Raw genomic sequence first — 144,179 nt, forward strand, 5'->3', positions numbered from 1 at the left:
GGAGCTGCACTGCTCTTCCTCGCTGGAAGTTGTGAAGAGTGCCGATAATGGCGAGATACAGAGATGGCCAAGATGTTTCTTGGGGCTGTAAATTTACGCCACTGCATACCACAAACGGAATATATATTTAAATTTCTATGAACTTAAATGTGTTATAATAGTACCATTTATTCTTTTTATTCCGCGGTGAAGAATGCGTCTGGTAGCCCATCAATGATCAGGGTATTCGATCCAGTTTACAGCATCTTTTTTTTCCTCGAAGTACAAGTGTACTTCCGTGCCTTATCATCTTATCAGCTGCAAAAAGGGACGGACATCGAATCCTAAAGGGTTTTCTTATTAAGTTTTACGATCATTCTGACTATCGTACGTCCTAACGAGGGTTTAGAAGTGCAAGACGAGAAGAGTCTTAAATTAAACCCAAATAGTGTGTAAAATCAGTCAACATTGCCCCCGTGCGCTCATATACTGGTACCGCACTGTGTGGCTCAAGGAAAGAACCCGCAGTTTTTGTGCAAAGAAGGGAATTATCTTCGTATTCACAGGCTTTAAACAGTAAACGCTCATTTTAAATACAATTTTATGTTTATAAAGTGCACCGTAAAAATAAACTAAAAACGTGTTTATACTATAAATAATTTATTTTCATCATAATGCACCCTTTACGTCTGAAATACTTCTAGCAGAATATCCTACCGTTTTCAATAGGTGCGAAACATTTGTAAACTGAAGATGTTGTGATTCAAAATAACTCACGGTTTTAAAGTGCTCAAGTTAGTTAACTTTAGTGCAAAGCAGCATAAAGACAGTTAGAAACGAGAGGTCATTAGACCCATGTAGCTCGTATGGTTTCTAGTAACTAATTGATCTGAAGATCTCATCCAGACACTCTTTGAAAGCAGACAGGGAATGAGCTTCAATAACACGGATGATTTCCATACTCCAAAAAATCCGCCTCTTCTTCTCAGATTAAATGCACTTTCCTGTAATTTCCTCCTGTAAACTACTTTCTCTGGTACGTTTCACCGCATATTCCGAAAAAGTTCATTAGTTTGACTTTATCAATGCCTTTGAGGGTTTTAAATACTTAAAACGGTTTTGCTCATAGTATTCTCGTTTCAAGTCTAAAACGACTCTGTTCTTTTAACGTCAGCGTAGAACATTCCTTTAAAACCAGGGATGGATGTGGCTGCTCCTCCATGGACCGATTTCAGAGCAGAGTGTACATGTAACATGTACTGGTCACATGTTCACCAATATTTCTCACAGGATTATAATTGACAAACAAGTGTAAAATTTCACGACAAAATTGACTGATTTTTAATTCTATGCTTTTAACTATATCCTAAATTGCTTTCTTATTGCTTTCCCACATTGTCCAGCCATGAAAATTATACATAAAATTCACCCTTTTTTTAATAGCTACAGTTGAAGGTATTTCTACCTGCATGTGCTAAAAACGTGGCACTTGTCTACATTAAACAATCTTCCAAGTGTCTTCCCAGTCTTGAATGTTTTCAAAATATTGTTTTATTTTGCAGCTTTTGCCATATTTGTTAATCTTCCTAATGTGGTACCATCTGCAAACTTAATTAGTTTACTAGTTGGACCTGAGTCTAGATTATTAATATGAAATCGGAATTGGGTCTGATCCTAATACTGACCCAGTGACAAATAACAACATTGGTTTTTTGTAACAAAATTTGCAAAAACAAAACTGCACGTATTGCATCACCCCAATCTGAGAGTCTACTCTCTGTTTTCTATCCATCAGCTATTTCTCAGTTCAAGCACAGACACTTTCCCTTGAATGCCTACCGTCTGCAATTTTAAAAATTGATCTTTTTTGAGAAGGCTAATGAAAAAAAAATACTTTTTACATATTCCTACATCAAGTCTTTCCTAAATGTCCCCAGAACACACAAAATTCTCTATTTTAGTTCTATAACTAAACACATAAGAGACATACAGCAATATTTGGTTCAGTTTCTATGCTCTTTCTTATGGATGGACACTCCATTAGCAATTTTCCAGTTGGAGGGTTCTGTTCGGAGAGTTTTGTTAATGACCTATGAATAACGTCTCATTTCTTTAAGTACACTGTTAGAAAACCGTAATCATGCCCTGGAGATTTGTTTAACTTAAGTGCTTTAAGTATCTGCACCACTTTTGCATCTTCTACAAAAATATGATTTAATACAGAACTCTTTCCTTCCTCAGACAGATGCATGTAGTTGATTATATCTAACTAAAATAATTATTTAACCCATCAGCTATTCCTGTTTCATCATTTAAAAGGTTCCCAATGCTATGCTGGCAATAATTTACTTCACTACTTTGTTTTTGCTGTTTTAATAATTTAAAAAATAATACTTTTTCTTGATCTCTTCTCGTTTCTAATATCATTTTTACCTGCACTTACAATGCATTATTTTTATTTAACAGAATCCTGTTAGTTTTCTTTTTTAAAAAATGTATAGAGGGTTCTCTTCCTTACTTGAGCTAAATCTGTTCTGTGCTGTAAACTGCCATCATCCATCCCCACTGAATCCAAACCCAAAGTGTCCCATTCCACTGCCTCAGTCCTCCAAACTCTGTACTCTGCCTGTACAGTGTCACAGTGTGATTGAATGTACGTCGTATTTAGAGTCACATTTTCTAATGGTTCATTCCCCTGTTTGGCTCTGGCCAGATCAGCACAGGCTTTCTGACAAACACAGTCAGGTGGGAGGCGGTTGTTAGCCATGTCTACCATTTGAGTCTCACAAAGTTCACACCCCTGGTGATGCAGCGGAGCTCGTCCGGACACGGTGACGTCAGCGCTCTCCCTGCGGGTAGCAGGGGCCTCAGCCGCCCGGGCTGGGGGAGGTCTCCTTCAGCTCACTCGGCTGGTTTCCCGCCGTGTTACGCCAGAGACCCGGGTTCGTGCCCCAGGCGTTGTGGCACGAGCCCGCCTCACAGTGAGTTTTCTAATTCATTTGAAGAAAGTTGAAATCTCCTGTGAGAACACCTTCCTGCACGGCGTTGAATGCCAAAGTCTACATCTGGTGGTGCCACACTCTGCCTTTCCAATGTTTCTCTAGGCCTGAGCCATACAGATTGCGAGACCCATAACTGGCAGAAGAGGCTTACCCTGCATGCAGCACACACAAAAAGGAGCAGTCGTCTGCTTTCTAGCGCTTTTATACAAAACCTCAATGTTAAAATTCCAAACTTCATATCTCTAATAACACTAATAACACACACAACAAAACAAGTAGTTACTTCCATAAACACCTTAGATAATAGTTACACTTGTGCCATGAATGCTGCTGTGGCAGGGTCTGTGAGACAACTGGAAGACAACGCTTGCATGTCGTCTGCAAAGCATCTGCTGCCCTGGTCTGCAGAAGCGCAGTGCGTTCTCGAGCTGGAATTAATCATGACCAGGAAATGGATCTCACGGGATGTTCCTGCTGGAGTTAGACTCGTGCTCAAAGTCGATCATGTCTAGATACCGCCTGAGACACAGCAAAACTTTGCTGACCTGAATACAGGGCCATCCCAGCAACGCATAGGCAGTGCCAGATGGGCCACTATCTTTCACAGGCAGGCGGTAAAGGCAGGAAACTGTGAGCAAAACCAAGATACAAAACCCAATTCCATACACTGTAGGAAACAGGAGATTTCTTATAGTGATATAGATATAACTAGATAAGGTCACAAAACCTCCAGAATCTTCCGGCCTTGAAGTATCAAACAGAAGTCTGACTAAATCACGCTTTGCACTGGGGAATGTGAAGGTATCCTAACTTTAACATGGGCAGGCCCTTCAGCAGAAACCCACTATCCTGAACAGGTGCAGGCTCTCCTTCATCAATGCCGGAGAAAATGTCCCAGTAAACCTGCTTCTCAGGAGTCTCCCACAAGGACTTCATGCCAGGCATGGCCTGAGACCCTCAGCCCTGGTCTGCTTATCTCACCTCCACTTTCCTGAAGAAGGATGAAGGTGGGACCGTATGGCTGTATATCCATGCACACATTGCCAGTGCTCTGGACATCTTCACCCAGTCTCTGTAATATCACAGATAACCACGTGCAATTCTACACTCAACTTTATAAAAGTAATCTAAAGCAGAGGCAAAATGCTTTTATTACTGCATGCCCATGCTTTTTTCAAACCAATTATTTGACTGCAAGGTAAGACCAGATTCTGGTTGTGTGCGTTTGTGATTGCTCTGTTACAATTAGAAAAGGGTCAAGTAAGATCTGTTTTTTTCTAGCTGAAAGGAAGATGTTGTGACAAGTACAAGAAATGTTATCTTTTAGGTTCATTTAAAATGAGCGTGAGCAAAATTCCAGCTTATTTAATTAAATACTTAATGCATCACGAATTCAGAATGGCAGTCAGAGAACGCAAATCAAGGACTGAGAAGTCAGATTGGATTTTGACAATAAATCAATCTCCACTGAGACCCTCGTCCCAAAATAACCCTACGGACTGTCAAAAGTATTTTACAGTACAACCCTTTCACAATACAGGTTGCCTTTATCTTTTACTTTAGAGATGTGTCTTACTCATATGCACTTACACAACAAGATGGCTCCTTAATTGCTAGGCTAACCGCTATGCTGACAGGCAGAAAACAAAGACATCTTCACATCTTTAAATAGAGCAAGTTCAGCTCTGCTGTAAACATGCCAAGCTTCTGACATTCCCTGTCTACGCTGGGGAAGCAGATAATCAAGGCCCTTTTGTTAGACAGCCACTGCTCCATGCTAAACAGGAAGAGTGCTTGTGCACATGTTCTCAAGACAGAGGTTCATAAGCCAAAAACACTTTGGCTTAAAATATGTCGCACATCAAAAAAGTGAACATTACAGACAGAATTAAATCAGACCCATCAAGCAAGATGTGGATATAATGTTTTTAGTTGTGAAATACTTTCATATTGTGTTTCATATTATTTTAATAAATCAGATTACTTTCTGAACCCATTCCATTACTTACAGACTAATGTATACATTTAAGATCATCAGTATGTATGATGATACATGTGAATAGATGTTTTATTTTATTGTTTAGAACAAAATTTACATTTAGAACACAGGGCACTGCTTCACCCATCTGACACATTTGGTTTTTAGTAACTATTTGATCCGGGGGTCTCGGCAGACTCTGTTTCCTGAAAGTAGTCAGGCTATCAGTTTGAATACATTAGTATAAAGAAGTAGACATGTTATCAATACACACATAAATAGAGCTCTGTCTGAACAATTTCTGCAGGCAGTTTTGTAGTCAATAAGCATCCCCAGTTTTGCAGTAAAACGTCAGTAAAATCTGTAATCCAACTTCCAAAATTAATTTTGGTTTCTAAAATCTTCCTTCTTTGCAACCAATAAGTATTATACCAAATACTTATTGTATTATACAGTAAGTATTATACAAAAGTAACAACCGAAGGTGCAATAACAGGCAGCACCCCGAGCTGTCTGTAGAATGAGAACCTGAATTATAATCGGGGAAAAACGGCGGCCAGAAAGCAAGTGAGGCGTGGTGGGGACCTGTGACAGTCCCCGGGCTCTTTGTGAAGACTGGCCTTTGCCCATTCACCATTCACCATCTACCCAGAGGGACGCACAGCGCCTCTTTGGCCATGTCAATCATGAGACCCTCAAGAGCCAGAGAACAGTCTGAGTCGAGACAGGGCAAGACTCACGTCTGTTTTGACTTGAGAAGGCCAGGAAATAAACTTTAGTAGCATACTTTAGTAGCCAGTGCTCATATGGAGACTGGGGACACCAGTGGAAACAGCACAAGTGCCATACAAAAGAAATTGGAGGACTGTGGCAATAAATCTAATGTTCTCAACAGACAAGTGTATGGAAATGCAAAACTAACTTCACAACCAGGTTCCCAGATAAGGTCCTAGGGAAGCCCTGTGTCTTCTGGATTTTGCAATCCACTGGCTAATTTAAATCGGGGGTAAACTGATTGAAATTTTCAGTCGGAGGCATTTCTTCGTATCTGCTTTCGGCTCTTAAAAGTTTTGAATTTTGATTTGGCCATTGGCATCACTCCTGTCTCACTTTTCAGAAGTGCCACATTCAGGTGTGCTGGCTAAAGGGTGACCCACTGCACCCCTGCAGAAGGAAAAAAAACACTGACTGTGGGCAAGTCTGACAGAGAGTGTCTCCCACCTGTGTCCGTTCATCAGAAACTGATCTGTTAAGAGCTGTTGAGTCAGAATAAGTGTACGCAGGTGGAGCAGAGGCTGAGTGGAGATCTGTATGCTCAAGCCGCAGGACAGTAACCTTAAACTTTTAGTTAAACTGGGGATTTGTGAGCCTAGAGACTGAGAATGTAAACAAGCAAACTAGGAAGTCAAAGCGTGTTTATGTACTGTACCTTCCTTATGTGCCTTACAGTTCACAGTGTCTCACGCTCACTCTTCCTGAGTCATAAACTTGCCAGCAACCATATCACCCTGCAACTCACACTGGCACCCCACTAAAGCTCAGCAGGTGTGAAGAGGTGTTAGTTGGGTCAGTAGGGGGTGCTCACCCTGCAGCCTAATGCAGGACTAATGTCCCAGTACAGTGATGGGGACACTATATGTCTCAACTGACTATAATACCTTCTGGCACGTTTGTGGTGTATCTCTCACAAAATCTGCAAGGAGTCTTTTTCAGCGAAGGCATCTTTATTGCCTCTCAAACAGTACATAAAGGCCAGATTTGTTTAAGGTACAAGATGTATGAACACTGCGTCCCATCGCAGACACAGACCTGCGCAAAACTCCTCCCAGTGGACATCCCAGTGCAAGCACCAGTGGACATCCCCGTGCAGACTCCTGCTTGGTGCTGCCCAGGGTGCAAGGATGCCTGATCAAAGTCCTGTCTGGGGGGTACGATGTACTTTTCACTTCTTAATGACCAAGCCCTCTGTACTCAAAGGGATAAGTAACCTTCTCAAGATTTGTGCCATTTCTACCACTTTACTCCTAATTTATTTCCAAAGCTCCTTGGTTTTCATGATCGATTTGTCACATCGCTATGCAAGCTTAAAGTTCTCACTGAACTCATGAAGAACTCACGGAGAAGCCGCACGTTTCATTTATTGCACTCGGACACAGATCATTACCCTGACGTTTTGACCTTTGAAACTATTCTTCTGAACCTTACGTTATGAGGGCTGTCATAACAAAGGGGATGAATAATTAATTATGCAATGGACAATCTTCTTCTGGTCTTTAAAATGTAATTTATTGACATTCTACCCTCATCAGTTTGGAGTAAATTGTGTAGACTGTAAAGGAAAACGTCTCCTGGGGTGAATAGATGTGCAAGGCTCTGTGATTTTTACTCGCTTCCGTTCAAGATCGATCGACTTGAACGGAACCACAGAAGGGCCACACAGACACCACGTTTCGAATTCACATGCCTGCACTGACATACAGTACATAGTGAAAATACTTGCAAATAAATATCCATTTGACCGAAGACAATCGGCTCGAATGTATAGCGGTTAACTCGATTAAAAACACCAGGCTGATCAACCACAACACCGCGCAGGAGCAGTGCGCCATATAAAGAAAAACATGAAATTTGATCTAGGGAAACCTTTACTTTGCCCTTGTATTTTTTCACATTTATAGAATCCAACCAGGAATTATGTAATCGGCCAAACTTGTTTAACACCCTAACCCTGATGTCCGAGTCGATCAGATGAGGCCAGTGGTGATTATATCATCAGACGACTGTTCACAGAATGACGCTTGTGATCTGTGCTGTAATATCACGATACATCAGTAATACACCATCTGCCGAAAATGCTTTCAATCCAGAAACTGCTTACTTGTTTTCAGTAGATGGGTTACGGCTACCTTGAAAACACTTTTACCTGTCTGTTTTGTTCTGTCATCCCCCACGTGGAACTAATCGCACTCACCGGCAGGGGCCGGACTCACACCTGTTGGCGCACACCTGTGTGAACCAGTGCCCCTGAGTTCACGTACAGCGCAGCGTCATGTGACCCGAGTTGTAACTGGGGTAGCGCCGTGGTTAGCACCAAAATCCGTGATAAATCTTCCAGGTGTTTGCAACTGACTCAGTGCCGCTACGATTTAAGATCCGACATTGTTGTTGTTCTTTAACTTAAAAACCAATAATTATTGTCAAGGAAGTTTAAAATATTTCGTGTCCGTTCTGTAATTTGTGACGGGCAGGAGGAGGTTAGCTACTGGCAAAGGAAAACACGATGATTACATGCATGTGCGGATTAAAGGGAACTGGGGAAGTTTATGCCGTGGCTACAAAATGACTTCAGTCCTCCAGGCCAGGAATTCCCCTTTTCTATTTTCTGTCCAGTTGCCAAACATGTTTAAGTGCGTGACTGCTTTGAAACTGCTTGGCTGTAACTGATCCAGAGGACATCTGAAGATCACACTTTCCCCTTTCAAGGAGCTGTTGTTAAAACATCCATTATACCCGATAAAGGTACTCAGGCGTGTTGAGGTAGCCTACCTTTCGGTTTTTACTGTTACGCTTCTGTACCTGTAATACCGGAATTATTTTCTTGGAGCCCTCAACATGTTTCTTCTAAAGCCGCACTGATACAGTTCCTCCACTAGAGGGCAAGCGGAGACCACGAGTTTTGGCAGCGAGCGGCCTCTGAGCACCTTGGTCCCAGTTCTTGATTCGCAAAAAGTACAGCTTACACGATATTGTGGAGAAAAAAAAAGACATAGGGCTGCTATTAGCTTGAAAATCCTCTAAACCCCCCACTGCTAAAAAACGGTGTGGACTTGTATTTCCATCCATCCACCCAAGCAAAGGGCACTAGGCGGGGTTCACCCTGCAGGATGTCAGTCTAGCGCAGGACACCCACAGACACAGACACACCCACGCCAGGACCAGGTTTCCCAAAGCCAGCTGACCTGCCAGCACGTGTTTGCACTGTGGGAAGAGGCCGGCGCAATCGGAGGAAACCCACTGCGAACACGGGGGGGGAGAACATGCAAACTCCACACAGACAGCACCCAGGGTCTATGATAGCGCCCAGGGCCCCCAATCACCATGTGCCACTGTGTCACCCTACGCTTTCCCAGCACGTCAGATATTTGGTCCTGATTGGTTTGATACTGTATGATACCGGCTGCCTAGACATCAGAGAAAAGCGCCTGTCGTTATAATCCTTTTAAATTATTCATCTTCTGTAATATCTTTTAATATATTTTTATTATTAATGCAACTGGTCAACATTAGCATCACATTTGAGATTAAAGTGCATTGTGGGAAACACATGCTACAGTAGATCGCCTACATAGCGTTATTTCACTAAGCGACCGAAACCTGGCAAATGACCCATTTCCCAATTTTCTTTTTTGTAATACACAGAAATTAATGCTGGCACGTAAAAAAAAAGAACATTCTGACTTTCACAGTCACGCTAACATGGACTTTGAGGTGTGAACTCATGTTTTAGTGCTTTGGTCTCCTGAGAAGGTAACAGGTTTTACAGATTGAGTTCTCACTGAACCGCTGGTTTAAAACAGCAGTGATGAAACAAACAGCAGAAAGTCTTGCACAGCACAGCTCCAGCTGCACCTTCAGTGCGCTATTCCACATTGTCATCTATAATTCATTAGGGCAGTGCCTCAAAGGTTTCTGGCTCATCCTTTGTGCTCTGCTTCCTTCTTGTCCTGAACACCTTGCCTATCAAGAGAAGATTCCTACATGTATGCAGTATTAAAAAAATCCTTGTTTATGTAGTTTTAAGAGAAGGCCGAACTGCATCGCATAAAAATGGACAAAAATATATATATATGGTACATATACACAAGGCTTAAATAATTGAAAAAGCACTTCTTTGAGGAACATCGTTTTCTGACAGAAATCTTTCTTCACCTGTTTAGATAGAAACATATACAACACAAAAACCTCCTTTTCAGATATGTACAGTATGTATACATTATTTTAAGATATAGTACAGCGAGTGCCATTTCCTCATGTCACAGACAAAACATACAAACTATTGACAGAACATATAAAACACAGCAAATCAGCCCCCACCACAAAAAGAAATTATACTGATCATATAACTGTAACATGTAATAGAATATAAAAATAAATTCTATGCATAATATATAACCATCTACATATCAGATACTATCAATTAGCAATATATTAGAGGACATTTTGGTGATCTTTAGTGATTGCTGAACACAAAAATGTAACAAGTATAAAGATAGGAATTTTAAAAAAATTTGAATAAGATTTAAAAAAATCTGTAACAGCTGTGTTATAAAAGCTAAGAAATAAGCTTTTAGAAAATATACAGTAAGTAGTAAAAGTTTAATTATTCATTTCATTAGCAAGTAAAAGCCAGTCCTGTAGAACGATATATTCAGTATCAGCTCCCACAGGGTCAGCAGTGAAGTCATCTGTGAACGTTATTGCATATTACATACTGTCCATTTCCCTCCAGCAGAGGTACAACACTGGTGCCTCAGGAGCTACATTTGTTTTGAGTGTCTGACAGACCTGAATCACTGCTGCACAGATCCTGCCCTGGGGTCTGCAGTCCAGCAGTGTTCCTCTGATTATCGGCATTTTAAGAGAAAAGTTTCTTTGCTGCATTTGGCTGGATTACTTACACCAGGTGTACTGTAGGTGTCTTAAAGCCTGTTGCTGTCTCAGGAAAAGGACACTTACGCAGCTTCAGCTAACTGAACAGGTACTGTATTTGAATATGGAAATCGTCATATGGATTAGACGAGCGGCCCACCGTAGCTAGGCCATCAGTGACTGCTTTGAAAATACAGAGCAGTTATAATTTGAGCCAAAAGATGATGTGGGAAGAAGTTAAATGCAAGTGTACGTAACAAACATAAGTGCACACACTGGGGCTTCTAGCTCAAGGGGTTCTGAGCACGTCTTGCCCTCAGAATAAGGAGACATGTGAGCTCCATTAATATACAGTCATTCTAATTTGCCCGGGTTCACAGTGAACATGTCCTAAACGAATAAGAAACCTGAGTGGAGATTACACCTGCTATTAACAGGTGTTCTTCTGTTGCTGCCTTCGCAGATTCAGGGTTTTCAGGACCCATTAATAGAAGACATCCTCGTGCACCCAGTCCTTGACTTCCACAGTGAATTCACACTGCCCATTAGACAGAAACCTGGGCGTTGACCAGGGCGGAATAGGCTCCCTGTCTGGCCATCAGCTCGCTGTGCGTGCCCTGCTCCACCACCTGCCCGTCCCTGATGACCGCGATGATGTCGGCGTTCTGAATGGTGGACAGCCTGTGGGCGATCACGATGCAGGTGCGTCCCTGCCTGGCCTCGTCCAGCGCCTGCTGCACGATCTGACGAGGAAGGGCACAGCACTCGGTTAGGACACACCCAGCCACTGTCGGGCAGCGCAGTGTGGAGCTCAGCCCCTAACATGTCGTTGCACTGAGGCGGCGCGGCCTGTCGCGGAGGGGCAGGGGGGGGCACTGACCTTCTCGCTCTCCGTGTCCAGGGCGGAGGTGGCCTCGTCCAGCAGCAGCACTTTCGGCTTGCGGACCAGAGCACGGGCGATAGCGATCCTCTGCTTCTGCCCTCCGGAGAGCTGCGCCCCCTTGTCCCCCACTTTCGTGTTGTATTGCTGCAGAAACACACAGAGACACTCTTGGAAACAGGGGTGGAGACCAAGGAGAAGGTGTGTCTCTAATGCAAATTACACATTATAGACAAATAGTTTTTTTTGTGAAAACTTAATGTTGCCTAATACAGAATTACATTTATAAGCTACAGTGTCACTGGATATCAGACAGAATTGACAGTAATGCCACTGTAGAGGTTTACACATGCAGTAAATGTCACTTCTGGGGAGTAAATCTCACATGACAAGAGCTCAGAAATCAAAGTCTTAGCTAAAGGAGGTGGCTCCTATACTCCTGCCGAATTTCAATTGTTTGCATAACAATTTACAGTACCATACTGTGTAAGCAGTAAAAGTACACTTGAAAATAAATGTTGCAATGCGTTGGGAAGTTTGGACATGTTGATGTTATCAGACAGTGAATTTCACTTGACCTTTGAATATTCTCTCCAACTCTCTTGACTCAAGGGCTACAGTCAAGTACCTGAGGCAAACTGAGGATGAAATTGTGGATGTTGGCCCTTTTGGCAGCCTCCTCAATCTCCTGCTGGGAGACCTCTCTGCTGCAGTCCCCGTACTGAATGTTCTCGGCGATGCTGCAGTCAAACAGGATGGGTTCCTGGGAGACCAGACCCAGCTGGGCCCGGAGCCAGGCCAGGTTCAAGGACTTGGTGTCTTTGCCATCGACAAGCTAAGAGGGAGAAAGAAAGAAAAGTTTATTTTTATTTGTGAGTTAAATGTTTTATTTCAACAAAGAATATGCAACAAACATCACAGTTTCCTTTCATGTTTCTGGATGCTTTATATTTTTGCAAGATATAGAGCAATATATATGTGTTTCATTTTAAGCAGCATCTTTTTGCATTATTCCTCACATCATCGGTCCTGATATTCACTCATCTCGGGTGGACACAATCAAGATGGTATAACATGCAAAAGGAGCCACCACTGAGCTCCGGGTTGCTAACTATCCCAGCAAGCAGCAGTATTGTTAATTTGTTCACACGAAGCCATTTCAGTTAAAGAGCCTGCCTGAGCTTCCGGCCCGAGTGCGATCCGTATGGAACAGCTGGACGAGCTCTGGGCCGAATGCGATCTGTATGGAACAGCTGGACGAGCTCCGGCCCGAGTGCGATCTGTATGGAACAGCCGGACGAGCTCTGGCCCAGGTGTGATCCGTATGGAACAGCTGGACGAGCTCTGGGCCGAATGCGATCCGTATGGAACAGCCGGACGAGCTCCGGCCCGGGTGCGATCCGTATGGAACAGCTGGCCCTCCGAAGGTGCTGACCTACGGCTGTGTCTTACCACTTGTCCAGCCCCGGGGTTGTAGAACCTCTCCAACAGCTGCACCGACGTGCTTTTCCCACAGCCGCTGCCGCCCACCAGCGCCAGCGTCTGCCCCTTGGCCACCTTCACGCTGAGCCCCTGCAGAACCTGCACGCCCTGCCTGGTGGGATAGGCAAAGTGCACACTACTGAACTCAACGTTGCCTTCGAAAGAACTCTGGAACACAAGAAATTGGCATGTTAGTGCATTATTGCTCTGTCCTCTCATCAAGCACTGGAACGTCTCTTAACAATACAGTAGGTAGGTTTTACAGTTTGTAATGTGTTTAAACCAGGGGTTCTGACAACCAGTGGCACAGAAGCTTGTCACTTTAATACTGTATTAGGTTTTCATTTTGACATCAAGCATTGTTAATCTGTAATGCAAAATTTTACATCATATACTGCTTTATTCTGTTTCTATAAGTATTTCCACTACTGCATATACTGCGTAGATATACTGTATATGCCTTCTCCAGATTTCTTTGAATGTTTCCCACAGTCTTTGTGTACTTCTGGTGTTAACTGCAGATTTGCTCCTTTTCCTGAGCTACTTACTGGTTTTTCCCCTCCTTCGTTGTAGATATCGATGTCTGGTTTTCTCTCAAGCAGCTGAGTTATTCTTTGGGCAGAGGCTTTTGCTTTGGCGAAGTCTGGGGCAAACGAAGAGGACTGTCCGATACTCATCGCAGCGAACACTATCACAGAGAACACCCTGGCAAAGCAACGTCACATCGTGAGCAGGGGAGGGCAGAGAGTGAGCCGCGATAATATTTATCCATTAATTTGGGTTTTAGCTCAAAGATGCCTGCAAAAATATTTTCCACACTGTGAATGGAGCTCTCCTTCTCCTACCACTTCGACATACTAAGTGCCGTAGGTGATCCTGGATCCTTGAGGGGTTTTCGAGGGGCGGCTATGTTTTCAAGAGTGATGATCTGATAAAAGGGATATTGCAGATCTTGAAAACCTCAGATTGTAACATGGCTCTGAGTAAACATACTGCCATTTCATGATGTTTTTACTGAACTACTACTAACCACATTGCAAGAAACGTTGTGATGAATTCCTTTTTTAGATGTATACAACTATTTCGACAGAAACAGATTCCAAAGAGTACTTTCATCAAATATGGTACTTACAAGAACACGTTTTCAAACTCTGTATAACAGTGCGCAATAAGCCAAGACCCAAAACGAAAAATTGAAGCATTGACGAAGTAAGGCACTGCCTGACCGAGGGCGTAGGTCAGGCCGTAGATGGGCGCTTTGCACAGAGCTGCCCTGGAGAACAGAAACAGAATTCAGTTTGAAAGGTTAAATAAGGTTCTTACTTTGCATTTTGAATATTCATTTTATACATTGCAGCCTGAGAGGTTTACCAGTTGTAAGGAATTATTCACTGTGTAAATGTAGGGTAGTTATTCAGTGGGTCAAAAGTAAAGAAGATATTTCACTTGTTTTCATAGTAAGAGGAAAGCAACACAAAATGCCCTCTTCTTCAGAGTGGTTGCCTGAAAGTTTGACTCCAGTGTAATAATAAAGGCTCCTTCAGAATTTGAGAAGCTCGTATGTTGTATTATAATTATTATTACAAAACTCTTGTCCCAGGACATCTACACAATAGCAAGTCCCTACCTGTATGGTGGTTGTAAACTCTCTTGAAACCTTTTAAAGAAAACGTCTTCTCTTGTTAAAGCTGCAACTGTTCTGATGTTTTCTACTGTTTCCGTGGATATCTACAAAAGAATAAATGTAAAACTTGCTGCTGAGCACGAATAGATTTATTTCTTGCTATTATCATGAAGACAGCAATACAAAAGAGCAATGGATACAACAAATATGGAATCTGTATTGACTGACGTGCATGTTTTTTTGTTCTCCGTGATTCCTATTTTCACATCTCCACACTGTGCAATAGAATGAAAAGCAAAATATAGCAACCTGTAAAATGCTTCCCTATTTTGACAAGAAACGTGTACAGTTGCATGTTTTTTTTTGTGAAGAGATAATATTTGATTCCAAGATTACCTTTGTCTTAATGACACTCAAAATGGCCATATTTCATTTCTAACAATGACACAGCGAATATAAACAGATAGTGTACTTAAATACTTTGGCATTAACTTGGCTTGCTGAAGAAATAGCTGGGGTGGCTGAAGATCAGCACCGTCACAAACCACACAAAGGATTGCTAAAACAAAAACACAATAACCTGATAAACTGAGCGAGAAGCACGTAGGATACAGACTTGAATTTGTTTGATCGAGAAGATTTGGATATGCGGCGCTTCAGAGGTGCACTGATGGGGAATGACGGAATTGAGAAGCACGTGTGATGCAGCTGATGGAGCAGAAAGTCAGCAAACAGGTGGCGGCACTAACTGTGGCTAGCTGGAGATTGCATCTCTGTATGAGCAGTGAAAGATGCTTCGGAGTAGCCTTACACAGAAATAGGAAGAGGGTTACCACTAGCTTAAATTTGCTAGTGGATGAGGATTCCAAGTTGAACTCCCCAAAGAAGAAATATCAGCTGTGTTTGATGATGGAACCTTTGGGAGGGGGAAGCGTCGAGGGCTGACGTTCCACCAGTTGGACGCCAACTTGGTGGGGGGGGGTCAGGGAGTGGGCCAAGGAGGAGGCCCTGACCCAATACAGACTGACACAGTGCACTTGAACTCTCTGGAAGGAATGAGCATGAGCAACAAGGGGTGGCTCCAGCGGGGACAGGGAAAAGAAGGATTGGGAAAAGGGGGAGAGATGAGAAAATCAATATGGGCTGGGACCATACGCTTGTTGGCTTGGACACTCTGCCAGGAGAAGAGGAAGGGAAAAAGGGAGATGAAGCCTCTGTGATTGTTTGGAGTCCTAAGGAGGGTTGGTAACATCAGGAAAACTGAAAGAAAAGCGTGACAGTTTGTAGAGCAGAGCCACTTGTTTTGTTTGGAGAGTTTGAGAGAATGTAACTTCCATCCTAGCCTGTAGGAGACAAACATGACAAAGATAAGATCTTGGTAATGCAAGTGTGAAACATGTTTGTCTTTGATGAAACCGCATGTCAAGTGCAAGATAAGATGGGTGTAAAGTTGTGCGCAATCAGGGATTATTTATATGTAGCGGAGTAGAAGTGCAACATAAGAATTTAACATCCTCCCAAATGTCTGTTAATGACCAGTAAGCATTCTTCATATAAAACACCCAGTATAATTTCTGAAACTGCTTTTTTATAAAGGTATTCTGTTTTGTCAGACAGCATGTGGAAAACCATGTAAATTGTACAGATCTGAATCGTAGTACCTTTCCAGATAATTCCAAAGATTTCTGATCTTTGGAGGCATGTCCTGCTGTTGACTTCATTTGAATGATATTTGCTCCGACCAGAAATGGAACACAAGCCAGGATTAGCAGAGTCAACTGCCAGCTGAAAACAAAAGCAACTATTATGGCAATTGTCAGGCTGCACAGCAATCTTGTAACCAAGCCAAGTCGTGCTCCAGCAGCCTATAACAAAGACAAAAAGCAACATGTTAATACAATTATCTGATTTTAACAAATGCAAAAACATCCATTAAATACCAACAAAATTAAATTTACAGGTGATGGTAATGAAATGACTGGTGTTCTTAATTCCAGGATGTGTGAAAAACATCCTGTTCAACTATAGCATTCATATCATTTAGTTTTATGAACTTTAACATTCCCAGCTGTATTCAGTTTTGTTTCCCTGCTCCTGGAATCAAGGGAAAGTCATAAATCTGATTAAACTCTAAATAGATATAGTGCCTTCTGTGAGTGGCATTAAAGGTGTGGAACTGCAAGACCCCATAGTCACTGGTTTGAGTCTGGATCACAATTGTCCAAGTGCAGCTGATGTAGAACTGTGATTAGCCAGCCTAGGCTCTCTTGGCTTTCTGGTAAAAGAGTGACTCCTGTGATTTGACAGGTTCTTGTGGTGACATAATTGAGAGAGACCCCACTCCTCCAATCCATGCTAACTCTCCTGTCAGGCACTGTGGAGCTTTGCAAAAGGACAAATAGCTTTGTGACCAGCAAGTCTGCATTGCTAGTTCTCTCTTGACCGAATTAGGACTCATAAAGCAATTGTGGATACATAACAAAACATATTCATAATCATCAATCACATTTTTAAAAGTACAACTGATTAGATGAAAAATATGCATCAGAATAAAACATTTACCCCTTTCACAAGTGATGCATCGGTTGCAAGTTTGGTAGTTAAAATGCCCACAGCATTCTTGTTGTCATCAAACCATGCAATGTCCTGTTGAACAAAAAAAGTGTTTGACATTCTGACCATTCAAACAGTACAATCAATGCTGCCTTAAAACAAACAAACAAAAAAAATGCAACAGACAGAAAAAAGAGGTAAAAGATGAAACAAGAAGTTAAATATTGCCGCTGGTCCTTGCAATCCTGTTGGCACTGAAGAGATAAGGGTCGTTTTCTTTTACATGTGTGACATTTGTGGGGGCTGCAAAGCTTCTGCGGGAAATGAAAAGTAACAATTTAACCCTCTCTACATGTCAACGAATAAAACAGCAGCTGCTTATCTGAGCTCCTAAATACCTATTACTAGCCCTCGCTCAAACCATGACTCTGTGAGCCTAATTCTCTGTCAAGCAGCCACTAAAACAGCCGTTCATTTCCACCAAGAAACTGCGGTGGTGAAGTCTGCAGGGTGCTAATGCTTTCACTGCTGGCAGACATGGTCCTTTGAAATGACCATGACTTTAATGTGTCAAAGCACATATTGTTGTGTAGAGCTGGTAAATCATATCTTTTTTTCTTTCATCTATATGCTTTCCACGTCACTGCATTTTGAATGGCAGATACAAGCCTGGCCGCCTTACCTGTCTTATCATGGCTTTGAAGGACTGAGATCGCAACCTCATCGTGAGGATCTCTCCCGATTTCCCAAACATGAAACCCTGCAGGAGAATGAAAAACAAGTCCTGTCAATGAAACAGACTCCTTGTACACCATCACTTTCTTTTCCCCAAGAGCTTTGCTCTGCGCTGTTTCTTTGTTTCGGCTCAGAACGGGGTCTGTACTTGGACTGGCCTGAATGTGGCATGAGAGTTTGACTGCTCCAGCGAGGTGGAGGCAAAAGAGAGGCAGGCAGGAGAAAAGAGAGCTCAGTTGCACCAGGGCAGATTTACAGTATCAAATTTTCAATGGCTCTATGACATGCTGAGTACACTAGGGCCTAGTTGTGAAATATTCACTATAATAACACTATTGCAGTTCTCATAATGACCATTCAACGATTCATGCATTTAACGATAACACTCTCAGTCTTTCATTCGAAAAAGAAGACTGATTTTCAAAAACAAAAAAAAAGACACCTGAAATGATTATTTTGCAGATCTCATAGAGGCATATTGTATTATTATAAATGAGCCAAATAAATATTAATTGGATAAAAGCTAGTTTCAGTTTAAGGGAGAATTTAAAAACCCAGCTGGCAGAATTAATTTTAGCTTGTGTGATGCTGCATTATCTCCTGTCCTTCCTGAACATACATGTCTTCTATTTTCTGTATGTCCTTTGTTTTACCTTGTACATACCTCTAAAAAGTAAGTGACAAAAGCAACTGCTCCAATGAGAAGAAACATCAGTGACAATAAGGTTGTTTTTCCTCTTCTGACGTCAGGATCCAATTCGCCAAAAACCTATGAAAAGGGAACAAAATATACTGCTGATTTAGAAAGTCTATGTACAATACTTTTAAAATCATTTTATTTACCTATTTAAGAACCATTTCAATGATTAAAATATATTTATTCGCAGATAGAAATAACGATACCCTTCACCCATGCTGAAATGAAAGTTACTCGTTAAAGGTTACTAGTTTTATTAATATTATGAATGTGTTTCATATCGAATTTGGTTACAATTGTGTTTTAGATCCTCCCAAATTTGCACAATCACATTCAGTTGTAATGTAATCAGTGTATTGATAGATTATGCAACCAATCATGAAGTTAAAAAAATAACTACAACTGAAAGAGCAAAAACATTTAAGAATGAACTAGAAATATTGTTTTTTAACAATAACCTCAGTACGTTCATTAAATCAATAATATGAAGCAGCAGTTTTCAGCTTTGCCTCCAGGTTTGCATTAACTCTGTTCTTAGTTGCCTCATTTTTGCCTTTTTCATTTTACAGATGTAAATAAGCAAGACTGTAAGACTGTAAAACGTGGCCTTAACTGATATAATTAAGGAGCACTAGAGTGAAATCCGGAAAAGACAGACTCCTTCAGGCCTTGGTGTAAAGGTGGGACAGCATGCCTCACTTACCCCGATGATCTTGGAGAAGACAATGGCCACGCAGGGGTAAACCGCTCCTCCAATCAAACTCGCGACACACCCTATCACCAGGAAGGGCCACTCCGGCTTGTTCATTTCCAGGATTTTACCAAATGGGATATCTGGGAGACTTTCCTCTTCCTGGAAGTAGAATAATGTTTTAACTGGAAACACAATTCCTTCGAGTAGCATTAAACAGAAAGTCTCAGTGTGTCTCGTTCACCTCCAATCGCCGTCCCAGAACATATGAGAACAATTCAGGTTTTGGAAAATGTGTCTTTTGTAGCACTGTGCACATGTAGCTTTACCTCCTTTTTCTTTTTCCCTCTTTTCCTCCTTCTCAGTTTGGTTTTGGCTGATCTCCTCACGCTTTGTCTGCTGCGTCTTATGCTGCTTCTCTGGAAGATGCTGGCCTGGGACGCTCCATTATTCACCAGCTCTGGCTCATCTTCAGATGCTTCATCGTCAAACGAGAACGTGCTTCCCTCACTGTCTTCCTCAATGTGACCTGAACTCTTAAGCAGTCAACAAGGGAGGAAAGCATTTAATGCTGGGGGCAGAAATAAGGCTGTATTTTATTTTCCTTTGTGTCTAAAAACCTCCCACCTGCTGTGCTCACTTTTGTTTGAATTTTAGATTTAGATTTAGATCTAGATTTAGATTAATTTTCGATATTGTCATTAGCGCCTGCACGACTTCTGTTTTATTTGCATCATCATACAATTAAAAAAATTAAGACATATCAAATTTAAGCTTCTATGCAAAAATACTTGAGTTTGGATTTTATTTAGACTCTTTTGTTACATTAGAAATTTAACCTCCAAAAAAATGTCAAAACATTTCTCCAAAAACCATGACAAGAACATAAAGTTACAAGATCGATGCATTGCGACCAGCTCAGCAATCCAAGGATCTCGTCCAAGCCCTCCCTGAAAGAAGCCAGGGAGTCCGTTTCAGCAGCATGGCGGGGTAGGTTGTGTCACACCCCCACAACTCTTTGTGTAAACAGAAACAGGGCCTCTTGCTTTCAGCTGCGAATGCACTTTCCTGTAGTTTCCTGTGTACAAGCCACTCCGCTGAATAGGTTAAAATCATTACCTGCTGCATAACAAGGGAGTAGTAGACCCCCTTCTTGGCCATCATCTCTCTGTGGGTTCCCTGTTCAACCACCACGCCGCTGGAGAACCCAGCTATGACATCTGCCGTCCTGATAGTGGACAGGCGGTGAGCAATCATGATGGTGGTGCGACCGGCTCTTGCCTAGGTTTGAGAAAGAGACAGCTCCTTTTCTCTGCAACGTGTGGACTTTCACTGTCCACTTTGAGCTTCTGTTTACCGAGCTTAAAACGCTGTTTTGGCATGCTTTGGAAAAGTGCAAAAAATTTCAGTAATTTTTAAAATGGAATGCAGGCTATAGCACATTTAACCACATAATGATTCAAAGTCTCCGTGTGTTAAAAAAAACAACTGACTTTAGTTACAACTCTTACTCAAGATAAAAAGGGGAACAAACGGAATGGTGGCTTAACAATTCACTTAGAAAAGTGCGATCATTGATAGTCCTTTTTATTTAATTTTGGCATAATGATCATTTTTGGCATCGGATGCATGGTCACCAGATCCACCATTTGCTCTGTACTGTATTCAACTGAATTGACTTAATTAAGTCCTGCAAAAATGTAATAAACAGTTGTATGTTCCCCTTAAATCACAGATGTTTTGAGTACACTTTTCACAGCCCCAGTATTTTTTTAGGACTAAGGCAATTCCTTTGGGTGCACTTTTGTTCAGATATTTGCCGTTTATAAAAGACAGCACAAAGCCTGCATCATGTGACGTTCACTGTAATGTACAAAACACAGACTCAATAAAGAAAAAGTCGACGCGCGGGTGAGGTCAGCCTGACCTTGTCCAGCGCTGTCTGCACAACGCTTTCGCTCTGCGTGTCGAGAGCGGACGTGGCCTCGTCCAGGAGCAGGATTTTGGGGTTCTTGACAAGAGCGCGGGCGATGGCGATCCTCTGCTTCTGGCCCCCGCTCAGCTGAGCTCCCCTTTCGCCAACCATCGTATTGAGCTTCTGTCGGTGTTCACGTTGTAAAAGGGGGAGGAGAAAGAGGGCGGAAAAAACCGTCAGCAAAGCAGGGCCAGGGCGGCGGGCGCGGTGCCTCCGCAGCCGGACCGGCGAGGACGCACACTCACGTCGGGGAGCTTCGAGATGAAGTCATACGCGTTGGCCTCCCTCACAGCCCGCTCGATGTCCTCGTCCGTCGCGTCCTCCCTGCCGTAGCGGATGTTTTCCGCGATGGTGGTGGCGAACAGCACGGGCTCCTGGCTCACGATGCCCATGTTCTCCCGCAGCCACTTCACGTTGAGCGAGCGGATGTCGCGCCCGTCCAGGGTGACCTGGGGGTTTCGGGGGGGGGGGTTGTTGGTTAACCCTGCTCACACCCCCCACGCCACGCGTGAACGTGGATCGGGTTGTAAGACGAGCGGCAGTGGCTGTTACCTCTCCCGCGTCAGGGTCGTAAAACCTCTGCAGGAGCTGAATGGTTGTGCTTTTCCCACAGCCACTAGCCCCGACCAGGGCTATCGTCTTCCCTCGCTCAATTTTCAGGTCCAGTCCTTGAAGAATCTAGGAGGAGATGAAGCGGCTGACAGCACAGTACTCTCACCTCGCCGGGTTCCTTGTAATGGAGTATTGTAAATATGCACAGTGAAAACTGCCAGTATGAACACTGTGCAAAGGAAATGGACTGCTTTTCTTTAAAAAAATATATATTTTTCAGATTTATACAGCAGTCGCATGTTAACAGATCCTTCAGCTAAGATCATTGTAAATTCTAAAACGTACAGAACGGGATAACTCTGGAGAAGGTGAAACACAAAATGAATGTGTCTGTACTGTACCTTCGTGTAGACTCTATTTCTCTCCTGTGTGTCCTCTCTCACCTGGTAGGGTCTTTCTTTCTCCCGGTTTTACATTTCCTCAACATTACCCTCTCACCCAAAGAAGGCTCAGCACCCAAATGTTTTTTCTCATTTTTACTTCTCAGCAAAAGCTCAATTTTAACTTGTTTTTTTGCTGCCAACGCATGCTGACGCTCAAACCTCACAAATAAACATGAGAGGGACGATGTGCATCTTCCAGGATTCTTTGTGTTGATAATTGTGATGCTGTTAACGAAAGGGATGGAGTCTAACCTGGGATGTCTAGCAGGTTCTGTCTGAGATTCACAACTTACTTTTACATCCTTCCTGGAGGGGTAGGAGAAGTGGATGTTCTTGAACTCGATGTCGCCTTGTACGCTGTCGGGTTTGTAGCCTTCCTTTGAGCTGCTGTCGATTGGATGTGGCTGCAAGACAGCAGTGGTATTAAAGCATCAGTGGTAACTGAGGCCGAACACAAAAAATCTTGTTCCTCGCCAGTAGAATGTATCACATGCATACCGAATCAATCGTGCTGTAGATTTCATAGGCAGCTCCTCGGGCATTAGCGATGCTTTCCAAGTTTGGCGCTGCTTGGCCCAGCGAGAAGGCGCCGATCATCACAGAGAAGAAGACCTGAAAGAAGCCGACACTGTCTGTCTGTGCACAAGTGAATACCACTGGCAGGGAGGCCCACACCAGTGTGTTCAGCACTCAAAGACTAAGGGAACATGTAGGAGAGCCCTGCAGGAACAATACCTTGAGGAAAAGCAAAGTAATAATCTTAGGAGCCAATGGGAGATACAACTAAGTGCAGACAACAATTTATTTAAACTGATTGCACAAGAAACTGAATTCACATTTTAGATGTTTCGCTTCAGATGTGGAAGATCAGTGAATTTTGAAAATACACACGGCAGGCGGCCATTCAGCCCAGGTAGTTTCTAGTGGCAAACTGAACAAAGGCCCCGTCCAGCCTTGTGTGTAAGAAAGCGTCTCCAGTTCTCAGTTTTCAACATGCTTCCCTGTAGTTTACACGGGCCGCCTAGCTCAAGTTTCAGTCTGCGTACTATTCCCCTCTGTGCAGGATATTCTCTTTCCTCTGCTGAGCAGTCACACTTCCGAAACAACAGCCCTTAAAATCATAACTCTTCCCATAAGGCTTTGCAACAGGTCAGAAGAGTGTCAAAACACACCTGGGAGACTCAAGGCTATGCCAGCACAACTGATACTCTTTCTTCTCCCAACTTACCGTTAAGACTTTCCCGATGGAGTAGTTTTCAGGCTCATCTACAGACAGTTTTGTTCCATACCAGAAGGCCAGAGCGTAGGATCCGAATATGATAAACTGAGTGAGCCCCATGGAGGCGTTGGTTGTAATTGCCTTCTTGACTCCTAAATCCTTGGCTTTCTGTAAATTTCTTTCATACCTGAAATAAAACCCGATTTTTCTAAATCATCTTCGGTTTTCTAAAGCACCATTACGTCACACTGATATTCCGCTGAGTTCCAGCGGTAAATTACTGGGTTTTCTTTTCCTAAAAAATCAGTGATTCATTTGCAACAAATATTTCCTTGAAATATTTGCTTGGATTTTTACCTAGATACCGCCTAGGTTATTAATAATTCTCTTAATTAATTATCAATAATCCGATTTATTGCATTTTCATGGAAAAATAAAGCCGAACTTTACACAGATAATAATTAAAATACTGATGTGTTAAAAAGTGTCAGCAAATCTGATCACGTTGACATTTGTTTTAAGGAAAAGAATACTTTGACTTCTCAAGTATCAGTGTAGTATGTACAGATATGACCATCTGTCTTTCACCCGATAGCACCTTAATCCTGGCAATTGTTACAACACCCCAGAGCCGATCCAGAAACCACAGGGTAGTGTCCATCACGGGGTGCGCACACTTAAGAACAATACAGAGACCCCAGGTCACCTGGCCAGCATCACTATCACATGCAAACGCAAAGAGAACAGGCAAACTCCAGACAGAAAATGCTCCACTGCAGGATTGAGCCCTGTAGCTAAAATGCAGCAGCACTAACCTTCTTGCTACTGTCCTACACCAGCTCTGACTGTCAACTATAACTTTGCACTTCACAAAACAATAATTATCCGTCTTATTAAGAGCCTGAGATGTGAACAGTTCACACAGCTAATACAGGAACGTAAGAAGGTTTACAAATTAAAGGACGTCCTTTGTCCTACAAGTTTGGATCTTATTTAAAATCCCCTGTATTATTCAGTGCTGTGGAGAACGGATCAAACTTACTTTTCTACAGCTTTCTTCTGTCCATTAAAGGCAACGACAGTCCTAATCGACACCAGGATCTCTTCAGCCACTGCCCCAGCGCTTGCATAAGCTGTTAGCTCTTTGCTTGTCAATGTTCCCAAAATCTGCAATATTTATTAAGCAAGATTTATGAGGTTTGTGAGGTCCATGTATTTCTGGGTCAATAACTTCAGGCAAGCATCAGTAAATGTCAGCTACTTGTGCTTCTGCGTATAAAATCACAAAAAGCTGGACATTAATGGTTGAAAGGTTTATAGAAAGTGATGCTTTCCTTTGCGGTAATTAAGTGTAACTGACATGTTGATCATAAAACGAGAGAGGTGTCATGCACTACAAATTGCCTGTGTATTCGGTTCCTTTGTTGTAAGGCACTGAATTGTGAATTTAGAAGTAAAGGATTCAGATCTTGTCCTCTAGTTGAGATGAATAGGAAAGTGTCTTACTTTAGATAAAGCAGCTGCAGATCCTGCCAAAAGTGGACTGACTGCTAGGATGACCAAAGTCAGCTTCCATCCATACACAAACCCAATGATAATGCCTGTTATAAATGTGCAGAACATTTGCAAAAATATAGAGATTTTGTCTCCAAGGCCATCATTGATTGTGTTGATATCACTAGGAGACACAAAAGGGTACAAACATAATACTTTAGTTAGGTACAGTACGACCAGTTTGCTGGAATACTATACATCAACATCACGTGCTCCCAAATATACACAGACCCTCTACTGTCCCAACTTACACTGCATGCAAACCATGTGGACTTCTGGTGAGGTCCCCTAAAGACAACATGTGCTTAAAGTGAGAGTGGATGTTCCTCCAATCAGCATTTCAGTCTTTTTTTGTGAATTAATTACATTAATAAGCATAGACAATTTCCCCTTAAATCATATCATAATACCTGCAAAAACTGCCACATTCTTTTTAGATGTCAGGAAGTGAACTCACTTACATATAACGATCCTCACCTACTGTGTACTGAGACTTTGGTACACCATTGGATTATTATATTCAATGGCATTCTTATAGTACTTCACTGCAGTCCTTGGTTCCTTACCCACTGTATATGTCGTGCGCCTGCCTTAATGCTTTGTTTTTTGTGTCATTGTGCGCTGAATGTTTTTGTATATTTTTTATGTTATTTCTGGATAAGCATGTTTGCTAAACAAATAAATAAAAATAATAATTATGGTCTGGATTTCTCATACTATTTTCATACCATAAAGATTTGTACTATGAACCTTTATTTGGACCCTATATTTAGATTTTGTTCTTGTGAAGTTAAAAAGAGCATACGTTCTTTGGAATTTAGTATAATAATAAAGCATATATCTATGCTCCATTTCTAGAACAATTGTCCAAAAGGTTTGGAACAAACTGTAGCTTAAGTCCTATTTCTTTTACAGGCAAAAATTTAGAAATGGGAGAGATAAATTTGAAGTAAGCTTAGAAAATAATGACTTCTTAAGAGACAGTCAAGTTTAGCTAATTTGCGGGAATTCTTTGAACCAGCACCTGAACAGTGTACAACACTAGAGCATAACATACTGTATACAAAAGCTTTCAGAATACTTTTGATAAGGTCCCTTCATTTTCCAATTAAAAGTAGTAGGAAGACAAGGAAATGTCTGCGCATGAATTGAGAAGTGCTAAACGAACAGGGAATGGCACACTGTCTTAACGGGCACAGCCTCTAATTGGACTCATAAGAAGTGGTTTTACGAAGGGGTATATTTTAGTTGTTTCTGATCATCAGTTTTAACTATGCGGATAGATCTAATTGCACAGAGGCTTAAACACAGTCATGAACCGGGCTGACACAGGGCGAATGAAATTTAAGATCGATGAGTGCAAAGTGATCCACACGGGTACATTGTACATATCACAAGGGTGCTCCTGAGCTGCAGGAGTCCGCACACGAGAAGGATCTGTGTGGACTCTTCAATGCCCTTCCCATCAGGACAAGGTGGGGAAGCAACAACAAAGCATTGCAACTCTTGGGTACAGAGCAAAATGTGTGGAATTGAAATCCAGGGATCTTATGCTCAAGCTTCACAACTGACTTCGGTGGCCTCATTTAGAGTATCGAGTACAGTCTTCTCACCCGACCACAAAGAGGAGTTTTAAACAGAAGTCTGGAAGGAGGTCAAGCCCTAGTCTTGCCCACGTGTTTACAGTAAATACCACACTTTCTGCTGACTCATTTCTGCTCCATCTTCACCCTTGCAGCAGCTCCCTGGCTCACCCCTCGTCTGCAGGGAGGTTCTGACAGTCTTGGTTCTGCTCAGCCAGGTGAATCACTCCAGTGTAAGGCTCACTACGCAAATCGGCATTAATGATGGACTGAGCTGCAGCCTTAGAAATTTAGCGAAGAATAGCCGAAGGCATGGCTCCTGGTAGTTCAGTTCACACTTGGGAGGTAAGAGCCAGGGAGAATTGCTGCGATGGAGGGAGGGGAGCTGGAAATGATGTGCGCAGCGCCGGGGTGTGGTGGCAGGCGGGGAGGCGGACGCACGAGGGAGCAATTTGACCTTCACCGAATCTTCTGTTCAAGAACAGCATGGGGGGGGAGAAGGAGGGGCTGTTGTGTTTTGGCTTCTGATTACAGTTTTTTGATGGCTTACAAGTTTATAAATGTTTTCAACATTTCAAGTAATAAAAATGTTGATAAAAAGGAAAGATTCCTGGTCTCTTGAGATTGTCACGTAGCGACTAGTCAAGGGACCTAAACTTCTTCAGTCTAAAATCAAAAGGCAATTGGATCCAAGTACTGCATATAAGGCCTTGAGAGGTCTATAGGTGGAGTATTTCACAGTCTGTAGCGAAATAAAGACTCAGGGTTGTTACTGATTTAGGAGAGAGGTTAGGAAAAGCTTCTTGGCCAGTTTGTGGGAGCCTGGAACTGGCTGTCCAGCCAGAAGGCCGAGGCTTTTAAGAATAGCTGTATTTAATCATAGCTTTGCTTAGTTACTAAGCGACAAAATGAGAAAGACCAGTTGAATGGCTTCCTCTTATTTGCTAAGATGTTCTTATGTTCTTAAGTAGCACTTTTGCTAAAAAGAAGACACCAATAGATATCCTCTTCTTCTCTTTCCAAAAAGCCGATATCCTTACTCTGTAAGTCTTGTATTTAGCACTCCAATCTGATGCGTGTCAAACCATCCCATCTCCTGATGAAGAACGGCGTGGAAATATTTGTCACGAATCCTTCTGGTCTGTCTTGCAGCAGCCAGTAAGAACATCATCACGTGAATTGTTGAAAGAAGCAGTACAGCTGCACCAAGTCCAACAAAGTAATATGCATTCCTTTAACAGAAAACAATACTGTCAGAATGTGTAAAGAGACTTATTGGATGCTTATTGGACTCAATCTGCCAAATAACAAGTCTTTTCTCAGCTTCGTTACTTTATTGATAGTTTATTTTCTAGCAATAAAATAACTCCTGGAAAACAGTAAAAAATACTGTATATGTAGAAAGTGAATATTTAGCATTGATGACAATAAGGTTAAAAGATTATACTCCAGTTTTCTGTATTACCCATAAAGAAAAGGGTTTGGACAAGGCAAAAAGATATTTTGTGGTATTTATCACAGGGGAGAGGTAGGTGCTCTATAACTCACCATTAGTGTACAGTACAACAAATTCAGCTTATTTACCTTGTCATTTCAGCTTCAATATCAATGCCTGGTAGTTTGTCACATTGCAAGCTATATGAGATGTTCATAGAGAAATTCCCTAGAAAAGAGGAATAAAGCATTGTTTTCTCACCAGTTTTCAATGTTCTTAAAAAGTAAATTGACATCAAACAAAGGTATCTCATCAATACAGTTTTGGTAATAAAAAATATTTTGGTATGGGCAGACTTTTACGTTTGTCTTTTTATATTTACACGGATTTGAGAGGTATTGTAATATTTTTAGAAAGATTCTTGAACCAAGGCAATTGTACACTCATCATCTCCAGATACAAAGATCTAAAATCAATCTCTCAGTTTAAGGTGTCATCTGCTAATCTCAGCAGAACCAAATTTCAGTACAAATTTGAGAGAAGTAAACCTTAGAAGGCTTATTAACAAAAGCAGGCCCTCCTGTCCTGTATGGTACTTAGTAGCTAATTGTCCAGATTTTTCTAGTAAGAATCTCAGGTATCTACTTCAGCAACAGGTCTGGGAAGTTACGACCAGACTCCCACAGCTCCGCATGCCTGCAAGTTCCCCAGAAGCAGCAGGTGGCGCTGTGGGGTAAGGTATCGCCATGGGATTGATCCCAGACTATAATAATAATAATAATAATTGCTTACACTTATATAGCGCTTTTCTGGACACTCCACTCAAAGCGCTTTACAGGTAATGGGGACTCCCCTCCACCACCACCAATGTGCAGCCCCACCTGGATGATGCGACGGCAGCCATAGTGCGCCAGAACGCTCACCAGACATCAGCTATCAGTGGGGAGGAGAGCAGAGTAATGTAGCCAATTCATAGAGGGGGATTATTTGGAGGCCGTGATTAGTAAGGGCCAATTGGAAATTTGGCCAGGACACCGGGGTTACACCCCTACTCTTTTCGAGAAGCGCCCTGGGATTTTTAATGACCACAGAGAGTCAGGACCTCGGTTTTACGTCTCATCCGAAGGACGGCGCCTGTTTACAGTATAGTGTCCCCGTCACTATACTGGGGCATTAGGACCCACATGGACCGCAGGGTGAGCGCCCCCCGCTGGCCCCACTAACACCTCTTCCAGCAGCAACCTTAGTTTTTCCCAGGAGGTCTCTCATCCAGGTACTGACCAGGCTCACACCTGCTTAGCTTCAGTGGGTTGCCAGTTGTGAGTTGCAGGGTACCTGTGGTGGTGCTCAGCCAAAGGAGGGATTCCCAGTCACAGTCAGCTAGACACATGACTCAGACCCAGGCTCGAACGTGTGACCACAGAGCTCAGCCTGCATGTATGTATGCCTTTGCCAGCCCTCTGAGCACATGATATAATATTATATATTATATAATAATAGTGTAAAAATAAGAAGAAGTGCTAGCTGTTAAGCTTGCTAGGTGGTCTATCATACTCTCCTTCACCTTCAGTGTCATGAAAACATTAAATATTCCAAGAGGGAAATGGACAGCTCAATGTCCTGGAAGTGAATCTTGTCTAAAGGACATTTTTTAAATATTCATGTCTATTTACACACATAACAAAAAGTCATCCACAGTACATCCGCATTGTAAGAGCGCAGACTTAGAGCAACATGATGTTTCACCACAATGCATTTTGCAAAACAGGGCACCAGTTTGCCTGATGTGTAACAACAAACCTATAGGATGAAATGTAACCCAGATCTACAACACAGTAACACAGTGGCTGAATAAAGGGGTCTTACCTGTAATGTTCACAGGTAAGCCGCTCTTGACAAAGCTGTCAGTCATTTGCCCAAACACAACAGTCAGCAGAGGCAAGGCAACACCATGGGCTGCAGCACAGATCAAGCCCAGTATCATCATGACAATGTCCCAGCCGTCCGCATAGCGAAACTGCAAGCCCACAGGAAACAGGCACTGTCTGAGCAGCTCACACACAGCTCAGCTGTAAATACATCTGGTTGTGCAACTCTGATCTGAGACAAGTGTGCTAGGACACAAAGCCACAGCCTGAAAACGGCTTGATTCCTTAAAGTACTTTCAGGACTGTGCGAAACAGTGTCAAAGGTTGTCTGGAATTTGCAGTGCTTATCAGGAAAAAGTTGTCTCAAATTTCAGGAAAGCATCTCTGCTCTTACGTCCAGCAAGTTCCATACTACGCCTACAGTCAGTTCTACAGCTCATACTTAAGTATGTGAGGGATTTTGTAGGTATTTCAGGTGATTTGCAGTGAAAATATGGGAGACACTGTGAAACAAAGTAACTGAATTAAAGGTGAATGAGTTCAAACAGTAAATTCACAAGGATAGTTTCAAACAAGAGGAAGCCCATTCTAGCCTGTTTGCTAGGTCCTTGCATCTCATTCAGGTGTCTCTTGAGGGGGTTTTGACTTCAACAACATTCTGGGCAGCTTTATCCAGACAAGAGTTTTCAACAGCACAGTGGCAGCCCTCCTGACTGGGGTTTCCCTGTCCCCGTTTCTATATATGACAGAGTGGGAGAAGAGATGGAAGACAGAGAGACAGAGGGGGAGTATGACACTGACCAGACTGAAAAATCCAACCAGCTTGGGGGGCTCTTTCTTTGCACCTTCTTTCTTCTTCTTTCTAAAAAATACAAGTCAACCCTGTATTTACACAATGCAGTATACAGGACGCAGTGTGAAGTAGTGGCTAGGACTGGCGATTTCCAAACATAGTGGACTGTTCTATTCTTAGGCAAAACGGTACTCAATCCTTAAATCCCCAGGGAAAATTGCCCTGCTGTATAAATGAACATTTGTTGTCAGTTAACATAACCTTTTTTAATGAAAAGGATTATATGTGTCAAGCAGGAAAAATCTCCTAAGATTCTAATTTCGCATACTCTGTTTGCATAAACAAATCAATCAGACAGCAGTCGTCGAAAACAGGATTCATATCTGGTATAAATCATCAAAATGCAGCAACTGGTAACATTCTAAAGCATATGACTTGACTAATTCCGGTTCTGGGCCTGAATAAATGTCTAATCTGGAAACAGCGATATGGTTTTCTCCATTTGATCTTCTCTCATAAACTCGTAATTCTCCTGATCCATGCTCGATCCATGCTGAGCAGTAATCATAGCAGACTGAGGTTGCGGGGTGAAAGCCACTCTCTCTCTGAGTCTTCCTATGCACTGTGCTGTAGACATAACTCCTGATTGGACAACACTTGGGCAATTTTACTACATGATACAACACCTGAACGGCGCCAGAGCCTTGTTTACACCAATGATATCAACCTGCAGTTTCTTGGAAGAAGCCAGGGTTTTGACTTCAGCATCATTCTGGGTAGCACTTTCCACAAAAAAGTTTTGGTCCTACCTGGACCGGGGCAGAGCCTTGTTCTCAGACTGAGGCCCGTCTTTGGGCTCCTCTTCGCTCACGAAGGCCAGGTTGTTATACCCATCAGGAATGACATCTGCAATTGAAATGTGAGCCGTCACGCTAGCACAGTGTTCCCTCACAGTGCTGGGGCCGTGGGCTCGATTCCTGGGGAGCTGTCCGCATGAACTTGTATGTTCTCCCCGTGTTCGCGTGGGTTTTCACCCGGCTTTTCGGTTTCCTCCCACAGCCCAGAGACATGCTGGTAAGTGACTTCAGTGAAATGTAGTTCTGGTGTGAGTGTGTGCCTGTGTGTGTCCTGTGATGGACTGGTGTCCCATCCAGGGTGTACCCTGCCTTGAGCCTGTTGCTTGCCCATATAGACCCTGGCTTTCCAGAGACTCTGTATTGGAAGAGGGGGTTAGAAAATGGATGGATGGATTCCTTGTACTTTGGTGGTGCTTTGGTGGTTTTTTATCTAACAACTAATTTAAGGAGCAACTTAAGAGCTGTTCACTGTCCCCGGTCAATAAATGAAACTAAAATAGTTTAAAAGAACAATAAAACCCACCATATTGAGGCTCTTCATGTTGGGTATCCATATCGTCTTTCATTCTGGCTTGTGCACGTTTTCACACAATATCTGAAGTACAAGTTACAATAATATTTTACTTTCAAAGGTTAGTTTGCAGTTTACACTGTTGTCAAAAGTACTATGTAAATGTTAATTTTTAATTTAAAAGATTATCTAAAATATCTTTAGATTTTATTTTTACATTTTATTCAAACACTGAATGTCATGTCAGAAAACTAACTTTGTGGTATCGCATAGTATAGAATACTAGTATACTACATTATGTTCAGCTCAGCATCTGATAGAAAAGGCTCCGCTTGAGGTGACCCTGTTTCTTTGTTATTATTTAATCACACAAACGACATTTAAAAAACACTTTAACTACTGTACCAACAATGATAAGCAATAAAAAGCTATATCGCTCTTCAGTTAAATATTCTCTTTAAAGATTTATAAAAATTGACAGTATTTTTCCTTTAACTGTTGACTAGGTAGGTATATTTTTCTACAACTGTATGTTTGTCAATTTACACCTCCTGCACTACAGCAGCTGTTAGTCCACTTGATATATTTGACAACTCTTTAGGATTCCATACAACTCTCAACGCTACTCAAATACAAATCAACACAAAAAAAACCCCACTCACATCAAGATCCAGTTTTGCCAGATCTGGAGAATCCTGTGAAAATAAAATTGATGTTTGTGTAATAGCAAGTCCAAGCCCTTCCTGTATCACCGTCCGTTTTAGACCAACTGACAGCTACACACCACCTGTGTGCTCCTGTGACATGATTCTTTTATAACCACCTCCACTTCGCAGGATGAGCTGTGACATAAGACCCACTGAGGTGTCAGGTGTCAGGATTCAGGTGTCAGGTGTCAGGAGGTCTGACAGAGTGCTTGCTTGACACCTCACCTGCTGCCTCAAGGAGCTCGTGTCTTTGCAAGTACTAATTGCTTCTTTAGTTAATAGCTCCTCTTCATTTCTATCCAGATTCTCAATTTAAACACACCTAACAAATTTCCAGACTTTATTCGTCACTAACCCTGGACTATCCAGTTTATTTAGGTAAGAAAGTCTTGTCTCTAGCTATTCTGCCCATAGGGAACTATTTCATAAAGCTTAACAGTTAAGATAAAAACTAACAGCCCAGAATAGTCGAAAGCATTAATTATATCCAGTCTAATTCTTGTAAAGATTTAATTAAGGAATTGAGAACCCAGCTTCTTGAAGACCAAGATGGCGACTCCCTTGCACTAGTGAGAGTTAGCTTTTCAGACCAGCCATTGGGGAAGTTTCACTTGTGTGTACACCAGAACATACACTGTGCCTCCTAACTGACCAGAGAAGTCATGCAAGCCCACAAACTCCATATAAATGATGTGTAGAACTGCTGATTACACCAACAGGATGGTAGTAAAATATTATGTGGTAATCAAAACAGAAGTGGCCACCTGTGGGTTAAATTGGGTAAAGGATGAGAAAGCTGAGCATCAGATTTTATTTGCCACTTCCACATGTGCAAGGCGTGAATAACAATGCTATATCAATGTGTGAAACTGCCAATCTTTCTTTGCCACCAACAGGAAATAAACTGGTTTCCAAAACAGAAATAAGAAACAGGATCTGTTTTCCAGAAAATCTCTTAGGGAATGTCCTGAAAATCAGGTTCAAGGTGTGTATATATAACTATATATTACTGTATATGTTATATATAATCCTACATCCTCATGAGGCCTGAGCACATGAAAACACAAAGGACAGCAAAGACATTATTTATTAAAAATCCTTAGTACACACCAAACAACTTGCTCTACACCAATCCAACCCCAAACTCTTGCCATGAGACACTTTATACACCTAATAATCTAAATTAATCCCCATGTGAAAATATATATTTTAGCACTCCACCAATTAACCAATTAAACAAACAATGCACCTCAGATGAACCTGAGTAGGGGCTGTGAGGGTCAGCCCCTACTACTGTATGTAAAATATGATACTTTTTTTATATTCTTACACGAAATACTGCTATTTACACTTTTCAGTTTAAAAAAACTGCTATCACTGTACTTGACAGTTTTTATCTGAGCTTTCACAGTAGGGGCTGTGAAGGGGCTGTGAAGGCCAGCTGAAATCACTGTCCTCCCTACAGCTGCTGTGCTACACACCCTCAATAATTTTACAGTATATGCTGTACAAACAGTAGAAAGGAAAACCTCTGATTGGTACCTCTGAAGGGAAGAGTCTACTGTCAGGGGATCTGAGATGCATTTTTGTGCCTGAGATTAGTCAAGGACTGACTTTCAAAGACCAGGAGGTCTGTGTAGTCTTTGGTCAGGATTCTGTCTGCTCAGACCACAATATTCTATAGTGTTTGAATGATTTTTTTGGTATTCACTCTATGTATTACTGCACATTTCGTATGTCGCTCCATATAAAAGTGTGTCTGATAAGCAAATAAAGAAGATATTACCTCTTCTGTCATCTTTCAATTCCAGAGTATCAAGACTCTCAACAAAGACTTATCTGCTTGAGCAGAACACTCAGTATCACAATATCATCTCTCAAACCCCTGGAAAATTCTGAAAGGCCTGGAAAAATTTTAATCTTCTATCATTTGCAATCAAGGAGAAGTGGCTTTTTACTGTCATTTCAATGTGTAGCATGAAGACGCCATCAAACTGCAGTTTTGTCAAGGTCTGTGGAATCTAACTTCAACTCACCTTTCACTTGCATTCATATTACTGAACAGGTTTTCTTTTTTTACTCCACTATGATGTAACAGGTTACACCAGATGCCAGTGTGGAATGAGAGCTTTGTAGAAGGACAATGCACTTGTCTTTGATGAAGCTCAGTGGGACACATAGAAGCTTGGTGCTGTATCTTGACAAGCAGCACCTTCTTTCCACTCTTGGTATTATACACAGTACAGCTGCTGGAGCTAAAGTGGGCAATTGGAGCACAAGACTGGGTGTCACTACTCCAGCCTCCTCCACTTTTGGCAATAGGGATTTCTGATTCTATCGTGGGACAGGTGGGGGGTGAGGTCATTTATTAGAGTCATTAGATGCTCATTTTTTGTCTATTTAAAGGGAACTCGAGCTACAGCGCAGACCAATGTGGAAACGACCATTTCTGAAGTTTCTAACTGAGAGCAAGGAATTCTACATTTTTTCCTGTAAGGTATGCAAGTCCTTTGATCATCCTAGGAATGTGTTCTAACTTTAACAGTCTTCAGCAGTCAAAACGACATTATTCCAGATGTTTTGCACTTGAAAATTACAAGGTGGCCCCTAAAACAATTCACTTCACTGTAGTTCTCCAGGACTAATATTATTATTATTATTATTATTATTATTATTATTATTATTATTATTATTATTAAGTTGTTCTTAATGTAATTTCATGGCCTTCTTAAGTTTACAGGAGAATGCAATGATGAATATGAACACTTATAAAGTATTTTGAAATCATTGTTTTTACTAATTTATGTTTTCTTTGCTCAACTGAATTATTTTCTGTCATGAAATCCTTTCTTTTTATTTTTCCTGTCTTAGAATTATTAACTAAATTCTACCCATAGTGTGTTGGAGAATTTAGCAATATATTTCATTGTAGTAAGATGGAAAATTCCAGCTCAGACAAATGTCAGTTAAACCCCTATTAATTCCTGAAAATTAAATATAGCATCCAGAGGTCCTGTCATCAACTCATGACATAGTGGGCGTTACCTTACTGCTAACCTGATCTGCAATCTAACAAAATAACAATAGCTTTCAAGTAATCTATAGCATTTGAAATTTGTATCAAGTAGGACACAGCAGACGCAAGTGTTCCCACAGGTACAAGTCCCAGCGATTCAGAGCAGGCAACACAGGTGGCCAAACCTGTCCTCCACCGTGGTGATTAGGAAGCTTGTCCCAATTGTGTCAAAGTGCAGAAAACTGACAAAGACATTTAAAAGTCTAAAGTCACTACAGAAGTTTAATTCTACAGGATTAAGAGATAACAGATCCCACATTTTATTAATTTATTTCACACTGATGCCGTACGGAATAACAGTTTTGGAAAAGATCAACCTTTTTATAAGGAGCATTAGGAATAAAACATATCGCTACAATAAAGTTCATAAAATAAAAAATACCCTTTTTTATAAATAAACTACAGTGTACCCTTGATTGTCCTTTAGCTAATGTTTGTCTTTATAATGTCCACTGACTAGGCTTCATCTTTTGAATGATAGAAAGCACCAGGGTTTAGAAGTGAAAGACATGTTTTTTCTGTTTTCAATTTTCTCTGCATTCTTGCTGAAAAGGAACAGGGTGTGATGCAGGCGATGAGTGATAGAGAAAGCATCAAGAAACGCCAGAGGGTAAGAGAAAACAGGAATGTGTAGGTAGGTAGGTAGGTAGGTAGGTAGGTAGGTAGGTAAGGGTTCACATGTTATCATGGTTCCTGTCTTGCTTTGCTTACACATATGCAAAAAAACTTATCGACTCCTTATCTACTAGCTGCTGGTTTGCACCAGTTATAAGGTTTAAATCTAATGTTTGCATGTGACACTGGCAGAAACAGGCTGCAGAACTGCTAGAAAACCACTGTATTCACACAGGCTTTATAGTAGACCAGTACTCACCAGGCCAGACCACATGACTGTATGTGAAGAGACGGCTGGGGTGCTGCAGAAATCAGGAATAGTGAGGGACAGACCTGGGGAGTCTAGAGACCAGGGATAGTGAGGGACAGACCAGGGGAGTCTAGAGACCAGGGATAGTGAGGGACAGACCAGGGGAGTCTAGAGACCAGGGATAGTGGGTACAGACCAGGGAAATCTAGAGACCAGGGATAGTGAGGGACAGACCAGGGGAATCTAGAGACCAGGGATAGTGAGGTACAGACCAGGGGAGTCTAGAGACCAGGGATAGTGAGGTACAGACCAGGGGAGTCTTGTGACCGGGGATAGTGAGGTACGGATCAGGGAGACCACTCCAGTCCTGAAGGGCTGCATTGAAAGATAGGATAAGCTGCTAAACATCATTGAATATCCCAATAATTGGCCAACTTAAATTGCCTGTTAAGAGCTGAATTGAATTGAAACCCCACAGACACGTTGGGTCTCGTACTTTAGTTGGGGACCCTTGATGCTGCTATGAGCTGTTACTTTCAGATGGGAGAGTTTGGGCCTGGTCACAGCTTTGAACCACTGTCTGACTGTTCAGTCCTGTGGTGCCCTTGTACGTCGTAACATGGTCAACTTACCATACCTTCTCTGTACGTTTGCCATGTTTTTCTCAGGGTGTGACTTTACATTGAATAGAGTTACACTCTGCTTCTGTTCCCTGGAGCATGTATATTTCCATCAGCAGTATAAAGAAGCATAAGTGACAGCACGCACAGTGGGGTGTGCTGACAGCATTGTTGCAATTATACAGCACTGGGTCATGCACCTACCAGCTTGCTAATTTATCAAGTCAGAAAGCTTCTGCAGTTACACAATGGTCTTCATGGAAACAGAGCGGGAAACATCCTCTGGTCTGCTCTGAGTCCTGACTTCAATGCCAACAGAATTCCTCCGGGTGAAGTGAAAGGATAAATCATGAAGAGACCAACAATCACAAACCATCTTCTCTCTAACCAAATTTGAAAAAAGGTCCAAAATTAGCAGAGGAGGTTAACTCGTTGGGAATTTAATTGGTTCAATTAAATAAATACTAATTAAAAGGGGGAGTTGTATGTTGAAGCAGCACTGTGGATTTTCTGTAACCTCTACTGTCAGCTACATTTTTGTGTTATTGCACTGAGGCATTTGAAGGCTTCACTGTCTGTGAGCAAACATACAGACATGCCATTAAAGACCACAAGAGGACAAAGCTAAATGGTATTGTAACTGGTTGTGCTTTGCACAAATATTTAATGACTCTACATGGGTCTGACAGACAACAGGGTGAAGGTGCACAGGTAAACTAAGTTCATGTTTCAAGGTTATGCAACAAATATGGTGTAACAGGAAAAGCTTCCCAGTAAACCTAGCATTTCTGTAAGAGGAATGCAATCTTGAAACACTTCAGTGGAACCACAGTAGATTTCCTTATGTGCTAGAATGAGCACCACGAAATGGTGGTACAGTAGATCTTCAGAATCTCAGCCTGGTTAACACCTTAATATGGGTGCACCGTATCAAAGGTACATGCTGTACATGAAATCAAAATGCGAGCATGAGAAAGGCGTTGTGATTGGTGGTGCTTTCCACCATTCTTTGTCTAGATGTCACAATTAAGGACCTGTGGGTCAGCTCTGTACATACTGTACGCTTGGGAAACTCCCAATGACAAACAAGAATCTGCTTGTCCTTGGTCATCAAGCTTTCTTTTCCTGTCATCCTTGCCTCAGTCCTTCCCTCCCTTGCTGCTGTGCCTTGAAAGTGTTTCGAGATTGCAGTTCTGCTACTGAAAAATCGGCCATACCTGTATTCGTCATTCCTGTTGCGCCACATCCGTTTCGTAACTACCCTTGAAATGAGAACTCGATTCACCTGAGCTCCTTCACCTGGTTTCATCAAAGTTACGCCCACTTGCATGCAAAACAGGTCTTGCCTTTGCTCTACTCCCGTCATGACCCAGACCTTTCTGTCTAAACACATAACATCAATTCCACTACTGATTGAAAAGAAGAAACAGTAGATAAACAGTATATATTTGAGTGCACTGATAGGGTGGTATGTTCATTATTTGTGATTCCTGTCAGATCACAGCATGTTAAATGGCAGGCTGGAAGAGATGTGGGCCTGCAGGCGCGAGGCGTTGAGGTGACGGACAAGCGAGAGTCACAGTGAATCGCAGTTCACCGTCTCCTTGCAGCTTCTCATCCTCGCACCTGGTTTTTATGGGATTTCGCCTCTACAATATTTTACTAGACGTATTTCTAGTGAAGTCTGGGTTGAGTAAGGATTTGCTCCTCGTCGCCATGAATATAACTTATCGTTTCACGCAAACGGAGATGTGCCAGGTGGCAGGGGTACCAGTGCCGGAAGGGTCAGTTCACAGAGAAAGAAAGGAAACAAAACACATCAGTGCTCTACTAATCCTTTAATGAGTCTGCGGACAGTTACAGAACATAGGTCTCCTCACAGCAGTCAGAAAAGGACACAACACAGTGCATTGAATGTGACATTATGTTTATTGTAAATACACTAATGCCCTGTAATGAGTTCATTTACACTTTGCTTTGCAATGTAAAGGAGTTATCAGCTGCATTTTCCTGTTATTTCACTTTTATACTGACTAAATTAGCATTCGTTACACTACGTCTGTTTTACAAAATAGAATGGATGATTACAAGGGAGAAGCTTCAGATGAGAACGCCCTCTCCCCATGCATTTGCACAGCTATAAATATTCCAGCTGAAGGAAACCAGAATATTTTGCTATGGTAAACATTGAACAGAAAATATTCAGTACATTACTCGTATTAAATGATCTAGAGTTTTTTGCAGATGATAACTTCCTCCTCTCAAACTAGACATAACTTGCTACATCTGTATTGTTAACCTGATATTAAAAAAAACTACAATAATCAGAACATCACAACAAGGAGTTATTAGTCAGATAAATAACAAAATGGTTTTAATATCTACCTAATCAATCTCACAAACTTAAATAATATAAATTAAGTTAACCTTAGAAAAATAAACTACGTTGTACCTTCTAAATAAATAGTGTTAAAAAACTAAAATCCAATAGCAGCTACTGTGACCACGCTCCACAAGAAAGGAAACAAATCAGGAATTAGCTACTCCCGCCTTCTGCTTTCCAGTTTTCTGACAGTAGTAATGCACAATGAAACAACCTCTACGCAGTCTGTGAAGGCTATCCTGTATACTCCATTCCACATCGCATCATGCAAAATATGAGAGACTGTTATGAAAAGGACAGTATTTAAAGGAATTTAACAGCAAATTATCTGCTACAAAAATATATATTCTGAAGACATGAAATTAATGGTAAGCACTGCTTAAAAGGTATACTCAAATTTAAAGCAGTAAAACAGCCGAATATCCAAACACCAAAATCAGGACAATTCCCAGTTAGTACTACTCTACATCCATAATTTCTTTCCTCTGATGAGTTAAACCTCTTGTGGAAAGTAAAGAATGAAATACGGATGCTTACACCCAAGTGCACAACTAATGAACTCATTGGGACAAACACAATGAGTTGAATTGAATTTGTGAGCTGTTTTTCTAACAAAGAATTTGGTTGATGTAATGTGCACACTGAGCATGTACAAAGGAATTGGGCAGAAAAAAATCACTGTTCATTCTTAACTGTTTAGGGATGCAGAGATAGTGATTCTTTAACAGGAAAAAAGAAAAATATTGCTTTCATAAAATTTTAAGCAGTTTTTACTGTATGTATTCATATAAAACTGGTACTATAGAAAGGCACTACATTATTTATGATCAACTTCAGACACAAAGCCTCAATCTGAGTGTTAACTCTTTTATGTTCTATTGCTTCATAGTGGCTTTTTCATTCAAGTTCATCAAAGGTTCATCACAAGCAATACGGGGAGACACTAGAGGGCAGCATTGCACTCGGTTAAATGTGCACATTTTCCGTGATTTAAACGAGCAAGTCATTAGAATAAAACCCATTACCAAAGAACAGGTATTTTCACGTAGTACTTTGAGGTGTGCTTTGTCTACTGTGTGTCATAGAGAGACAGCCATGAAAACCAGGACTTTAGAATTTTAAGCATATGTAACGTCTTTGTAAACAGCGCTTAAAGATACAGTATCCAAGCGCCAGAGACACACACCTACTCAAAAGAGCAGGAAAAGGTGTAAAACTTCCAGTTAGAAGCCTTGCAGTGCTTTGGGATCATCTCCTTTTTGCTGTAAACACATGAAAAGCTATAATATGGAATAAATCACTGTTGTAGCAGTGGATGAATAAAAAATTGTGGAAAATAATAAGTATACTGACTGATTTTGATAACGCTCTGCATGATTTGGGAGGTGCTGGACTGGTGCTACTTTGTCACAAGTGCAACAAATACAAAGTAACACCGTATTCCACTGAGAACGGAGTCATAAAAAGACACAGCAAATATCTTCAGTACTGAACTTTGGTGCCAAATTCTGCCATGTTGGTGCCCTGATGTTTTAGCAATGGCCCAACCCCAACTCTGAGCTGTAACTGTATACCTCCTTTTGAGTTTTCACACTGGGCATCTTATTTATTTCACTGAGCCCAACTGTAAGCAAGCTTGAAAACAGTCTTTGGCTCCTGGTAATTGATCACATAATTGATCGGCAAGTTAGGGTTCCGGGCGTCTGAATCTATTGAGGTGCTCTGGAGAAACATTGTTTTGGCTCTTTATCTTCGCGTTTGTAACAGCTTGCATGCTCACTGCTGGCGGGGAAATGAGAAGGAGTGTGCAGTGGAGCTACAGGAGGTAGGGAGCATGTTGTTGCGTTTTACACCTGCTGTAAGTGCACCTTTGTGTTTTAAACGATTTTAATGATGGTTGAGGCAGGCGTCCGGCTTTAACTGTGACCAAACATCCCTTTTCAGGGTTCTGCTCTGTTTAACCCTTGGGAGGAGGCAGCTGGGAAAGGTGCCCTTGCACTAGTCTTCCTCAGCACTCCTGCCTGGATAGCCTAGACCCGAGGGTTACCTTTCCACGGTCGAAAAGCACAGAAGAGCATACTTACCTGTGGGACCTGGAAAAGCAGGATCCTCACAGACTGCCCAGACAATGTTCAGTCAGTATAACGTACCACGTTTGTAGTTAGAGAACTCTGGACTAATGGCTTTTGTCATTAAGAATGAAACCACAATCACTGTCATGCTTTTCACCTTATGACTCTGTTTCAAATTAGCTGGGAACATTGTTCATCTAATCAAGACTCAAACAATGAAACTAAGGAAGACGTCTATGCCAAACTTGACCAAATTCTCTGTGGAATCTCAAATAGGCTTATTCTACTTGGAGACTTGTAGGCTAGAGACAAACAACATGCCACTCCAATGGTATTTATCTTCTTACCTATATGCACAGATCATGGGCCTCTCACCATGGTCACAACCAAAGGACACAAAACATTCTGCCAACATCTACAGTCCAAATACTTGCCAGGACCCATGAAGTCATCCACATCACCTGAGTTCATGACTCCTGGACCAATTACTGTCTTATCAGTTCAGTTACTGATCTGTCTATCAAGCTGCCTCCCAAACATCGTCTGCAGGAGATGCAATGTTCTTCCACAACAACATCACTGAAGCACTGAGTGACCCAACCAAAGGAGAAATATTTGTCAAGAAGGGGAAACTCTTCAAGCCTCAACTAAGAACACAAGGAAAGCATTCTTTTCACTTGGGAAGACCTCAAATAATGAAATAATATCTGGCTGAAATTTTTAAGTATGTTGGACAAGTAAAACAACATGTCTAACATACTAAAAAACCCATAAACATAAACAACATAAAACTCAAGACCTTCTCCCAGAATTCCTGTTCGGATTGTGACCCTCATGGGAATTGACAGGCATGGGTTTTATAGCCTGCCAATTTCCAGGAAAAATGTCAGAAACACCAACACACCTACTTCTCTGTCTCGACAGAGGCATTTGACTCCTGGCTTTTCAAGATCCTGCTGAAGCAGGAATGTCCAGTGGATTTCCTCTGAAATTCATCAACATTCTTCACCTGCTTTGTCATGAGAGGCATTCAGAAATCTTCAGTAATCGATCCATTACAGATCCCAGCCCTTTACAATCCAGAAAAGAGTTGCACAAGAATGTGTCATCGCCTCCACTCCTTTTTTCATATTTTTAAGTTCCAAGCTCCATTGGATAATGGACGAGCTGCCCGCTGGAGTGCAGCTAACGTGCCAAATAGATGGCAAATCATTTAATCTCTAATATCATTGATCCAAAACCTAAACCATCCTTGGACTTAACATTCAGAAGATCAAAGTTCCCGCATTAGGAAGCTTCAAATGCACAAGCCCGAGTGCCATAGATTCAGATTCTCATTGAGTGTCTGGAGAATGTAGAGTACTTCCCATTCCTTGTGTATCATCTTTCACAGAAGTTATTGATATTAATGAATAAATGCAGCATCACCTGAAATCTGCATGTGCCACCTTTGGTGCATACAGAAGTGAGTTGAAAATTCTGACATTAAAACTGAAACCAGACTGGGTGGTCTACTATGCAGTTATCATTCCTACGTTACTGCATGGGGCTAAAACACAGACAACACTGTTGTCTCCCAAGCCTTAGAACTATGATCATCCTCCATCAGCTCTGTTGTGTTGGTCATGTTGTCTGGATGTCAGCCTCCCAAGAAGATTCTCTCCTCTTACAGCACTTGATCAAACCTGATGGAGGAAGAACTTAGCATGTCGAGACCCCAAGATGTTAGAACAAGGAAGCAATGCAAGAGCTTGGAAGAGAGCTCATCATGACTGGAGTGCGCAGTACATGATCAGGTATCTCTTGAGCAGACAGCTGCTCTACCAGCCACCCAGAGTGCAGGGCCTGTTCTGGCCACCTCAGTCACCTTCAGATTCAATCCTCACTGACTGCAAGGGACAGCCCATGAATTATAAAAGTGTCTGGCAAATAACAATGCAGGTCTTGAGCGTTACCTTGAGTGTATCAAAAGTATCTCGGTCTGCAACAGTGCACAGCAACAGAGGTTATTCATAATAACCTCCCTTCTTCTCCCTTTCCAGCACTTTAAGTCACTCGTTTTTTTAAAACACACATCAAATCAGTCAATGCTCAGTCTACACTTTCAGCCTAACACCACCTCTTTACCTTGTGGGCACTGACTTGGTAGAAGCTGGTGCTTTTTGAGAAAGTTTTCATGGGGAACGCATTTTTATAATCAAAGGAACAAAACCTTCACAGCCGCCCTGGTGAAATGCACGTCTAAACGTCCATGGTTCATCAGTGGTGAATAAAGGCTCGATCATACAAGTCATCCTTTTCACACTGCCAGATCTCATTCAGAGGCATTTTGTGAACGTGGATCCGCATCTCCACTGGCCTGTCCCGTCTGTAAGTTATTGTCTTCTCATTCATGGTGGGTAAGTAGGACATGTCCTGCGTTAAGAGAGGATTCGTTCTTAACTGAAAAGTACTTGTAAATGGTAGATGCACAGTACCCATGCAAAGAAGAAAAACGTTTACCTTAGGTGATACATCATTCACTGCGTCTGAAGACACGTCTCTCCTCCGATTTTTTCGGGCCAAAATGTACTTCAGAATCAGAATGAGCATGAGCCCAAGTGCAATTGTAATGAGGAAAACAGCTGTGAATGTGGGGAAGTATTGTTGCTCAGATAAGCATTCTGGAAAAGAAACAGAAAAGTAAAAGTATTCAGTGTTAGGAGTCATATTTGATACATGGAACAATGTTAAATGTTTTTTGAGGAGATCTTCATTCACTCATAGATAAGTGTAAAAGTAAGTCTCTTTTTTCCAGGTGTATGTATTGTATCTTTTAGATGTATATTTTTTCCAGACGTATTGTATCTTTTAGATGTTTCTTTTTTTGAGGTGTGAGGGCAGGAGTGGATCGCAGAAGGCATAATCAGAAAAAGGAACAGCTGTTACGCCCAGGTTTTAGCTCTCTCTCTGCTGAATGAATAAAAGCATTTTTATTAAAAACGCGTTTGCGTTTGTCTGGGTATTTACTTTGTGATCTGTGGTTTACATCTACTGTATTGCTTTGAGATGCCACTTTTAAAGGTGATATGTAAAAAAAGGTTTTTATTATTGTTATAGAGAAACATGATCAGATTTTCCCTGGTTCAGAAAAAAGACAATTAAAATCTGTAATCTTTCCACTTGTATGTCATCGGAAAATACAAGAAGTTTCTGCTTTGTGTAAGGATGGTATCAAAAAGTAATCTAAGTGGTGAGAAAGCTGTGCTCCTCAAAGCGCTTTACAGGATAAAAACAACAGCAATAGTATTAAGCTGGGCAAACGATTTTTTTATAGAAATACAAAATGAGATATAATGATGTGTTCCGGCTAAGACATTAACGAGTACAACCCCCCTCTCTGAGGGAGTGCTGGCTGTGACGAATTAAACCGGTTTCACAGGTATTTTCAAAGTAGAAGGGGGCGAGATTTCCAGCGAAAGACACCCCCCCCTCAAAAACCCAGGAAGTACAGTACTTACTAGTTAAGAAAGCTAGGCTCCTCAATGAAATCGCTTTAACATGCTAATGCGTTGGTGTAACAGTCCGGGCGTGGCAAGCTTCTAATGTCAACTCGACTCGATTGGAAGACAATGAACATATTCTAGCCCTAAATTAATTAATAGCAAACATGGTTTACATAAAAGACATTTTTCCAAGAAAGTTTATAATAATATGATCTATAGTTGAAATCTGAGCCTAAATAGAAAGAAAAAGCATTTTCAAAGAGCAATCACGCTGTGTTTATGTAGAAAAAGCGATTAGGTTTATGAGCAATCTAATTACTTATTCGCTTAAAACGCTATATAAAATAAAGTTTATTATTAATTTGCTGGACAGAGCGGTGAACATTATTATGGATAAGACAAAGATAACGATCCTGATCAATTTAGAAATCTGTGTATGCTGTAAGGTTTTTACTTCTTAAACTTTTAAAATACACGTTTCGAATAGAAAGAAATCATCTTCCTGGTACAGTATGTACAGTATAGCAAACCAGCACGTCTTTTTTCTCCAATCAGAGGGGTTAGACGCTGGGGTTAGATCCCCGGCGGAACACATTCCATAAGATTCAGCGCTTTTATATATCACCTTTAAAGGTGGCTTCTCAAAACGCTTTACAGGATAAAAACAACAATAACAGCAACAACAACAATATTGTATTTCATTGCACTTTGAAAACCAAGTAATAACGTAACTATATGTGCAAACGTTTTATGATATGTTGCTGTTGTGAATGTCTGTGGAGTGTATCTTATTTGCCTGTCTGTCCTGGCTCTCTCGCTCGCCCTCCCCCCCTCTCCCTCAATTCAATTCAATTCAAGGTGCTTTATTAGCATGACAGATGGGTACAATCGGTGTTGGGTATTTACTTTGCTTTGAGATTCCACTTTTAAAGGTGATATATAAAATCAAGGCTTTAACTTGCTTTAACTTTGCAGTGTATTTAAAAAATAAAAATGATTTCCACGTTTGATCCCAAGATCCCAAGAAAAATAAATCTAAACGGGGAGAAAACATTTTCAAAGAAATGTTTGTTAAAAAAAAAGTCATGGTTCCACAGTGGGATTCAATCACAGACCGTGTGACATGGGAGTCAGGAACCTAACCCACAGCACCACCGGCAAGGTCACATGCAGAGTGCTGAAAAAGCACTACAGAAACATTATCAACAGACAATGTACAGCGTGTACTATTCTTGTGTTGCGGTACATGAATGTAATTATATCGTTATTAATTTCTTTAGATACGTGATTCCATATTATATTCCCTTTTAATCAAATTCTAAAAGTACGCTTGTTGACTCCGGTATCACGTTAGTTAAAGACTTCGATGCTTAAAATGTTTAGGGAGAAATGGAATACTGGTGTGTATGTTTTCTTTAAAGTACCGAGACCAGCCATATACTGTATGTTTAAGTTTCAAAATTAATATCGTTTATGGCCTTCACACGCGTTACAGTATGCTCCTATTCTTTTTATGCTCAGGTACTAAGATTTCCCTTCAGTGGTAAAATTCCATATAAATATTCAATACTACAACGGGCACAGTAAAGACGTTTACTGTAAATTTTTCTACGACAGACCAACGGACCACGAGTGCCCCTGTCGGTCAACCAATCACGTACCGCGGTACCGCGCGTCATCGTGCGTCATGATGCGCGACACCGTAGCCAATTACCTCCGGTACGTGTGTGTACCGCGCACTTTGAATGGCTGCATCTGTAGATGCATTTTCTAATCCTCATTGTGGTCAAATTTTCAAAAATGTCAACCTAAACATATTTTGAGAACCATTTTAAATAAACCTTTCACTTATTGTAAAACATCCAATTATTCTAGTCGAGCTCAATGTGTTCAAGAAGTAGCCACTCTCTTTATACTGTCCAGGGATCGAGGAACACTCAATCAGCAACTGTAGACAGACACAGGCTGAACATGGAAGGACCTTGCAGTGTTTGGTGTTTAATCAGCAGGCGATTTCTACACGATAGCCAACAGTAACTGAAGGGTCATTTGAATTAAAGCTCATTGGCTAATAAGAAGAAAGGAAATGGATCAAAAACTAATTTTCTAAAGCAATGCCTCTGAGTGCTAGCAGAACTGTGAGATGCAGAGGCGCGGAAGTGCTGAGCCACGGAAACAAAAGTTCATTTTCTTGTCCGTTGTTATGGAAACCTGGCAGGGAAGAGGTGGTCGAGGGGGCTGCTGGGGGGCCAGGCCAGCTCTGTTGTTCTTTAGAGAAGGCAGCAGCATAGCTGCATGTCCAGCAGAGGGGAAGAGCGGATAGGAGAGTGATGATCTTGGAGTGAAGCCCACCTTGCAGAAAAATAAAACCGAAACGCCAGAATCTAAACAAGGGGATCACTGCCTTGCAAATGCAATGAGATGAGCAACACATCTGTGGTTACTGTAGAGGAATCTAATATAAAAGATTTTTAGGGATAATCATTTATTGTACAGAATGTTGGCCATGAAACAGACTGAATGGTCTTACTGTGTAATTCGAGGACACAGGATACTGTGAATAGTCTTACTGTACAGTTTAAGCACATACAATTGTGTGAAGTCTTACTGTACAGTTCAAGCACTATTTAAGAGCAACTGTTTTAGAAACAGAAGGTTGAAGCACTACTCTTTCCTGTAAGTCTTTTTAATAAATATTTAATAAATATACTCAGAACAATAACGAATGCAATCAGAATCTTATATTATTACATCACAGCACAAAAGAAGCTCACGGAAGCCATCCTCTAGTTTTTCTCAAGACAAAATCCCTGTGGATTTGATCTTGACGTTTCCAATGAGATGCAAATCGTGACATTTCAGAATAACTTCATCTGATAATACCAAGCAGTGAAATGAGGAAAACGTATGGAAAATGAAAATATTTAAAATTAGAAAATGAAGCACATGGTCTTAGAACTGACGTGGCTATGCTGTGGTTTGCAGTGGGGAAGGGTTTCGTCTGCAACTGCTGCTTCAATCTTGAGCCCAGCGTCCTGAGCAGCAGCCAGACAGATGGTGTTGGGCGGCCTAGGGAGCCCCAGTAAAATGTGGGTTACACTCCCATTCAAATGTGATCATGCAAAACAGGGGCAAATCCAAAACATCTTCCCCCTGAGGCAGGCAGTACCGTGAGGCAAGGTGTACTAAATCCTTGCTTAAAGCAAAGTCCCAGAAAAGGAACTGTTCACTAATTCCAGATCCCAAGAGTCCAACTCATGTGCCTACAGAGTACACCAGGGACAGTGACAGGTACTTAGACATGCAATTACATTTAGCTCCCTTTAGGGGTCACTAGCAGACCTAGTTATTTAATTAGGCAGTGACCTCTGAACCTGTTATGCAGACGAGTGCAGGTTCCAAAATGCACCCCAGCTATATACAGTGTTCAGTCAACACTTCACATTAGGTTTCTTCACATTATAACTGAGAAACAGAAAGAGGAATTAACATAACAAGGCATTAAATTGAACAGTGTCTGCAAAATGTTCTGTAGCAGTTAAAAGGAAGGAGGTCCTCAGTTCAGAACATAACCTCCGACTTCTTACAAACGCTGTACAAATACCTGCACTCTGCTGCACGAGGCTGACAGATCCTAAACGGTGTTCACTCACAGATGGGAGTAATGGAAGGAAGCAAAGGGACGCTGTCTGGCTTCTTACCTGGGTATCTGATGATGTGAATCTGTTTACCACCAAACATAGAATCCATTTGAAACCTGTAATGGCAGTTTTCGCTGGTTGGGTAAAGGCAGTATTTAGAGGTTTCACTTCTTGATTCTAAAGAAGAAAACAAAAATAATTTTATTTTTCCCTATGAAATACTTTATGTCTCAATTTGTATCTTAATTTGTTCATGTGTACTGTAGCTGCTGCAGTGATTAGTATATATAGTGCTGTTACCTGAAATTAATATATACTACTCAAATTGAATTGCTGTCACATCTTCTTCATCCTTTATGTACAGACTGGGCAGTTGTTTTTCTAATGATTTTTGTCTAAAATGCAATGAATACTTCAGGTAAGCCCTATTATGCTCAGGACAGTGTTTGATTTTGAACTGAATTGGAAAGAAAAGTTATGACCGCAGACTTCACTGCTGTGCAACTGTGAACAGCTGACTGATCTATTTTATTCCTTTATGTCATTGTGTTTTTTAGGGTTTTTATTTCATTACTGTGCATTAAACACAGACATACATGATTGCTGACAGTGTTGAACTTCTGGGAAACAGCTGGGATTGCAGTGGACATACCAGAAATGTCATCGATGTAGTGCACCATCGGGAAACATGTCGCATTGCACTGTGTGGCTTTGACTTCTGAAAAGTCACTTGACAAGTGGCATTGCACACACTTCCTGGAAACAGGAGACAGCACGGATAAAAGCTCACACAATAAAAACAAAGAGCGTATCACATTGTGGTTTGGGATTCAGTGCGGCTGCCTATGATTAGTCTCGTTGTGGGTATGTGATCATCCAAGCACAGACACACAGGAGACCTACGTAATGCAGAAGGACTGAAAATGGTTGGACATGTGTCTTTGAGGTTGAAAGGATCTATACGCCCTTCACAAGAGTAATAAGCGTCATAAACACACAGAGAGACAGCAAAGATTACCAGTTCGTTTCGCAGGGATTATTGCACATGGGACAGACTTCGCAGAAGCGGCCCGAGCGTCTGGGGTCCTCACACTGGCACCGGCCGCAGACACACCGGCCTTTCCCACTGCACACCCCCGAGGCCGTGGGCATGCACGGCTCTGTGGACGTGGGGCAGCTGCAGCTCTCTCCCTCCCAGCCGCTGGCACACCTGCACTCCCCCAAGACGCACTGGCCATGGCCTGGGACCGCGTGCGGGAGAGAGAAAAGCACATGAAGCGGGCGGAAGCGTGGTCCGATCCTTCGCCTGATTCATTCATTGATTGTTTACACTTCTACAGCGCTTTCCTGGACACTCCACTCAAAGCGCTTTACAGGTCATGGGGATCCCCTCCACCCCCACCAGTGTGCAGCCCCACCTGGATGATGCGCCAGTCTGCTCCCCACACACCAGCTCTCAGTGGGGAGGAGAGCAGAGTGATGAAGCGGGGGGTTATTAGGAGGCCATGGTTGGGAAAGGCCAGGGGGAAATTTGGCCATGACGCTGGGGTAACACCCCTACTCTTTCAAGAAACACACTGGGATTTTTAATGACCACAGAGAGTCAGGACCTCGGTTTTACGTCTCAACCGTAAAACATCCAAACAGAGTAATGATGTAACAGGGTCTCCACTAGACTTCATCTCTCACAAGCCTACAATGTAATGAATTCTCTCTTATTCCTTTTCTCTACAAGATAAGTTGATTGAGAGAAAAATTCTCATCACATTAAGCATCTACACGCTGCATTGACAACTCCTGGAGCAAACTGAGCCACAGGTCATGCTCAAGAGTACAGCAGTCCTGCTCCACCCAGGATTTGAACCTGAGACTCTCCAGCTGAGGGGCTGAGGACCTGAGGAGATTCTCATACAGAATACACTTAAATAAATATGAATGAAAAAAAAAATTCCTGATAGCTCTGCACTCTTCATATATAGATCTTTTTCTAAATGAAAATAAAAACTCCATCTTCTTTATAACGCACAAATGACTCTCACCGCCACACAGAAGTCCCCGGTGATACGAACAAGAGAAGTTGTCCATTTCGCAGTACTTTCCGAACACAAGCCCCAGGCTGCTTCGGGCACACACACATCTCCCACACAAGCAGCTGCCTCGGCCACTGCACGCTGGCTGCGTGTCGTCAAGCCGACAGCTCTCACCGAGGCCCCCCTCCTCGCCGCCCTGCTCACACGTGCAGGACCCCGTCTCCGAGGACCTGCAGTCCTGAGGGGAGCGCTCATTCCAGCACCTCCCAGAAGAGGGCGCCCCAGGCCCTGTGCACTGGCAGGCACAAGCAGTCTGTACTTTCACTCTGGTGGACTCATTAAATCCCACGGGCTTGATCAAGAAATCCACCGCCTCTCCCTGATTCCCGCATTCCCTCATTCCAATGGTTATGTTGAAAAAAACCTATAAAACAGAAAAAAGATAAAAACGTTTTTAAACAAATGAGTTCGGTATTTTCAAATTCTGAAGAGCCCTAAACTATGCAAATATTCTATGCGTATAGCCATGTCACACAATCCTTAGGCCTGATGGATTCAATCAAATATTTTAAATACAGATCACAGTCAAAACAAAAATATGACAGCATGACAATATGAAAATGTGAACAAAAATTCAAAACAAAGAATCGTCCATTTTCAGTGTGAAAAGTGACTGACTGACACTGAAAGGATTACAAATGTAGAATGGGGTGTGAGCTCCTTGAGCGTCAACACAGTCCGGGCAGTGTTGAAGGACAGACTTGATCAGCCTCTGCTCAGACAGCTGTGGGATGTTTTGCCACTCTTCCAAGCGAAGGCTGACTGGCTGCACTTCTCTCCTGCTGAGGACACTGGCATGCTGGTCCCACAGACAGCCTGCCACATTCCGGCCAGGAGAAACACATCTGAGGCAGGACCTCATGTCCCTGTGATCCCAGTACCGTGTAAGCCTGCATTGTCTTGGCAGAGAATTGAGGTATCTGGATTGCCTTGCCAGAACAGAAAAATGTCTTGAGGGCTTCAGCAATGTATCATTGAGCAGCAACGGTGCTCTTGGGTTAAAGGAGGATCCCTTCAACCTCATCACCGGTCAGCTCGAACAATAAAGCAGCCTGAATGACCCTCACCAAGATGGCTCTGCACACACGGTCTTCTGTCAAATCTGTCAGGTGCAAATCAGCCTCACCAGTGATTAAAACACCTCACCACCCTTACTACTGCCATTTCAGATGCTCTACGGCCCACAGAGGACATTGGTTTTGTCTTACAGACATCAGAATCTCCCTGTATGGTATCTTAACATGCAGATCATTTTCACAAAGACTGCAAGCTTAAGTCTGATTCACAGGTTTTTTCTTCCTGTTATTTCTTGTGCTTTGGCTTGATAATTACACAACGGGATCAGAAGGATGCAACACCCCTGTGTCAGTTTGGCTACCATCCTGAGAAAAGGTTTCCTCATCTCCCTGGAGAAGAGATGATTGTTGAAGCAGAACCACTCATTCTCTGAGCACATTTTCTTACAGTCAGGTTCAGATACAGATTGGTGATCTTCACTGCTGAAGCAAAATCTGGTTTTATCTTTTGCTGTTTTTGCGCTAGTATACAGAAATAACTCGCTTAGGACATAGAATGCATCCCAGAGAAAGGAGCATTATGGGAATCAACACACAGGTTTTATGAGGCATTCACAGGAGCGCTATTTTGAACAAATGAGGGCATTGAGGTGTCAGTACTGGTATTTGTACTGCAGAATGTAATGTAAGAGCTATTTCATACAGAAAGGAGTATTTTTAAATGACTGTGTAAAATAAAGATTTGTCTACAAATGAATAAATTCAGTCAGAGCTTGAGTAGATTAACCACTGACGGCCTTCACTCTTTCAGCTTGACAGGGTTTCTGCCAGGACGGGCCAGGCTGTGCCTCTCAGGAATATGAATAAGGAAACAGGCGGGATCACAGCGGAGCGCAGCACACTCAGAGGAAGGAGCGAGAGTGATTACGACTGGCCCTGGTCATACAGGAAACACACTGATCATAGCACACTCTTGTTGGCGGAGAACCTGCACACCATTTTTAATTGTTTCCTCCTTTAGAGCCAAGAGTAGCAGCAGGCACAACTACAGCCCGCACCGAGCTTCCATTTGGCCTATAGGCACCACGCAGAAAGACAGACATTCTGCTTTGACAGAATGGATTTACAAGTGTATTCAGAGTAATTAAAATACAGTAGGATCTCAACAAATGCAAGGGTTTTGGTGCAGAGAACCACTGCAAATAGCCAAATTCACATACAACCAAGTCCACCCCTAGACCATTGAATAATGTACTACAGGATATAGTCTAAAGCCATAGGTACATTGGCCTTAAGTTAATTAAAATACCATGAGTCGACTTAAACAAACAACAGTAACGACAGTAACAGTTCCCCATGCCGCCGACAGAACCTGGAGCGTTCATTACGATACAGAAACGCGACCACGCTGAGATACCGATGCTGGGCAGTAGGTACTTGGGCAGGCGGCAGGGACAGGCTTGCTAGCTAGATATGTCTCACCACCCTAGTCTGTCGTGCGGCTCATTTCAAAGTTGTGCTCAGTTTCACCCAGCGCTCCTCTTCTTCCACACAAGACCACGAGGGCCAGGAAAAATCGCAAATACACAAATTAGTGAATGTTAAATCCGCAGGTATAGGGACCCTACTGTAATGGACAGAACAAGGAATGCTGTGGCTAACGGAAGCAGCGCTAAGCAATGTCCTGCCAAAACATCTGCTTGAGTATCAACTTTGTTTCACCCATGTCAAGCTGAGCTCCTGGCACTTTCATGAAATCACATGACTTTAGCTCACTTTCTTCAGAATCTGTAAAAGTACCTCTGTTCTTTCCTTTTTGCTCTGTCTGCTTGTACACTCCACTCAAACTCTAATCGTCTGTACTTTCCACTCCTTTCAAGAAATCGAAGGTCAAGATATGGTCTTGGTGAAACACAGACCACAGCTGTTTTTGACTCAGTGAATGTTGCTTTGCCATTTTAAAAAGCAACAATCGCACCGCTCAGACTTACTATTCCCAGATGCACATTGTGCTGCCAAGAGAATTCTAAATAAGGCAAGACACAACTAAGGTAGTTTTACTCCTGTTTCAGAAATTTTACATTTTTGTTTTTTATATGCAAATGGGGAATTGATAACTTGTTAGTTTAACATAAACATTTCAAACACTTGATATTTCTAACAGGGTTTTCATTTGTATGTGTTTTTTAAAATCCTGATTAACTTACTGTTTCATTTGGTTTCACATTGCTGCATTTATTGTGGCCTGGTACTGGGTTCCCTCCAGGACACAGCGCCGTGATGTTAACGGCCAGTTTCTGCACCTGGTTCTGCACCAGTATCTGTACTTCCACATCAGAAAGAAGTCTCTGTGAAAGCAAAATTAAATTCACCTTTCAGTAAAACAAAGATTATGTTGTTAAACACAAAAACCCTTTGAGCCACAATTTATGAGAAAAACAGAGCCTGAAAATCACAGCTTTGTTTTCCATGCTGATGAGAATTCTGTATTACAAACTCTGATACAGGCAGATTGTGTTACTAGTGTTCTGGGGATTTCACAGACTCCAAGAGCAACACAATAACGTTTTGTTCCAGAAGACCGATTATGTCTGCTAGCCAGGTCGAGTTATTGCTCAGTATTCTGCCAGTTAGCAACACTTCTTCAGGGAAAAATATATGAATGAGACACTGACTTAAACATCTCAAATTTTAATTTTGTTTATGGCATGAAATATTCGAATAAGTACGTGATCCCCTCAAATAAGATATTACTGTACGTCTCAAAATCTTTGTAAATGTTTTGTCAATTATTACTGATTTGACACAATACAGCTTTTTAGATTTGATTTGAAAATGAATATCATTCAGTTTGTTTTGAGAAGATTTTTATTACCTTGTAGGCCTGGACAACTAAGTCTTTCAGATTTGATGCTTTTGGCTGAAGCTTTCCAACAAATGTACCTGGCATTAAGGGAATGAGATCCTATTTAGAAAGAAACAATAGTACATATTTCAGCATATTATTCATACAGTAAATGTTATTGCTATTTAGTACATCCAGTGTTCTATGAAATTACCTCATACCACTTATATTGTAGTTCCTCCACAGCAAATATAGAATGAACACTATTCTCCAGTAATTTGTCAGCCAGTTGACCAATGGTTGGATGCTCCTGCAACACAAAAATGCAGAAATTATTAAAAAATAGATACTTGTACATGTGTTTTCTCCTAAATGAACTTCACAGCAGGCTTTTAATAAGACAGAGCCAAGGTAAATATGCGTCAAATTCACCAGCTGGCTTTTTGACTGTTGTATTTTGTGGTCGCAGGTAAGAACTGGACTGCAGCTGTGTCTAAGAGGGGTATCTCTAGGCTGGTCAGACAGATGGGCATTAGTAATTGTGCATTAGTAACAGCATCACCTTCTCTTCCACTGCCTTGTGGGCAGCATTTCAATAGTCCTTCGTCATTCCTCTGATACCAACCCTGCCACCAGTGACCACCTTCCAAACTGAACAAACTAAAGACGCTCAGAAGAAAAACGTTCAGTGAAGTTCACTCCCTTGCTGCTCCTTCAAAACCCTGGCGTGCCCACTTATGCCATTCAGCTGATGCACACCAGCAACTGACAGATCAAATACACCCACAATAATATTTCTAGGAAACGTGCACATTGTCAGAGGAGCATGCTGAATGCAGATAATTATTTCAGTGCGTGCATTGGTTCACGTTGCTTAGAAGTCTTGCATTCTAACAAGCAATTCATAGCAAATTACACAAAACTCACCATGTAGGCAGACTGGGTATAAGTGTTATCCTCCAGGTGACAGTTCCCATCGTGAGGCACCACGATCCCAGCCAGCTTGCTGTCGAGCGCCAGATGAGAGGGCTGATCTGTCATCATGAGGAGTAAGTGCTTAGCCTCACTACGCCAGCCTATGTGGTTCTGTAATTGGTAAAGGGGAATGTTTCACTCTCACGCTGTGAAGGAACTGGGCTGTGCCTTCTGAGTTTCACCCCAGCAATCCTCCTGGACAAATCCGATCTTTCCTTCTCTCTATAGTATCTCACAAAATGTGGAAATGCACACCATGTCCGGCAGGAGGCTGCATTTTAATGTAGAATGGCATCCTCTACACCCCCCTGGTATGTAATTTGGGTTGTTTGGGATATAAAGAGCAATAGAAATGTAATTATTTTTCATTAGTTCTGCCTTGGAGCCCAGGCTAATGGGACAGCCTCCAGGTGGTGCACCCTCCTCCAGGAAAAGGGAGGTTTCCGATAAGGGACGGATTTTTTGCTTTTCGTTTTCTTTCTCTGGAAGCACTGACTCCACACTGTGCACGTCTGGTTTCATTTCTTGGTTTTCAGAGATGATCTCCTCTATCTGAGGAGTACTGTCTCTATCTGAAAGGCCTTGATTGCTCACGAAGTGGCCTTAGCTGGAATGTACGCCTTCACATGTTACCTACAAGAGAGCTGTACTGTGAAGATACTGAGGCAATTAAGGAGGAACACGAATGGCATTCGGTCCCTGAATTGTGTTAAATCCCTGTTCCCAACCCAGCACAAGGCCTGCCTGTCCCCTGCCTCGCTCTGTGCAGTGAAGGCGGAACCTTTTCCTTTACTTCTCAGGATGTGTCACCAGGGATTTCCAGCTCAATTCTCACTCAGGTTGCAACTAGAAAGTTTTCTTTTACACTTTATTAACATCTATTATCAGAACACTTGGATTCCCCTGGCGAAATGGGAAAAAAAGTCTACTAGAGATCTCAATATAACAATCAACTTGTTAGTTCATATATATGATTACTGCAAATAGATTCCGAAAATATTCTATTTTAATCGTTTTTACACACGTGTGGTATTCCACATTAATACAGTACATAGGTGTTCATTTGTTACCCCGTCCTGAGGCACCTAAACATTTTTCCCATCAGTGTGCAAGTACAGCACCAAACAATCCCAACCCAAACGGAAATCGCATTATCATCACTTTTATTGTTCATTAAAGCCTTTTGTGTAGAAACAAGCAGCCAGTGACCACTTCTTACAGCCTGGAATGTATGGGTAACGTGTGCTCCTGACTCAAACCCACATCCCAGCCTCTTTCCGTTATTTGTCATCCCTGCAGAATCCACCATTTCAAGAACATGAAAGGCTCTGCTGTTCACTCAACAACGACAAACCTTATCAGACCTCAAAATGAGATGGGTAATAAACCTTGAAGTACATCTTGGCTTTCTTCTAAGTCCACGTTAAAAAAAAAACAGATTTTGAAATATTTTTTATGGAACTGCAGAAATGCACAGCCCAGGAATTTTTCCCCTCCATGTGGGGTCCAGATAAAGACATTTACATTCCTAGTATGAACCCTAATGCACAATGTTCTTTCAATTAAGATTTATGGAGAGCAAATGGGTGACATTTTTTTCCGTTTAGAAACCATATGTATATATACAGTATATCTTGGAAGTGCCTGACGATTTTAACACACCAGTGGGACTTTCACACATCTGCACTAAATTCAACATGTCCACAGGGGATTTAAAACATGCTACAGATATCAATAGTCGTTTTGACAACACTGCAATTCCTGCATTCTGTTTTGGTTTATACAGAAAAAAATGTTAACATACTGTTTCACGATGTCTGTAACCTCCGTATAATGTCTGGTATATCTGGTTTAATCATAAGGCCATTCCTTCTGCATATAGACACATTGTACATTACCATCAGACACAAGGCTAAACAGGTGGCGACAGCCTGTCTGCTTGCTCGGCCCTGTGTCCCTTCGCGATCTGAGGGCCGTGCAGCCGCCTGTGGTGAACTGACCTGACACACAGCTGCCTGCAGCATCGCGTCGAAGCCTCCTTCAGGCGTGTCCATGTTGCCTGAGATGTGCTGCTCATGGACCACCCTGGTGAACTCGGTGATGTTGTCGGTGAGAGAGAGCACGTGGATAAAGCCGTGGGCAGGCCTGCACTGGATGTCATAATCGCTGCGCAGAGAGATTCAGATATCAAGATGTCGGGGTGTACAGAATCGCAAAACGTTTCAGCAATAAAAGCGTGCAGTAAACTATGAGAACAATTTTTTTAAAAGAACACATTAAGAACACCTTTCAGCTGATTTGGGAGAAAGAAGGATCTATGACGTGTATATTAATTAGGCTGTTTTACACAACAAAACTCAAAATTACCTGCTCGTTCTTTACAAACACCGTAAGCCAAAGGTGTTCCCTGTATGATACACATGTTTCACTGGTCACAATTAGCAGTGGTCACACTGGCGTCCCCAAGCATGAGTGATCTAACTGTGCGAGGCTGCTAGCATTCACACTCTTCCACACCCGATGAGGAACTGGAAACCTCTGCAGACAGCCCTGATTTCTATCATTATGAAACCACCCAGAGGTAATTAATATTCACATTCCCACTTAGATATGAAATCCTGCCTGTGAAACACCACACAAGCACAGCAGGTGGGTGGAGACTCACCTGCATGGGTTGTCGATTTTAGAAGGATGCACATTGATATACGGTGAAACAGGCTTGTCGACAAACGATCCAAAGCCAACCTTAAAGTCAGTGGAGTGCTCCTTCATCTTCTCCGACAGAGCAATCCCCACAGTCTTCAGCTTGTCCAAATTGTCTTGCATTGATGCAGACACATCCACTAAATAGTACATGTCCACAGGGTACCTCTCGAGCTGACGCACTTGCAAAACAAAGCTAGCTTCCCTGCCTAGATGGAAATAAAAACATGCGTACTGCTGACAGACTGGTGAGCCATGTGTGCATCTGCACAGATTTATTTAAACATACAGTACATTAGAAAAAGACAAAGGCTGATCCACACATGCTAACATCAATGAATACTGTAGCTATACTGTTTTCAAAAGCATCAGGGCCTTTGAAAAGGTCCATTCTTAGTTTCAGTGAAAAATTAAGAACACCAACCTGGCCACAGCTGTACCGTGACATCTCTCGGGGTCACCTGTGTGCTTGACGTACTGGCATCTACCACCACCTTCACTGAAGGACGTTCGATAAAATCTAACGCACAACCTTTCTTCTCCAGGTTGGAAATCAGGTCACATCTTTCGCTCACTGGAGCTCCGTCAAGGAAGCCCTGTTAAAGTGGATAAAAGCAGCGTCATGGCATGTTTATGGCACTGCTCCATATAACTTGTCCAGATAAGACTAGCTGACTTTGTATTTAACTGTGTCCTCAAAGCTTGCTCATGGGGACAAAGTCCCTTTTTTAAAGAATCTTAACAGGGAGCGAAGTGTCAGTGTCTTGACACTGCACCTTGTGTTTCTGAATCACTTCTCAGTACAGTCAGTTGTGCCACAATGTGATACTGCAACTGCGTTCCTGAAGATCCCTGCATTGCATTGGATTCAGTGGAAATTAAGGCATTAGAGGGAAGATGACTAGAAAACGCCATTAGGACTGAAAGTTTCCTATTTGAGATTGTCTATCACTGCTAGTTCTTATGTGATATTTTATGAAAACAGTGTCCCGTTACTGTAATATCATAATAAAATTGCATATTGAGTAGAAGCATGAACACACAGAAAAGGCTCTTGAGGCAGGTACAGTGTCTGTCCGCCTTTATCATTGAGAGGTAGGAAATGAAGCCATGGAGAAGCGGGGAAGGGGAGAAAGATGAAGATGGAGGGGGGTTTCACATTTTAAATAACCTTTCAAGGGAAAACCTGTTTCAATCAAAACAATTCTAACCTAAAGAAATATTTCTAGCTGTAATTTTACAGTCACTTCCCAGGAGCTGGAACACCTGTTCGACCCCACTCGCACCTTCTAGCTGAAAGGACTGCACAAGCCAACACAGAGAGGTCTGCCAGGAACGTGCCATTGCTCAGTAAGGACAAGCTGACTAGTAGTGCCATCTCAAGAGATGTGATAAGCAGGTGCTTTGTGCTAGTGACACTCTGTAAGGTGCTCTCTTGAGGTTCCTAGAATAGAGTCATCACGAAATAATTTCAGGCCAACAAGAACACATGGTCACAAACACAAAGAGGCCATTGGGCCCATCTAGCTCAATTGCTAGTTAATTGACCTGAGGATCTCACCCACACGTTTCTTAAGAAAACTCTCTAGATCTAATCTCTCTAAAATCCGGGCTCCAGTGACGTGGCTGAGTAATCTGTTGCGTATTCCCACAATCTCTGGTGTAAAGAAGTGTCTCTTGGGTAAAAGCCCTTCCACGAAGTTTCCACTGTGATTCTGAAGAAATCCGCCGGGTGGACTTTGTCACTCTGCGCATTTGACGTTTCTGAAAACGTGATTCAAATCCCCTTACAGTCTTCTCTCATCAAGATTAATGGAGTTTCTAACACAGTTTTGGGAGGATTAGATTCTAATCTCACATACTTCCTCTCGCCTACGTATAGACGTCTCGCACCGGGACTTCCCATAGAGCATCTCTCTCTCGTACCCCTCCTGCCACCCCATCTGCACCCCTGCAGCAGCACCCTGGCTCATTCCTCGCAATACAGACAGCGGGGTCTGCACACCTGCCAGATTCCCGGAGCCAGGAGAGCTACACCAAATACACTCCGCATATCTCATCTCTCTTCGCATTTATTTAGATCAGATCGAGCTACTGAAAAAAATATGTACTGTTTGTCTTTTTGTTCGTCAGTGTAGGACATTTCTTTAACTCCGTGACTGGAGCTGGTTGCTCTGATTCCATAGCAGAAATCTTTCTTGTATATATTTTACCAACACAGTGACCAAAGTTGCAAAAGCATCACACATGTAAAGTGATGTTCATTTCTGCATCTGTAGATCTGCACAGAGTTGCGGGCAGCCAGCAAGTATGCCCACTTACTTGCTGAGAGTGAAAGTGCGAGATTAGAATCTGACAACTGTTAAATTAATACTGTATGATAAAAGGTCACAGTAAAGCAACTGCATAGCATACTGTACATAATACAATGGTTTAAACGTTAGCATTGCTTTCTTTCTGGAATCCATTGGATAAATACAGTGTTGTTCTTTGTAAAATGTATTTTTCTTCCAAGTTTCACGTCTGAAGCAGGTGTACTTCAGGAGCATCATTCAAGCTGTGTGGTTAGGTTTTCCATAATTAGCTTTTTCAAGTTCTGCAACATTAGAATGTGTGCAAAATAACATTTCTGGACCAGGAAGCAAGGGTCCTCATGAGCTCCGTGATGCATGTTAAACATTTATTTAAATAAAGGAATACAGATGATTGAAGCAATAGAAAAAATGAAACGGAACTGAAAAAGAAACATAGCAAACCCAGAAGCAAGCAACACAGAACAGAAGTACTTCCCCGCTTCTTTCAGACCAAGTCCTAATTACTGGCGTGTTCGAGTACACTGCAGCTGACGCGGTGCCAGATGGATGAGAAAGCCAAACACAAGGACTGTGCTCCCTCTCTGTCCAGTCACAATACAGATCTGAATCAGCTCAACACTGCATTGTGCTTGCCCTCTGATTATTCACTTCATTTCTTTCACAGCTACCCCCACATTTCTGGTAGCTGATCAGGCATGGCCCTCAAAGCTGGAAAATCCCTCATTACGGAACACAGGGCTAAACCCACACAGGCACTTTTCTCAGACCTCAAGGCCTACCTTTGTTTAAACAGAGGTACAGTTTCACTTAATGTGAACAGGCAGCGGTTTGGTCAAGATAGCTGACTAATCACCAAAGAGAAAATAAATGAAAAACAAGAGTTCCTGCTCTGTGCCCTTCCACAGGTTAGTGCCAGGTTATGCTTTACTTCCCCGAAAGGCTTACGGTGGGAACAGAAACACGTCCTGCATCTCACCTCCTGGAAACACCATCCGCATTCTGCTCCCTGTTTCAGGCACTCTTTACAGCTGGATATGTGAGGCGCTGTACAGCTATTAGCAGCTGGAACACAGGAAAATAAGCAAATCTGGTTAAATTCCATATCGCAGACAAAAAGAAACATGTCAATCCTGGCAATACACACGGCTACAGACGGATCTCCGTCTGACAAAGTTATTCAGGAATGCATTAACTGGAGTAAAAAATTCTTATTGGTCAGCGAAGCCTCTTTATTTATTTATGTATTTACTGGACCCACATTCATCAGAAAAATTAGATTTTGAGAAATGGGACCTCCCAGGAGCCACAGCAGGTGAAGGCTTTCACTGACAGACTGGGACCCAGAGTCAGGACTGCACACCTAATACAGCACTACCGGATAGGCGGGGGCAGCCAAGCAGGGTCTGGGTGTTCTGTAAAACAGGGGCTCCTGCAGTCGTGCAATGCCCTCAGCTCCACCCCTCCACCTGCTGCACACTCTCCTACCAAGCTCGCAGAAGTCAGGCAGAGAGGGATCTTTGCGGGCATGTTGAAGGAGCAGTTCTGCAGGGCCCTCATTCTCCCTCTGCAGCTAACGGTCCCTATGGCTTTGCCTTACACTGCTTGCAAGTCCAAACTGGGTTTGTGTTGAATAAAAAACAATCAGCAATGTGAGATTTTCGGAGGTTCCAATGTTGTGTGTCTGCATTTCCCATGTCCAGCTGTCCTGTTTGAAAACAGGTGAAACATTCGGATATACATGGAAAAGAATATTCAGGAAACAGAAGAAAAGAATCAAAACATTAATCATATGCTTATAGGCCACAAAGCCCTTGCTTGCAAATATGCTTTGAAAATATAAGCATGCCAACTTAATCAGAAGGGAAAATATATCCCATTAGTAGACTCTACTCATCCATAGTGCAATGTGTCCTGTTCAAGGACATTGATTAGTTGTTTATTCTTAGGTCCATGAACTAAGATACTTTGTTGTAAATCCATTCTCATTGTAGGTTCTGGACTTCACTGAAACTCTCCTTGTATGGGAATCTTAATTTGAACTTCGCTTCGCTGACCAATAAGTATCACATTGCATTTTAATAATATGTCCTTGAAACTTGCCCTATGATACTCCTTATCTCTTATCGTATATTACTCACATTATTTTCATTTATCATGTTAATGGAAGACTAAACTTCCTTTCTTTTTCCAGGATCTTTTAAACTGGGCCTCTCCCACACTGATTTTTCTACCTGATCTAAAATACCAGGTCTCACAAATTCATTCAGACTCCACACATTAACAAGATAAGAAAATCCCAAGGTAAAAAACAACATGAATCTGATGATAAACAGTTGAAGTCTAAACTTGCTCTTACTGGAAATTCCTATCGGGCAAGAAGGGTGACTGCCGGCCTGTTCTTATGGTTTGGAGAAATTCATACTTATCCCTGGCACAATTTCTCTTTTTCAGACAAACAGCTACTAAATACATTCACTGTTTTGAGCATGATTATTTTTAGTCATTTTACAAACAAATGAAAAAGAGCAAGGGGGCCACAGTGAAACTTGAGGATCCCTGTATTGTTATTTCAGGGCAGATGTCCCATCTTGAGGTTCTTCAAGTTTAACTTTTCAGATTTCTGTTGCTCTGTGCAGTGCTGCCTCATCAGATATCACATGATAAGCTCTAAAGTGCACTGTGCCCAATACAAATACTAACTACGCATGTCTTATACACAAAACGTAGCTTACTTCACAGATCACAATTTATGGGACATGCCACATCTTAGAATTAATTAAACACATTCACTATTAGATTAGTGGAAGAGGTTACTATACATGAACTTCAACACTAAAGTCTTGAAATGTGCTGCAGAAATAAAAGCGTAAACCAAGAAAAGGGTACAGGCTAGATGTGAAGCCTATAAAAGGAGGAGGCCACTGAAGCACCCTGGTGGCTAGTGGTTAACTGATCCAAGGATTTCATTCACTAGAAAGGGAGCAGGATATCAACAACATGGCTGGGGCGCTTGTTCCCCACTCCCACAATCCTTTGTGTAAAGAAGGGTTCACTGCTTTAATTTAGCAAACAGGTTTCTATGGCAGGCATGGCAGCTCCAGTCACCACGGTTTGCAGGATCCTCTGCTTTTATTTTCACATCCGATACGAGGTTGCTAATACATACAGCTGATTAATTCTTTTACAAGTCAGATCTCCTGGTTTAGACACGTCTTGGGCATTTTCAGACTCTTTAAGATTTGGCACGTCTTCCCAAATTGCATTTATTGCAAGCAGATAAAAGTAAAACCCCAGTGTTATTTTTAACCAGCCTCTGGGCTTTCATTAGAACACTGACATTTCAAAGGGAGCCAGCAGGTGTGCAGATACCCCCTTTGAATATTGTCATCATAACAAAAGCATTCAGCGTTGATTTCCTTCATAAACACAATCTGGGATCCTAAGGGCACATATAATCAAAAACAGAATGTCTTTCGACATGATGCAAATCTTCACCTTGTTTTTTTTTTTTAACACCAGGGCCTCAAAGAATACCGACACCGATTCAAAGAAGCGATGCGGCACTTCAATTTTAAATTATTGGTCGTTTATCTATTTCGAGTAGGATGGGGGGGGGATATTAAATATCTCAGGAATATTCGCTCAAATGCTGAGGATCACCTCAGCTACTGTAAATCTCCCGTCATCCACAACCCCGCTATACTGGAAACATTTCTGGAGCGAATTCGTCGCCAGCCATTTCAAGCGATAATTCAAAAGCAATCATCTGACACTAGGATGCCGTTTTTTCGTGGCTAGTATATAATCGTCTCTTCCCCGCGGAGATGTTCCACAGAAAGGGAAGGTACAGTAGGGCTGTGATTTTCGTCAACGTTTCTCTTCAGGCGGTAACACTCGTCCCGGCGATTTCGCAAGCTAATCACACCTGCAGTGACTCTCGATTGTTAGTTTAAAGTGCGGAAGGGAGCAATTGCCCATTCATACTACGTAACACCTTGAAGCAAAACAGTGCAAATAAATACAAAATAACGTGGCAGTGAAAAAACTCAGGCAACATTCCTCTCCAGTTCTGCTACTGTTGGACTTCGGCTGCGGATACACTTCAGTTACCAGGACAGAAGATTTGTCTTCCTCCAACCTGGTTTTTTATACCTGTGCTCATACTGCTGCTGCTGCTGCGACCTCTGCACATAACAAAATACATCACAGACAGCAACATTTGAAAAACCTAGCAATATTAAACGTATCAGCTGCCAAGGCAGTAAACTTCATGAACGGCTCCCTCACCTGACCATTTCCAGGCAAGCTACATTTCGAGTCAGGCCGCTGTTAGGTTTTTATTTGCAACTGATTACGAGGGCATGAAGTGCGTTCCGTGTATGAGGAGGGCTCACCCGAGGAGACGCATCTGTACAGTTTAAGGGGGAAAAAAAATACGACGTACCCGGCTCGCTTGTCCCAATCACGACGGTGACATACAGCGCACAGACCATCCTCTGTAGCAAGCGGCGGTGTTTCTGTGGCGAGGAAGTCATAGCGCAGGAGATACAGTACAGAGTGACACCCGAGTGCCAGACTTCTCAGAGACTGCCGAGAAATTCCCCTGGGCAGAGGAGAGCCCTGATTTCTAACAAAGCGAAGGAGTGAGCGCACACAGGCGGCATTGTACCACGCGTTATCCTTTCCGCGCACTCATAATCGGAGATCATCCACTCCGGCGTTTGCATTCCAGTGGGTCGGATTAATGTGTTAGCGGACCCCGACAACAAGGCTCGCCTGTGTTGGTCGCGTCCGCCTGCCCCCGTGGCATAGCCGGCTGCCGGCAGGGTGAGAACTGGCGTGCCGGGGATGGAGCACTTTCGCTTTCTCCCATCAGACGCCGTGCGGGCAGGTGCCGGTCCGCCTCCTTTCGGGCACGAAATCCCGAGCGTTTCTGGAAACGGGAAGGGATCGGGTTCGCCCGCAGATCATGTTGCTCTTTGTTTTGTGTCGTCCCCCCTCCCTCTCTTTCTCTCTTTTTTTTTCTTTGCTGTTTGCGTGCTGCTATTATTTGAAAGACCTTTGTCTGGATGCAGAAGCCTCCGCTTACCGCCAGCTCCGGGTCTGCGGTAGTGAGTCAGTCAATGTCATGGTAACGCCTGCAGCCCACTGGCGATTTTTTTTTTTAATGAATAAAAGTGCTTACTACTCCGGCTCACTGTGTAGGCGGCGCAGAAGATAGTATCAGTTTTCGGTCTCTGGGTCGCCAGATATCCTTTTTTTTATTATTACGTTGCTGGTTTTGAACTTCCACCGTGCGCTTACCGCTCAGCGGGTTTCCAGAAAGACAGCGGGATTATGAATGTGGGAAAGAAATTCCCCGAGTTAACCTCTGGTTTGGTTTGTAAGAGTTACACCATTCTGAAAGAATTCCCTGCGAGTCACATCATCATCGCCGGCGCGGTGGCCTTCTTGCGCAGGGAAACTGCAGCTGGGTTTTCTACACAGACGCCAGAAGACTCCAGAAAGAAAAAAAAAATCAGTTTGTATGCTGGTCAGATGAAGAAAAGCTGTTTACTTGCAAAAATAAAAAACGCTTTGGTTTTCGTGATTATTATTTACATTAAATAAATTAAAAAGTTTTAAAACAAAAAAAAAACAGCGCAGCGGTGCTTATCTCATCGTGCAAAATAGAATTTCTGCTTAAAATCAGAATACAGAAAAACTCGGCAATTCTAAAGAAAATAACCCACACAAGTTTTTTTTTTAAATATATTTTAAGCGATATTTTACACTTTATAAAAGACGGACGTTCAGTTATGGATGTGGCTGACCTTTGTCTTCAATGTTAGAATCGCCCTTTCTGAAATGTCCAGTTTTGTTGAATTACACACGCTGTACTGTCTATGCACTTTTTAAAGTGATGATTTTGAATCAAAACTAGCATGCCCAAACAGAACATTTTAATGGGGGTGGGGAATGCATGTCAGCAAAAACCGCTAAGAAAATGAACAAATAAAATATGTTGAGAGTATTCTTCGTCTGAGTCAATAATTTGTGGAAGCACTTTTGGCAGCAACTCCAGCTGTCTGTTTTTTTGGATAAGTACCAGCCCCGCACTCCAGGATGGACCCATTATTTTTTGCCAACGTGCTCAAGTTGTGATTTTCTGTCAAGTTAGCTGGGGATGAACAGCTTCTTGACAAGCTTCCCAGTCCCTGCTGGTGAGAAACAGTCCCATAACATAACACTGGCATCACCATGCCTGTCAGCAGGGATGTTGATGACTGGGTGATGTCCTAGGCTTGCACCAGATGTAAAGTTTTGCTTCGGCTTTGTTTGCTTTGACCCCAAAAGCCTTTGCTTGCGCGTTCGCAGTATTATCTAAGTGTTTCTTGCAAAATCCATGTAGGAATGAATTCCCAGTAAGGGCTTTTTTCTTCCATCTCTGCCATACAGCTTCGAGTCATGGATATTTTCTCCCATCTCCGCCATTGAATGCTGTGGCCCTTTTGAAGTTGGCTTCATGACGGTGCCCCAAAACAGCTTTCTCCTTGCCCCAGCTGCTCAGTTTGGAGGGGCAGCCTGATCTCGGCAGTATCTGGGTGCTTCAATAAACCACTTCCTAATGATTGATTTCACCATGCTCAAGGGGATGTTCAGTGTCTTTGAATTTTTTATACCCTTCCTGATGTGTGCCTTGTACGACTGCATTATGCTGAAAGATCCTTGGTCATTGTGGTTGAATCTCTGCTTGAAATCACTACCAGACTGAGGGACTTTACAGAGACGGGGGTATTCTGAAACCATGTGAACCACTCTGGTTGCACTGTGTAAAGCTTTGTGCGAAAGCCACCCTCTTGACTCAAGACTCAGGCCCAGTGGTGGGGCCTTGAGCCAAGTTGGTGGTTCATTAGTGCAACCTGCACGATGAGGCAAAGCTGGTCTGAATTAGTAATTGGCACTCAGAAGGTGTGAAATGCTTCATAAGGAAATGGCACTGTTAGGATAGGCCACTCATCTGGGCTAATTAAAGAGTCTTATAGGAACAGTTGGGAGGAAAAGGATTCCTAAGCTTCAGAACAGAAGTGGAGAGCACAAAAACTCCAGAGAGAGGCCTGGATTGGGCTGGTTTACAGGTTTGTATGTCTCAGCAGTCTGCGAGGTAGCTTGAGAATGATACATCTTAGGTTGTACTGATCCAGGTGCTGGACAGGTGAGCTGCATGGTAGTTTGTTAGCAAGGCTCAATGGGAGTGAGGGCACTTCTGAGGAACGGGTTCGTCCAGCTGGACCGGGGCTGATATGAGGTGTTGGCACCTGGAGGAGCAGACAGGATCAGCTGGGAAAGTTAGTGATCCCAGAGCCTGTCCAAAGGACAAGGACAGACTGTTCAAAAACGTGGAGTCATGAAGATGACGCATTGGTGGTGCTTAGATTGTGATAACATGAGTGCTGCCGTGAGTCACATGCCCGGGCCTTTCAACTAATTGTGTGACTTGTCAAAGAGGTTCTGTGCACATGAACTAATGTAGGTTTGCTGTCCAAGCGTGTTATTGTGTATCCAATCAACATCTTTAATAAGTGATTTCTTTTTGCTGACTTTTAACTTCATCCACAAAAGAGTTCAGTTTGAGCATTCCTGTTTTTCTTAAAAATACCTGCTGAAATGTGTACACAGTACATCATGTGTAATTCAACATCATTTGAAGGGGGTGAATGCTTTTGCAAAGTACTGTATATTGCCTTAAAGCATTCTTTTTTCAGATTTTACATATGACACATATGAAAAAACATTACGCCTACCACTTGAGTATTGCTTTCCAACTAAGAAGTGTGAGAATCTCTCCAGCATGCCTCTGCTGTGTGCAGCGGTCATGCAGTGTGGTGAGGATAGCTGAGGGCAGTGGTGCTGAAGACTGCCAGTTTTGTTGAGGACTGGGATGGACTGGACCACAATGGAATAGCGGCCGATAGTTTCACGTGGAAGTATTGGCACTTCTGCATGTCAGTCCTTAAAGACCACAGACCCACAATTCAACCCACAATTCAACTGTGGAGTTGAATTAGTGAGGAACACTGTGTCAAATGAAGGGTGTCAGTACTTTTGTCTGGGCCTGTAAGTGTAATGAGGCGATCAGTGCGTAATAAGTAACTCACTGGAAAGGCATGTTATACAAAGCATTGTTATGACAGAGTCTGTAGTACAACTGGTGCTGACTGGTCTTTACTTTCAAGAGAGCCAGTCTTATACAAGTCAATGATGAAACCATTACTTGTACATTATACCAATGGTAGTAACAAAGGATCTTATCCTCTCTTAGTCAATACATGGATTAATCAAAATATGCAGAAAAATGGAGAACAACAGATACAATAAAAGTATTGTAGGTAAGAGTTATAATCCTAGATGTTATCTATAGAATATACTGTAAGTCTTTTTTACACAGGGCCTTAACAGCCATCTTCTGAATGATGTGCACACACAAACCAAGCTTAAAAAAGCAACGAACTTGCTCAACTGTAAAAACTGAGCTGACCAAGAATACCCCTTTGCTCTCACCTGTGGCTCTGGTTAAATGAAAAAGTCTTGGAACTTGGAACTTGGAAGTCTTCCAAGTCTTGGAAGAGTGTTTTCTGAGACTGTCCTGAGGCGTCTCTTGTGTTGATAAAAACATTGTGTCTGTTCTTTTTGGTTTGTTACATTCTGATACGTTTAAAATTAATTCGTAACTGGCCAAACAAAAGCCACGATGGTGATGTGGAAAAGGTGAGACATTTTTATGAATTATCTGCCTGATCTGATCTTTTTGAATGACTAATTTAGCAAGTCCAAGAATAGCTAATTCTTTAAATAGCAAATCGTAAGGGCTTGTGCAGTGCAGTCATTTTTCTGTTTCAGCGGTTTGAATATTGAGAACAATATTTGTGTTTTTCTTGTAAAATTACCTGCTGAAAAAAATTGGGTTTCTAGAAGCCACAACAACAGTTAGATACACAATAAAACAAGGCATGTACTTAATTACATACATTAGGAGATTCAAAGGCTGATTGTCCATTGAAGCAAATACTGAGTAGTGTAAAATAGTGTCATAGCACTATGTGAATCTTTTAGTTATTGCAAGAAATTAAATTAATTGGAGAATGAACCACTGAACAGTTGCAGTACATGCTGTTGAAGCCAAAAGTCTGTCTTCTTTCAAGAAATGGCTGGATGAGAGCCAAGAATCGATTAGCTATTAGCAACCAAACAAGTTACAGTAGATGGACTGACAGTCTTCCTGTCATTTATAACTCTGTACTTATAATATGGTTAATAGTTTCTTTCTATGCTGGATAGGTAAGAATGTTTTTTATTATTTTTTTGACCTTTTCAAATACGCACTTCCAGGATGTGTTGAAGATAACATTAAATTCACACATCTGGAAACATACTTCCAGTAGTAACAACAATGAAGACAATTTTCTGCACAGATCATTTTCTGTACAGTGGTTGGAGTTGTACCACAAGGCTACTTCAGAGTGGGCACAAACCGATAAGTTGCAGATTTTCTGTGCTTTACTTTCCCAAATTCTATATTGAAATGGTGGAAAGGAAGAAGTGCTCACATCTTGCACAAGAAATCCCAAGACAAGGAATTTTTTACATCTTTTTATAGCATAAATGGATACAGTATATAACGTAGCATGGAAAGGATTAAAATCAACCCCCCCCCCCCCCAACTACAGGAAGCAAATGGTCCGTTTTAGGTGGCGAAAGTTTTCAGAAATCCATGGTTTGCTGGTTTGGGAAATATTATAGTACCTTTCCTGTTTGCAATGCCTAATATTGACAAAAATTTCCTAACATACCCTGCACTGATCAGACAATGATTTTTTGTGCCTTGACTGAAGCAACTGAATTACACATTGAGTCTGGTGTTTGCCTTGTCCATCTGCTTTGCTGTTTGTTCACATTGGTCTTGTGTATTCTCCCACCACAGTTCACTGCATTCCTCAGGTCTGCTTGCCTTTAAGTCAGGGGCCTCAGACTCAGTTGCTGAAGGGTATGGCGTCTTCTGTTTTCTCTTCCAAATTGAGCAGACAGTTAAAGAATTGAACTAATTATTTTCTAAAATAGACACCTACAGGATTTTCCTTAAGGCCTTCTAAAGTTGATAACTCAGAAGCATTCACACCATTAAAAGTACAGTTACAACGGAGCCAGATTAGAAACAAGACAGTTCAGTAAAGGCTCAGCTACATCATCTCAGATCCAGGTTAGAAAATGAGAAATTATGCAGCTAATTAAATACTAACAAACTGAAATCTCAGCTGAAGCAAACGCCGGTACAGTAAAACCAGGGGCTTTAGGTATTAGTGTTTGAATCTAAGTAAAGAGAATACTTTCCAATGTTCATTCAATTGTAAAATTACCACTAATTTCAGATTCTGATGATAATACTTAGCACTAATAAAAACAGAACAAAATTATAACCCCTGAACAATACTCTTAATCTCGCTTTGTTTTCCTATGTCTGCAGTTTCATTTCCTATGTTGTTTTCAATTTTTAGACAGACAGTTAAGCAAGAGTACAAAAGGAAAATAGAGTAGCTGTGATGCTCTGTATTTCTATGGAGAATGAAAGGTCGCATTGCTTTCATGAACTGCAGAAATGCAGTAGCTGTAACCTCATGTCTCACACCTCCACTCACAAATGTCACTCTTGTTCCTCACAGGTCACCAGCCATCTTTGCAGTCACATGATCCAGACAGATACAGTGCCTGGCTTACTTTCATCGCCCGGTGTTTAGGAGCTCAGCATGATTCACGGGAGAGCTTATCCTGAATTGGGAAGATGTCTTGACAGTTGCTGAGCATCTTAAAAAACCCAACCAAGCGAGGTCTCGACGTTTGATTACTGAGTTCCTCTTTCCTTCAGGTTCAACAAGGTCTGTGGCTCAGGAGTTTGCTTCAGGAACAACAAGCGATAAGCAGTCCATCTCCACTTCAAGATGTGAACACGACGGGTCTCTTACAAGGCGATACCATTTGGCCCATATTCCTTGCTAGGTTGACAGAAGATGACTTTTCGAACAGCTCATCCCGCCACTTCTTGAAATCTCTGCTGTCATCTGTTGCTTTCCAGATCTTCACGTCTTCTTCCTGCAGAAGTGCTTCCTCTTCTCGGTCCTAACAGCTCCACCTCTCTTGCTCCATTTGTGTCCTGGTTTAATTTAGTGCTTCCGTCTGTCACTGACCTCCAGGGGCAATTTTTCCTAGAAGGATGCCCCCTTAAACTTTTTGTAATAGCTTTTTAGGTATAGACAGTATGGGCCTGGTTCAGGGATTAAATTGACGTTAATTGATGTTTCTCAAGGAGTCCATTGCATTCATTTTGTCTGTAACTTTCAGGATGGAGATACTGAGTATTAATGTGGAACAAACACATGAAGTCCTAGAGAGCAGATCCAGACTTCTGTACTAAAGAGTACAAAGAAGAGGAAGTTATTTAGCCCATTTGCCCAAAGCTAGCCGCTAATTGATCCAGTGATCTCATCTGGTCAATCCCAGTCTGTTAATATCTCACTGCAGTCCCGATCATCCCTTTTTTGTAGCCTCTTTCATACTCCAGAGTGTTTTCCAGACACACTCAACAATGATGCAAGACTTACTGATTTAGCCGTAGCTAACTGCAGGATACCCCAGAAAATGGGAAAGCACAGCTTGAAAAACTGTAAACTGTAAGAGTACAAAATGTAACCAATGGAATGTTTTAACATCACAACATCTTCCATCATTCTGAAGCAAAAAGAAATCAGTTATAAATGTTAAAGTGAACATGGAGCGCTGAGACACTCCATCTGTGCTTCAGCAATCGCTTGTTGCGCTCTTTTAGAGCTCATACATTCCTAGAGGTTTTTGTAATAAACATTGCGAGTTTTTAAAGGGGTCCTCAGGAGTACAAGTCTAGCAGAAATCGTACAGTATGTGCAGAATTGTTCATCCTCAGTTTCTTCAGGAAGGTGATGCCATGATATTAACCAGTCTGATTTTTTTCCCTGCTTTTTTTTAGAGACCTGATGTGCACAAGAGTAGAGAAGATCTTGAGTGATCAGGCCATGAGAAAATGTGCTTTTGAAAACTATGTGCAGTGCTCACACATCATTCCCAAAGCGTGACTCAGATGACAGAACGGGATGGTGTGAAGTCATTGAGGTCGTGAACTTCCTCTCTAGCACTGATACTAGCCTATTAACCAGGATGGCTCTGAGAATGTGAGTCTGCTGCAATGTAATAGTAATGCAACAATAATTAAGCACTAGAGACATTAAAGTTTAACAGTAAAGAGAGTCGGTAGAGCTGTAACTGAAGCCATAACAATGTAATTCTCAACCAGCACTCTATCTTTACACAAGTGAAGGGTAAAAAAACTTCTAATCATGTTCTACAAAAAGATGATTAGAAATATATTTTAGTGCAGCTCTTATTTATCATTTAAGACCTGCACTAAAACCATCAGATGAAATCAGGTTTTCTTGAGAACGCAATCAATCAGTCTTGTATCTTGTGTACTGTACATGTCTTTATCGTGGTGTAGAGAAGATTCGAGCTGCTTGTCCAGCTGGGAGAGGAGCAGGATCAGTCAGTACTTGTACAAGTCTGTCACTCAGCCATCCGAAATTTGGAGCATGCCCCACTGTGTCACCGTCAAAGGCACAGCCTGAGAATGGCAGTCCAGGTGAACATTTATCAACTGAACTAACTAGGTTAAAATACACGAGTGTATAACAATGAATATACCGGCTTCAACACATGTTGTTTTGCACAAAATTGCCAACAAAAAAAGGCAACACAGATCTGTCAGTTTCACATGTGCCATCATATGATAAGCCTTTAAAATAGGATCTAAAAACAGCTTCCACAGTTGTATAATGAATATACAGTGTATATAAAACTTTGGTTTGACTCATTATCAAATGAGACATTGCTTGTCTCATTATCAAATCCATTCTTGTATTTTATCTAATAGAAGCACAATTTGTCTGGAGTATATTGTCACATCACTCACAAGAGAGTACAATGTGTATTTATCAGGAATGTAAATTAAATTCAGCCTATGATAAGTGTGATTATTTTGTGATATAATAATAAACTAATATATAATAAATAATAATAATGAACATAATAAACTTCGGTATTCTTTTCTGTATTTTAACATCAATGCCCAAATGCACTTAAAAGGAACTGGCACATACTCAATGCATACTGTACATAGACAGAGGTAAATAGATCTGTGATCAGTGATTTAGCAGATACGTCTGCGCAAAGCCGACAGGGTGAACTCTGCATTCACTATCAGCTCTTCCCAGAGAGACACCTGAAGGCCTGGCTGTGGCATCTCAGGACTGAATCCGAGCTGGAGCTGGACTCCGAACCGGGGCTGTCCGCTGGGCAACCTGACTTGTGTACGATTGTTCATGAAATTAAATCTGGTAGAGATAAAATAATAGCATTCATAGGCTTAGTTATCTTTGATTGTTCTGGAATCTCTAGGAATTTACAACTGTTATCATCAGTGAAATAACTTGTAGTGAGTTCCACCTTGTTCTCTGCAACTTTTACAGCTCTGTTGGTGGACCAGTAGGTGGCGCTCACTGGACCAGAACCTCCACACCAATGACCCAACTGCCCTTAACCCCAACTGCTCCAGGGGTGCTGTACAACAGCTGACCGTGCGCTCTGACCCCTAAGCTTCTCTCTCCCTGCCTGTGTGTCTCATGGAGAGCAAGCTGAGGTATGTGAAAAGACAAATCCCTAATGCAAGAAATTGTATATGGCTAATAAAATGATCTCATCTTTAATGTTCCCATGACGCTTTTTGAAATAGTGAAAGTTGTAAACCCAGTATCTTGGCTCAGTTCCACTGTGGGCTCCCTAGGTCAGCTGATTAAGTGATATCCCGCTCCTCCACCTGATCTGTGTGTAGAGGGGCTGCTGGCTGCTGTCTGACAGGGGGGAGCAGCCCTGCGGTGGGGGGAAAAGTGGGTTCTCTCTAAAAAAAAAAAGCTTTGGGGTCTTTCAGTATCAGAAGAGCTGTGTAAATACCTAATATATCTCTTAGATTACAACGAGGCACAAAAGACGTGTAGTTCACAAACATATACAGTGGTATTTCCAGTCTATTTAAAGAATTACATTTTACCTAAAGGAATAGTTTCATTATTAGAACTAAGTAGTTGTTTCAAAATGTCAGCCTGTGGTACAGTACTTTAATTCCATTCATGTCACACTAGAGAGACTCATTGAGTCAAAATCAGAAAGTTATAAATAGCTCCCCTATTTTACGCAGTTCAGCTGAACAATAACATTGCGTATCTGAAACATAATGTATTTATATTACATCCTGCTGCAGCCGAAGCCTCGAATAGTACCTACTCAGCTGTATACCAGTGGAGTACTGAGAATCTCTATTTCTGAAATTCCCCCTTTGAAAGTGCCTGTTTCAGTGGTAAATTTAATCAAAATTGTAACCCCCCCCCAACTCCTACACCCACCTCCAGAGTAACATCATGCTGGGTTAATATAGTCCATTTCAAAACAAGGGGATTTTCTTCAGGTGCCAACCGCCATCTGTGAAACATTTTCAATAATTAACCTTAAAACAGTCACATGAAATCTCTGGGCTGCGATCAGCTCTTGCAGTACAGGGCTCTGATGTTTGAACCTCAGCTCTCCGAAAGCAGTGGACGTGTCCGGTTTTCTCACGGCACCACAGCTCTGTGTAGACGTCAGCTGTCCTCACAAACATCTGCCTCAAGTTCCGAATGTCGCACACGTCCCGAGGCCTGGGCTCCATGATTGTGTCCGCTTTGCGTGGGGTTTGTGTGTGTTATGTGTGCTACTTGTGCGTCTAGGCTGATCATTTTATGGACCATGTTGTAGCATTCTGTTCTGGTAGGAAAAGGGGAAGAGCTGATCAATCTGGCGTATTTGTCTCTTATTATGTTGCTAAATGTTGATTCTCTGTAGTTTCTTCCCAGCTTTTCTTGCTGCCTGATACATTGACTCAGTAACGTGTGGTGAGTAAACACATTTTTCAAAAGCCCTTTTAGGGACAGAAGGGAAATATTTAAACCCTTCTAATGTGCGACCACATTCATGGAATTTCAGAAGATCGCTGGATTCGAGATCTTAGGAAAGGACAAACAAGAGGAGGCCATTCTCGTAGCTTAATGACCTAAAGAATTTCATTCATTCCTTAAACATTTGCACAGGGGAGGTTCCACCCACAAGACTAAGAAGTTACCAGTGCCTTCTAATTTCAACAATACTGTACATCCTGTGATTTAATTTCAAGGCTCTTAACTAAATATCCTAACATTTTATTTGCCTATTTATGGCCTTTTCCCATGGTGAGTCAGCAATTTACTTAAATATTAGCATTTTCTTGTATGTATAGTTCATGTGTTTGTTGCCTGCCTGTAACCCTTAGCACTGGTCTACCTTTCAGGTGGACTGTTTTTGAGTCTTTAGTCTAAATTTGAATTTAGAATATTTTCCAAATCTTTTGACTTTAATTTACTGCAAATCCTCCTGTTCTGGTATTGTCTGGAAACGTCACTAGATTACTGGCTGTACCAGAATCTTGATTATTGATTTGAATCAGGAAGAGCAGGAGCCCTGATTCAGATACCTGTGGTTATGAAGTTTGAATGGACTGGCGGTATTCCCTTAAGCCCGTCGAGGCTCACTAATTCTTGCCCCTTGCTGACTGGATTGGGGGCAATTTTAGCTTTGCCGGCCAATGTTTAATAATTTATTCCTTTTATTCTTTCATCTGAGTCAGTCTGGCTGTCCACCTGCCTGCACAGCACACTTTATAGGGCTGCCCACCAAATTCGCGCGGTCTCGTCTTTGTCGCGGAGCTGAGCAGTAGGTTCCGCCCTGAGACCAAGGCTCCCTTCTTCTGATCAGCAGGTTGACGGGGGCTTTGCCTCCAGGGGCTGGCACTTTGCCACGTTGGTCTTTTTTTGCCTGGCATGTGGACAGCTGGCTGCACTTCAGACTGTCGCATCTTTGCTTTTTTCTGTCTCAAACGCTGGCCACTAATCCAGTATTCAATTATCACTCCCTTTCTCTGCACTGTCCCTCCGTCCCAGAGCGCTCAAGTCCTAACCTGTCGGGACTCTCGAGGGCATGTCCATCACTCTCCGGCCTCTTGCACTTGGGTTCTGACCAGTCACTACCCGCTGTAACACAATATGTTGGTAGTATCTCTTTTCTTTTCGGCATGTTCCTTCACGCTAAACGTTGGTTCATTTCTAATTATTGCTTCTTTAAATTTACAAGCAGTGGAAGTCATTGCAAACACTGAGATATAGCTAACAGAGTTATTTTTTTAATTGACGTACCTTCAGAATATCTCTGCATTTTTAAGAATTTCCAACTTGTAAGGTAAAGAATCGTAGGTGTTTAAATCTGGCACTTTGTTGTAAATATATTCAATATGGCCAGGACCTGGTAGTGTACTCTAACAGGTTGTTTTGTGCTGATGGAGCAATGTTCATGAACTGTTAATATTCCTTCATATTTAACATATATACATTTCTGAATCATTAAATGGCAAACACTAGAAAAAAATAGGAGTTAACAAAACATGGTAGGATGCTTAAACAATTTTGAGCTGCCTCAACTGTGCTCCACTTTAATAAAAATCAATTGTGTTTTTAAGCTAATGGACTCCATGATGCTTCTCATACAGGAGGAGATCCACTCCATCCAGCATTGAAGTGCAGATTCCATACAGAGCAGATCAGGTAGAGAGCTGAGAAGCTGCTTCACCAACCGAATTAAGGGGTAACTTTAGGGAGGCCAAACTGTGTAACTCTGAGTGGAGTTTAGCCAGGTAACCACATATAATCGACACTCTTGCTCTTTCTAAAAGTGCCATCTGACCCAAGTACTCGGGACCTCAGCTGAATGTCTCATCCAAAGACGATTGGCTGTACAGCGCAGTGTCCCCTGTTGTCACGCCCTCTACTCACCACATTCTCACACGGAAACGCACCCGCACTAATAACACTCCAGCCCTGAGCACTTCTGCCAAACGACACTGCCCCTGCAAATCGGCCAACCACGACACTTCATCAATCAACACGCCTTCTTCCTCGCACAGTACTTAAACCCTTCAGAACCCTCTGCTCTTCGCCTGGTATTGGTTGTTCTTTTGTGCACCTACCTCACCTTAGGTTCTGTTTTCCTTCTCGCTCTTTGTTACCTACCTCAGAACTCACCTTTGACCATGTCAGCAGCACTTCGGCCAGCAGCCATATCACCCTGCAACTCACAACTGGCAACCCACTGAAGCTAAGCAGGTGTGAGCCTGGTCAGTACCTGGATGGGAGACCTCCTGGGAAAAACTAAGGTTGCTGCTGGAAGAGGTGTTAGTGGGGCCAGCAGGGGGCGCTCACCCTGCAGTCCATGTGGGTCCTAATGCCCCAGTATAGTGATGGGGACACTATACTGTAAACAGGCGCCGTCCTTCGGATGAGACGTAAAACCGAGGTCCTGACTCTCTGTGGTCATTAAAAATCCCAGGGCGTTTCTCGAAAAGAGTAGGGGTGTAACCCCGGTGTCCTGGCCAAATTTCCAATTGGCCCTTACCAATCATGGCCTCCTAATAATCCCCTTCTATGAATTGGCTACATTACTCTGCTCTCCTCCCCACTGATAGCTGATGTGTGGTGAGCGTTCTGGCGCACTATGGCTGCCGTCGCATCATCCAGGTGGATGCTGCACATTGGTGGTGGTGGAGGGGAGTCCCCATTACCTGTAAAGCGCTTTGAGTGGAGTGTCCAGAAAAGCGCTATATAAGTGTAAGCAATTATTATTATTATTATAATTATTATTATTATAATTATGTCTACTGCCTTGCCCCTTCGGATTTGGAAGCCTTCTTGATTGACCTTCACCTTTTGATCACAGAACTGCCTTTTCGACTACGACTGCAGCCTTGCCCTATTCTGGATCGGAAACCCACTCTGCTACCTTTTTCTACGAACCTCGGATCTCGACTCGGACTTAGCCCCTCGCCTCGCCCCCTTAGGTACCGCACAGGGTTCATCCTCCCGTTTCCTCAGCGGGTCATTTGTGACACCTGCCAGCGCACTGAGGTACTGATTGGGAAATTCAGGTCCTGAGGGAGGAGCGCCACCTACTGGTCCCCAAGCGTTACTTGGTTTTCCCTGGAGGTCTCTCAGCAGAGAATGGATCAGGCCCAGGCTTGCTGAGCTTCAGGGATCAGAGGAAATCAGAATACAAGAATGTGGTAACAAAGCACCTAAAGAAGACTACTATATTCTTTATCATATTCTCCTGTTGGTCTACTTAGCACTTGCCAGGAGCAGAACAGTCACGCAGTGATATGTATCCGTGTTTCATGCAGATGGAAGGCAGAACCTTTGAGCTATCCTGTGTGAATGAGCGTCTTAAAGCACTCTGTCCTCTCCTGTGAAAACGCAGGACAGGTTACAAACTAGAGGAGTCCGTCCGGCCCATCGTTTGGTGGTTAATGGCTAATTGATCTGAGGCTCAGAGGAGAGAAGAATGGAGTGAACCAGAGGCAAGGCCTGAGCTCAGACAGAGCCAAGGCTCATTCTCCTGCTACACCCCAGAGCTCTGCAATTCCACCCCCGGGGATATCAGAGAGTCGCCTACCCTGAGCGCCTTCTTCTGCAGGAGGGCCTTTATTTACTGTAACTGGTTCTGTGTCTGCCCCCTTCGCTTTCGTTCTGCTTTCCAAACCCTTGTTGTAAGTGAGTTATTATGTCTCCTCTCATTGCATGCTTTTTTTGTTATGTAAAGTGCTTTGAGAAGCCGCTTTTAAAGGAGCAATAGAAAATAAACATTTCTTTTTCTTTTACTTTTTGAAAGTGTGTCTATGGGCACGTTCGGTACTCCCAAGAAACTGTGGGCTTTTAAGGAAGATAAGAGAAGGAAAAGAAAATGACAACAATTAATTTATAAAGCAACATCTGATGTGAGTAAACAGTGAATAAAAACTTGAAATGCAGGAAAACACTGTCTTTTAGAAACAAGGATAAAAAAAGACACACCCATGAGAACAACATGAAGAGACAATTACAGCTCCTCTACCCTGGGAAGTCCCGCTGCATTGTCATCTACACAGAGCACTGGTTAGCCATAATGACTATGTTCTTCATGGGCCTATTTACTGTGTCATGGACTCTTAACCAAAACACGCAATCTGTTAAATGACCCTTGTCAAGAGTTCGAAACAGTAAAGATGCAACACAATACTGAACTATGTGAGTGCATTAGAATATATTACATGTTACACTCATTGAAACTTGCCATTTTATCGCATACCTTTTTAAAAGAACTAGGCCACTCATTTAAAATTGTCAGTTTAAAATAATCCAGAAGCACATGAACAACAGGGCACAGGTGGAAAAAACTTGGAAGTGCGTTCAAAACGGAGAGCAGGAGGCACTTTTTTACCTAAAGGGTTATGAGAGTCTAGGATAAGCTGCCCAGCCATGTTGTAGAAACTGATCCCTTCCAAGAAACAGCTGGATTAGATCCATGGATCAGTTAACTACTAATTACCAAACAGGCTAAAAGGCTTGAAAAGCCCCCTCTTGATTAGAGCTACTCATGATCCTCCCTGGGACAACTGTACAGGTGGATAAACTTTGAAAGAAAAATTAGTCCCTTTCATCTGTCACTCAGAAAAATGTACATAAACTGCGAATCATTATTTTAATTAGAATATCAAAATGTGGAAAAGCGGAATCTTTTCTCGAAATAAGTACATGTGATGGTAAAAGGGCCAGTCCTTTCCCTTCAAGTAAACAACAACAAGAGCTATATGACAACACAGGACTTAACCTGCTGACACACTGGGGGAACTGGGTGAGTCGTAAACGTGGAGAGAGAGACCGCAGAGCTTCTGGGAAAGGAAGGAGTGTGGTATTTAGGCTTCAGAGCAGGAAATAGCATCAATTACACTTTACTGTTACCTCTGCCTCTGGTTTTTGGAGTTCCGTGTGGAGACTTGAAGGTTGAACTCTGCTGTACTTCAGTCGGTCTGATTTTTCAGTCTTGGTATTATTTTTTAATTTTGGGCAGGTTTGAATAAAACTTTAAATGAGGCCCCATCTAGAAAAAAGAAATATTCCGGCGATGTACTCTATAGGGAGTATTAGATGTGATGATTTTCTAAATCTTTCTTATTTAAAAATATGGACAACAACACATACTCTTTTACTACACTGAGGAGCTTGTGGTTTGTAGTGACATATTCTATCTGGAGTTTTCTAAGCTGATCTCCAAGATGATCACAACAAGGAAATTACTTCACACACTTTATTGGCATCCCCCCCCGCAAAAAAAAGAAATTAGTTTACATTAGCTAAGAAATAAATACTCATAAAATATGGGGAAAACCTAACGCTCCAGAATTTACAAAATAAATTCTGGAAAATATGAGTCATCTACTGCAATTTCCTTCTGTTTCAATAATTGTTTACTGTTGCTTTAACTTCAGTCCCGTGGTTGGACAGGCAGCGCCCTCCTCTGGTCAAACGGAAGACAACGCCACAAAGGCCAGAGAGGGACGAGGAGGGACAGACGGAGGGCTTTCTCCAATTCCGACCGTGCAAAGCGACACTAGACTTCACTGCTAGAAAAAGCAGATTTGTGTGCTCATCAGAGGCTTGCTCAGCAGATCTGGTTGAACTGAGCTGGTGCTGAGTTAAATGTCCCTCCTGTGTGACACTAATGCTAATGAACACTGTGGAAGTGCGAGTCAGCCCGTGCCTTCTGGCTGACATTAGGTTTGCCCTGTGTCAGGCTGCCAAGCTGAGAAGCTGAGGTTCTGCTTGGGTCCAGTTCTAGCTGCAGGGCTTCAGGACCGCAGCCTGGTGCCAGCTGAATACCACTCCCAGATGTTAAGCTGTTCACATAAATAAGACCTCATTGCAAAATAGCACTTTTAAGCACAGGGTTTAAATTCCCTGAGCATGGTGAATTATTTGAAAAAGGACAGAATTGCTCGGTGTTATGTGATAAAATGTGTCTGTAGCCTCATTAGTTACTCTGTTGCACATATCTTTAAATGTAATGACTTTCACTATTGTGACAGAAAAAAAAGAGTAAAAACTGGTGAATATACATAAAGCAAAAGTTTTTTCAGAAAATTAGCCTCCGAACAGCAAATGTAATGAAAGAAGCCCTCTGGTTTTTCGGGCAGTACTGCCACTGTTAAAGCTGTCTGCTTGTGCTTGTGTTGGTGGTTGATGGCTTGAGGTTTATGTAACACACAGAGCTCAAACATCCCATTTGGAACAGATGTTTTTAAATCACATTGAGAATGATGCTGTTTTGCTGAAAAGCAGTTTGGGGATTTTCCATGTAGCATTTGGAAAGGACTTCAGATGATTAACGATACAATAGCAAACAGAGTCAAGGCCAATGTACAATCACAGCAGAGTCAGAAAGGAATATCTAGGAACAGGAATAATTAAATTCCCGTCTGTGTGAGTTGTTTTCTGTCATTCTTTACTATTAGATACGATAAATAGATCACTTTATTGGCCATATACAATTTTTTGCATTAGGAATTTGTCCTCCGACATACCCCAACTTACTCTCCATGAGACACAGACAGGGAGAAAAGCCTGGGGTCAGAGCACAGGGTCAGCCATTTATACAGCACCCATGGAGCAGTTAGGGTTAAGGGCCTTGCTCAGGGGCCCAATGGAGTAGGATTCCTCTGCCGGCCACAGTATTCAAACCAGCAACCTTCCAGCCACAGGCGCAGATCCTTAGCCACAGAGCCACTGCTCTGCATTAAGAGTGGCTGCTGAAAACACATAGTAACTTTGACGGACTGGGAAGTGCACATTAAAAGCAATTTACTGTTACAGGGAGCTGATAACAGAAACTTGAGGGAAAAATATCACACTGGAAAGAGCAAGTCTGCAAGTCCATTTGTGAATTGTGTTCTACTGTGAGTCGTTTCCATTTGACCTTATTCATCAGGCCTATAAATTTTTTCTCCCTTTTATAACTGGAACAGCTGCCTAACGTTACATATGATATTAAAAGTGAAACAGCAACCTTGTGTGTGCCACATGCAGCAGAGAAAAGAAAGGGGATATTTTAATTAACAGCTGTATCAGGGTGACTTTGTTTCAGAAGTAATGAGCCATAGTAATAAATCAGATGATGTAATAACAAAATATTGCATTACATTTAAAATGTAATAGTCCTGCTGTTTTTTTAGAATGATAAAAAAACAACATTATTATATTTACATATACAATTGTTTTGCCTAAATTAATGGTAATGTTAGAAATGTTGGAATTCTGCTTGTCTTTGAGATCCTTCCTGTTGTAAAAACTCTTCTCTGCTGGTTTTCGCTTACCTGTATTGCTGTGAGGCGTGCTAAAATAACTGATCACACAGTAGGTGAAATCTGAGACCAAATCGTTTTAGGGGCAAGAAAAAACACAGGCAGCAGAAAGTGGAATTAGCCCAGATAAAGCATAGACCAAACAGTTTATAGGGCAGACGCCACTTCCTCCAGGTGGCGATGACAGACAATGAGTTTCATTATGCTGTTACTTTGTTTGGGAAAGAAAAAAAATGATTCTTTAACAAACATAACTTACAAAACAGTATCACAGTCATTCTGTGACTTCAACTCAGTAGAAATACATCTGTCCAACTAAAATAAACTCCTGGGTAAGTTTGAGGTCGGGAGTTTATTAGAACCTCTGGAAATATTTCATATGTTTGACAAAGCATTGCTGCAAACTGCACACCATCAGACAAAGAGCTCCATTCTTCAGCTGTTATCCTGATTTGTATCAAAGATTTTTCAGCATCAAATGAACCATGAAAGGATAAATCAGGGAATGAGTAAAGACCTATTGTTTGTGAAATCCTGATAGAATAGTTATTCAAGTTATTCAATGATTACGAGAAAGTAAAGATAAAATAAGCTCATCCACCAGGACTGCTGATGACAGTGGCTGTTGTCTACCACGTTTTTGTATGGTACTGTTCTTGGTTGAACTCATTGTGAAACTCCATTTAGACCACCCTCTGTGTGCACCTGCAATCTTGTAGCAATTACTGGTTTAGATGAAAGCTTGGAATATTCCCGACGGAGCTGAAAGCAAACCATTCCCATGCCCAAGTAGCTGACAAACGTCAGAGCCACAGGTTCTTTTCCCTGCGAACTGCAAGGTTGCTCATTCAGAAAAACAATCAACCAACAAAATCTCCAACCGAAAGGACATAGAGAGGAGGGTGCCAAGATCTCTGCCGCTGTGGAATATCTGTCCTGTGCGTGACCTTTACATTTCATTATGCTAATCCAAACACCGTTGAGTTCCAAGAAAGGAAGTGAGAGTAACAACGAAATGCAGAAATAAAAATAGAATAAAACAAAGCGATTTCAAGATGCAGCTGGGCTTGGGTTATGGACATGTACCACGATGCATAAAACCGGAATTATTTAGTGGACATAATCTCTGTCAGTAAAGAATTGATGTGTATATTGTAAAGGTCTAGAGCATGATTTGACTCCAGCTAGACCAGCTGGACTCTAAAACCTCCCCACATAACAGCATAAGAGCCGTTGAGACTATCCAGTCCGTTTGGTAGTACAGTAGTTAATTGTGAAGTGGAACACGAACAAGAAGATTAAAGTGAAAGCCATGTTGAAATGTATTTAAAAATGAAACGCCTCTTTACCTCTTTTTGAATCTGATATCCTGGCTTATTTCCAGATGGGGCTAGAGGAGATATACTGTATGGGGCAGACGGGCTCTTCTCATTAGTATGTTACTACAGTGCTTCCAGAAAGTATGGGATAGTGACATCTAAACTGAATTGAAAAAAAAAGGACTTTTGTCAGAGGTTTATTAGAGCTGTCAGGGAAAACCCTAAAGCAAATGTCGGTGAAATCATCAATAATCTCCCAGTTGCAGTGGATGGGTATTAAAATCCACAGCTCACAGAAGACGGAGACAGCAGAATTACAAAGGCTTCTCTGCAAGGTGTTTTTGTCCGTCAGGGATATACAAACAAATGCTACTTTTTACACTTTGCAGTTTATAGTGAATCTGTCCCAATAGTAAGGTCACCTGAAATGAAAGCGAAATATTGTTTTTGTTCTAATATGATTACATGTGTGCACGGGATTACCCAAGAACCAGAACAAAAATATTAATATTAATCTAAAGTTCAGGAATATAAAATGACTTTGATTTTGCTGTCCCCGCGTAAAATATACATTATAGCTGTGATACTTCTTTTTTAATTCTGTTTTGACGTCTTCTGCTTGAGAAAAAAATGCCAAAATTAAATTAGCTCCTAAAATGTGTTTTTAATTTCTAATTTAAAGAGAGATTATTTAAAATCTGCCCATGACATTATTCATCTTGCTTAGCAGAGACCCTTACCCGGGGAATTTAACATTATAAAAGAAACGTCTCCTTATTGTAAAAGTAAGATATGATCTAATTTTATTTGTTCATTGTATGGAGTGGTTGAACCAGAATTAAATGATATAAAGATCAAAGGTTATATAAATCAGAGCTTTAAAAATAATTTTGGTCTTGTTATTATTCTTATTTTTTCGCCTTTTGACGATCGTGTGTGTTGTAGGCGGATTGACGATTTTACCGATCTTTTTTAAAGCTACACGATACATGACTGAAACATCATTTTAACACAAGGGGGTGCTAACACACACTGAAATATAAAATGACAAAAATTGAAATGATTTTTTTTGGGGGTTTGAGCAACACGAACCAGCAGAATTAATTTGGATAAAGCATGACGGAACGCTTTGCATGTAATACTGTAGCCTGAAAAAACACGACCCCAGGTACCGAGTTAAACACTGCAGAACAGGATACTGTGGGAAGTTTCCCTTTCTACTCGACATTCCAAAGCAATCAGACCCAGCTGCCAACATCCATTCCCAAACCCGGAGCCCAGCAGCAGGCAGTCTCTGGCAAACTGAAGGCCGCGATGAAGCTCTTGGACTTCAGTTTGGCAGCGGGGATGGATTTCTGGTCCTGCCCCGTTCCTTCTTTCCATCTGCCAGTGAGTGTCAGTCCCCCTGGGCCAGCCCAGCCCTTCCTGTCCACGGTGCAGATCCCAGTCAGCAACGTGCAGTCCAGCCTCAGGTCTCACTCCGGCCCTGATGAGGCTTCCTCCACCTGACGCCCACAGAAACACTGCAGCGCAAAAGGGCTTTTATCTTTATACTTAATCAGTTTAAACCAAGACAGGCTTCATACAGTTTGATTGTGTCCCTTCTGGTCTTGTATGTTCTGTATATTCTAAAATATTAAAGCTTACTTAAAAGACCATAAGGAAAACTTATTTTGCCCCTTATTGTGATGTCGTGTATTTTCATAGTTATTGCATTCATTACTTGTGAATTGAGGATGTTTCCAATTCCCTGTGGAGGCGAATCTTTACTTTTATTAGCAAAAAAGCAGGTTTGTTCTCAAGTGTCAAGGGTCAAAAAAAGGTCACAACCAATAAAGTCGCCTGCTGGTATGTGATAATGCTGCTTCAGCACTCTATTACCCTGCGGGACTATTGTTTCCTGCTTTGAAAATCATCTGATTCTGAGCTTTACCTTGTGCAGGGATTTAAGGAATGGGTGTGTAGAATACCACCTTAGCACTTTAACTCCCACATTTGTAAAGATTGAAGAAGAAAAGGGCAAAGAATCTTTCAATCAATTTGCTACTTGTTCATGTTAAATTCTTTTCAGTTTTGGATATTTGTGTGTGTGTGTAATTTTGTCCATTTTACTACTCTCAAATTATAGACAAAAGCTGCTCCCTTTAGCCCTCTGGGAAACCACCATCCAGTTTCAGGTTTATAACTCATGATTTAGATGTTATATCAACATTTTGATTTGATCCAGGCTTTGGTGTGTTTAGTCTCTACATTAGGTTCATTTTCAGAAAGCACCAATGATCATGTTTGGGCTACAGTGTGCTGCTGATTCAGGATTTTTAAACAGGATTTTTTTTTCTCCAAAATCTGTTTGTCAACATTTTCAATGGTCCATAAAAATGGATTTTATTCATCTGGGACATGTGCACCCACATGAGCACCCCAGAAGATAATTCACAAGAGTACAACTGACACAACTGGTTCAAGGGCAACGAATCAAAACAAGATGCAGAGACAGAGCTGGCAGCTGATCCCCGAGTCTGGCTCGTGTACAAAAATGTAGTCCCTAGATTCGTTTTTTAAACAGAAACAAATGGTCGGCTTTTTCCAGAAGTAAAATGCAACTTTGGCTGCAGAAGAAAATGTAACTTCTGGAAATAGAAAAGTCACCAGCAATAAGAGGAATGCTGGAACTCTGCTACTCAGTACCTGGTCTGTAAACAGGGTAATTAACTCCAGTCAAATTAAAGCTCTCCATTATCCCCCTGCCTTTCAGTGTTTAAACACACACTTCTGGTGGCCACACACCAATTCAAACATCTATCAAAGAAACCAGAGATGTTATTCAGAAGCCACTGACACAAGCTCTTCCACAGGGACACAGGGATAGCGCACATCCATGAGAAGAGTGAGAAAAATGAACCAAGTAACTATAAACCAATCTAGAAATGAACCAAGTAACTATAAACCAATCAGTTTGGTTTCTATTACATGACAGATTATGGAAACGATTATAAGAACTGAACCAGAGAATCACCTGCTGTATATGGAAATAAAATACTTGGGAATAGTCAACAAGGGTTTATAAAAGATAGTTTCTACTTAATCAAATTGTTGGATTGCTAGGTTATTGGATACATATAGGGTATAATTATGATAATAATAATAATAATAATTGCTTACACTTATATAGCGCTTTTCTGGACACTCCACTCAAAGCACTTTACAGGTAATGGGGACTCCCCTCCACCACCACCAATGTGCAGCCCCACCTGGATGATGCGACGGCAGCCATAGTGCGCCAGAACGCTCACCACACATCAGCTATCAGTGGGGAGGAGAGCAGAGTAATGTAGCCAATTCATAGAAGGGGATTATTAGGAGGCCATGATTGGTAAGGGCCAATTGGAAATTTGGCCAGAATGCCGGGGTTACACCCCTACTCTTTTCGAGAAGCACCCTGGGATTTTTAATGACCACAGAGAGTCAGGACCTCGGTTTTACGTCTCATCTGAAGGACGGCGCCTGTTTACAGTATAGTGTCCCCATCGCTATACTGGGGCATTAGGACCCACATGATATATTTATAGTTCCTCAGAAAAGACTGCTGCACTTATTGCCGGCATTAGGCATTTGGGGAAATGCTTATCCTTGTATTGAGAATACTTTATTACAAAACAAGAGAGTTCAGATAAAGTGTAAATTCTCAGATTGGAGTGATGGACAAGTAATTTGTGGAATACCACTGGGATCTGTATCAGGACTACTGTTTTTCATAATTTACATCAATGATCTAGATCGAGATAGTTAATAATAGTTAATAAACTAGTCATGTTTGCAAATGATACCACAGGAGGATTAGCAAACACTGTAGGAGCTGCAAATGAAATTCATAAAGATTTAGATAAAATCCATTAGTGAGAATACGAACAGCAGATGACATTTAATTCAGTGGAGGATATCGCACGCAGGTGGTAAAAGTTAACCATAAATACAAATGGGGAAACACTGAGTTAGAAGAGGCTACTTTTGAAAAAATACTTGTGTTTGTGTTGCCACATCATTTACATCTTTCAGACAATGTGGGGATTGTGTACGGTTTTGTTTACCATTTAAACATGCTGCTGCTCTGGAATCAGTACATACTGTGTTAGAGCAGCCAGATAGACTCCTGCACAGAAGGGAATCTCCTACACTGCCAGAACGAAGGAACTGTACCTTTTTAGTCTTACTCTTTGCTGTTCATGAGAAGACCTGACTCCAGTACTGCAAATCCTCAAGGGCTTTACAAAGCCAAACCCACTGGGCTTCTTCAGAATCAGCAGAGAAACACAAACCAGAGGACACGAGTTGAAACTACATGAAAGTACATTTTTTTGGATAACAGGAGTGACATCTTTATGCAAAGGTTGTATGAATGTGTGACAAGGTACTCTGGATTATGTCTGACCTAGATGGGCTGACTGGAGTGGTCCTCTTGTCCGTGACTTCTTTTCTGTCCTTAAAGAGTTGCCTTGTTGATACCCAGGACAGAGCTCTGATAATAATAATAATAATAATAATAATAATAATAATAATAATAATAATAATAGCTTACACTTATATAGCGCTTTTCTGGACACTTCACTCAAAGTGCTTTACAAGTAATGGGGATCCTCCCCACCACCAATGTGCAGCCCCACCTGGATGGGCCCATAAGGAGAATTTACAGTAGTTTTGGAAAGAAAAATCAACCACTCTTTGATCGTGAACACGGATGAATAAACAATATGCTGCTGGACAACATTATCATACAGGTACCATGACAGCCTAAACTTTAATTTAAAAAAATCGGAAAAATATTATCCTTCTAAAGAAATAAGCTAAATTCTAGACGTTGGACAAAACACAGTGTAAAAACTAAATTGCAACTCCCCCCCGCCCTCTCTTTCTGCGTCTCTCGGGTGCGTTTCTAAACTTTTCTCTGGACACCGAAACTACCTCTCTACCATTCGGGTTTCAGGTGTTGCAATCACCTGTGGGTAAACAGAGCGCTGGCCGGTGGGTGTTGTAGTCTTTACGCTCGTCGCGGCTCCGGCCACATCAGGGCCGTGAAGTGCGCCCGGACTCCCACTCCCAGGGTGCTCTGTGAAACCGAGGAGCTACCGCAGAGACAGGGGGTCGAGCCGCAAGGTGTGCTGCTGTCTCAGCCTGGTACTCCCCGGGATTAATATTCGCTGGCAAAGCGCAGGAGGGCAAACTCGGGAGGTTAGGGGCACATGAAGATCACAGAGAAAAGTACCTGAGCGACTGAAAACGGGTCTGTGGACATGGTGGGTGATCTTATTATATTAATCTTGATTTTTTCCTCCTCTCTACGTCATGTTGTCTGGGATAAGTTGTGTTATTGACAGCGCTGACACTTTATATAATTCCCGATTGTTCTTCGTGTAAAAATGGAAACGTTTTGTGGAAAAGGTTCTTTTAAAACCGGTACAAAATGTGCCAAAGACGGTATGTCAGTGAGCATGCGGTAAATTAGTGAGCTGGAAAAGTTGAGAATCATGCGGATTTTATTTAATTGATTGTGTTCATTAACAAAAATGCTGCAATAGGCATTGATGTTAGTTACTTACAAATGTTTTGAATAGTTGCATATTTAATATCTTAGGTACAGGGAGATATAAATTACATTAGTTTGAGTGCTGCTCAAAAAGTTTTTTATCTCCTGCAGATACGTTTCCAAAACCAAGTCTAGCAAATATCTTTACATGCTTTAAATCTGCGATTTCAGCGCACAAGTGTGAAAGTGTAAAAACTGTCTCCGGGATGTGTGTAACTCTTTTTTTTCCTACAAGATCTAACGTCTAAGTTCACTCCGCGCTCCCACTTCGAAGCACAAAGCACAGAAACAAGCCCGACCAGTTCTTGTGCGGCGGTGTAGGAAACAGTCATTCTTCTCTCTGTTTAGTCGCCGTACCAGAGCGGTCCACGCACAGCCTGATTTCTTATCGGGGTAAAAGAGCGCAACCTGTTGTTTTTTTCCAAGATATGTCCATTTGCTAGTAAGGGAAGAAGAATTGTATGCACTATGGATATTATAAAGGACGTTGAGTGACCAACAGTAATACCGACCCACACGTGTCCTGCGAAACTGTCTTCTTACTCTGCATAATGTTATCTGTTGTGTGTTTGTACAGTGTTGGGAGAGGTCTAACCAGTATGGGAACACGATTACAGCCCGTCAAGTAGAATTTGTATTTGTGCGCCTCTGTTTTAAAATGAAATTCAGCCGTCACTGCGTGTTAACTAGGTCTGCAGCCAAGCGCAAATGACACATCTACAGTATATCTCTGTTCCGTCGAGAAGATGATTGTTGGGATGTTTCATTCAACACCTGCGAAATCAATGCGGCGCCTCACAAGCGCACAGCACTTTACTGCAGGGCTGACCGAGAGGCGAGTGACATGGGCTCTGGGGACCCAGTGATCAGGGTCACCTGTGCACTCTGCGGGAGAGATTGCTGAGGCAAAGCACAGTAGCTCACCTGGTGTAGAAATGAGCTCGTCTTGCAAAGTTTCACCCGTCTAAGGTAAGCTTAAAGGGCCATCACTTGACACGTCTCTTAAATGAGAATACTGAAGTCCTGTACTTCCCGCAAAGCCAAGAAATCGCCAGTCCATATAAATGGAGTCTGATACTCTGGGAGCCAGAGGGCAGCCTGGATATTCCTCACAGGCGACCGGACTTTTCCAGGTTTGTTGGTAAGAATGAGACGTGAGGCTCCATTGCGAAGTGTGAGGCTGAGGAGTCGGTTTAGCCTGGCATCTCGGAGCAAGTTGCTTCCAACCGAACAGGCTCAGTGTGGTTTTAACTGTAGTTGCCAGATGGTAATGATGCCGCTTGTGAAAAACTACACACACACACACACACACACACACACACACACACACACACACACACACGCCAGCGTTTTCTAAAGTGAGATGCTTTTGCCCGTAATTACTTTCATAGTGTGCCAGTGTTGCAGTTCAAATAGGATTATAGTGTGCGGTGCGGTACTGTAGCAGTCACAGCCATGTTGCCCAGGCAAATATGGAAAATAGTCCCAAGTCGAGCAATATTTAAACATTATTACATAAACATTAAACTAATTAGAAACATAGAACAAAAAAGCACAAACAGGAAACTCAAAGAGAAGGGGTTAAATAGGCAGATCTGTAAAGGGCAGTGAGCTTTCTTTGGAAGAAAATCTGAAATCTTGCAAACAGCTTTTCTCTCACTTTCAAGCTTAGAAGCAGTTTTGGCGACAGAGCACGTCTTGCCTGGTCTCTGCATGGTTTAAATCAGTGGAAAGGCTTTCTGCAGTGAGCTCTTCTTCGTCACCGGTTGCTGGTCTGCTTCTGGATTCAGTGGGTCTGGTTTTCTAAGGTTCCACAAAAACAACAAGCACTACAATTGCGAATAGTGAGAGAAGGTTATCGGAATTCAACAGAAGCAGATTTTGCCTGTTGTCGCTACCTTTTAAATATAAAACTGAAAATTACATTGATGGGCAAGATCTCACTAATCAAAAATAAGGATGGAAGTAACAATCTGGTTTCATGTTGGATTGTTGTGCAACCACTTATCAAGGATTATCTGATTTTTAAAGTAAGGGGGGTATTATTTTTCACCCTAGATCCAATAGCTCATAGCCCTGTTGTGGACAATGGGTCTAGAGTGACAGGCTGAAAGAACTAAACCTTTTTAGTCTTGCTCAGAGAAGACTGAGGGGACCTGGTACAAGTATTCACAACCCTCAGAGGCCCTGACACAGGTGAAGTACGAAGTGGGATGCGATCGGGTGTTTTGTTATGGTGGGTGAGTCAAGTGGGTGGTTCTGTATTTAACAAGATGTCCAGTAGGGGGTGCTTTTATGTGGGAGTCTAAGGGGATTCTAAGAACTATAGAGGTAATTCCACTACTACTAAATATTATTATTATTATTATTATTATTATACAAAAGCAATCAGCACCATTCTGCTTATCTAACAGACATTCACGTGACATTCTCATAATGACCTCCTGCAAGCCTTGGCACAGTAAACCACATCACTGCCGCACGTGAAATCTGTGCTCAGCAATGAACAGAGAAACTGCTTTCAGAGTTGTACTTTGGGGAACGCCAGTTTTCTTATATATCCCAAAATTAATTTTCACCAATCCAAAGTATAAGTAATTTAACATTGAAAAATTGTGTTTATTTATTTACTTCTCATTTTTAGAGATAAAGGTATCCGCTGAAATTTCTTTTTTTAATAAACAAACCCTTGGAAATCTCTAGTTTCTTACTTAAAATAATCTAATAGGCATTGTGTGCTATACAACATCCCAAACCCGTTAGATGCACTTGGGAGGTTTTGGTCTGATACAAATGCTGCATGTCCAACTGTAAGAAGGTACAAAGAACGGTGATAAATGGTGACGATGGGTGTTGAAAGATCTGTAAATTAGCTGAAAACGAATTTGTCTGCAACGGTGAGAGGACAGTTTTTCATGACAGGTGTTTGGAAGGCAAGGCACGTACTGTATACAGATATAATCCAGAAACAGGGCAGACAGGTTTTTTAGTCAGAACAAGGATAGGCTTCCTATCTGCTGAGTTTCCTCCATTTAAAAAAAAGATGAAATAAGTGGATCAGCAGAACAGATATTAGAAGAACAGCAGGGTTTATAAAAACAGATTCAGTGCTGTGATGTCCAGCGGTCTCGTTAGTTTCAGTCTTAGAAGGCTTTCGGACAGATCAGAAAAACGGATTTCTGATCCAGGAACTGGCTGTGTTGTGGAAGTGAAGGGAATTTGGAACCTGACTGCAAGTCAGTCAGACTTGTCTGAATCAGCATTATTTGTAACCATCGATAAAGTGCACAGTCGTAATTATTGAAATGTCCGTTGATTGAATTAACCCTTTGTTTTTGTTTTTTTATCAGGTCACAACAGTATTGGCTTACTTTTTTGGAAATGGAAATGATTTGATCGCCCTATATTTATCTGATTTCCAGAATTGCTTGGGTCAGTGTAAAAGGTTAAAGAACAGATGCGTGTGATAAGTTACTTTGGAGATTCTAATGACTTCATATACTTCCATTTCTAACTTAACTGAAGGAAATCCAATCAGTGGGAGTCTTGGAGGTCTAGTAGTTGGCCAGATGCTTAATGAAAGATGACAGCTTGGGTTCAAACCAAGAGCTATTGAGCTTTTTAATTCTAAACCTCGTAGTTGGTGCCTGCTTGTTGACGATTTTGCTAAAAAAGTCCTTAAACACAATCCAGTAATCTTGAACTGGTGGGATGAGTAATTCTACTTTGGTTTATTAAAGCCAGATCATGTAGAAAACTCTTTTGAATTCAGTCTCTTCTGGATAAAATCAGAGGAGAAGGCTCTGTTTCAAGCAGCTTCTAATACATGCTAAGAAAAAATGCTCAATAGCTCAATTGGATCCTTACATGAAGCTGTACCTGACAGGAGCATGATGTCAAGAAAGAGTGACTTATTTTGTGACTTTGAGCCAATTCTGTTTGGTCAAGTCTTTTGCAGAATAAAACTCTTTTTTTACTGTGCCAGTAGGCATTGACATATTGAAGTGTATCGCAATGTAATAAACTTAGAACTCAAGTAATGAGCAAAAACTTCACTTAAAGTTACAGTGACTGTGAAACCAGGTATATGGATCCTGTGGCATCCTGCAACTGTCAGACACTGTTGGGGAGCTGGGATCTTGCCTTGAGTAATTCAAGTTGTCTGGAGATTGTTTTAGACATAACAAGAGCTTTGTCGTTGCTCTTTTTCTTGAAAAACATCCCTACCTCCCTTCTAAGATCTGTTGTCACGAAACAGGTTGTACCCATTTAGGTGCACTTGGTCATCAGAAACAGATGTTTTTAACTAGCACATCTAAAGGAGCAGCATGAGTTCATACCTCAGGCTGATTGAATTTGGGAAGTAGGCTGTGTATACTAAGATGATGAAAGCATGGAATTTTATGATTGCAAAATCATAACATATATACCACTGAATAACAGTGTTATAAAATAGCACTTTGCCAGCTGTACCATTACTTTCCAGTGGGCCCAGTTTGGGATAAATATTGAGTCTGAGTTGAGTAAATGCAGAATAATCAAGCATTGTGAGAGGATCAGACTGAAGGAGTCAGGAACATTTCTGTTCCTTAACATCTGAAAGTAATAAGATATCGACTTGGAAATGCTTCAGTGGGAAACATGAAGGCAAAGCTGTGAAATTGTCTTCTGAACAGCAGGTTTCTGGAGTCCCTAAAAAGTGAAGTGAGAGTTAGCATTGTGAAATTTGAGATGACTCAACAGCGGCTAAAATCAGTGACAACTGGAGTGCTAAGCCAAGGGATGAGGTTCCTGCACTGAAGATGCATCAAAATAGGTATCTAAAATAGAAGCAACACTGTGTGGAAAAAAGGATAATGTGGGAAAATTCCCCAAAATCCCGAAGAGTGCCGCTGCAACATAGTTCTCAATGGCACCATCCCCACTTTCCACCCGGTCTTGCCAGATCTCTGAAGTTAAGGCAGGCTGGAGCTGTGGGAGAGCTCTCCGACAGGGGGGCCCAGTCGTGGTCCTGCAGGCTCAGTTACACCGCTCATTCCCTGATGGGCTTAATAACAGGGTTCATTCCAGCTCACGCACCCCGGACAGGCCAATACTGCGGTCACGCACGCAAAGGTATCAATAAATATCCCCAAGGTTGGACAGCAGCAGCGTTCAGAAGGTGCTTTCCAGTGCGTTTGAAAACTGAAGGTGGGGTGTGGAGAGTGTGAAGGTGCTATTGGGGTTTTCTGACCTTCTGGATGACAGACCAGGCCGCCGTGCTGGTTGTACAGGTGTGGCTGCAGTCGGCTCCACACCACTGCGCTGCCAGCTGGGGAGCACGGCGGAGACAGGTCTCCGCTGCGGCAGCGTGCGGGCGCAGACCCCACTATCTGACACACGCTTGGAGGTTGGGCGCACGCACGCGAAACACACGCGGAAGCTGTAGCAGGACAGTTTGGACAGCCGTCCACTTCTTCTTCAGCTCCTGGATATGTTTGCGGGTGCCTCTTAACCGTTGCGTGTGACAAGTCAAATACAATTCCACCCTTATGAGCTGCAGATATTTCGGTCTCTTTCAAGAGTATTTTTTCCAGTATTTGTGATGTTGCTGAAGTGTTGTGGGAAGGCGTCACGGTGCTTCATGTTGACTTTCCAGGTGTGATCATGTCAGCAGCTAGAGCAGAGTCGCGTCGCCTTGCTAGGAGCAAGTCTGAGGGGACACTGATTGATGTGGATGACGATGGACAGCTCAGCAGCAATAATTACAAAGGTAACCCCATCCTTAACCTGCGTTTGTCTGTGTTGTTTAAAATATATACAGGACCACAAGGGGTGCTTTGCCTCTCCAGGACTGCTACTCAGCAAGCCTTGTGAAACGTTTTATAGATTATTCATCTTATTTGCTGATTTTGCAATAGAAAAATCGTTCACTTGTTCTTGTTTTGTCTTTCCATGGCTTTTCCTAAACTGTTCTACGCAGTAAACCATAAAACCAAACAAATTGTATTTTATCCCAGATTTATCTGTGCATGTAAAAATGTTCATTTCAGTTATCTTACACATTGCTTCACAGAGGTGCCAGTTCAGATCAAGTGAGTTAAACGAGCTGCGTTTCAAGGATCTGTGTCAGTAAAGCTGTTATTTAGTTTTCGAGCTTCGTGCATTTTTTCCTGGGCGGCTCATTAGGACGGAGGCACTGATGTAGTGGTCAGTGCTGCGGCCTCACAGCTCTTGGGTCCTGGGTTTGTTTATGTGGAGTCTGCTTGCTTTACGTCCACATGGGTTGTCTGCAGTTACTTCAGTTCCCTCCCACCTCCCTGTAGCGTCTCCAACACTGTACCTTATTTCCATGTACTGCGCTGGCACTGTTGTGAAAGCATTAAAAAAAAATATGCCATGCCCTGCTGTGCTGGCATTCCTCTAATACCTGATGCTGGCAAAGCACAGTGTAGCACGGAGTGGCACCTCATGTCAACAAAAAAAGCCAATTCAACAAACTGACAGTTCCACGAAAGCACTTTATTAAAGCTTTATTAAAAACAATGGGAGAATATTACACCCCAAATGGGTTAATACTGCAGGCACACATATAAAAGTGTGTTGATAAATATCCCAAAGATTGAACAGCAGCAGCGTTAAGAAGATGCTTTCCAGTACATTTGAAAACTGAAGGTGGAGTGTAGCTGTTATTGGGGTGCCCCCTATAGCTGAGTGCTGGCAAAGACCCCATTCTCTTACACATGCTTGAAGGTTGGACGTATTCACACGAAACAAATGCGGAAGATTTAACACAACAGTTTGGAGAACCATCCACTTATTTATTCTCGTGGCCATTACAAAACCAGGGGCAGAAGTCGTGTCTTTCCATTTCCTTTTCCCTGCCTCCTGATAGATGATATATGATACCTCCTCCAGTGAGTGAGGTGTGTTCTTTTCTTGTTTTCTTCTCTACATTTTTTACGTACAGTAAACTAAAATTGCAAATCAAAAAGGATGCGAGCATCCCCATTGTGCTTCTTTGTGGTCAGTAGTTTCCTCGGTGGCCCTTCTGTGCTTCCTGCTGCCTACAGTAGAGGAGGACGCCCGGGCGTGACGCTGTGCAGCCGGAGTGCTGGGCTGGAGCAGGAGGGAAGTGTGCACCGTGTGTGATGCATGTGGGCGTGTGCCCTTTGCCTGCCTGGCTCTGCCCTGTGCCCTGTGCTCCTGGGGAGGCCTCTGGGATTGCCGTGCCCCTCACCAGGAATAACTGGCTTTCTGATGATGGGCATCGTGTGAACATAGTACTTATTGGTATCTTTAATGTAAAATATTTTAAATGTGATTAATATTCTCAGTTTCCGAAAACTAGTCCCTGGCTTGATAGGTTGTTTTAATTTTAAAAAAAAATGCAATATGAAAGAAAACATAATGCAGGCTTTTCTATTGTTTTTACAAGCATTTGCCTGGCTTTTTTCAAAGGTAATATTAGGAAATTAGTCATTTCTGAAAGAAAAAGCAATATGTCTCTATTTTCTGGTGTGTCTTTTTCTTTTACATATTAAGATTTTAAAAGCAGTATATAAAATAAATGCTCATATTATTGTATATTAATTTTAAATTGTGTAGAAAATAATAATTGTTAATCAGTATACTTCTGTTTTTTATTTTATATATGGGATCTGAGAAGGTCCTATATATTAAAACTAAAAGACACCATGGGATTGATGCCAGGATAGATGCAGTGTGAACTTAAGCTTCAAAGCTGCCATATTGAAGCACCAGTTGTCTTACAGTCAGCTCCTGTGGTGACTTTAGCCTCACCAAAATAGTGCAGCCTATGTGTAGGATGGCGATACCTTGTCTTTCTGCTCTTCCAGAGAGAGCGGAGTTCTGTCTCTGAAGAAACGCACATTTCGAGTGCCAAGTGTTGCAAGCCCACTGCACTTCAAGAGCTGGCATCTTTAACAACCTGTAGTGGTGCTCTCCACCGCTTTCCTCTCCTACTCCTGACGTAGGCCTGGAGTGTGTTATCAATCTGTTGCTCCTAAACTGCTAAATAATGTGCCATATAATTGCCTCACTGCAAGGCAGTGTGGACTTTGTGGTTGCACTCTTTCCTGGCATCATCCACCTGACAGAGTGTTAAAGTTTGTCCATACAGTTCTTTCAAATGGCAGAGCTGTTAGCTGTGTAGTTTTAGAGCTGTTGTCCCTGGCAATTTAATTACATATTGTAAACTCTTTCAATACACTCCTCTCTTACAGGCAGTTACATTGCACCTAGTGTAAGCAAGCATTCAGAATGGCCCATTTTACAGCCAGAGGTCTTACAGCCTGCAAAAGCCTCAAACCCATTCTGGAATGGCCTTTCTGGCTCCAATCCCTTCCTGGATGACATTATGGACAATGGAGAAAGTCAGAGAAACAATACTAGAGTTTCAATATTGAAGGAGGACCCCTTGGCTGTATTTGGTGCAGAAAATGCAGATTCAAACAGCTCTACAGATGAAGTGAACATCAGTCATCTTTTGAATTTAAAAAGGAAGCCAACTCAGAAAAGGTCTGGAAGGTGGAAAAGTGCATCCGATATTCTGGATATTTCAGATGGAAAAGCACCCCCCAGGCAAAGCAATCTGGTGGTGTCAAATCAGTTTTTGACACCGGATTTCGATTGGCTGAAAGATGACAGAGAAGCACACAAGATGGCATGGCTGAGCCACAGGCAGTTGACTAGATCATGCCTTGATTTGGGGATCATGAGTCAGAGTCCTGGCTGGGCCCAGAGTCAAGCAACAGAGACACAAATTGTCTGCAAGCTAAACCATAATGGAGGATCGGTACAGTTACCTGATGCTGACATCAGCGCCCATATTCCAGAAGGCCACGTTGCACCAGGACAAATTCAGGAAATTGCGTTGAAAGCAATCCTTGACCCTCCACAGGGACTGAATACTGACCTTTCGACCACTCTGAGCCCACTTTTGGAAGTAAGTCTCAGCAACCACGACACGCAGGAGTGCATTTCATTAGAGATGAAGATTGCTGGTGAAATCAAACGCGATCCTCTGAGCCAGGTCATGACTGAAATTGTGTGTCTGTGTGGACACAAAAAAGAGGGACCCTTCGAAAGGCTAAAGAGCTGTTATGTTTATAGGGACACGCTGCAAGTGAAGCTGAAGAACACAAGGCCTCAGCTGTATGTCATCGTCGCAGCTCAAGCCAAAGTTCTTCAGCCCCCAGCGGCTTCCGTGTGGGACTACATGGACAGGCAGGTCACTGTCGGGATCTACGGACCGAAGCACATCCACCCGACCTTTAAGGCGTTGTGTGCAGTTTTCTGTCACAATCAAATCCCTCAAAAATTCTGCTTCTCAGACTTCAAAAAGGGCGGCAAAAACTTGCCCCAGGTCTTACTGCAGCTCTGGGGGAAACATCAGTTCCACCCGAAAGAGCTGCAGAATCTCCAGATTGCGCTGACGCCCCTCGACTGTACATACGAAATCAGCGCTGTGGATCAAGTTAAAGAGGTGAAGCAAGTGCACCTCAAAATGGGGCAAATTCTGCGTCTGCCATTTACCTTGTCCAAGTCCGGGAGTGGTGAAATGCTGCCTTTTAAATTAGGAGTTCAAGTTAAAGGTTCGAACTCCGCCATTCTGACAGAATTTACCGTGTCGACTCCCGAGGCACCGCCGCGGCTGTCGGACAAGTTTAGACAGAAACGTCAGGAGAGGAGGAGGGAGGTGGCCTTTTCTGCTCCCATTCCCGAAACAGCCATGTTGCAGTGTCCCAAGTTTCAGAATCGGGAAGTAAATGTGTGCTGGTATGGTGTCGCGCTCAAATCGGTTCTCCGGCAGGTGAAGGTTGAGTACTTACTGGAATATTTTAAAGGAGACACAATTGCAATTCTTTCCCTTGAAACCATTAAGGCAGTCGGCCAGACCAAAGTGAAAGAGTGGCACATCGGTTTTATCCGAGGGAAACTTGGGCTGGTGCACTGCAAGAATGTGAAGGTCATTTCGAAGGAACAAGTGATTGACTTCACAGACGCAAAGGTGACCACCAACACTCTCCTGGATCAGCTGGTACGTCCATACAAGAAACTGACCTACATGTACTCTGCTATTCAGTCGCTGGCCATAGAGGACATTACTAGCTGGAAGGCTTTTGCTGAGGCCTTAGGCTACTCCAGCCTGTCTCTAGAAGACATAACCAGAGTGCAGGTGCAGACTGAAGCAGAGAAAGTAGCCTGTGTGCTCGAGAAGCTGAAAGAGGATTGCCACTTGGACAAAACCAAGAAGAAATTCCAGCACGAGCTCATGATTGTAAGTGAAATGGTTCAAAGGTTGTTAAATCATACCCTTATCATGTTTTGACAGCATATTCTGCAGGGGTTTATTAGAATGATGTAACAATAATAAAGTAGTCTTCCATCTGTTTTACAGAAAGCAACTGTTATAAGAAAAAAGTCAGGTAAATCGGATAAGCTTTATAGTAATGTAACGTTTTGTTTGAAAAAAGTACCTGTTTTGTTCATTAAGTTGAATGAGGGGTATTATTTTAGTCTCATACTTTATAATGTTCTAAGATATAGTCAGTGTGCATTTGGAAATATTAGTTTAACCTGCTGAATTACATCAAACAAGCTAGGGTAGCGAAAGATACAAGCAAATGTAAGTTTATGAAAAGTCTTTGATAAGATTCCACATAAAATGTTAATTCTAAAGAATTAGGAATCCAAGACAATTTATAAATTGAGAACAGATCACATAAAATCATCAGTCCATAAACTTTTCTTACTTCACTGATTGAGGACTAGCTAATGGCTAGACAGCAGAAAATTGCACTAATGGAAAATAATTTTATTTGAGAATAACAAAGTACTGCAGGGGTCTGTTTTAGGTCCTTTGCTGTTTCTGATTCACATAGTTTATCTCCATGAGTGTTTCTCGGCTGGTGTACTGCCACACACGAGTAGTTGTGCTGCAGGGCTCAGAAAAATGAGAAACGGAGATGAATTCCATTCATATGGAGGATCTGAAGGATATGTGTCAGATTTCAGGGTGGGAGGAAGTGGTATGGCTGATATCTCCTCCAGCTCATTTTTCGTTTTTGTTTGGGGTTTGCAGTCTTCACACCTGCCCGACCGCCTTGCTGCCATAAATCATTTCTGGTTTTAAACAGTATTCAGTGGCAGGAAGTGCACATTGTGAGATGATGGATTGACAAATTGTAGGAGGCGATTAAGTGAAAATAGCTGAATGAAATATGGCCTTACGTGGTCTTTGGAAAACTATTGTTTTCCAAAAAGACAACTGGGACAATAACGGCTCTGTGGCTAAGGATCTGCGCCTGTGACTGGAAGGTTGCCGGTTCAAATCCCGCGGCCGGCAGAGGAATCCTACTCCATTGGGCCCCTGAGCAAGGCCCTTAACCCTAACTGCTCCAGGGGCGCCGTACAATGGCAGACCCTGTGCTCTGACCCCAAGCTTCTCTCCCTGTCTGTGTGTCTGTGTCTCCATGGAGAAAAAGCTGGGGTATGCGAAAAGACGAATTCCTAATGCAAGAAATTGTATAGGGCTAATAAAGAAACATTATTACATTACATTATTACAGGTAGCAGACTAAACTGGTTGATAAATGTTAGTGAGATGATTAAGACCGAAACAGTGTATTTTTCTTTACACATCTAAATACATACTGTATCAGGAGTTCATTATTTTTTAAGGCACACATTGGATATTTTTTCATATGAGAGGTCCTGTTTTTTTAAGGAGGTAAAATTAAGGATGAGGTTGCAAATGATTTTTAAAACCTATTTTATCTTTTATTCAGACCTGCTAACAGTTCAGCTAGTTCATAGCTCATGCTAGTTCATGTGTTTTATGCATGCCCTTTGAAACGTATGCAACTAGAGACTCAAAAGAGATTTTTGCAACTGTTGTGTGATGTAGATCTTGTTTTTCTCTTAAAAAATGTATAGAATGATCCTGTCACAAAGATTCAGTTTTCAAGGTTCGACTGTTCCCAGGTCATTGCATGATGTTGATGAACATCTGTTATCACTCCTTGAACAAGAGAAGAGGTGTTGCGGCCAGTTTTGAAAATATTTAAGAAATGTGATATCTGTAGGCCTATGGGGTTTAGTTTTACACAGAAAAAGAGATCTGACACACTTATACTCGCTTAACAATGACCTGTAGCTTAAATGCATAAACAAACTGACAAAATAAACTTCTGAAATGGACTTTGACCCTCCAGGGGCTTTTGAAGATCGATTGTCAAGGGCTCGTCGCCCGTCTGACCCAGAACACAGTCATCCTGTCCACTGCGGTGGAACTGGGAATCCGCTGGAGAGAGCTCGCCGAGAGAGTGGGAAAGCTGTCGGGCGCTCAAATTGCCGACTACGAGAAACCTCACCGGGGAAAGAGCGGGGAAGTGAGCGGTCAGGTCTGTTTAAGTTTCTGTTTTTTGTTGTTGTTTTCAGCTGCCAGTCGTTAGCCCGTTCGCCTGATTGCGGCCAGGTTAACTCCTGTAACCCACCCGGAGACCAGTTACACCTGATGGGGAGGAAGCCGGCAAGCGGCCAATGGCTCCAGGGAGCTCCTGTTGCGCTGCCAGCTTGCTCCCCCTGCCAGCCAGTTGCTTCCGTGTGCTTGAGAAATCCCGGTCGGAGCGAGCCGGTGACATAGTCCGGGCTTGACCTGCAGCACAGGGCTCAGGTTGAGCTCTGAGCAGGAGCTTCTCCTGACTCGGCTCTCGGCAGTCTCAGGACACTGTGTCTGATGTGTTCAGAATACAATTAACTGATTCACACCACTTCAATCAAAAGGAAACTTTTTCCAGACCCACATAACCTCTTTCTAATTATGTTTACCCTCAGACATTTACAATTAGTTGTGGAGTGTGGCTCAGTACATTTAGTTTTTTGAAGAAACATCTTAAAAACTGCCCTGTAAATACACTTGTCATAAAGTTTCTTTATTTCTCCTCTTTACAGTCGATGTGGAAACCTGCATATGACTTTCTGTACACATGGAGCGCCCATTATGGAGACAGCTACAGGGATGTGATACAGGACCTCCATTTGGCATTAGACAAAATGAAAAATCCCATTACTAAGCAATGGAGACAGGTCACTGGAGCACTGATTGCAGTGAGCTGTATGGAAATCCTTCGGGCATCTGCCTTTCCTAAAGAAGAAACTAAGAGCTAAATGGAGAAATGTACCGTTTCTTGTTATGTGCAGATTAGTGTTTTGTCACAATGTATATCAATTCATGGGTAAATTATGCTGAATGTACATTTTGGCTTCACACAGCTACATTACAGTGCATTGATATATACATTAAGGCTTTACTTTTTCATAAATGTGCCGGCAACTTAGCTGAAGTGTTAATAAATTTTCTGCAGCACGACTTAGTATGACCGGCTGTGCAAAATATGACTGATGCTGGAGTGCATAAAGCTAAATTGTTTTCTCTTTCGAGAAAGAGGTGTCTGTCCTGTATAAAACAACATTAAATCTGATCTCATATCTCATCTTAAAAAAGATGTCTACGTAGTGCACCACATTTGCTATAATACACTTGTTACAAAATAATGTCATGCCCAGTGAAGATGCACCTTTCCTGCTGTGCATGGGGCGACTGAGTGTGCAAGGGGCTCATATCCAGAGTCCTTCAGTCAAACACAGGGGTTTCTGTGGATTCAGGAGTTCTACATAATACTGCTCAACCTTTAATGTTACTATGTTTTAAATATGCGTTTGAACTTTTTCTATTTTTCTAGAATACAGCGGTATTTTCTTATCTAAATAAAAGCCATACTAGGGTACAGATTTTAAACAAAAAGTGCAGTCGAGTAAGGTTGTTGTCTGCTTTTGCAGGTTTTAATTTCAGCAAGGTCAGCGTGTTAATGACTACAATTTATTTCTGGGCTGTTAGGTTATTTAATGTCTATTACACATGTTTCTGTGTCAACCTTTCCCCAGTGGGTAGAGAGATTTTAAATCTGCTGAGATGTCTCGGGGTGTTTTCAGCTCCAGAAATATTCTCTGACGGGCAAGTTGCAGACTTGCAGCAGCGTTAGTGGTTGCAATGTTTTCGATTTGCCAATTAATAAACCTATACCTTTTGATTAGTAGAAATAGAAGGAAATCTGACAGGAAGATTTGACCGTGGCACTGCAAACTAAAATACATCATGTGGTGTAACGCTAACTACAAACTAAACTAGTCATTTTGTAAATTCAGATAATGGTGGTGTCTCTCAAGTAAGTTTAACCTTTCCAGTTAAACAATCATTGAAGAAACTTTGATCCAATAAACAAATTGAACTATACCTAAATATGAGGCTATACATTATTTTCAAAGTGTAGTAAATTGTTCAAGTTGGGGCTGAAACATTGATTTTCACTTCCTCTAAAAATTACCCCTTGGTTCTTAGTGAGATTTACGATAGCACTACTGTCACAGTGTCTGTGATGCATAGTCCATTAAAACACATATATTTGCTGTAGTCTGAAGTCTTCCTTTAATCCTTTTTCCTGTTACCTTTAAAATGTATAAATATGGATTATACAGTATATAAGTACTATTGCTGCCTTTTCTGAATACTTTTTTTTGCCTTGAATTTCAGAACTGGACTAACATGAAATTACTTTTGTCAATGTTTGAAACACTAACAATGTATGTTATTAACAGCATATTCTACCTTCAAGGGTATTTCAGTATTGTAGAAGGTAGTTGTTCACCATTTCCCTTAAGCTGTATTCCAAAGCTAAAACAGTACAGTGCTGCTGATAAAAAGTGGCTCCCTTAGAAATAACTGCACTTAATTGTATTATATTGCTGTTTGGAATACTTTGTTGTTTACTGCATAATTAATAAAGCTGATTATTTAATGTACTCAAAAGTGAATTTAGTACATCTTGCAGTATCAGAATGATTATATTTAAAAAATGCTTGGATCAAATACTGGTTTCAACATGAGGATCACACTTCTTTTCCAGATTTTTTTCATCATAAATTTGTAACTAGTGAGTTATGTATTCTTTTTTTGCTGTCGTTTTAAGGCATTGCAATCCTAGCAAATGTGTGCTTTTACCCAGTATCCCAGTTACATTGGAGACAGCTGTCTTTTCCCTTGAGAGCGCCATCCGTTCTCACTATCAGTTGTCACGCTAACGAAAAGGCTAACAGCGGGGCTTGTCAGGGGAATTCTTTCAGGTCTGCTCAAGGCAATTCATCAGGATGCTTGTGAGGTTTGTAGCAGAGCACTCTACTGGAAACACTCACTCAAAGCACTAATTGCCTACTGGTTTACTCCAGCAGTTCTTGGAACTGCCAAGTGTCACTTCAAGCTTGAGGTTTAGGGTCCTTGTATTATTTAATGCCACATGAGTGAACAAATCACTCTTTTTTACAGTGAGCAAACACATAGCACAGATAACAAAATAAGCTGTAAAAAAGGAAAGGTGCGGTGTTCAGTTTAATGAATTATGTGTTCTAAAGCCAGAATGGCTTGTCTTGCAATCTCTTAAAAGTCCGAACTGTACAGTATCTTGTCAAATGTTATTAATTCTTAATAAGGATCCTTGTTAACTTGGTGTGGAAAGAGACTGACACAGCAGATGTTATTTAAGACAGTGGAGATAAACACAAAAAGTCAATGAGGCAACCAAGACTCTGCAACCAGATTTTACTGCCACATTTCAAAGGACAAACGACTTCATTGCAAAACGCTTCCTTCACCCCAGGCAGCCTAATCTACACCACAATGTATTAAAACATGTTGCAATGTGTATTACAATTGTACCTTTGAAAATGGGCTCTTAAATGTACTCTCAGCATTTGAAATCAAGGTAGAGATAAACCTGATAAACTAGCTATAGCAGCAGATCCACAAATTATGAAATCTCCATTGCCATACACACTGCCCTATCCCATCTGGATAAAAAGAACACATATGCAAGACAACTATTCAACGACTTCAGCTCAGCTTTTAACACCATCATTCCAGAGAAACTAGTCAAGAAACTCAGTGCACTGGGTCTTGACACCACCCTCTGCAACTGGATTCTGGACTTCCTGACAGGCAGACCTCAGGCTGTCAGGCTTGGAAACCACACCTCTGGCATACTAACTCTGAACATTTGGGTCCCCCAGGGTTGTGTGCTTAGTCCATTGCTCTACTCCCTCTACACCCATGACTGTAAGGCCAAACACAACACCAACTGATCACAGACAATGATGAGAGGGCCTACAGGGAGGAGGTGTGAAGACAACAACCTCACCCTCAACGTCGGGAAAACCAAGGAGCTGATCGTTGATTTCAGAAAACTGCAAAGTGGTCATGCCTTCAGATTCCTTGGCGTCCATATAAACGAGGACCTCACATGGTCTCTCAACGCCACCTGTCTGATCAAGAAAGCGCAATAGCGCCTGTACTTCCTAAGATGGTTGAAGAAGTCTAAGATATGTCCCCAGATCCCCGCTAACTTTTACAGACACACTACAGAAAGCACACTGCAAAGCCCTACAGCAGGTGGTGATAACTGCCCAGTCCATCACTGGGGTAGCTTTCCCATTCATCCAGGACATTTATGACAGATGGTGCTTGAGGAAAACTCCAAGCATCATCAAAGACCCCACACACACCAGCTACAGACTGTATGACCCTCTACCATCTGGAAAACGGTACCGGAGCATTCGGGCCCAGACTACCAGACTCAGAGAGAGTTTTGACCCCCGCACTATCAAACTATTAAACTCCCAGCCTCTCTCACCCATGATCTGAACCCTCACAGTACCTTCTCTCTTTCTCAAAAATTTATCAAAACACAGATTGAAATTTACCTCTACCTCACATGTAAAAAAGTTCACTCCCCATAATTTTCTGTTGATGTATGATTTTGCAGAACTGATGTTGTTTTGCACATTGCCTGTTGTTGTTTTGCACACTGCCTGTTGTCTCTGTCTTTCTTTTCTTATACAATTGTATTATTTGTTTGTACTACTTACTGTCTGAGAGCTATCTAAATAGCATTTCATTATACCGTATACCTGTGTATGAGTGTAATGACAATAAACTTGAACTTGAGTACTAATATGTGCTATTTAAGTAAAATATACTTCATGTGGAAAAATGTACAAGTGTATATAAAAAGCAAAGTGATACCTATAATGTTCCAAAGCATTCTAATACTTGGAAGATGTTCAGAATTATTGTTTCTGAGTATTGCATATTTCTATGACTAAAAAATGAAGAACTGTGAACATTTCTAAAGATTGTTTATATCCAAGTTAGTCTTATATGAATCCACTTTGTTGACACATCAGAAAAGTTAAAGAAGTTAGCCATTGGCTGTTGTCATCTCATCTCTTAACAGTTTCTTCTTCCAATAAATATAGCTGTCCTCTCATTTCATGTGGGCAGCACAAAGCATATAAATCATGCCTCATGCAGCTTTTCTTTACAGTAGCTCAGATCCTCAGACTCCTGAAGAACTAAAAGTGATAATAAAAGATCTAGTTCAGCTGATACAGCATGCAAGTTCTGCACATTTTATAGGAGTGTATTGTTGATTTTATGAAATTCCTGTAAACTCAGGATGTTGCAATATGTAGAAAATATGTTATTCATATTCATTTCAATGATAAAACCTAGTTGGGAATGTTTGAAAATACAACAGTTTTAAAGTTTAAACTGAGCCTGTGCTGGGAGTCACAGTGAAAGAATGGCCAAGTGGTTTAATTGGGCAGTGTACAGTGTGAGGAAGAAAAGAAATAGCTTCATATCTCACACTGCAGAATGTGCCCGTGGGGAATTCATTACTCTGACATTTCAGTTAAACTGGTTACAGTCTCTAAATGCCTGTCCAAAGTCTGCGAATCTGGTGCTGGATTCTGTTACTCTTTCACTGTGAAATGGTTCCCATCCTTTAATTATTAAAAGAATGAATTAAAAATTCACAGCTCTCTTGAATACCAGTGCATTAAGTCTCGGGGGTATGTTTTTTTTTCCTTTATTTCAATGCATTATACAGTTCATGATCAATGTAACAGAAGGGCCATTTGCAACAGCCGAAGGAAAATATGGGTAAAATGTATTGAGGATGAATGATATTTGTGAACACGAATCAGAGTATAAGACAACTGACGATGTACAAAAAGACAATTTGTACAAAAAAACAAGTCTCCGTTTTCCTCCAACACATTCCTAGATTTCTGTTTCGATTCGTCAAACAAATATAATGTGCTCGGCTTTGTGTATGCATCAAAGGTATTTTGAGGTCGTGCCAAGAGGAACTGGTTAGGGCAGATTCCTGGTATTTCCGTAGTAGGCTATGTTTTCTATGCAATATAATAGTAATAGTTTTTGCCACTTAATAGCTGCTGCATTGGGCAGTGTGGACTTTGTCAGATCACTTCAGGGTTTTGAATTCTTGGATTGGGTCTCCTCCTAGTCTTTTGTGTTCAAGATGAAAAAGAATTGGTTCAATTTTCAGGTCTGTAGAGGACATTCCTTTAAGCCCTGGAGGGTGCTTTTATTTGGACTAATTCCAAGGGGACAATATGTTTTTTTGTAATATGTTGATCAGAATTGTACACAGTTCTAAAGAGCTTTCACTAGTACATTGTGCACTTTTAACACGTTATCGTTTAAATTAAATTAAATTTAAATACTTTTAAATACTCTGTAAATTCTGTTCACCCTTTGTACTTAATTATTCAGCGTTTCCCACCTTGCATTTAACATTTATAATGTGTTTCCTCCCACCCATATGACTTTGTCTCCATGAAAAGTGATCTGTTGTTTGATATGCCCCAGTCTTGAATCTGGCCTGTCTTTTTTAAACTTATTTTTGCTGCTTCTGCAATGTTTCCCAATCCTGCTGTTTTCAAATTGAGCAATTAAATATACTGGAATCTAAATCCTTGATATAAATGAGGAAATGCAGCTGCGTATTCACTATTTATACCATCCTGAATTTGAGAATTCATCCGTTGTCTCTGTTCTCTGTTAACCATTTTTTAATCAAAATGCATTATCTTGCATTTGGCCTTCAATTAAAGAATGGATATTTTGTGTTATTTTGTAACATCTTAGTTAAGTATGATACAGTACCTACTGTATCTTTTCTAAATCCATGTTGACTGTCCCCTAGAATCCTGTCAGCATCCAGTTAATCCTCTAGGATAACCCTAATGATAACTTCCATAACTTTACTTACAATTAAGTACTTCTCTGTAATAGTTCGGTTTTGTCACTTTTTTTGGCACTACATCAGCAATTTTCCAGTCTTCAGCAACTTTTGGAGTTTTGTTAACGATCTTGAACATCATCTCAATTCCTTAAATATAAATGGTTATACACCCTCAGATATGGAGACTTACCTCAAGAGCTTCTGGTGCCTGTTATATTTCTACCCCTTTTATGTTAATAGTATTTAGTTTAGAATTGTCCTTCCTCAGACTAAGGAATGTTTTCAATGTTTTTCTGGGTAAACTCCTAAGCGAATTATTCTTTTGATAAATCAGTCATTCTCCTTTCCTTTTCTGCACCTATTCCACTATCATTTCTGAGGCTCTTTAATGAGCCCATTGCTGTTTGTTTTCTGTTGACTCATAGGATGAAATCGGTTCATGCTTCAAGCACAGTATCTTTTAATTTGTCTACTGATTCCTTATCTATCTTGTCCCATTCCACTTCTTATCACTCCAATTACTGAGCGTCAAAATCACCAAATGTAAACCTCTTGTGTTTTTGTCCTAATACTCTAATAAGCCCATTTCCTGAGACTTTGTTTCTTTCTCTTGTGTTCTGTCCATCTACAGTATCTCATTTGCAAATTTGCACTGAATTTCTCCCTTTTCATTCTGGTTTAAAAGTTTTGAAACTTCTCTGCAGACGCTCGATCCAAGCTAACTGGTGCCTAAGAAAATGCATCAGGTCTACACAGATGGCCATTCCAATGGCTGAGAAAGCTGTAGCCTTTGTCTGCTCCCCATGTCCTCAGCCCTGTATTACTGTATGGATTCACATTCCCTGTTGTGCACATTTCCATGACACAGGCAGGATTCCTGATAAAATGACTGATCAGGTCCCAATATGCAGAATAAGCACTGCATCCTCCCTGCCTTTGCTTGGAGCCTCTCCACTCTCTGGATGATTTCTGCCTCCTGCAGGGAGACAGTATTCCTTTGATAACCTGGGGTCCATGATGAGGACCTCACGTCTGCACTGTCCCCTCCGAGCTCATGGCTGTGATTAGTTATGGGTACAGCCTGGATGACGATTGCAACGCCCCCTACTGTGCGAGGGGCAGATCTCCACCACATGAGCCGCCATGTGCTTGGTGTCTTCGGTCCAGTACTGACCCTCTGGTATCACAGGAGTTCTAATGCCAAACAAGGGTGGAGGGAAAAAAAATAGATCACACATTACTGGCCTTATTATAAATACCTCTTTGGGTGGAAGAAAAGCAATCAAAGACTTCATAGTCTAACGATGAATGAGAGCGATAATTCATTTAACTTTACATTTAATCTCTATTTTAATGTTATCTTCTTTGATAGTTACATTGATTGCACAAATTAATTCGTAACGTAGCACATATTGCTGAGTGGAGAAACCTGACCTGCATGCATATTAGGTAGAATCTGTGTCTGCATTAATTCAGCACTCAATAAAGCTGATAAAGGCACAGAGAACCTAAACAATAAATTATTTTTTACCTAGTTTTACTGAGTTTGGGCTTTTCAAACATTGAAATATTTGAGAGTCATCCCAGATGGTAAACGAGTGCAATAAAACGAAAGAAAACAAGAAATTAGAGGAATTTGGGTATTCTGGACTTTGGAAAAATAATGCAAGCAAAAGTGCATTATTTTGGGTTAATGTACAGACAAAACTAGAAAATATGTATACATGCATATTTAATATGTACAGTAAATAACATGCATAAGACAATAGAGGTGGTGGTGAAGCCTATCACCAGCACATTGACAAAAAAGCAGTCTTCTAGATGCTAAAATCTCAATGGAAACCATTCAGCCTTACCAGCCTATGTCAGAAGAATCAGGCACTTCATGTTGACAGGAGTTAGGCTTTCTAGAAAACCGTCAAGAGAGCAGGAAAATAAGAGAGCTGTCTTGACCTCACAAAGGCTACAAATATAGAAAGATATAACGAGATAAGAAAACATGGAGTGTCTTCCCTCCTTGGTTCCCTGAAAAGGAGGGCAGTCATCACCAGCGGGGCCTCATCAGTGGCGTCACACTGAGAACTTGTACCAAATTAGTCCCACTGGCACTTAGCCAGCTCATCCCTAGGGATGATTCCACTTCTCCTGCAACATCAGTGCTCACATCTGTGTCGTGCAGCCAGAGCCAGCACCTGTGATTTAGTTCTCAGCTGTCACAGGAGTCTGCGCAAAAGGTCTGTCTTTCGTATCATTTTTAACTTCAGTGCTTTTGAAGCTTTTGAAACTGAAACTTCTGAAGGTTATTAAAAGTTAAGTTTCCCTTTAAGAAAAAGGCCAGCAGTTATCAGAATGTCTTTGACTTCAGCCGTATGGCAGATTCCAATGAGTTGATCACAGCTGCTACTCTGTGTAAAGCAAAATATATGCTACTGTGTCAACTAGTTATAGTTCATCTAGTGTCTAAGATGTATTCAAGAAGAGCAGTAGGTGTTTATAACACATTAACAGTAGTCATAATCACATTGGCTAAAGATTTAAATTGACTTTTTAAGAACATAAAGCCTGATAATGAACAAAATGATAAATTGATTATATTTAAATTGTTTAATAAGTTGGATTAATTGCCAGACAGGACTATAGATCTTGTACTGTCATTATTATTATTATTCACTGTTTTGTAATGTACTGTGCACATTGTGTGAAAGTGTTGTATTGTACTGTGCACATCCAGAGAGAACAGCACAGATCTGAATCCCAATGAACATATGACAAATAAACTCCTCTCTCTAGATATCGAATTCTTTGGCAGTTGAGTAATTCAACTCAATTATTAAGAGTAATCCAAATAGCATAAGTATGGCTAAATCAGACATCTTGCCACCTGTTAAATTATTACTGCGTAAATTCAGCTGATGTTAAAAAACATTTTTGTTCCTTTGCTATGTAATACTGACGTTATCATTTAAACATCAAGTTATACTGTATTTTCAAAGATTTTTTTTTAATTAGGCACTGTCACAGAAGTGAAATCTTTTCCAGCAATTATTTTTTTCTAATTTAAAATTCTATTCAATTGTTAAAGATTTCTTTGTATCCAAATAGGGCCCAGACTCCAACTCTCTAAAAAGCATTTGACCACAAGTCACAGTGTTAGCATTGCTGTACTTCTCCAGAAGAGCGGACTTTTGGACATTTGTTCTAGTATACCATAGGTGTGTGGGGGGCTGAACTGAGATAAAGAGGTGTGAACTAACATGTTCATGAGATATCTGGCTCTTCTGTACCCAGCTAAGGTAAAGCTAAAGAAGGTGTTCTGAGTAATTGACACAATATAATTTTTGTTAAGGAACAAGTTATTCCGTGCGGAAAAGAAAAGTGGAGCTTTCTTCAGGTGTATCACAAACATTGTGTCTCTTTTCTTTTCCACATGGAATAAACCTTTACTTGTTCCTTCACAGTGCTGACGCAGCTCCCTACTTGAATAATGTTTGTTATACAACAAAGAAATTCTAAACAAATCTTTAATTTGTCTTCCTGATAATATTATTGAAAAAACATTTTAACTGTCTAAATAATAAACTGTTTGCTATGTTCCAGTGTTGAAAGTAGAAATTAACCGCTAATCTTACTGCTTCGTCTTTTTATCAAACATGCCTCATCCTCTTCCTGGGCAAACAGATTTCATTTTTTTTCTTTTCTCTGGGGTTAAGACGATCCCAGTTCTTGTACAACATGTGCCTTGTTTTCGTATTGTTTTCATCTATTCCCTGCACCTTGAAACTAAGGATGTGTCATTTTGTTTGCACTGACCGATTACGTCCTTCCCACTCAGTTCAAACAAACGCATTTCCGAATCAAACATCGGAGCATCAAGTGGTGCCTCTTGAAATAATTGAGTGCTTGGCAGCTGGAATCCACAGGGCCCTGTGAGAGTCTGGGAGGGGCACTTTGGACTGTCTCAGTCCTGTCCCGGGCTCTTTGTCTGACCTTGCAGCAAGGAAAAGGGGTCTTTAATAAAATCAGGGGGTGAGTGTACCACATCACAGGTGCGTGATATGTTATGCAGCATTTACATATTTTTGCATGAGAAGAAATGTATGTAGCTTTGGACAAAAGAGTCAGACAAATTAATAATAACAAAAGGAAGATAAAGAAGGACAGGGGGATATGTATCCAATCCTGTTCGTTTCCTATGTGTGATTGTATATTTGAATGCTATAAGTAACTGTAAGTGTTTATTATTGTTTGTAAATTCCCCTAGGTTATACATATAAGCTCTTATCCACCCTGGTCTTCCAGAGCGTCGGTCTCAAGCCTTGTTTAGACAGTTAATGCAGCTCTTTGTTTAAGGAAGTGGCTCTTGTTTTGACTTTTTTATGCCTCTCCTCATGTCCACTGATGATTGTTCCATGAAAAAGTCCATGCTTCTGAAATTTCAGCTGTAAACTGGATATTCCCAAATGGAAAATTTGATAAACACTAAAAACTCTTGAAGAATATTGACAAGAACATGGGTTGGTAAGGTGATTATTGGACTGTAAAAAGAAAGTATCGCCTTGATTCTAACCCGTCCCATTTAATAAACTTTACGACTGAAACACAAATACTAGGGAGGTATGTATGGGTTGCGTGAGAACAATTTGCAGAATTCATGGGTTAAGGAAAGTGCCAAATTGGCACAAAAAAATGCTATTGGGGGCAAAAAAATCATTTGGTGGAAGCAAAAATAACTTTAACATTTACAGTGAAATGTCAGCAAGATTTCCGTACAGCTCAGAGTGACTCAACCTTCAGGATATCTGTCATATAAGGTCTTGGTGCTATTTTAATCCTACACCTACAGTGCTTATATGGCAATAATATAACCACAGATTTTCCATTAGCATATTTTTGTATCAACCGACATGAATCTTACTAATTTTATGTATTTGTATACCATATATCATTTTTCATACAGGTTTGGAATGGTGCTCATTCACAGTTAGTTTATAGGGTATTAAAAGACATGAGGCCAGATGCAGTACATGATACATACAGTAAGTACAATACATAAAGTCCCGATTAGGGTTAGGGCAGAGATCTGCAAGCATAGATCACAAAATCTTAAACCCTGTATGTGGAGGAATTAATCCAGATTCAATGATCATTTTCAACCCCCTTCCTGAGAGCAATTGTGAAATAAAACTGTATTTATCAAACTATCACAATATTAACTATTTTCAAACACAAAATTATTAATGTTATCATAATATAAAATTATGAAACAAAACTGTTAATAAAAATACCAGAAACACAACAGAGATGCTATGAGCAGGTGGGTAAAAAAGACCATTCTAAAATTTTCAACTATGAACAAAGCCTCCATTACAAAAGAAACAGTGTTTTTAACTAAAGACTTGCACTTTGGAAAAATATGTTTATATTCTATTAAAGCTGTCAGTTTATCATTGTTTATCATTAGTGAACCATTTTATTGCACCCTTCTGGTGCCTGGAGCAAATGTTCCCAGAGGTTTTATTCTTTCTCTCTCTTTATTGATTGATCTAAACCAGAAGCCTGCAAAACATATTGACAGCTTCTATAGTGCACAAAACTGCTGGCTTCAGAATCACTGTATATTGTTTGAATTTGATGTCAACAAGAAAATGTGCAAGGGTGCACATTATCTTATTCTTTAGTAGAGAACACATAATGTTTATTTTCCTGCACATGTTGTTAGAAAAAATATTATACTACTTGGAATGATGACAAGTTCAGAGTTGTCTCAGATCAATTCTTTGTGTAAAATCACTCTATTACAAAGAAACAGGAGTCTCTTTTAACAAGTGCTCTGAACAAGATAAAAACAAATGGCTTTGTTTGTCCTTTACAGCTGTTTTGATTGCAGTTTATGTAACTTTCCTTTGTTAAACTGAAAAGTGATTTTTAGTTGTTTTTTATGGCCTATGTTTTTCAATATATATAGCGAAAACAAGCTTGATGTAGTTTCTGTTTTCCCAGAGTGCAGGACTGCACAAACAAAGGGCATTTCAGTCAAAAGACGAATGATTCCCTAATGACCAAATCAAGCTAGACCCGACAATTCTCTGGCACAATTTGTGCTAACTTTCCGCTTACTGGGGATCTGTGTGATACTGTCTGATGTCACATTATATAACAGGTCTGTGCTGTGTGGATTCATATTTACCTTAAACAAAAACCAAGATTTACTGTCACCAGTTTTGCAGACTTGAAGACTTTAAAACGGACTTCAAGTTACTTTTGTTTTCTTTCACTTAAAATAATGAAACATCTTCAATATATAAATGTAATAACTACATACTGTAGTATGGCCAGCAGCCATATCACTCTACAGGTGTGAGCCTGGTCAGTACCTGGATGGGAGACTCCTGGGAAAAACTAAGGTTGCTGCTGGAAGAGGTGTTAGTGGGGCCAGCAGGGGGCGCTCACCCTGTGGTCCATGTGGGTCCTAATGCCCCAGTATAGTGATGGGGATACTATACTTTAAACAGGCGCCGTCCTTCGGATAAGACGTAAAACCGAGGTCCTGACGCTCTGCGTCCATTAAAAATCCCAGGGTGTTTCTCCAAAACGTAGGGGTGTAACCCCGGCGTCCTGGCCAAATTTCCCAGTGGCCTTTACCAGTCATGGCCTCCTAATAATCCCCATCTTGAACTGGCTTCATCACTCTGCTCTCCTCCCCACTGATAGCTGATGTGTGGTGAGCGTTCTGGCGCACTATGGCTGCCGTCACATCATCCAGGTGGGGGTACACACTGGTGGTGGTGGAGGGGAGTCCCCATTACCTGTAAAGCGCTTTGAGTGGAGTGTCCAGAAAAGCAAAAAAATAATAATCGTAAGCTATTATTATTATTACTGTGCAGTAGTATGTTGTAGAAAGCAGTATTCAGTCTTTATTAAAAATACTCTGAAGCACTGATGTCTGCCATCACATTTACTGCCACAGCAAAGCTGTACAGTATGAAAGTACAATTCAGCAGGGTCTGGTCTCACTGCATTGTGGTGCTCTAAAGGGTACATTAACAGCCTTTTAATTATTACTGTTGCTACTACAAGATAGATTAAAGAAGCAGTAAAAAGTAGCAAAGAGTGACCTTTCTTTTCATTAAACATTCATCATCAGCTGAATAAAATGCTGTGTTGTGCAGACAGTTAAAGGAAGTCAGGGTGTTCCCTGCCGACAACTTGCACAACAAAGAGAGAGAGAAATCCTACCTGGAAAAGCTCAAGAGCTGTGCACGGAGCCAGCGATAAGCCGGCTATTGGCCAGTGTGGCTGGACACTGACTGCAGCCCCTGAGCTGCACTCGAGCTGCCCCCAGTATATTCCTGATATGAGTCAAGATCTGTGTTTCAGGATTAATGCTTATAAAGACAAAGTATTTCACTTGGGATTTAGAGAAAAAAATGATTAAATTAACTTCAAACAGAGCCAGTAGCTGTTTCTTCTTCATTATATCATATATACCTTGTAAGAACATGGTTAGTTCAGATTGTACATTGGGCACTCTTGTTCTGAACTACATTCCCCAGAAGGTAGTGGTGAATGACCTGCCATCTTCTGTCACCTGACCAATCGGTGGAAGTCAATTGGTTGAGTGACATTTAAAACCAGGAAGCTGATGCATCCAAGGAGCTATCCAGCTCTGTTCTCTGTTTGCATCAGGGAGATAAGGAAACAGAGAAGAAGCAACTGATCAACAAGCACATGGGCATGAAAAATGTAAGTTTTTGGTCTCAAACAGGGACTTGCAGTATGTTTTGGAGCCAGTAAGCAGCTTAGTTGTCTGTTGTAATGAGAGAGAGAGAAATTAAGTCAAGTTAGTTTTTTCAAAAGAAGAAATTGGCTTTTGTTTTGTTTTTCTTCTCTTGTAATTGTTAGTTACAATATATAGCGCTTTTCTGGACACTCTACTCAAAGTGCTTTACAGGTCATGGGGATCTCCTCCACCACCTGTCCAGCCCCACCTGGATGATGCGCCAGTCTGCTCCCCACACACCAGTTCTCAGTGGGGAGGAGAGCAGAGTGATTAAAGTTGAGCCCTGTGTTTGCTGGTTATTTGGGCAGGACCATCCCAATGGGTGATTGAAATATTACTGAGGCAATAAATTGAGTCAGTATTCTAACCAGCATGTATTTCCAATCGGACTGTTCCCACATTATGAAGTAAAAGAAATATAGCAAAATAGATATTGTTCCAGATTCTGCATAAAACAGGCAAAAAACACTGCTGAAGACATCCAGAGGCTGAGGCTCTTGAATATCACTCCTGGAAATGTATTCTAAATGCTTAACACTCTTACACTTAACGCTTAACACACCAATAAAAAAATATTGGTAAAAAAGAAATATCCTGCTTGCAGTCATCTCAGCTACTCTTCAATATAGTGAATTAATTTAAAATGTATTTAAGGTACTTTAAAAAGTAACACAAATAGTTTCATTTAAGGAAGCAAAAATTAAATGGCTAGAATAGAGTAAACAGCTCAGAATTTATAACTGCCTAAATCCTAATCTTTAGGAAAGAAAAATTTAGAACGGAAGAAAGCATTTATCGTCTTCTGTCCACAATCAAGGCCTGCCCTGCGGATTCCACCGCCTGCCTCTTTGCTGTTTCGTCTGACCGATGGCTGGGGCTTGAGCTGACGTGGGCACAGCAGCACAATCAATATCCCACGAGCTCAGCTGAGCCTGTCCAGTAAAGGAGCTGCTTCCACAAGACAAACGCAATTACTCCCTGAAGAAAAAGTTATCCATCTCCGTGTCTCTCCTGGAGGATTCAACCTGAATGAATTTTATTAGCTCAGATTAGTGTGGTGAGGCAATGTCATCTCCTGGTGTTGGACACTCTGCTGTAGGGGTCTCAGACCCCGTTCCCGGGGGGCCTGGAATCTTCCATTTTCTGTTCCAATCACATTGTCCATTACTTAATTATTTAATTACCTGCATAATTGTAATACTTCTGACCAGAATGCAAAGTGATTTATTAATAGCTGTGCCTTTAACAAAGTCATTGTCTTGTGTAAAAAAAACTGTGAAAGATCCTATATATGTCTAATTTAGCAAATAATTAGGCTAATTGTTTAATTTACTACTCGGTCCAGAACAAAAACCAGAGGAGACAAATCTGTCCAGGAGTTTGAGGTCCCTGCTCTAAAGACTCCAGTTAAACACAACTCATTTCATTTCTCAATGTTCAATCTCTGCAAGACTATTCATAGGGATATTTCTGTGTTTCACCACTTAAGAAGACTAATTATAAAACATGCAGTACATTTTAGATATATGTTCCTTATGTTCTTTTTTTTAAATCTTATGTATAAAAACTATCTGAAGGATTGGAAGTTTAACTCAAAGTCTTTTTTTATGTGGCCCAGTGCCTGTTTAAACAGTGTTCAATTCTAAACATGCTTATTGAAATATGACTGATTTATTTGTACATGATTGAATTATGACCATTACATTAATGTACATTGCTACTTGTGCACTTGTTTCCTACTCATGAAACTTTATTCTACAGAAAAGAAACAATTCACAAAAATGTCCTGCTGATAGATAATGAAGTATTGATTTCTGCTTAGACATTAAGGGTCTGGATAAATCTATTCATGTAATATTAAATAACTTTGGCAGGATGCAAAATTGTTTTTCTGTTTTGATCATTTTCCTGAAATCTGCACTCTGGAGAAAAAATTGAAATGTGCTGGGCAGCTTGTTCCCCACTCCCACCACCATTTGTGTAAAGAAATTCCTCCTGTCCCGATTGGAGGATCTCAACCAGCTCTTTCTTGAAATGAGCCAGGTTTTTGGCTTCAACAATATGGCCGGGTGGCTTCTTCCAGATTTCCACAAAACTCTGTGTAAAGAAGGGTTTTGCCACTGTTTTCTGCTTCCTCTAATATTAAAAAAAGGCAACTTCCAGAAGCTTATCTAAGACCTCTGAATGTTGGTTAAATTGCTAAATTACTAAAAACATCACCGGATTAATTTTGTGTAATTTATTTTGAATTTATATTAGGTGTGAAACAAATTTGAAGAGTGCACATTGATAAACATATTTATGCTTCACACCTGTTATTGATATATTTGGATAGGGCTCATATGTACATATGTTTTTATCAGAACTTAATCCAGTTATGCTGAAAAAGCTACAGTGTAGATGTACCCTGCAGAAACCCAACCTTCCTGAATCAGCTCTTAGTTACAGCTCATTGAGGACATTGCAGGCTGTATAAACTGTATAAATCATTTTGAATTGCACTCCAGAATGCAAAGTCTTGCAAAACAATTCAATGTTATTAAATACAGTAATTTAGGGCTCCTGACAAGTGACTAAAACAATTTGAATTTCTGTAGATGAATATGAGACCTTTTAAGGTTTATCATACTTCACATATAGCTGTGGAACTCCAAAGTGATATCACAAAGTAGATTTCTATTCACCCTTAAATAGATGCATTTATTTGCATTTACTGTAGTGTGCTTTCCAACTGTCATATTCATTGTGATGTAATTCTTCTTTAAATAAAATTAAGATTTCATTATAAAGCTGATTTTCACTTAGCTGTGGTAGTAATGTAAAAATATTGCCATCACTAACCCCTTTTTGCCATCACCAAATGCGGCCTTTTCTTCTCTAGTATAACAGAGACAGCATCTTGTTCGAAATTAGACTTTAAACCTGAGGTGAAAACTAAGAAGAGTGTTAAACATTTTCCAAAGACCACTGTCTTAAACGTGGTGGGTGTTGCTGTGCTATGCAGTCAACCGTTGGTGATGTACATTGCAGACTTCAGAGCAATTAACTGCTCAGGCTATGATGAAGCAGCCACAAAACACAATGGGGTCTTGTTCCCAGAGGAGGTTAGGACAGCTGAGCAAGTTATTGCTTAATGAAACAGAGCTAGCATTGCTTTTTTCCAATGACCTGGCTAAATCCGTCTTGCCCCTGCGTTATCAGATCAGAAACACTGCATGATTTTTATATTAGATAATATATATTATTTTCCAGTTTATCTGATAAAATATTGGAAAGATGGTAAACGGGAAACTGTCTGCCTTTATAAGGGTTACAGATCTATCAGTGTTAAGACATTAATCTTACTTTCTAGGCCACTGAAGTACATGCATTATTGAGGATGTCATTTTGAATTTTAAAGAGTTTTGGACTGCATCTTCACCAAAATGTTTTCCCGAGATTCTTTGACTCACGCCAGTGCTGCTACAGAACAGCTACTCTACTCATTTTTAAAAACAGCCATCACAAGCGTTGTGTCGACACTCTTATGCAGAAAAGGATGCTTCTGGCAGCAGACACGTGACAAAGCGCCCGATGAGAAGCACAAATTATTTGCTTTGTTTTTTTCCAGATAATTAGCCAAAATTAGCAGTAAAAGTCAGCAAAAATAAAACAAAGTGTGATCGGGAAATATTTGACTTGTAACTATAACATTTCAGAACCACTACCTACACTGCAATATCCACCCTGAATACCTTATCATGACATATCATTCAGGCATCTGGAGAGCGAAGCCCTTTGTAAATCCCAGCTGTGAGGAGTGGGTGAGCTGTGATTTGCTGATGTACTCCAGGCTTTGATCTGAAGCTGTTGAGCCGGAGGGGAGTTCATTATGGCGTGTGAAACGAAAGGGTGAGAACAGCAATCTTTCCGCCTTACTCAAGCCATTTTATAAGAGGCCAGTACAATCCGAGTGTCAATAATAAATATAAATCCCTACATCATATTTTCTTTAGTCTGACTGTGGACCAGAGCTTCTTTCTACGCACCTCTCCTGTTAATTTAGTAAACTCTTGTACTAGATATACAGTATCTGGCCTAAACAAGAAAACACTGTTGGTTTAAGAAAATCAAGCTAAAGTTTAATGTCCAGTCACTGCATGCTTCCTCTTCATTGTCCTCATCATCGCCCTCCTCTTCTCCTTCTTGGACAGAAAGCAGTGACTCACTGTGTTACAGCAGGGATGTACAGTACAGTCTAGTAACAGCACAGAGAACCTTCATCCCAGGCACCATGTGTTGGTTTTCTGTATTTACTTCATCAAATTCATCAGTGGGTTTAATGTTTTCATTTATGAACCTAGTTTTGCATTCATATCCTACATTATATTATATTTTAATCCATCATTTTGAAAAGATATCAGGATCTGAATGTCTTTGGGTCTAATAGTCTAATATCAAGTCTCCAAGGCTATGTGATACAATTAGAGCTCTCCCTGTAGAATGTTCTCAGCAGTCGTAAATAGGGCCTCTCTGTGAAATAAGTTATGAAAATGCAAATTTCAAATTGTTGGCATTGATTAATCTTTAATATTTTATCATTTTTGTTTACCTTTGAGGCTGAAAGAATTTACAGATGTAACAATAACAGGCGATTTGTCAACAGGAACTGAAATCACAAGCATCTGCCCCAGTTATAAACTGGAAATGAAATGACATGTGAAGTTTGCACAAATCTTAATTTCTCCATATTGCCATAAAAATAATATGTCACAAGGAAAGCAAAATATTTAAATGTAGATTGGGCATCAAAACAAAGCTACAGGGCACAACTAAAAAGGAAGGATCACCACAAACTGTTTCATTTATGTGGAAATTTATAACCCGTCTACAAAGAGAAGCTTCTCAACATATCTTCCTCCTGCTTCCTTCATCTAAATAACTCCTCTGTCACAATTTGTGGGGACAATTGAAACTCCATCTCATGCAATGACTGTACAGAAAGGTTAAAGCACTTGAAGGAAGAACATATTCAATTATTCTAAATCACACACGATGGCACCCAGGAACTGGGGTCGGTAAAAAGATGAGGGAAGCTGAGCTCTATAATTCCATAAAAATATCATGTTAAGCACTTATTTGTTAGCAGGGAGTTCTATGGTGCATTGCCTGCAAATTAACCTACCATAAGTAACAAATGAATTAGTCCATCATATGTAACTAATTACCCAGTCATTGGTAATTCATAAATTACTAAAATAAAAAAATGACCCCACCATAAGTAATTAACTACCAAACAATTTGTAATTGGTAATTAATAAGTTACCCAACCACCTGCAGTTAATAATTTACTCAGATCATATATCATAAATTAACCAACCAACAAGTGATTAAAAATACCGTACCTAACCAAGTTACATGCAGTTCTTGTGTAAATCAAAGTAAAAGCTCTTAAAAAAATATTTGTATTGATATTCTAATAGAAGGTATTGTTTGATGATAGTTATCTTGTACATGTGTTATAAAGACCTGTACTAATTTACCAGACCAATTTACCTGGTCTATGAAAAACATGCAGACATGATGAACAAAAAATAAATTATTAGTATACTGTCAATTTAGAGAGAGGAAATAGTCCTGCTGGTAAAGATACTAACAGATTTGGGGCCTAAAATGCTTAGACTTAGGAATGTTTTTGAAAATAAAATTGATATAAATTGGCTCAGAATACATTACTGACTTGCAAAGAAGGAGTTAGACTGGACAAATACTCAGCATATAGTGCTTAAAATAAACAAATACAGATAACAAAGATATATATTTAATATTAGATACTTGCCTGCTGGTACCATACTACAGAAGAGTAACCAGACCCACTTGGAGATTTAAAGGAACATGGTACCTTGACAGGGTAAAAGAGCTGAACCTTTTTCATAACCCAACACAGGAGGCTAAGAAAAATTAAACCCATGAACCTCTGTAAAGGGGTTGTGCATAAGGAGGATGTGAACAAACTTAATAGAGCAGCTATTAGTTAATGAACACATTCTGAATTTTAGAAGGTTATATCTTAAATGGATTCACATATTGTATCTATGAATTTATTTGTCCAGTGGCATAGTGTATCTTATTAATCGCAAAAATACATCAAGAACATTTTATCAATCTCTGTTGAGTGCAACTCAATTCATTAAGGTTATATTTAGCAATTGTCAGCTATTTACAAAACAGCTCTTTAGTATTAGTATCAGACCAGTAGTAATAGTAATGGCAGATTGTTGCAGCAACTGTAATCAAGTCAGACTTAATGTAGTGCATATACTGTAATAGCTAAAGCTTTAAAACAAAATGTATTCTAAAACTAAACGCTAAATACTAACAAAAGTCCTTGGGTAATTAGTAGCTAGGCAGTTGCAAAAGCTGTGAAGACATTTTGAAATAAATATATAAAACGTGAAAAAGTTTAACATCACATTTCAAAATTTGTTCTCTATTCATATTTTTTGACACGTGACCCTAAATTGAGAGAAGCAGTTAGAAAATGGATGAATGGATAGTATTCCAGGTTCTGCTATATGCTCTAGTTCCAAATAAGTTTTTAAGGTGAAGATGTTTAAAAGAGAGTTTTTGTCATGATATCAATCAACTCCATTACAATTATAGTAAACATAGATCAGCTCAGAAATCCACAAAAGATGCCAAATTATTAGCTGTGGCAGGAATTTATTAAGCTGTGTTATATTAAAGATCTTGTGAGTCAGTAATTCAGGAATTAACTTAAACTGTATGCTTGCCAGCAGTATTAATCAGATCTCCCCATTGCAGAGGTCTGTAATCTGACTCAGCAGATACAGTTCAAGGTAATTTTTGGCAAACAGGTAGACTCTGAGTTCTCTATGGTCCCACTGAGCTACAGTTAATTAGTGTTGCTATTTTGGAGTAATTACATAGTGTTTTATAATGCAGAGGTTTACAGTAAAGAAAGTTCATGAAAAATGAATTTCAAGATACTGTAAATAAAGTAGTGTATTCACTTAACAGGATAATACATGGCAGATTCCTTAAATAATTACAAAAATGAAAAACTGATTGTACATTCCTGTGCTTTGTTCAATCAGCATTTCAACTTATTTAGGTGCTCTTGCGGTACAAATACTGTAATTACATGATCTGTCACCAGACCACAATGACAAACGTCATGGGTCTGGTAGAATTTCTACTGACAAGGTCGAGAGACTGCTGTCAGAACACATTTAGATTTAGCTTTGTGCTTTCTTTATCCATTAAGTACTAACATGTCTAAATGAAGTCTTTTCTAATCGGTCTTCTGTCATTTAGCCACTTTAATGTAGCAATCTTGGAGTTTTTTCAGTAATATTAGAAACGTTCTACAGGGCTCAATCTGCAGCTTATTGCACTCATTATTTTCATCATCTTACCTTCAAATAAAAAATTGATCACATGTATAGCATGCTCATGAACAAATCTGGGCACCAAAATCCCATTAATCTTTTTGAGACACTTTCATTTTTCTAAATGTCTTAAAACCATAAAGAACTTTTGAGAGGAGGAGGAAATATTTACATATGCACTTTTCTTTGCTTTATTAAAAAAAAACATTGTCCGATTGTTATTTGCTTTGGAATTGCTCCAAAAAGGAAATGAAAAAGAATAAAATCTAAATATGGTTTTGAGATAGACCAGCATACCATAAGATTACCAAGACTGACATTCACTGTGTCTCCTTTAATTAGAGGCTGAAGTGATGTAGGAAGATGTTTACTGAGCTCACAGTTCTCAGTTATTTTCAGTGTCTAGCTGCTTCTTAGCTGAGTTCGGAGTAAAAATAACTGCAGTGTTCAGTCTGAGTTAACACTGAAAGATGTGTTCGTTTGATCTCATGGTTTGCAGCAGCAGTGTGGTGTAGCAGTCAGGGCTCTGGACTCTTAACTGGAAGGCTGTGAGTTCAATCCCATGTGGAGCACACCTGTTGAAGCCTTGAGTAAAGGCTTGAGCTGCTTCAGTACTCTTCTATGCTAAAGTATACAATGTGAATTGCTTTGAATCAATGCACCCGCTTGATTAGTTAATTGGCTTAGTGTTGATCCTTGCAGATGCATAAAGTAACCACTAAATGAGCAGCTTTATGGGCTGCAACAGTCATTTCCCCTATCCCTATGGAAGGTCTAATTGCCTTGAAATGTCACAGGCTGACCTCCATCATTTTAACGCCCCCTGAGAGCAGTAAACAAGGTCGAGCAAATTAATTTAAAAAAACTTGTCTGTTACAGTGAGAGAATCAAAAATATTGCTGATAATATAGGCTGAAAATATATGGCTGTGGTAAATTGTTCTTATTGGAACTGAGTAAAGCCTCATGCATACAGGCGGTGGAGGAAATTGCTTTTTATGAATTAAGAACAGTTGCAACCCATCCAGCCCATTTACATTTTCAGTAGCTAATTGATCCAAGAATGTCATTGAAGGAAGCCGGGATATCAGCTTCAGCAACTTGGCTGGGCAGCTTGTTCCAGACTCCCCTGGCCCTTCTGACCTCCTGTTTTCCATTGCAATCATGAACTACAGCGCCACCCCCTTCACAAGCCCTAAATCCCTTAGTCAACACACTGAGCGCCACACTCTCCCTTCACCCCTGGGAAAGGCAGAGCTGGTACCACGATAAATAATATTTAACTACTACAACTAAATCCCCCTTGTATAGCTATATATATACACACTGTGTAAACCATTATGGAAATGAAAGTGTGTGTATAATGCAAATTGCAGATGATAGGTTACCTTATAAAGTGTTATTTTGACAATTTACAGTGTCAGATATAGACAGAGACACCACTGTAGAGTGGCAAGAGCAACAAAAAACAACACGGCAAGAGCACAGATATCACTGTTTTCTGAGAAGGTCCCCCAGTGCTGTTCTCTGGGAAGTTCATGAAACTAGTTTGGTGGACAATAGGAAGGAAACCCAGGATGCTCCTGCATGTCCTGTGCTGGGCAGGTGATGGTCCGGCAGAGATCTTGAAGGCTGCTTTGTTGCATGTAGGGATGCCTGCACTTCTCCAACTACAGGAGACACATCGCTGTGGAACAGGTGCAGAGCTGCTCAGAGAGATTGGCCGGGGGACAGGAAATGAAACAAAAAGGATGAATTTGGGCCAAAGAAAGGTCAGAGCTTGTGGCCAGTAATGGAGCTATACCAACTACACCATATATCAAGAGTAGTTCAAGTCGATAGCTGTGTCACACACCCAAAGAAGGTTCCACAGCCGAAACATTGTTTCCTTTCTTCTCTTTTCAGCATGGAATAAACCCATTACTTGTTCATATATCATAAATCATGTTGTCTTCCTATCTACAAAAACTGCTTTTATCTGTTAGAATATTTTTTTTTCGTTCTAATTTTTCAGCACACAATTAACTTCTGCTTGTTCCTTTGCGGTTCTTGTAAAGCTGATGCCCCAACCCCCAGCACATGTGCAAGGCAAAGACGATCGTGAAAGTCAGGGCACTATAAAGCTGTGATCTGATCAATTACATGAACAAGCTTTCAAGGATGTCCTGGATCATGGATCCCTGGACAGAAGTATCAAAATAGGCTGCATGCAGCAAGGAAAAGGGATGTCATGAGAATGGAATTATAACACATAATACTGTTCACTATGGTGAGGTAGCGTGTGGAGAACAGTAGCCTATCTCTTCAAATTACTTGCTGTTCACCTAATTTCCATATTACTTTAACCCCAAAGCCCTTTAAATTGGGTTCATTGTGCAGATTTGATCACCAGAAATCCACAAAGCACGTTAAGATCTTCAGAAACCTACGAACTGTCATATCACATGCCTTTATTTCACCGAGACATGTGTTATAGAGAGTTTCCTTTCCTGATACACAATGCACCTGGGGATTTATTCAGGAATTCCTGACAGGTGTTCACATGCCTGGCTTGAGAGTAACTGGAGAGGCACTGCTGTGAGCTGCAGTACTGTGCTGCTCTTCCATGTCTTCCACTGGGTAGTTCTTTTATCAGAGCATTATTGTTTCAGGCTGAAACATTTTGCAGAGACTATAAGAATCTTATTTCAAGCCAGAGAATTTAAAATGACAAGGCGTGAAGACAGGGCTGTGTGAGAAAGAGGGATTACATACATACTTTTGTTCAAGTTACTTTTTATACATTTAAAAGTAAAGACAAATGAATGTAATTACGAGTTACATATTTAAATAATTGTAGTGGTTTAAGGTAATGCCTGGACAACATTTCAGTTTTATATTCACGGTATTGAGGTTCATTTTATGCACCTGCATTCTATGTTTACAATTTACCATAGCTCTTTGTAATATGCAAATCTACAGCATCTGAAACTTCTCATTTCCAGTCTCTTTTTCTTCCTGTAAGTGACATTACACAGTGAAGCTCCCATTGATTTTCACACCCTGGACATGAGGAATTGGAAGCAGTCCCCCTTGGTACTTTCCATTGTAACTATATATATACACCAGGGGCTGTAATGATGGCTCCCCTGCACTTCTGTCATTATATCTCAACCGCAAGGCGCTGACTGCTGCCCGTAAGCCACAGAAAGGGCAGCTCTGGCAAATCCTTTTACTCCCTGTCTCCCTCGTGCTCCATCATACAGCTGCCTGCAGAAACACCGAGACCGAGCCGAAGTGACGCATTTCCAGCCCATATCAGTCACTGGTAAAGAGTACTATATTAGCCGGCCCTTTCGCTTCAAGCAATATTACCAGCAATTAAACTAACAATTAAAATTTTTTAAATTTTACGAAAGCAGCAACTGACAATCGTGTGTTTTAGTGAGATGCCATCATGTAAAGGTGTGACTGCATGCAGGTTCAAGTGCAGTCCTTCCAGCCTCGGAAAGAAACAATGTATAATTTGAAGCATAAAATAAGGAGATTGCTGAGAAGCATCTAGTTATTGCAAAAAGAAGGATTAATCCCATGGGAATTTTTTAAGTGCACATAGTGAAAATAAATATAAAGACTTAGAGGTGCTGATGCGTCTTGTTTTCATTTTAATAGATGTTAATGTAGCTGAATGTAGAGACCAGCAGAGTGAAATCAGAAGAGTAAATCAAAGTTCTGATCTGGATCACTGCTGAAGAAAGGATGGTTCTGTTCTTTACCTGTGCAGTATTCCTTTTTTAAAAAGATGTGTTTTGTGTGATTTTTAGATTCATTGTAACCCAACCTTTTAAAACCCAAGCAAATAAAAAAATGTCTTGCAGCCAACGTGAACATTTTCATTTTTACATCATGGCCACCAATGTGAACAGGAAAGTCCCTGCAGCAGGCCTGACTGCGTGACTTGCTGTCTGCAGCTACAGTATACCGTACACAGGTAGCCCTTTGCTCGTAGTAAATGAATGCCTCAGCAGTGCTATTTTTATCAGTATGATAGAAGTGAAAACAAAAGTAAAGCACTCTCAGAATGTGGTGTTTTGATGCGATACAAGGTAAAGTGTAAATTTTACAAAATCAACACTGACTTTCTTGCTTGAAGTGTTGTGCCAAGATGTTATGTCCTTAAATTCTCAATTTAAAATAAGAAATTAGAAATAGATTAGAAAAAGAAACAGCATAGTAATAATAATCATTCAATTTGTTAAAGCAGTAGAAAGGCTGTATATACCACTAGATTATTTCAGTATTTCAGAACAAAATAAATCAGTCTATATCTTCTCAAAGAAATGGAAATACTGGAAAATCTTCAAGGTCAAACTGCAGAAATGGAGGTGATGTAATTGCTGACTTTAGCCATAACAATTGCACTGCTATCTTAGGTTTGATTTGATAGCTTTGATACCTTTGGTTACAAAAGGGCAGCAGTCGAAGTATGCCCAAATATTCATACAGTATGTGCTTTTCAGATTTCTTTGAAAACCAGGGTTTGGAGGATGATTTTTCTCTGCCAGGAAATGGTGATCTGTGTAGCCAGAGTCCTTCAGGACTGTAAATACAAACACTTTCCTTGCTTAGGTGCAGACATTCAGGAAACCAGGCACCTTTCTCAGCAGGAACGCACACACAGTTGATTTAGTGACAATGACTCCATTCTTCACAAGAACTGTGAAGCTGTGAGCTATAAGAAAATACTTAAAAGAATGCTGACTCAGCAATAAACAAGTTTAATTAGACATAAAAATGCAAAAGTAACATACAGGGATAAAAATTGCTTGGAAACTAAGAAGCAAATCTTCTGCTTCATTTTTTAAGGTACCGTAGCTACAGGACATTCGCTTGCTGCTGCTAAGTCAGCGTTTCACCTTCCCACTTCTTCTCCGCATGCAGCACAACTGAAGTCCTGCTTCTTGGCGAGGGACACTGTATAACTTCAACCTCTTTCGTGGGAGTTGTGCTTTTAAAAATGTTTAATTCATAACTGTCGTCGGTGGCCATAGTCTGGGGGAGCTATAATGGTATAGAGGAGAGTCTCCAAAGGGAAGGATTTTTTTAACTTTTCATTTTTACTCTATATTAATAGTGGAGCTTTTGGTGAGATTACATCACACTGACTGAAACACTATGCAAGGGATCATCTCAGGCCTCTGCTGAGACTCTGCTCACCTTTCAGGACCTGCCCACCTGTCAGGACCTGCCCACCTGTGACTAACAGCCAGGCGGCCCTCTACCTGTGGGAGCAGAGCTCTGTATAACAGCATTGTATTTCCAGAGACTCACCCCCACATTGTACCTTATCCGTCTATATTTGACTGTTTTTAAAGCTTCTATTTAACCAGATAAGTAAAAGCAATAACACATTCTCAATTACAAAGAATACATCATGAGAGACCCTATTCAAGAGAACAGCTTCAACTCCCCATCTGGGATGTGAAGCCATAACCCTGCAGTTTTCTGAGTCTCTCTGTCCCTGTTCTTGATGTCCTACAGCATACAATAAGTATTGATTTCACCACTAAGGAGAGAATATGACTTTGTGAAAACATATTTAAGAATTTTAGCTATTCATCTTTTCTATACATGTATAATGGGAGATGCAATTTTGTTCATAATTAAGCAAAAAGCATTTTAATTCACTCTCCAGGGAGGGGACAACCTGACCCTAATATTTTGGAAAAACTATATAATTGAGTATTGTGTATATTATATATTTTTAGTAGACAACTTAGAATGTTAATTAAATGTCATTTAATCTATGTGCTGAATAAATATTTAGAAATCCTGTAGAATTTCATAAGTGTAGGTATAATTGTTCAGATGGTGTATTTAAGATAATGGACTTTTCAAGTTACGTTCCTCAACAACAAAGCATAACATTATAGAGTAAGTTTTTACATAACTATATTACAATCCATCCATCCATCTTCAAGCTGAAGTATCAAATACAGGGTCACAGGGGAGCCAGAGACTGTCCCAGCAAACAGCTACGCAAGGCTTGAATCCGTGTCACGTCACTGTATCAAAGGTTTGCCAGGTTCTTTCAGGCTTGCAGTGACATCAGTGAGTGGTTTTCCAGTTTGTGTCCGCTTCCCCATCAGACACTATGGAGGCTGAAGTGTTAAAAGATGAATGGCACTGTCCATTTCAGAGGAACGTGCCTTGCCTGCCTGCTGGTCTGTCTCTGACAAGTGGGCGTGTCTGCAGGTCTGGCTCTGGCTGGTGGGCGTGTCAGAGGAGCTTGCCTGCATGGTGGCCTGGCTCTCAGAAGTGGGGGTGTCTGCAGGTCTGGCTCTGCCTAGTGGATGTGTCCAAGGAGCTTTTTTTCAGGAGTAATAAAACCCACAGTAAGCCAGAAACCTAAATCTTAAACATTCAGCAGTTCTAAAATGTAAAAATGGATAGATGAATCACAGCTCTTGTGAGTAGCAAATTTATTTTGATACTTTAAAGAAAAATAGTGAAAAAATTCTGTGATTTCTCGGTTGTCTGTGGCTGATACCGGCTGACTGACACTGTGCAGATGGAGTAACATGTTCGAGGTGTATCCAGTAAATTTAATTGGTGAAGAAAAGCTGGCAGGTTGATGTGACAAGTAGGTGGTTATCAGATTATTCTCGCTCATCAACAATTCATATAACAATAGGTGCTTGGGGCAACAGTCATTGCTGCCTACCAGCAATCCTGCCAAATCATGTCTCCCTGCTGGAACATGCCACTTAAAGGCTTCTTCAAGACAGCCATGACATCCAGCACAATTGATCCGGTTTGTAAAACACTGTTGGGAGGAGAAAAGGTGACATTCTATGTACAGTACATGATGCACTTTAGAAAACCACATTATTTTCACAAATTGAAACTTTTCACTGCTACAGGGTATACAAGGAAGACTAGTTTTAACCCATATGTCATGCAAGTATTCATGCCTGCAAAACATGCTTTAAGACTTTATCTTGTCTAATATGTTGCGAATGGTTGAAATCAATGACTAAGGAGAAAATTGACCAGCTGTCAAGGAGATTTTGGGGGGGGGTTGAGCCTGTGTACAGACAGCACTAGCCTTGGCCCAAACTGTTCCTGTTTCCTTGAAATGCATGCTTGTCTCAGAGGAGGGTGGCTCAGGAAATGGATATTGCCTAACCAGAGCAATAAGTATAAAAACAGGCACTGAGTTAATTTACGCTAGTGGACTGGGCTGGCGAGTCACTCTGGTGCCAGTGTACTCTGTATCAAACTGACATATGTACTGTGCAACTGACGGGTCCTGTCACTGAAGAGGTACAATAAATGTCTGTGGGGAAACTCTGGAAGAGGGGTCCCCTCCTCGTTATGTGGGACATGCTGTGCAGCAGGTTCTTGTTGCCTCCTGCTCTGCAGGTCCTGAACTGTGGTAAAGATGGATTGTGTCCTCCTGATGACTGGAGCTGGTAACCCCTGCTTTGGAATACATCTCCGACACCTGCTAGTGACACATGTCACTAAATTACCTTGATTGTCGATGCACACCTACAGTCCCCTTAGTTATGTCTGTGCTGTATGGAACCCCGTGGCTAGATATGACAACAATATGAGCACCTGGTGTTTTATTTTGGGATGTAAAACACCTCTTAATGAAGGCACTGTGAGGAAGAGAGGCACTTGTCCTGCTATTGCTAAGGAACAGTAGGAATGTTTCGAGAATGTTTTAAGAATGTTGTTTTCTTTACATCTGTACAATCTAAACATCTTGAGTTTTTCACAGAATTCAGATCATTTACAAGATGATATTTGACTGATTATGTTAAATGTTAACCAAATAGTTCACCCTGAGACTAAACCACCATGCTGCACAGTCACTATTGTCAAAGCAAGAGATTACCCCATCAACCCTTGAACTTTAAGGTATTTTGCTTAAATGAGGAGAAAACATATAACACATTTAGTGCTAAAAGTTATTAATCTGTTTTTTTCCCCCAATCTAAATTGTGGTTTTTTTTTTGTATCTCACAACCCTTTGTGTAGAACCCTTGTGTATCTCTGTTCTCAGTTTTAAGTGCTCTGCCATGTAGTTTACTTTCTGAATGTGAAATCCATTCAACATTTCAGTTCCTTCAGAGTGTCAGGACTCTTAGGATCTGGTTTGCTTGTCTAGACACTTTTAATAAAGGGGTGTTCTCCACTTTGCGAGGGAGATTAGTTTAGGACAAGGATTTCCTAGACTGGTCCTTGTGCTCTTCGCCTCCTCCGGCTTTTGCTGCAGATGAGTGTTGGTAAACAACTGGACCCAGAATGGGAACGTGCCTCATCAAGCCTGGGTCTCTGCTTTGTTCTCATAAGGTTATGATTTGTCTGAAATCCTTTAAACGGTTTAAGAGCTGACAATTAAAGTAATCTAATCAATAAAAAGTTGTTCAAGGATTAAATTTAAAAAACTGTTGCACCACCATGCTGCACATGAAAAGGAAAACATCAATCTAATGAAACACGTAAGTGGACCAGAAAGCCATTAAAGCACATAAACTGGGTATTACAACATCCATTTTGCTGTTCAACTTTTCTCTTGAACAATTCCCCCTTATATGTCTCCAGCCCCTCCCATTCAGGCTGGTGTATCACAAAAGATACATTTCAAACATACTATATTTTAAGCATTCTGCAAGATTTTAAACAGTCTGGATTGTTTACGTAAATTAACTCAGAATTAGTTGGAGTCTCCCAGCTCTGGAGAATGTTTTCCTTCTGGCACTGTTAAGACACCTACAGTATCATGGCATAGATCTGGGTCTTTGTGGTCCTTCAAGCAAGAGGTAAGTATTACTGTTATCTGTAATTTTGAATAAGCATCCCATTTCAAAGACCTTTAAAACCTTTGTTGTTGTTGTTGTTGTTGTTGTTGTTGTTTTACATTGTGCCTTACATTAGTTAGTGATTGCACCCACAAAGCAAGCTAGAATCTGTTGTTTGGTTGTAAATTTATCTTTTCCTCCTGTTTTTGCTTTTTATAACATGGTGGGAATTGTAGGCTGGAGCCTGCTTGGTCACAAATTGATTGCACTAATGGATAATTGCATGTTTTCAATTGTTACTAATTAACTTGCTCTTCCCTTCTGTTGCTGACTATTAGGTGCTGACTCAGGGCAATTAGCACACCTGTGTAAGCAGGCCTGTGACTTAGCTTTAGAGTGAAGGTTGTCTTGTAAGGTTGAGGTTTCTCTGAGTATCTATGGGTAGAGGTCAGAAACACACGGTCCAGTGATGTTTTTAAACACATGGACACTGAATTTGAATTTAGACCATCCAGACCTGGACCTGGAATCCTAGTCAGTCTTTAGGTTTTTATTTCAACTTTAAAATACACGCTCTTACTAAGTGATATAACACCTCCTTGTTCTACAGAATTGTGTATGTACAGTTTGGGTCTCTTTCAGACAGGATGTGGTTTTACAAATTGCCAATTTAATGAAATGAATGATTTTCGCATTACACCTTTCCTAGGTAAGAGATGTTGCTTAATTACCCCTCAAAAAATGTATGCTGTCATTAAGCTTTCTTCCAACCATGGCATCAAATCAAATTTCAACTTTTCACTGCAAGGACGACTTTGAAAATCTCATCCCGTCTCAAAGTGTCCAGATGAAGGTGGTGTTGAATGGAAATGTAGTTCTGGAATGTGAAATTGTATTTTGTCACCGTATGTCATTAATATGCCCCAGCAAACTGTCCATTATGTGTCTATAGTGGGTGTCTTTGAGGCTGGTAGCCTCTTCATGAGCAGAAGTGTTAATAACAGCTCGTTATAAAACTACTTGCCAGAAGGTTTCACAAAATCTGAAAATCACTGAAACGTGATTGAAAGAGAGTGTGAATACTTCTTGACTCTAAGAACTGTTTTGGAAGTCTGAAATATGCTTTACAAATGTATTTCTGAAGGAGATTCATTAAGATCTTTCACAAAATGGTTTCTAAGCTACTAGCAACTACTGTAGACACGCAAAATGCTGTATTCTCATAAAATATAAACTGGCTGTTTATGTTCTTAGCAGCATGTGTTTATTCTGTGTGTTTAATATATTTTTTACTATTTAAAGGAACAATTTCTGAGCTGATAATGTGGTCTACAGTATGTTGAGAACCTGAAGACTTTTTCGAAAGACAACTTAAATTCTTTTAATGTCCTGGACAAATTCCTGATTGTGCAGTTCACATTTTTGGCGATGTCCGCAACATGCTGATAAGACAAATGCCATCAATTTGAAAGCCACAATTGCATTGAAAAAGTTGCCAAGTAAACTAAATTCTTCAGCGTTAATGGCTGCTTTCATTTGTAACTAAATTCCACTGAGATCTCACAGTGATTAGCTTAATTAATATTTTAGATTCTCCAGCTAAAAAGGTTAACCAAATCAGCAGGACACAATGAAAACTGTGGATTAATAATTCAGATATTAATAAAGCAGGGAGTTCAACAGTGGTCCATGCAATAATTATTCCTTGCATTCGTACACAGAACGTTTCATCCCAACGGTAATAGGACTTTTAACCTTTAATAGACCACTTCACAGACTTGCTTAAAGAAGAAATAAACTTTAAAGGCTGAATAACTCTGAAGGTGGGTTTGTGTGTATCAGATATCACTGAGGAAGCAAAGAATTGAGAGAACCTAAGTGTTAAGGAATCTACAAAACTTTGCATTAAGTCATGTTGATCACGTCAATGCAATGACATTGGAATATGGAATTCTACACCTTTGATGTGTGTGTAAATTGCAAAACATATTTAGGAGCTTGCTGACTTTCCTTCTCTGATGTTGCCTCCTTAAAGCCCTTCTATTGCCCGTCTTTACCTTCAACAGCCATCACAGTTGGTCATCAAAGACAAGCTGTCATCATGGGCAACTATACCTTCCTGGACTGCAGTACCAAGGATTGCTGGACCTTTAGGTCCAGCATGTAGTCAAATATGCTACAAGAAACACAGAACACAAACAGCCCATTTCACCCCCTTCTGGATGCTAGACAGCAAGAAAGTCTTTCAGTAATATGAGACCCAATATGATTTTGTGTAATTCCTGCACGCACGTTTGGCTCTTTACAAGGTCACTCCTGGAATGTAGCCCGAACTCACTCTCTTATTCCCTCCAACTCTCTTTCTCCAGATCCCCAGTGGGTCAGGAAGGAGTCAAGAGTGGACAAAGGCTCCTGACCCTCAGCTTCCTTCTTCATCCACAGCTGATCCACAGTCACAGGGAAGAATGGATACAAGAACCATCCTCGGGTCAACCAGCTCTTCTAACAAGTCCCCAAGACCATTTCCCCGCCGCCTGGCGGTCTTCCACCTCTCTGGATCTCGTCCTTGATTACCAGCCCCGAATCCCGATCGGGCCTGTGAGCCCGAGCAGTCGAGTACCGTGAACGGATGGAGATCCAGGTCCGGCAGCTCGGCCTCGCTAAAGGAAGGCATGATGACACTTGGTCCCTGACTCCAGGACAGCTCACCCCACCCCTGGATCTGCCTTCGGCCCCTCCTCTCAGCTCCAGTCACCTGGGCTTGCACTACTATTGTGCACCACGCACAACCATACACTCAATGTCATGTGCTGTACACAAGCCCTGGTTGTGCAATGGATGTATTACCATTGTCAGGCAGCAATGATTTGGGGAAGTCGACTGAAAGCCCTCTCAGATGCACAGGCGGACAGATGGTTCAGACGGCTCCAGTCATCAGCAGCAGCCACATCAGAACGACTTGAGCCCAAAACTGGTTCAATCTGTTAAAGGTACCGTGTCTTCCATCGCACGATGGCATAGAGAACTGCAACCTGCTAAGGATAAGGAAGTGCTTTCCTCATCAAGCCAGTAAATCAGTCAGACAGTATAGGTAGAAGGTTAATGCATCAAAATGTAGAGGTCGAACAGGAATACAGTGGGGAGCTCCAGTCATTCTTATAGCAGAATGACCTTCGTATATCCCACGAGCAACTTTAGAAGCCTTTCTGTATAGAAAATTCCCATAACTGGGCCAAATCATCTTTTGAACTTGCCTATACCTCAAGGAATAGGGCGATGCTTGGTGGGCCATAAGGTCTCCTCTTTCTTTAAACAATTCTTTATGTGAATAAAGTGGCAACAATGAATGAGCTTCTGTGTGAATGAAGAGATCAGATGCAGGTTTACGGTATACAAATCGTTCCTTTCAGATAATGTAATGGAACACGAGTCGGCATTACCATGTGCAATTAACAGAACACGTTTTTCCAAAACGTCTGCAAACACGATTCATCCCCTTTCTCTGTGCGAATTAACGTGCTTTAGATCTAAATTGTAAATTTGTGCAAAACAGTAGGCGTATTAACAGGTCTGTGAGTTTTGTCTCACGGAGCGTTAAAGTAAAAGAATGGTCAATGTAAAACAACGAGCATGAAAGTCCCGGGAAGTATAAACAAGAATGCTACTGTACTTCTGTTTTCAGGTGTCGTGTTACACGTCAGTTATTAGTCTGTGCCCAAGGGAGTATTGTAATGGACTGAGCAGTCATTGAGAGGATGAGATTATTTTGAGACTTCCCCTCACATCTGAAAATCTCACTCCGAAACAATTACTAACACTACTCAGCAACACTGGACCCGTGCTGCAGGTTGGTGCGATTTTCCTCCTTCATTGAGCAGCGCTGGAAGACTGCGGAGCTTAACAGAGTAACAAGGGTCGAGGCCATCAGTCACATTGTATTAATGTGATGTGTTACTCAACAATAGCAACATTTCCAAACGTGAGTAAAAAAATTTAAGAACTGCAACTTCCTTACAGTTGGAGATGGAAGTTACGGAATCGAATGGGAGGCTTTCGTTTATGCTGCCTAAATCAATTAAAAAAAATACAGCAGCAACTGTCGGCTGTCGCGGGCAGGCGGCGGGCACACGGGGCTGCTTGAAATTGTAATCGCATCAGTTCGCAAGTACAGTACGCCTCGTAACAACTGTGCACCGAGGTTTTTAAGGCAACGACCATATTTTGGTGCTAAGTAGTATAATTTGACAAGCGTTGTGCTGCCGGCAGATTTTCAAGTACCGTTAAGGGTCGAGTCATTAATTTCCAAGCCGCTGGACTGCGCGCAGGAGGTGAGATGACGGGCGGCTCACTCACGCTGACAGAGCCGCGCCTGGAGGACCAGCACCGTGGATAGCGCCTAGTGTCCACCAGCCGCGCACAGACAGGGGAGAATTACTGTATACAGCCAGCACGCCGGCTATCACACGCACCACCATGGTCGCTCCTTAAAAAAAAAAACCAACCTCTTTTAATACGTGGACATGGATATAGATGTTTTATAAAGCTCTTTGAACACTGTGTGCGTTCTCTGCGAAAACCGCTAAGGTTGTATCACAGTGCTGGAACAACTCGCTTTCGGAGGGCGGGAGCTGGTGGATTCTCGCTTGGTTTCTACCCCGAACCTGAAGGAATGATGCCCGAGGCAGGATGTGTACCAGCAGGAAGATCATCTGGAGTCTGCTGGTCCTCTCTGTGCTGGAGATAGGGCTCGGGGTGTCCAGCATTGCTCTGGGGGCTGTGGGGATCAGCCGGGTCAAAGCCGAGCAGAAGACGCGTCTGGGTGATGCTTCTCCGGTATGGAGCGGGGTGTGTGTACGTCAAACATTTCACTTTCTTTTTTTGTCCACCCTTTGAAAGTGCCCAGAGCATGATTTTAAAGATGCAGCATCCCTTTTCTTTCTTAATGAAAGTGCTGTTTTCCATGTAATTAAAAAATCCAAACCAAGTAAATTAGAAGTGTCAAATATTCAAGGAGGGGGGGGGGAGGGGACACAAAATTGTTTCTCGTCTAGTCAACTTCAGATTTGAGCGGGGCTTTCTAAACTTAAAATATATTTGTAACAAGATCGCTTAATAGCTGTTAAGGGTTGCCTGATGCAAAAGCTCAATCATAAAAATCCAAACATGAAAGATAAAAAGCGGACGTACGGAGGGATGATGCATTTTAAATTCTACCTTTGCATTTGTATGACTCTTTATATTACATGTATGTTCCATGCATGATGCAGTGTTGTGTTTTGAGCGTCCAGTATTTAATGGAGTGAGTTACTGAAAATGCATAGAACTTCCATACGGGGAGATGCGCAGTAGGTGTGAAAAGACGAACAGCACAGTATAGAGTAGATAGAAAATATTATGTTTTGCGTTCTGGGATGAAACAAACGTAACAGTGCGGAAACAGGAATAATACAAATGATATATCCACGCCATAAACGCATTTTTGTTTCAATTTACTTATTTATCAAAGTGGGAAATTTATATTAGTTGTGCCGCATGTACTGTGCATTTTGGTAATCGTATTATGACCTACGTGGTCTAGTAAGATTTTAAATGAGTGAGTCTGGCCTTGTTGAAAAAGCGTTGTTTGTTTATGCTTTTCCGCTGGTGTAAACTCCTAGCTGGAACCCTCTTTTATCCTGGTTCGCTTCTTAGGAGACGGTAAACGAGGGGGAAGTTTTCCTCAAACTCATCTGAGTTTGCTTTACAAGTATAATGCATTTTCAGTTGAGGCACTACTTGTCTTTTTTGTGCTTAAAAGTGATTATGTGTCTGCTTTGAATTGACTGCATGCTCGACCGAACATTATGTATGGCGAAAATGTGTATTTTATTTTTATTGTAATGCTTAAACTTCAGTATTTAACAGATTCCTACAGCAGGTCGTTTGGATTTGTCCAAGAGTTCGTCATAGAAATGGTTGGTAATTTCACTTAAATTAATAAAGAAGCATTGAAACTAAAATTACTTCCTTTTACTACTTTTATGTAGTTATACTGCTTAAACTAGGGATTTTATTTAATGTCACTATTTAAATTGTTTCTTTTAGAGGATAATCACTTATGCTCCTCAAACAGCCCTTTTATAAACTTTGAATTGTTGAGGCCACTTAGTCCCAGTTTCTACACAGACATCACAACTTTCATCCAAATCGTCACAGTATCGTATATAAGCACAACATAATAATAATAATAATAATAATAATAATAATAATAATAATAATAATAATAAAACTTTTCAAGCCATTTTAAAATGGTGAATGACACTAATTCTAAAGAAAATGGCATGAGCGCCTTCTCACAAATACTCAAAAAGAGTCCACACACAGCAGGGAATTAGCCCTCCTCACTCATGCTCCCACCCGAAAGGGAAGATTGCAGACTGGTCTGGAATCCTCCTCCAGTGCTCCTGGAGCAGGGGTAGATAGATAGATACTTTATTGATCCCGTGAGGGAAATTGCAGATGCTGTGAGGACAATGCAGTGTGCTGTTGGGGTGCAGCTCACCCTACAAGAGTTCCCCACACATAATGAGCAGGGGGAGGCGAAGGCAGTCTCATCCTGGGTTGTGGGGGGGGTCTTTATCTACCTGGTTTGGGCCTGGCCACAGCCGTGAAACCACCCATTGAAAAGAAATTGCTGCTGGGGAGGATGGAAACACAGATCGATTGCTGTCTCTCCTGGTCGGGTTGTGGGAGTCTGCGTCAAGCTTCCCGGCCATGACGCTGAAGCTGGTTCGCTGGGCTTCTTTCATGGAGCAGCCGGATGAGGTCTGCAGCTCAATTAGCCACTAAGGGAGCTACTGTAGATGAGCCGAGGGGTTCTCCTCCACTTGTGTCACTCCCAGGCCCTTGTGATTGCTGTGTCGTCCTTATGACTGCAAACATCGCTACGTTGCATTGCCTCTATCGAAGGCAGGGTGGTCACCCCAGCACTCAGCCGCAGACTGACTGCCGAGTGCTCTGTGTCCTCATGTGAAGGATCTCTTTGACGGGGAGAGCAAGGCTCCACCACAGTGCACGTTGCATGGTGGAGCATGGCATCTCTTCCAGCTGATTTGCATGCTGGGGCTGTTTCAGCATCTGTGATGCTCCACAGGCGACTGAGAACGGCCTTGTCTTCGGGGGCTATGTGCAGCTCCAGGTTGTCGGAGTGGTTGTTTAAGTTGCCACGCTTGTCTTTTGTGAACACAGTGTTCCCAGGCAGAACACCTTCTTGGGTGACTTCTCCACATGACAGAAATTGAAAACATGTTCTTTCTTTGGCCTTCAGCGATTTATTCTGAAGTTTTGTGATGGTGCACAAAATGAATCATGTCATTTTTTAAGTTTGTATTTTATGTTGAATATACTGTATATTATTAAATACACTATCGACATTATTTTCTACTCCTTTATATTTCCTTCCTTAAGCAGCCTTGTGTAGTGTACCAGAATGCAATGTTTTGATATTGCTGTTGCAGCAAGCATGAAAGTTGTACTGCATTATTATTGTGGATAATTATTGTTTTCCCACTGCAGTTTCTCATATGTGGGCTGTGCGGTGTAATCTGTGCCAAAAAGAAGTCTGGACTCATTGTAAGTAGTAATGCTTTGGTCAACAGTGTTTAGAACGAATCAAATCTTGAATGTGTGAAAAAATACTATTAAAATGTTTTTATCTGTATTCAGGATCTTCACATGAAAGACTGATGAGAATAATATTCAGAACAGTTTTTTTGTGTAGCTCTTTCATTTATTAGAAATAAGACAAACATGTGGCAGATTCAAACAGATAAAAATAATCCTTTAATTACAACCCAGCGCTTCTCATTATTCGATAAACTCTAAGGGTCAGAATGAGGATGTCTGCAGCCCTCATCTCTGCAGAGACACACTTTCCCTTCTGATGTGAAGCAACACTCCCAGCATCATTGTGGATCTTGAGCTTGTGCATCACTTTATCCTAATACTTACAGTATCATCAGAGTGCGGATTCAATTAACCACCTTCAGATCTCAGAACATTAAATTCACTGGAGAGCGTTTTAATGACAAATCAATAAGTAACTGAGATCCATCCTGAAATGCACCTTTGGAATTCAGCCGTTCTCTTGGTGATGAGATTAGGACGGTGCACAGGACTCAACAAAAAGTTCCTCTTTGGAAAGTACTGAAACCAGATCCTTTGTAGTCTCAGACACCATGCGACTGGACAGACATATCACTTTCTGGTGCTAGTTCTTTATTAAGAAAGGGAGTGTTGCCCAGATGTAGATAAAAATAAACCAAGTCAAATGAAAACAAAAGGTACATTTTATGTGGCAAAATGTCAACTAGGCCACTTGGTTAATGTAATGGCAAGCTGACCTTCTCTGTAAAAAAGAGAAGATTGACAGTTCACTCTAAACATCCTAAACCCCTTCTCTCTGTTGTTTAAACCTCAGGATGAAAAAATAATTTGAACAACTTTGGGTTTTCATTAGAAAGGGATTGAGCGCAGCTGAAGTAATTGCCTGCAATATCCATTGTTAAACAAAAGAAATACAATATATAACCTACTGTACTGCACTGCATGAGGATTAGAGCTTATACAGGGACGGAGCAGTCTTAAACTCACGGCTGCCAAGACTGATCTTTCGCTCCTTTTATGGGCCAAAAATTGCACTGTGCTATATGAACACAATATACTGGCAATTTAATATGATATATTGAATATATAATCTACAGTACTTATTTATATAATATATGTATATATAATAATATATATCATAGTATGTTTAATATATACCCATGCTATTCTTTTATTTCTTTCATTCTGGCTGACAGATGATCCTGTTTTCAGCCTGCTGCATCTGTGGTCTGATTGGAGGCATCCTGAACTTCCAGTTCGTGCGCGCGGTGGTGAGGAAGTCCACCGCCGTGTACTCGCTGCACCTGGCCGTGATGGCCCTGGCCTGCCTGGGCGTCGGGGGCTGTACCCTCTCTGCCTGGCTCACCTGCCGGCTGGCCAGCAATGAGCAGCAGAGGATGTTCCTGGAGCGGGAGCACTCCCTGCACCACTCCCACGAGATGACGGAGAAAGTAAGCGAGCGAAGACACTCCCCCGCGGTGTTTCGGGGGATCCCGGGCTCTCACAAGCTGAAGAACTCTCTTCGGGCTGGAGCATGGCCCAGCAGCCCAAAGCCCTGTTTGGGGTTTAAACAGATCAAACTGTAATAAATGTGGGATTTGCTGTTTGTAGTTGAGTCCAGTATCAGTAGGACGTGGGAGGGAATGTGCGCTGCTCCAGCTCTCTGAAAAGTGAGTCTGTAGCTGATTCTTCATTATCAGAACGCAGGACCGCCCAGAGCAGAGAACAGCACCTGTTCTCATTTTATTTTTTTAGGGGAGCTCACAGGTGAAGTGGTAAAGGAAAAGTAAGATTCGGACTAATTACAGATACATTTTAGTGTCTGATTTTTAATTGAACTGCTCTTGAATTCACTGCACATACTGTACACGTAACAGATTTTAGTTTTTTGGAGATGAAGGTCTCTGTGGTAGGAGCATGCAGGGCAGAGCAAGCCAGAGCTAGTCACGACAGACTTTCCTTGCATGAAGTAAATGTTTGAATTTCTCCTTCCTTTTCAAGCATAATCAACATTATATGATTTTTCAGAAAGAAAGGGAAAAATTGTCTATAACAATGGTATGAGGCCTTGAGGAGGCCATACTCTTCAGCTTCCTATACTGTATTTTTTTATAGTTCTTTATTTGTATTTTAAAGAAAAGAGTATTTAGCATATCTCTGTGTGATACTTGAAACTGCTTTTTGAAGATCAACAAAGTGTACTGACTGGACATTCTGCTTCCCCAGGAGTTACCAGATACTGCAGGGAATGGGATCCCTCAGCTTATTCAGAATGGGAAGATGTCCCCACCATGACAGGCGGAAGCCTGACTCCAGATTTCAAAGGAGGGACATCGCTGAGCAGGAAAACGACAGGAAAATAACATCGGGCTGGGTTTGATCAACTCGAACTCAAAGAGATTGCAGAGGTGGACTGACCCCCTTGTGCACACTGGGGTTGGGCTGCCACTGGAGCTTGGAGTGTATGACTGACGCTCACCTCTCAGATCCTCGCAGCACAGTGGCCTGAAGCCTGTGCTGCTGTGCTTCCAGCGGCGGGCGGATGACTCAGATGAGATGAAATGCTATTGGACATGCATCCATGTGACAAAAAGAGCATGTGAATGTCTGCCAGGTCTTGCAGGCTTTAAGTATCGCACTCTGAGTTATTGTACAAAGCAGAATGCTCCTATAAATGTAAAAAAAAATCCCAAAACAATAAGGTTAATGAATGTTGAATGCTTTAAAAAGGTACCTTTGGCAATATACTGTATGTATGATCATTTGGAGAGACCGTACACGCTTGTACATATGGAATTTCTCATTTATGAATGAAATATTTTTCTATTTAGAGCTTCATAAAATTAAAATTAAGAGTGATGGAATATTACTTTGTTGCCATACTGCGTTTATTAAATCTAGGGTGTTGCAGCCATGTGGCAAATGGAAGTATTCACCTCACATTTTACAGATACACCTTTTCACACATGTACAGCTGTGCTCTTTTCCATTTTGTTCCAGTCCAGCTGTTCACCAGTTCTATGTTCCAGTACACGAAGTCACCTGTGCACATATACACCTGTTCAGCTGTGCTCCTGTCCACCTGTGCACCTTTACACCTGTGCAGCTGTGCTCCTGTACACCTGTGCACCTTTACAGCTGTGCACCTTTACACCTGTGCAGCTGTGCTCTTGAGCTCCTGTACACATGTACACACGTTCACCTGTGCTCCTGTGCTCTTGCAGTGCTGCTCTGTTGTTGCATATTCTAATCAGA

At 41.3% G+C, this 144,179-nt stretch overlaps 4 protein-coding genes across 5 annotated transcripts; 2 read left to right on the forward strand and 2 right to left on the reverse strand.

Annotated features, from left to right (window-relative positions):
- Nucleotides 1–9,200: 9,200 nt before the first annotated feature.
- On the reverse strand, nt 9,201–32,866 carry abcb5 (ATP binding cassette subfamily B member 5). The gene is made up of 29 exons (XM_088600400.1): nt 32,723–32,866; nt 32,073–32,144; nt 31,502–31,598; nt 30,701–30,761; nt 29,898–30,048; nt 28,181–28,259; nt 27,637–27,828; nt 24,966–25,137; nt 24,502–24,626; nt 23,469–23,646; nt 22,739–22,852; nt 22,534–22,644; nt 21,798–21,923; nt 21,491–21,694; nt 21,198–21,368; nt 20,390–20,551; nt 19,600–19,806; nt 19,283–19,432; nt 18,547–18,651; nt 17,830–17,907; nt 17,157–17,240; nt 16,256–16,459; nt 14,598–14,698; nt 14,103–14,243; nt 13,519–13,675; nt 12,941–13,138; nt 12,117–12,323; nt 11,489–11,635; nt 9,201–11,351 (listed from the first exon to the last, which is right to left on the reverse strand). The coding sequence occupies exons 2-29, from the start codon at nt 32,113–32,115 to the stop codon at nt 11,154–11,156; spliced, it is 3,963 nt and encodes a 1,320-aa protein (XP_088456526.1). The 5' UTR covers nt 32,116–32,144; nt 32,723–32,866; the 3' UTR covers nt 9,201–11,153.
- Nucleotides 32,867–39,151: 6,285 nt separating this feature from the next.
- Nucleotides 39,152–66,579, reverse strand: itgb8 (integrin, beta 8). The gene is made up of 15 exons (XM_088600406.1): nt 65,298–66,579; nt 61,830–61,915; nt 58,963–59,134; nt 58,501–58,747; nt 57,836–58,001; nt 55,788–55,946; nt 55,075–55,170; nt 54,891–54,980; nt 54,223–54,363; nt 50,949–51,363; nt 49,928–50,150; nt 49,562–49,665; nt 48,970–49,086; nt 44,286–44,446; nt 39,152–44,198 (listed from the first exon to the last, which is right to left on the reverse strand). The coding sequence occupies exons 1-15, from the start codon at nt 65,386–65,388 to the stop codon at nt 44,043–44,045; spliced, it is 2,424 nt and encodes an 807-aa protein (XP_088456532.1). The 5' UTR covers nt 65,389–66,579; the 3' UTR covers nt 39,152–44,042.
- Nucleotides 66,580–89,663: 23,084 nt separating this feature from the next.
- Nucleotides 89,664–105,024, forward strand: macc1 (MET transcriptional regulator MACC1). Its single transcript, XM_088600407.1, has 5 exons — nt 89,664–89,862; nt 95,791–95,904; nt 98,378–100,434; nt 102,371–102,559; nt 103,110–105,024. The coding sequence occupies exons 2-5, from the start codon at nt 95,799–95,801 to the stop codon at nt 103,323–103,325; spliced, it is 2,568 nt and encodes an 855-aa protein (XP_088456533.1). The 5' UTR covers nt 89,664–89,862; nt 95,791–95,798; the 3' UTR covers nt 103,326–105,024.
- A 31,993-nt stretch (nt 105,025–137,017) lies between these two features.
- Nucleotides 137,018–143,913, forward strand: tmem196 (transmembrane protein 196). Of its 2 annotated transcripts, none has more exons than XM_088600409.1 (4): nt 137,018–138,113; nt 140,835–140,891; nt 142,121–142,375; nt 143,151–143,913. In XM_088600409.1, exons 1-4 carry the CDS (start codon nt 137,967–137,969, stop codon nt 143,217–143,219), a joined length of 528 nt encoding a protein of 175 aa, XP_088456535.1. In that variant the 5' UTR covers nt 137,018–137,966; the 3' UTR covers nt 143,220–143,913. The 2 variants fall into 2 exon arrangements, with proteins under 2 accessions (XP_088456535.1, XP_088456534.1); XM_088600408.1 differs by having other exon boundaries at nt 137,019–138,131.
- Nucleotides 143,914–144,179: the final 266 nt, after the last annotated feature.

The sequence above is a fragment of the Lepisosteus platostomus genome, chromosome 12, assembly GCF_059453375.1.
Source record: "Lepisosteus platostomus isolate fLepPlt1 chromosome 12, fLepPlt1.hap1, whole genome shotgun sequence".
Taxonomy (NCBI): domain Eukaryota; kingdom Metazoa; phylum Chordata; class Actinopteri; order Semionotiformes; family Lepisosteidae; genus Lepisosteus; species Lepisosteus platostomus.

What these genes read in the sequence shown, in the direction of transcription:
- itgb8 (XM_088600406.1), bottom strand. Translation starts at nt 65,388, where the DNA reads ATGACTTCCTCGCCACAGAAACACCGCCGCTTGCTACAGAGGATGGTC. An exon ending in AAAATCGACAACCCATGCAG is followed by an intron (nt 58,002 to 58,500) that starts GTGAGTCTCCAC and finishes CTCTCTGCGCAG; the next exon opens with CGATTATGACATCCAGTGCA. An exon ending in ATACCCAGTCTGCCTACATG is followed by an intron (nt 55,171 to 55,787) that starts GTGAGTTTTGTG and finishes TTTGTGTTGCAG; the next exon opens with GAGCATCCAACCATTGGTCA.
- abcb5 (XM_088600400.1), bottom strand. Translation starts at nt 32,115, where the DNA reads ATGAAAGACGATATGGATACCCAACATGAAGAGCCTCAATATG. An exon ending in AAGGCTCTGCCCCGGTCCAG is followed by an intron (nt 30,762 to 31,501) that starts GTAGGACCAAAA and finishes TGTATTTTTTAG; the next exon opens with AAAGAAGAAGAAAGAAGGTG. An exon ending in CTTTGGAATTATCTGGAAAG is followed by an intron (nt 14,699 to 16,255) that starts GTACTACGATTC and finishes ATTCTTTTGTAG; the next exon opens with ATATCCACGGAAACAGTAGA.
- macc1 (XM_088600407.1), top strand. Translation starts at nt 95,799, where the DNA reads ATGTCAGCAGCTAGAGCAGAGTCGCGTCGCCTTGCTAGGAGCAAGTCT. An exon ending in CAGCAGCAATAATTACAAAG is followed by an intron (nt 95,905 to 98,377) that starts GTAACCCCATCC and finishes CCTCTCTTACAG; the next exon opens with GCAGTTACATTGCACCTAGT. An exon ending in TCCAGCACGAGCTCATGATT is followed by an intron (nt 100,435 to 102,370) that starts GTAAGTGAAATG and finishes TTGACCCTCCAG; the next exon opens with GGGCTTTTGAAGATCGATTG.
- tmem196 (XM_088600408.1), top strand. Translation starts at nt 137,967, where the DNA reads ATGTGTACCAGCAGGAAGATCATCTGGAGTCTGCTGGTCCTCTCTGTG. An exon ending in CGGTATGGAGCGGGGTGTGT is followed by an intron (nt 138,132 to 140,834) that starts GTACGTCAAACA and finishes TTCCCACTGCAG; the next exon opens with TTTCTCATATGTGGGCTGTG. An exon ending in CCCACGAGATGACGGAGAAA is followed by an intron (nt 142,376 to 143,150) that starts GTAAGCGAGCGA and finishes CTGCTTCCCCAG; the next exon opens with GAGTTACCAGATACTGCAGG.